This window comes from Coregonus lavaretus (assembly GCF_964263955.1).
Source record: "Coregonus lavaretus genome assembly, chromosome: 3".
NCBI lineage: Eukaryota > Metazoa > Chordata > Actinopteri > Salmoniformes > Salmonidae > Coregonus > Coregonus lavaretus.
In genome coordinates this window covers 10,331,333-10,475,511 of record NC_139990.1, presented here as the reverse complement: position 1 = coordinate 10,475,511, position 144,179 = coordinate 10,331,333, and the positions used below count along the sequence as shown (strand labels likewise).

At 43.3% G+C, this 144,179-nt stretch overlaps 7 protein-coding genes and 1 pseudogene across 14 annotated transcripts in view; 3 read left to right on the top strand and 5 right to left on the bottom strand.

Moving 5' to 3' along the window:
* Positions 1-14,782, bottom strand: part of rapgef5a (Rap guanine nucleotide exchange factor (GEF) 5a) — a 52,114-nt gene extending 37,332 nt beyond the window's left edge. The window contains exons 1-3 of the mRNA XM_084157927.1: positions 14,363-14,782; positions 2,559-2,609; positions 1,752-1,858 (exon numbers count right to left, since the gene is read on the bottom strand). Coding sequence (XP_084014053.1) covers positions 1,752-1,858; positions 2,559-2,609; positions 14,363-14,518 — 314 coding nt within the window. The 5' untranslated portion in view covers positions 14,519-14,782. The remainder of the gene's footprint in view (positions 1-1,751; positions 1,859-2,558; positions 2,610-14,362) is intronic.
* A 19,354-nt stretch (positions 14,783-34,136) lies between these two features.
* Positions 34,137-35,951, top strand: LOC311120454 (interleukin-6-like; annotated as a pseudogene). The gene is made up of 4 exons: positions 34,137-34,567; positions 34,709-34,825; positions 35,084-35,227; positions 35,696-35,951. The product of its transcript is annotated as an interleukin-6-like (transcript).
* Positions 35,952-42,095: 6,144 nt separating this feature from the next.
* On the bottom strand, positions 42,096-46,965 carry tomm7 (translocase of outer mitochondrial membrane 7 homolog (yeast)). The gene is made up of 3 exons (XM_084152933.1): positions 46,796-46,965; positions 42,913-42,961; positions 42,096-42,477 (listed from the first exon to the last, which is right to left on the bottom strand). Exons 1-3 carry the CDS (start codon positions 46,896-46,898, stop codon positions 42,462-42,464), a joined length of 168 nt encoding a protein of 55 aa, XP_084009059.1. The 5' UTR covers positions 46,899-46,965; the 3' UTR covers positions 42,096-42,461.
* Positions 46,966-47,428: 463 nt separating this feature from the next.
* LOC311111812 (hyccin-like) lies at positions 47,429-49,967 on the bottom strand (the record flags this gene model as incomplete). The annotated part of the gene is made up of 1 exon (XM_084154674.1): positions 47,429-49,967. One exon carries the CDS (start codon positions 49,965-49,967, stop codon positions 49,482-49,484), a length of 486 nt encoding a protein of 161 aa, XP_084010800.1. The 3' UTR covers positions 47,429-49,481.
* LOC311111789 (hyccin-like) lies at positions 47,429-67,186 on the bottom strand. Of its 5 annotated transcripts, none has more exons than XM_084154626.1 (13): positions 66,266-67,186; positions 60,056-60,140; positions 57,218-57,319; positions 56,818-57,000; positions 56,350-56,430; positions 56,073-56,188; positions 55,849-55,944; positions 54,993-55,109; positions 54,797-54,884; positions 54,428-54,534; positions 51,899-51,957; positions 50,860-51,168; positions 47,429-49,999 (listed from the first exon to the last, which is right to left on the bottom strand). In XM_084154626.1, exons 2-12 carry the CDS (start codon positions 60,104-60,106, stop codon positions 50,888-50,890), a joined length of 1,281 nt encoding a protein of 426 aa, XP_084010752.1. In that variant the 5' UTR covers positions 60,107-60,140; positions 66,266-67,186; the 3' UTR covers positions 47,429-49,999; positions 50,860-50,887. The 5 variants fall into 5 exon arrangements, with proteins under 5 accessions (XP_084010752.1, XP_084010751.1, XP_084010755.1 ...); XM_084154625.1 differs by lacking the exon at positions 66,266-67,186 and adding an exon at positions 64,007-64,196 and having other exon boundaries at positions 54,767-54,884; XM_084154629.1 differs by lacking the exon at positions 66,266-67,186 and adding an exon at positions 64,007-64,173.
* A 3,319-nt stretch (positions 67,187-70,505) lies between these two features.
* klhl7 (kelch-like family member 7) lies at positions 70,506-85,978 on the top strand. Of its 3 annotated transcripts, XM_084154594.1 has the most exons (14): positions 70,506-70,519; positions 70,937-71,101; positions 71,173-71,275; positions 71,415-71,508; positions 71,594-71,718; positions 71,813-71,988; positions 72,144-72,318; positions 80,301-80,443; positions 81,994-82,156; positions 82,639-82,716; positions 82,864-83,065; positions 83,202-83,299; positions 83,370-83,553; positions 83,655-85,978. In XM_084154594.1, the coding sequence occupies exons 2-14, from the start codon at positions 70,949-70,951 to the stop codon at positions 83,806-83,808; spliced, it is 1,848 nt and encodes a 615-aa protein (XP_084010720.1). In that variant the 5' UTR covers positions 70,506-70,519; positions 70,937-70,948; the 3' UTR covers positions 83,809-85,978. The 3 variants fall into 3 exon arrangements, with proteins under 3 accessions (XP_084010720.1, XP_084010719.1, XP_084010721.1); XM_084154593.1 differs by having other exon boundaries at positions 70,514-71,101; XM_084154595.1 differs by lacking the exons at positions 70,506-70,519; positions 70,937-71,101 and having other exon boundaries at positions 71,218-71,275; positions 71,419-71,508.
* A 430-nt stretch (positions 85,979-86,408) lies between these two features.
* On the bottom strand, positions 86,409-92,629 carry aste1b (asteroid homolog 1b). The gene is made up of 8 exons (XM_084157312.1): positions 92,578-92,629; positions 91,879-92,136; positions 89,058-89,191; positions 88,808-88,940; positions 87,648-88,714; positions 87,211-87,436; positions 86,868-87,033; positions 86,409-86,785 (listed from the first exon to the last, which is right to left on the bottom strand). Exons 2-8 carry the CDS (start codon positions 92,114-92,116, stop codon positions 86,494-86,496), a joined length of 2,256 nt encoding a protein of 751 aa, XP_084013438.1. The 5' UTR covers positions 92,117-92,136; positions 92,578-92,629; the 3' UTR covers positions 86,409-86,493.
* A 6,556-nt stretch (positions 92,630-99,185) lies between these two features.
* On the top strand, positions 99,186-124,290 carry smarcc1b (SWI/SNF related BAF chromatin remodeling complex subunit C1b). The gene is made up of 26 exons (XM_084157849.1): positions 99,186-99,428; positions 100,064-100,183; positions 104,057-104,142; positions 104,434-104,608; positions 104,813-104,882; positions 105,065-105,137; positions 107,076-107,151; positions 107,238-107,363; positions 107,518-107,603; positions 107,689-107,810; positions 107,893-107,952; positions 110,080-110,117; positions 110,215-110,327; positions 110,463-110,534; positions 110,652-110,765; positions 110,883-111,036; positions 111,200-111,370; positions 115,733-115,991; positions 116,071-116,145; positions 116,301-116,356; positions 116,472-116,604; positions 116,695-116,840; positions 118,160-118,294; positions 118,450-118,576; positions 118,651-118,737; positions 123,908-124,290. Exons 1-26 carry the CDS (start codon positions 99,252-99,254, stop codon positions 123,991-123,993), a joined length of 2,937 nt encoding a protein of 978 aa, XP_084013975.1. The 5' UTR covers positions 99,186-99,251; the 3' UTR covers positions 123,994-124,290.
* Positions 124,291-144,179: the final 19,889 nt, after the last annotated feature.

The window sequence follows — 144,179 nt, the reverse complement described above, 5'->3', positions numbered from 1 at the left end:
TGAATGCTGGCGGTGCTTTCACTCTAGTGGTAGCATGAGACGGAGTCTACAACCCACACAAGTGGCTCAGGTAGTGCAGCTCATCCAGGATGGCACATCAATGCGAGCTGTGGCAAGAAGGTTTGCTGTGTCTGTCAGCGTAGTGTCCAGAGCATGGAGGCACTACCAGGAGACAGGCCAGTACATCAGGAGACGTGGAGGAGGCCGTAGGAGGGCAACAACCCAGCAGCAGGACTGCTACCTCCGCCTTTGTGCAAGGAGGAGCAGGAGGAGCACTGCCAGAGCCCTGCAAAATGACCTCCAGCAGGCCACAAATGTGCATGTGTCTGCTCAAACGGTCAGAAACAGACTCCATGAGGGTGGTATGAGGGCCCGACGTCCACAGGTGGGGGTTGTGCTTACAGCCCAACACCGTGCAGGACATTTGGCATTTGCCAGAGAACATCAAGATTGGCAAATTCGCCACTGGCGCCCTGTGCTCTTCACAGATTAAAGCAGGTTCACACTGAGCACGTGACAGACGTGACAGAGTCTGGAGACGCCGTGGAGAACGTTCTGCTGCCTGCAACATCCTCCAGCATGACCGGTTTGGGGTGGGTCAGTCATGGTGTGAGGTGGCATTTCTTTGGGGGGCCGCACAGCCCTCCATGTGCTCGCCAGAGGTAGCCTGACTGCCATTAGGTACCGAGATGAGATCCTCAGACCCCTTGTGAGACCATATGCTGGTGCGCTTGGCCCTGGGTTCCTCCTAATGCAAGACAATGCTAGACCTCATGTGGATGGAGTGTGTCAGCAGTTCCTGCAAGAGGAAGGCATTGATGCTATGGACTGGCCCGCCCGTTCCCCAGACCTGAATCCAATTGAGCACATCTGGGACATCATGTCTCGCTCCATCCACCAACGCCACGTTGCACCAAAGACTGTCCAGGAGTTGGCGGATGCTTTAGTCCAGGTCTGGGAGGAGATCCCTCAGGAGACCATCCGCCACCTCATCAGGAGCATGCCCAGGCGTTGTAGGGAGGTCATACAGGCATGTGGAGGCCACACACACTACTGAGCCTCATTTTGACTTGTTTTAAGGACATTACATCAAAGTTGGATCAGCCTGTAGTGTGGTTTTCCACTTTCATTTTGAGGGTGACTCCAAATCTAGACCTCCATGGGTTGATAATTTTGATTTCCATTGATAATTTTTGTGTGATTTTGTTGTCAGCACATTCAACTATGTAAAGAAAAAAGTATTTAATAAGATTATTTCATTCATTCAGATCTAGGATGTGTTATTTTAGTGTTCCCTTTATTTTTTTGAGCAGTATATATATGTATATATATATATATATATATATATATATATATATATATATATATATATATATATATATATATATATATATATATATATATATATATATAAAATTGCTCTCAAAACACCACCTCCAGCAGCATCTGGTCTCCCATCGAGGGACCGACCAGGACCAACCCTGCTTAGCTTCAGAGGCAAGCCAGCAGTGGGATGCAGGGTAGTAATGCTGCTGGCATCATTTCACATTGTCAGCACTTGTTCTGGCAACTGTGGAGTGAACTCAAGGACCCGAGTTTAGTGTTGCCATGGTGACACCCAGCACCTGCACAAGGCTACAACGAAGGACAGACATCATCAGTTTTAGAACTAGACATTATTCAACAGCAACAAAAACTCACACATTCTCTGTTTCTCTCTCTGTCTATCACACACACTCAAAGATTCACACCTTATGATCCTGGCGAGATGAATCTTGTCTTTAGCAGGGTACGGACCGTGAGACAGGAACGCATTCCTCACCGCACGCCCTGCACACGGGAAACTCTGGGAGCAGGACTGACATACACACACACACGTGAGTCAAATAATAAATAGATGTTTTCACAGACGTGTTTCTCTGTGTGTGTGTGTGTGTTTTGACACTAAGAGAACTCTGATGTCAGTGTAACTATTGGATATCGAAACAACATGTGGGTGAAACAGAGACTAGGTGAAACTATGATGTCATCATGTTAACTTGGGTCAAGTACTATCTATATCAGGGCTCTCCAACCCTGTTCCTGGAGACACAAGGTCCTGTAGTTTCACTCCAACCCTAATCTAGCACACCGGATTCTAATGATTAGCTGGTTGATAAACTGAACCACGTTAGTTACAACTGGGGTTGGAGCGAAAACCTACAGGAGGGTAGCTCTCCAGGAACAGGGTTGAAGACCCCTGATCTACATAATGTCAATGTCATCATGTCAAATAGCCTACTTCCAAATATTTGAGGTGTAAAGGCGAGGGGATTTCACACTTTTGGGACTATTCCAGTGGTTCCATCGCACTAATCAAACTGAATCAAGAAAAGAGCACCAAAACAAAGTATTTGACATAAAGTATGTATTTGACCAATTTGTATTTGACTATGAAGTCACGCCACCTCTGTTTGGTGAAACACAAACATTCTTTATTTGCTGACGTGACATAACCTATGCATGTGTGTGTGTGTCTCTGTGTGTGAGCGTGTGCTTGTGTGGGTGTATGTGTGTACCTTCTGAACAGTAGGGCTGGTGCTGGGTCCGGGGATGGTATCCGGTGACTGCTGTAGAGACAAAATCAAACAGTCAGAATACACCGTATTAAAGCACACGTTTCCAGACAGTGTTTGGGTTAGGAGAGAAGTGGAGCACGAAATGCAGCCCACAGACTATCTACAGATCTATAATCTGTCCACATCTATCTCTGTCCCTCCGTGTCTCTCCTCTCTCTTGACAGACAAGGAGGAAAATACAGTCTTCTACCTCTACCTCCACTTCATCATCATATTTCCCCTTTGGACAAAGACATACAGTGAGGGAAAAAAGTATTTGATCCCCTGCTGATTTTGTACGTTTGCCCACTGACAAAGACATGATCAGTCTATAATTTTAATGGTAGGTTAATTTGAACAGTGAGAGACAGAATAACAACAACAAAATCCAGAAAAACGCATGTGAAAAATGTTATAAATTGATTTGCATTTTAAATGAGGGAAATAAGTATGACCCCTCTGCAAAACATGACTTAGTACTTGGTGGCAAAACCCTTGTTGGCAATCACAGAGGTCAGATGTTTCTTGTAGTTGGCCACCAGGTTTGCACACATCTCAGGAGCGATTTTGTTCCACTCCTCTTTGCAGATCTTCTCCAAGTCATTAAGGTTTCGAGGCTGACGTTTGGCAACTCCAACCTTCAGCTCCCTCCACAGATATGGGATTAAGGTCTGGAGACTGGCTAGGCCACTCCAGGACCTTAATGTGCTTCTTCTTGAGCCACTCATTTGTTGCCTTGACCGTGTGTTTTGGGTCATTGTCATGCTGGAATACCCATCCACGACCCATTTTCAATGCCCTGGCTGAGGGAAGGAGGTTCTCATCCAAGATTTGACAGTACATGGCCCCGTCCATCGTCCCTTTGATGCGGTGAAGTTATCCTGTCCCCTTAGCAGAAAAACACCCCCAAAGCATAATGTTTCCACCTCCATGTTTGACGGTGGGGATGGTGTTCTTGGGGTCATAGGCAGCATTCCTCCTCCTCCTCCAAACACGGCGAGTTGAGTTGATGCCAAAGAGCTCGATTTTGGTCTCATCTGACCACAACACTTCCACCTAGTTCTCCTCTGAATCATTCAGATGTTCATTGGCAAACTTCAGACGGCCCTGTATATGTGCTTTCTTGAGCAGGGGGACCTTGCAGGCGCTGCAGGATTTCAGTCCTTCACGGCGTAGTGTGTTACCAATTGTTTTCTTGGTGACTATGGTCCCAGCTGCCTTGAGATCATTGACAAGATCCTCCCGTGTAGTTCTGGGCTGATTCCTCACCGTTCTCATGATCATTGCAACTCCACGAGGTGAGATCTTGCATGGAGCCCCAGGCCGAGGGAGATTGACAGTTATTTTGTGTTTCTTCCATTTGCGAATAATCGCACCAACTGTTGTCACCTTCTCACCAAGCTGCTTGGCGATGATCTTGTAGCCCATTCCAGCCTTGTGTAGGTCTACAATCTTGTCCCTGACATCCTTGGAGAGCTCTTTGGTCTTGGCCATGGTGGAGAGTTTGGAATCTGATTGATTGATTGCTTCTGTGAACAGGTGTCTTTTATACAGGTAAGAAGATGAGATTAGGAGCACTCACTTTAAGAGTGTGCTCCTAATCTCAGCTCGTTACCTGTATAAAAAAGACACCTGGGAGCCAGAAATCTTTCTGATTGAGAGGGGGTCAAATACTTATTTCCCTCATTAAAATGCAAATCAATTTATAACATTTTTTACATGCGTTTTTCTGGATTTCTTTGTTGTTATTCTGTCTCTCACTGTTCAAATAAACCTACCATTAAAATTATAGACTGATCATTTCTTTGTCAGTGGGCAAACGTGCAAAATCAGCAGGGGATCAAATACTTTTTTCCCCTCACTGTAAGAAACTAGTTTGGTACCTAGTAGTGTTGGGCATCAATATTGATAATTCGATATATCGATATTGTTTGATATCGATATGAGCCAGGCATATTGTAATATCGGTTTATCCTTGCTGTTAACCTACACTATTATGTAAAAGAGCATACGTGACTGTTCCTGCAAGCAAAACATCCTCTCACAGACTCAATTTAGCATAGGCCTACTGAACTGCCTGCTTATGGGCCATCAACTGGGTTCCCTTTGTATTCAAACTGGTTGGGTAGGTTAGGCCCCCAGAACATTCACACTTGGTCCAATGGGAAATTAGCAAGCGGTTGTCTGATTTTCACAAAGCTGTCGAAGTGAAGTCCACACAGTTGAAATGTTATTAATTTAAACCGATATAATATCATTACCCATCACTAGTGCCTATTCCCTCTCACACACCTCATCGGTGGCAGGTAGCCTGGCGGATAGGAGTGTTGGGCCAGTAACCGAAAGGTTGCTGGATCGAATCCCCGAGCTGACAAGGTAAAAATCTTTCGTTCTGCCCCTGAGCAAGGCAGTTAACCCACTGTTCCCCGGGCGCCGATGACGTGGATGTTGATTAAGGCAGCCACCCAAACCACTCTGATTCAGAGGGGTTGGGTTAAATGCGGAAGACACATTTCAGTTGAATGCATTCAGTTGTACAACTGACTAGGTAAACCCTTTCCCCTCATCTCCTCCTGGACAGGATAGAAAGCAGAGCTGTGTTGTCACAGAGCCTGAGGCCACTACTGACAGAGACAGGTGAACAAGAGAGAAATATGGAGAGAGAGTTAGATAGCACACGCCAACGTGTTTATCTATGTGATGACTTCAAAGCGAGAAGGGTGTGTGTGTGGGGGTCATTATCTGGTAGAAATGGATTACTCTCAGATTAGAGTACTGAGCGTGGCTAAGAGTTGTAGCTCTGCAAGCTGGGCATACCCAAACAAGGCACATTCACACACAGGGCACACACACCAGAGGTCTTCTCAGGTCTAAAAAGTTGGACCTGAGGACAATGAGACCCGGATTTCTCTTTTAAAAAGGGAACCCAAAAACAATCAGACCCGGACCCGGCGACAACCAGACCTAACGGGTCCCGGTCTAGACCAGACCCGATTGAACCCGAGTGACAAATAATTATGTTATCAGCAAAGTTGCTCTTCTGGTTAACGAATAGGTTGGCTAGGCCTTCTATAAGTCAATAAATTCACTGTACATGCTGACCACCGCCCACGTTGCAAAATACATTTGCACATACATGTTATTCAATCCTTTCATCCAAACTGCTTGCGCTCGTCAACGAGCGTCTGTGTAGCCAGGCGCAAAAATAGAACTTGGATCTATTTTAGCACCTGGCTACGCAGACGCTCATTGACGCGAATGTAAGTCCTGCATCTCCCATCTCCTCATTGGTTTTTAGGAGCATATAACCACGTGGGTGATTGAAAGATCAAATCAAATTGTATTTGTCATATGCGCCGAATACAACAAGTGTAAACCTTACCGTGAAATGCTTACTTACAAGCCCTTAACCAACAATGCAGTTTTCAGAAAAATATGCATTAAGAAAACATTTACTAAATAAACTATAGTAAAAAAAAAAAATAACGAGACTATATATACAGGGGGTACCGGTACCGAGTCAATGTGCGGGGGTACGAGTTAATTGAGGTAATATGTACAGTACCAGTCAAAAGTTTGGACACACCTAGTCATTCCAGGGTTTTTCTTTATTTTTACTATTTTCTACATTCTATAATAATAGTGAAGACATCAAAACTATGAAATAACACATATGGAATCATATAGTAACCAAAAATGTGTCAAACAAATCAAAATATATTTTAGATTCTTCAAAGTAGCCAGCCTTTGCCTTGATGAAAGCTTTGCACACTCTTGGCATTCTCTCAACCAGCTTACCAGTTTACATATTTGCAGAAATCCATTCAGGTGTATTTTGTGGCTTTTGGCGAATGCGTTCTAATGATCTAAAGTCGTGCTGTTGCAAATGCCTGTAAACACACAGTCCAGTTCAAAGTGAATGATGGCAGGCCCGTGTGGCAAATGGCCTCTTTGTATAAAGGCCTACTGTAGCTCGGATTGACTATTGCGCATCGGTCTGTGTAGACTCCGGTCCTGGACAAGACAGATGTTTTTATTCGGTTTTATTTACTGCAGTGTCTATTAATTGTCCAAACGCACGGCCGCTTTCTCACTCTATATTGCTATAGAATATTCACAAATGCCTTAGTATGCGTAATTCCCAAACATTCTAAGAATTTATGAAAACGTGAAAATGACCATATCTAAGTGGTCGCTTGTCAGAAAATGTTTAAAAAAGTGTCATATTCTTCCTGGGGGTGTATATGAACTGATTTTAATAAGATGTAATGTTGCTAAAATGCTGTCAGTTCCACTTTAAATGCAACAATGTTTCACACACAAGTTATTTTCAGAGATGGCTAACAACAGCAAGCGCGCTGCAATAAAAAACACTGTTCCACTCACCCGTTAATGATAATTTGAAACTTCTTGTTGAAAGTTATTCTTGAAAAGGGAGAAGCTACCAAATTAGCAACAACATCCTCTTAGATAACACCTGCTGTAAACGCTGCAAACTAGCCGACAACAAAAGCTAGCTAACTAGACCGTGGAAAAACTACTGCTCGCTATTGCGCAGTGACCTGTTGGCCTTCACAAATAATTTTCCATACGTTTTCTAAAAATGGTCCCACCCATTAAGTCAAAATGTGATTGGTTGATTCCACTGTCACTCCAAAATGTTGCCCTAATACAGTTGAATGGCAGATGCCTTTATCTAGCTTCTGATGGCCTAGCCAATGGCTGACTTAGCTAGCTAGATTGATCTCCCCAGAGACCCCCAAAAAATATCCTGATTGGATCTTTTTCTCTCTTCAGGGTTAACCCTTTCCTTTCCAACAAAAACGGAAGAAATTAAAATTAGAACATCATTGAAAATAATAACAGAATTATCATTATTATAAAACTCAGCAAAAAAAGAAATGTCCTCTCAGTCAACTGCGTTTATTTTTATGTGTAAATATTTGAATGAACATAGCTAGATTCAACAACTGAGACAAACTGAACAAGTTCCACAGACATGTGACTAACAGAAATGGAATAATGTGTCCCTGAACAAAGGGAGGGTCAAAATCAAAAGTAACAGTCAGTATCTGGTGTGGCCACCAGCTGCATTAAGGACTGCAGTGCATCTCCTCCTCATGGACTGCACCAGATTTGCCAGTACTTGCTGTGAGATGTTATCCCACTCTTCCACCAAGGCACCTGCATGTTCCCAGACATTTCTGGGGGAATGGTCCTAGCCCTCACCCTCCGATCCAACAGGTCCCAGACGTGCTCAATGGGATTGAGATCTGGCTCTTGGCTGAACATGGCAGAACACTGACATTCCTGTCTTGCAGGAAATTACGCACAGAACTAGCAGTATGGCTAGTGGCATTGTCATTCTGGAGGGTCATGTCAGGATGAGCCTGCAGAAAGGGTACCACACAAGGGAGGAGGCTGTCTTCCCTGTAAAGCACAGCGTTGAGATTGCCTGCAATGACAACAAGCTCAGTCCGATGATGCTGTGACACACCGCCCCAGACCATGACGGACCCTCCACCTCGATCCCGCTCCAGAGTACAGGCCTCGGTGTAATGCTCATTCCTTTGACGATAAACGCGAATCCGACCATCAACCCTGGTGAGACAAAACCACGACTTGTCAGTGAAGAGCACTTTTTGCCAGTCCTGTCTGGTCCAGCGACAGTGGGTTTGTGCCCATAGGCTACGTTGTAAGGACCTGCCTTTCAACAGTCCTACAAGCCCTCAGTCCAGCCTCTCTCAGCTTATTGCGGACAGTCTGAGCACTGATGGAGGGATTGTGCGTTCCTGGTGTAACTCAGGCAGTTGTAGTTGTCATCCTATACCTGTTCCGCAGGTGTGATGTTCGGATGTATCGATCCTGTGCAGGTGCTGTTACACGTGGTCTGCCACTGCGAGGACGATCAGCTGTCCGTCCTGTCTCCCTGTAGCGCTGTCTTAGGCGTCTCACAGTACGGACATTGTAATTTATTGCCCTGGCCACATCTGCAGTCCTCATGCCTCCTTGCAGCATGCCTAAGGCACGTTCACGCAGATGAGCAGGGACCCTGGGCATCTTTCTTTTGGTGTTTTTCAGAGTCAGTAGAAAGGCCTCTTTAGTGTCCTAAGTTTTCATAACTGTGACCTTAATTGCCTACCGTCTATAAGCTGTTTGTGTCTTAACAACCGTCCCACAGCTGCATGTTCATTAATTGTTTATGGTTCATTGAACAAGCATGGGAAACAGTGTTTAAACCCTTTACAATGAAGATCTGTGAAGTTATTTGGATTTTGACTAAATATCTTTGAAAGACAGGGTCATGAAAAAGGGACATTTCTTTTTTTGCTGAGTTTATAATTATAATGATTATTTTATAAATACTTAGCCCTCTCTGAAGGCATAGAAGGCCCATTGTTCCCTACTGTGTTTGGGTTAGTAGTAATTTGTAGACTGGCTCTACTTTCCCTCAGCATGCATTTTGTCACTATTTTGAATGTCTAAAGAATCAATATGTTTTTCTGAAATATGAACACAGAAATAGTGGACATTTTTACTGTTATTATGGTGGTAATTTGACAAAATTACAATCATGGTCTTGAATTGGACTCTCATTTTTCTGGTCTCGGTCTTGACTCTGTCTCAGACCCCTTGTTCCCCTCCCTGTCTCAGTCTTGACTCGGTCTCGTCTCCCCTCCGGTCTTGATCTTGACTCGGACTCGATTTGGTCCGGTCTTGGATCGGTCTCGCTTTAGGTGGTCTCGAACACAACACTGGTAATGGCGCCGAAGGAGATGGCTGCCGTTTTACGGCCCCCTAAACAATTGTGCTGAAGACTGCACTCAATGAGCTGTATAAGGCCATAAGCAAACAGGAAAACACTCATCCAGAGGCAGCGCTCCTAGCGGCCGGGGATTTTAATGCAGGGAAACAAATACGTTCTACCTCATTTCTACCAGCATGTTAAATGTGCAACCAGAGGAAAAAAATACTCTAGACCACCTTCACTCCACACACAGAGATGCGTACAAAGTTCTCCCTCGCCCTCCATTTGGCAAATCTGACCATAACTCTATCCTCCTGATTCCTGCTTATAAGCAAAAACTATAGTAGGAAGCACCAGTGACTCGGTTAATAAGGAAGTGGTCAGATGACGCAGATGCCAAGCTACAGGAGTGTTTTGCTAGCACAGACTGGAATATGTTCCGGGATTCTTCCGATGGCATTGAGGAGTACACCACATCAATCACTGGCTTCATTAATAAGTGCATCGATGACGTCGTCCCCACAGTGACTGTACGTACATACCCCAACCAGAAGCCATGGATTCCAGGCAACATCCACACTGAGCTAAAGGGTAGAGCTGCCGCTTTCAAGGAGCGGGACTCTAACCCGGAAGCTTATAAGAAATCCCGCTATGCCCTCTGACGAACCATCAAACAGGCAAAGATCTCAATACAGGACTAAGATTTAATCGTACTACACCGGCTCTGACGCTCGTCGGATGTGGCACGGCTTGAAAACTATTACAGACTACAAAAGGGAAGCACAGCCGCGAGCTGCCCAGTGACACGAGCCTACCAGACGAGCTAAAATCACTTCTATGCTCGCTTCGAGGCAAGCAACACTGAAGCATGCATGAGAGCATCAGCTGTTCCGGATGACTATGTGATCACGCTCTCCGTTGCCGATGTGAGTAAGACTTTTAAAATAAGGTCAACATTCACAAGGCCGCGCTGACCAACTGGCAAGTATCTTCACTAACATTTTCAACATGTCCCTGACTGAGTCTGTAATACCAACATGTTTCAAGCAGACCACCATAGTCCCTGTGCCCAAGAACACTAAGGTAACCTGCCTAAATGAATACCGACACGTAGCACTCACGTCTGTAGCCATGAAGTGCTTTGAAAGGCTGGTCATGGCTCACATCAACACCATTATCCCAGAAACCCTAGACCCACTCCAATTTGCATACCGCAACAGATGATGCAATCTCTATTGCACACCACACTGCCCTTTCCCACCTGGACAAGAGGAACACCTACGTGAGAATGCTATTAATTGACTACAGCTCAGCGTTCAACACCATAGTGCCCTCAAAGCTCATCACTAAGCTAAGGACCCTGGGCCTCCTTCTGCGACTGGATCCTGGACTTCCTGACGGGCCGCCCCCAGGTGGTAAGGGTAGATAAACACATCTCCCACGCTGATTCTCAACATGGGGGCCCCTCAGGGGTGCGTGCACAGTTCCCTCCTGTACTCCCTGTTCACCCATGACTGCATGGCCAGGCATGACTCCAACACCATCATTAAGTTTGCTGACGACACAACAGTGGTAGGCCTGATCACCGACAACGATGAGACAGCCTATAGGGAGGTCGTCAGAGACTTGGCCGTGTGGTGCCAGGATAACAACCTCTCTCTCAACGTGATCAAGACAAAGGAGATGATTGTGGACTACAGGAAAAAAAAGAGGATTGAGCACGCCCCCATTCTCATCGACGGGGCTGTAGTGGAACAGGTTGAGAGCTTCAAGTTCCTTGGTGCCAAATCACCAACAAACTATCATGGTCCAAACACACCAAGACAGTCGTGAAGAGAGCACGACAAAGCCTATTCCCCCTCAGGAGACTGAAAAGATTTGGCAAGGGTCCTCAGATCCTCAAAAGGTTCTACAGCTGCACCATCGAGAGCATCCTGACTGGTTACATCACTGCCTGGTATGGCAACTGCTCTGCCTCCGACCGCAAGACACTACAGAGGGTAGTGCGTTCTGCCCAGTACATTACTGGGGCCAAGCTTCCTGCCATCCAGGACCTCTATACCAGGCGGTGTCAGAGGAAGGACCTAAAAATTGTCAAAGACTCCAGCCACCCTAGTCATAGAGTGTACTCTCTGCTACCGCACGGCAAGCGGTACCGAAGCGCCAAGTCTAGGTCCAAAAGGCTTCTTAACAGCTTCTACCCCCAAGCCATAAGACTCCTGAACAGCTAATCATGGCTACCCGGACTATTTGCATATTATGGCAAGAACAGCTCAAATAAGCAAAAAGAAATGACAGTCCATCATTACTTTAAGACATGAAGGTCAGTCAATATGGCACATTTCAAGAACTTTGAACGCTTCTTCAATTGCAGTCGCAAAAACAATCAATCGCCATGATGTAACTGGCTCTCATGAGGACCACCACAGGAATGGAAGACCCAGAGTTCTCTGCTGCAGAGGATAAGTTCATTAGAGTAACCAGCCTCAGAAATTGCAGCCCAAATAAATGCTTCAGAGTTCAAGTCACAGACACATCTCAACATCAACTGTTCAGAGGGGACTGTGTGAATCAGGCCTTCATGGTCAAATTGCTGCAAAGAAACCACTACTAAAAGGACACCAATAAGAAGAAGAGATCTGATTGAGTCAAGAAACACAAGCAATGGAAATATGTCCTTTGGTCTGGTGTCTAAATTCGAGATTTTTGGTTAAAACCGCTGTGTGGGTGAACGGATGATCTCTTCATGTGTAGTTCCCACCGTAAAGCATGGAGGAGGAGGTGTTATCGTGTGGGGGTGCTTTGCTGGTGAGACTGTCTGTGATTTATTTAGAATTCAAGGCACACTTAACCAGCATGGCTACCACAGCATTCTGCAGCGATACACCATCCCATCTGGTTTGGCTTTTTGGGACTATCATTTGTTTTTCAACAGGACAATGACCCAACACACCTCCAGGCTGTGTAAGGGCTATTTTACCAAGAAGGAGAGTGATGGAGTGCTGCATCAGATGACCTGGCCTCCACAATCCCCTGACCTCAACCCAATTGAGATGGTTTGGGATGAGTCGGACGGCAGAGTGAAGGAAAAGCAGCAAACAAGTGCTAAGCATATGAGGGAACTCCTTCAAGACTGTTGGAAAAGCATTCCAGGTGAAGCTGGTTGAGAGAATGCCAAGAGTGTGCAAAGCTGTCACTTTTTTGGTTAATACATGATTCCATATGTTTTATTTCATAGTTCTGATGTCTTCACTATTATTCTACAATGTAGAAAATAAAGACAAAAAATAACCCTTGAATGAGTAGGTATGTCCAAACTATTGACTGGTACTGTACATATTACCTCAATTACCTTGACTAACCTGTGCCTCCACACATCGACTCTGTACCGGTACCCCCCTATATAGCCTCCCTCCTGTTATTTAATTGTACTGCTGCTCTTTAATTTTATTTTATTTTTATCTGTTTTTTACTTAACACTTATTTTTCTTAAAACTGCATTGTTGGTTAAGGGCTTGTAAGTAGGCATTTCACTGTAAGGTCTACACCTGTTGTATTCGGCGCATGTGGCAAATACAATTTGATTTGATTTTCTTAAAGTTGGTTGCCAACCGCCATATAAAATCCACAGAAGAACAACAATGAACAAGGATAAAGACTAACTAGGTTTCCCCTCTTTATCAGTGGATTAATTGTCAGAGTAGAGAACATAAGATTTTGTATGACTCTACATGGGTCAAAATTCTACAAAGATCCAGCAAAAAAAGAGGACCATATGCATTTCTGGTAAAATATCAACCCAATGTTTATTTTCCAGGACAAATTAGCCAGCAACAGCAAGCTAGCTAAAAGCTCATTAATGTTTTGTGTGTTTCGACCTGTCCCCAAATGAATATAGTTGGTTCACAGTTGGTTTTGGTATTTTAACCTGCGTGTCATGGAATGCATCAGGTTGGGATAGACAAAATCAACACGCGGAGACGGTTTGGTCAGCATGTTATTAGCATAAAATAAATATGCTATAGGCTATGCAGAGCCGTGGTCGGGTCCAGTCGGCCTATCAGCTGTAGTTACATAAACCCGATGACAATCAAACAGGATCCGACCCGAGGAAAAAGTTTGAATTTTGGACCTGCTCAGGTTCCGGGTTGGGTCTTGGGTGGACCCGTGAAGACCTCTAATACATACACACACACACACACACACACACACACACAAGCTCATCTTGTGTTGCTCTCTGATAGATCCGTAACACAGGGGAGTCAAAATGGAAACATGAAATCAACCACACCACACACACTGCATGACAACGTCCCTTTAGGACAAACACACACTTGACACCCTTACTGTGATCTTTCTACTACAGCTGTTGTCTGACAACACCTCTATAACATACATCACAAGATCTCCATTGCTTTCATCTGTTATACAACTATTAATTAGATTCCTGAACATGTCAGGACAGACCTAATCTCTTGTGTAGTCTCTTTACAGCCTTGCCTACAAACCCTGGGCTCACACATTTGACAGTCACTCAGTTCTTTATTACTGTGTGTGTAGGTTAGGTGTGTGTGTGTCCCTCCCTCCTCCAAGACAAGTCTTAGCAGAGCTACCATACCTTCACACTTCAACACACACACTTGAGGAGAGTTGAGAAACGCCTTTAGTACCACTGTCATTGTCAGATAACATCTTAACTCCCTAGAACCCAAGGGGGCATTACAGTAGGCTACATGAATGGGCAAGTAACATCTCTGGTGAAACTGATTCAAGACTGGACTAAGACGTGTGTGTGTTGCCTTGGCTACTGCAGAGGTACGGCAGCTAAAAACACATTATGGACACATTATGGATGTAACCAGTGAATGGCGGAAGCCTGTAGAGCGCACAGTGCTACAGTGAGATCGTGTGTGAAACAACAGCACATCCAGGTGAATCGTGACAGAGAGAGGAGGTAACTCGACGTAAGGACTAACCAAAACACACACTGAAGGGCCATTTTTCTGTCAATACTCACGCTTTTCTTCCTTAGGTGTAGTCCATGTTTCAACAGTCCCGGTAAATCCCGGATCTTCTGCCTTAGCTGAGCCTGGTCTCGAGCTCCGGTGTTTCGGTTATTCCACCGCCAGCCGCCGACCATACCGTCTTCTCCACTGTGCTCAGAGTCCTCCATGTCTGTCTCTCTCTTTCTCTCTTCTACCCCCGCTCCACTCCGCTCCTCTCCTCTCACACACAGACACACCAGTAACAGTTCATTGTCGCCTCTCGCTTATTCACAGCTACGGCACATTGTCGCCTCTCTCTTATTCACACACACCGACCTGCATCTGTTCTGCAACAGACGAATCGCGCGCCTTAACGACCTACCGAGTATTCGCTGCAGCACGCGACGCTGCTCCACCCCAATGTCCTCCTCCCTTGTACTATCAATGTGTGTGTGTAGGGGAGGGGGACTTGCAGGTCAGAAGAACATGATTGCCTAATTTCCATCTTTCAGTCCTTCAGTAGTCAGGCTTAGAGGAGTCGTACCACCTCGCTAAACATTAAATACATGTTCGACTTAACATATCCCTGTTTTATTAAATCATAATTAGATACATCTTGATAATATTAACACATTTAGGCTGCGTTTTTAATGTTGACAAATGAGGGCCATTGTATAAATGTAGTATTAAAGTGTTGGAATGCTGTCTTTTCTGTGGCATTCAGAAACAAAATGGTGGAAAGGACGGACTGGAGGCTACGTCATCGCCTCACCTGCGGCTCAAATTTCCACAGGTAAACAATGGGCCATTAGGCCACACCATCAGGGTGTGAGAGCTATGAAATGTACTGTAGACCTACATTGCACACACAAGTCTCTGTCTCAGCCGCTCCCTCCCTCGCACACACACACACACACACACACACACTGAGTGAATGGGCTGAAGTCAAAACAATAGGCCAATATAGAGTGTGTTGTATAACTGAGATGTCATGTGTGTTATCCTGATAAGAGTCTTAATGTCACATAATTGGCCCCTTTCAGCCACTCTGATTATACTAACACACACAGCCCATTTCTGGTTTATGTAAGTGTATTAGAGTGTTTCACCCTACATACTCTCTGTGTCTCAACGTTGTCCCAGTGCACTCTGGGTAGTGGCTGTGTGCAACAAGTGCACAAATGCAGCATCCCAATTCTCCACACTTCTCCCAAAGTATGCACTTGCACACTCCCGTCATGGATTTAAAACAATTGGATTGGTCTATGTATTGACTGGAGGGAGTTTCCACCATTGATACATCCATGACTGGGAGTGTACAAGTGCACACTTTGAGAGAAAGGTAGAGAATCTGGATTCAGCCTATGTAAGGCTATGGTCAGACCAGGGGTTAGGGGTCAGTTAGGCCCAGACTCTCTCAGACCAGAGAGATCTTGGGTTTGGGTGTTGTATGTGGTGTTATGGCTTGGTCTGTATGTACTGTACAGAGGGCGTGGGGAGACTGGGAGAAGAGGGAGAGAGACTAGAGGAGGAAGGGTGAGAGAAAGAGTGAGAACAAGAGTAAACCTATTTTCCATCATAGAGCTCTTCAAACAAACTTGATTAAATATTGAAAGTGCAAGTGGCTACTGGGGCGTAGATACAATTCACTTCCAACTGAACACTGAAGAAAAACGAGTGGAGAGAAGGGAAAAGGAGAAGGAGAGGAGAGAGCAGTGGAGAGGATAGAGCAGTTGAGAGGAGAGAGTAGTGGAGAGGAAAGGAGGATAGAGCAGTTGAGAGAGAGCAGTGGGGAGTGTCGTAGAAACATTTGACTAAGAGATAATCAACTCAAACAAAATATCTCTATAGACACAGAAGCCTGTGAATTCAAGAATTTAGACTCTTTATTGCATAACAAAAAGCCTGAGTTTTTTCTCCATGGATAAACTGTCTCTCTCTGGCTTAGAGATCTCTTTTATACACACAAATAAACAAACATGCGCACATTCCTAACTTATTTTAGTTCTGCACCACCCTTATTTTTCAACATCCAGCTGTCACATAATATCCACTCCAAAAGGTCATGAATGCTTTTTTTTCTATATGAAGCCTTTCATTCTATCATTCTATTGGCTGCGTGGCTCAGGCCCCCTTCTTAAAAAAGAACTAATGCAATGCATACCATGTGTCTATAACAAGCCCATGGCCACAGTTTGGAAGGCCCTGCGACAGAGCACATACATTCATTTAAACCTAATCATGTTTATTACTAATATTATTATTTTACCTTTGACATCTCCCTACATGTGCCTTAATGATACATAAAATAATACCATATATCCCCCCTATGGGACATTCCAATATTGTCCCAAATAATACAAAGATTAATTACTCATATCACAAGTATTATATCAATCAAAATAATCAATATCCATATCTAATCAAGTAATTGCCATGTCAACATCACTAAGCATTAATATTAATAAGTTATTCAGATCAGTCCACTTATAATTTATAATCATAATCAAATTAATTACCCAAAACAACTTTAGAATGACAATTCTTAACTGGTCACCTTTGTTCCATCATTCAAAGTAAAAACTCTCACCTTGGCACATTGACACTGGCCGAATGTACATGTATGTTATAATAATTCTAGCATTAACTTCCTCATAACAAGAATTACATCAGATCAGTACCCTAATGCATTGTCCAAATTACTATAAATTTAGTAGTGTATAATACCTCCTTAATCAACATACTACCTCAACTAACACTCCCTTCCTCTACCGGCACTCAATCTTCTGGCGTCTTCATTATGTTCTTCATTATGTTTTTCATAGTTCATCTTGGATTGCCCATGGCAATGTCCAAATTCCAATGTCACACCTGAACCACCACACCTCCACCATCATCCTGTTTTGTCCATGTGCAAACCAGTATACCCAAACTAGGAAGAACGTTGCATTTGCATAGACCTCTTTCCTCACATTCTTGAAAGAAAAAACACAAAAGAGAAGGCATTTGATTGCTTTGATTTGATACTGGATTCAGGGCAGAGGTGGGTCAGACAGGAACATCTTCAACGCCTTTGTTGTTCCTCTTCAGCCGAGTAAAGGATTTTTGGTTTTTATTGAGGTTTACACCGTTCTGAGCCAATTGATCTCTGCAATGCATTACGACACCATCCGTTTTAACCTCAGGAAAGGACAGATCATAACAGTTCAGTTGAGTTAATTTCCAATCCAAAACATCCCTGTTAACATTGTCTACATGACAAATCATTATGTTTCACATTCTCCCTTGAATTCTTCCAAATTATATAACCCAATTGTTTTATTGTAACATTCCTATATTTTTGCTCATACTCTATTTGACATTTACTCTGGTGTTTCCCTTTCCTTGTTCCTATTCTAACAATTGCTTACACTTCCCTCTTCTAATAACACTCTCCCCTGGAAATCTAACACCAAATACTACATCAAAGGTTTATCTAAGTATTGGACTGTTTTCCTTATGTCTATGATTCACCTGTCTCTTTCTTTCATTACCTTAAGGTCACACTACCCCATGTGACTTCCCCATACTCTTTGTGCTGGTTTCTCACACACCAATACTATTTTAACCCTTGTATTTTAATAGTGATCCCTTCCTGTATTTTTAGTTATGGTTCCTGCCTGTGCAAGAATCTACATTCTACTCCTGTCTCTATCCCTTCTATGTCTTGTTCTTCTGCTCTTTATTATTATTATCAGTACTCCATTCCCCTTATTCTCAGTTAACTAGTCAAGTACATAAAAATCAATGATAAGGATATCTGGTGCGTCTTGGAGGTCTGGGATCTCTCAATCATCAGTTCCCTCACTCTGGTACAATGGTTAAGATGATACCCCATACTCCCCTCTATCAGTACCATCGTTAGTATAACCTGGACAACGATGTGTATGGTCACTTCAGTTGTTAACCTTCCCCCATCACTAGGGTCTCCGGATCAGCCAAAGTCCCTCTCAATCTATAGACATCGGTCTGTGAAAAGTGTCCTTCTATCAGCCTTCCCATAGGGAAGCTCAGAGTTACTGCTGCAAAGACACAAGCACAGACACACACAAAAGACAACAATGCTACCCAATGGCTGAGGTTGGAACACTCCTATAGTGGGAAACATGAATCTTAGTATCTGTCTCCACCAGTTTTACCATCATTAAGGTAGCCAACAACCCTGGTGCAGGCCCCTCCACATAGGGTCTTTCCAGCTCTTTCTTCTGTAATCTTTTGCCATCACATAGTCTCCAGGGCACAGAAAATACTCAGATTATCCTGCTCAGTTGGGCATAGTTATCTTCACCCATGAAAAGAAAATCTTAAGAACATTGTTATGCTAGGTGAGACACAGTATGCTACTCATGTCCTCTCATCCGTCAAGAGAAGCCTTGAGATTATGAAGCACACCTGCTTCCAGCTTGTTGTCATCCACTTATTTCATAGACAGACCACCTCTACACCATGCCTCCTTTCACAAAAACAAAAATGATTTAACCTAACCCATAACACATTATTACTACTTTCATATCCTTAATACACCTTGCATATTTCCCCACAAAACCATAATAAACCATTAAAACCTCTGACCATTAAAACCTCTGTAATCCCAACTTCCCCCCTTGGACACATACATCACATCGTGATTCATGTGTACAAAAAAACACAACAAAACAATATTGCCTATCAACCCTAACATAATAACTAACCTTAAAATGACAACCCTTGAGCATATCTTTACTAAACTGTATTCCATAACACTATTCAAGGAATACTTCTCCTTCAGCACTAACTTTCTCACTACATCCTTGTCCTGTTTAGACTAATTTATATATAGGATTTTTCCCATTTGTAAACTTCTTCACAATTATCCTTATTTTATCTAACCCCTTAATTCAGCATGCCTCTAGAATTCATAGTGCGGGTGATCAGGTCACACTATAAAGCCAGGACAGATTTCAGAGGTCATTGAAATCATTCAATGAATTGTTTCATCCTATAGTATACTACTTCTAACAACCATCAAAACCTTTCATAAATGTTGTAATTCCTTAGTACAGCTCTTTTCAAAATAAATCATACATATTTTACTTATCCCTCAATAAATAACCCAAATTACATGTGTATGCCCCTTTAAGATATTTCACTTCCATCCCATCAAAAAACAAATAGAAATAAAAATCCTATACAACTAACATTTCATACTAAGTAGTTTGTCTGTGGTTATTTGAACACCATATAGTAAAACAATAAACAAACAAAAATGGCCAGGCCTTATTTATTTTTGTAGCTCCCTATGACAACCTAAAAATAAAACTACTTAATTTTACTAACTAGTTCCACCCTAGCCTACAGACTTTTCTAACCTCCCAATAAAGAAATCCCCATGTTCCTGAAAGAGAAAGTATACATGTCGTTAACATATAATCAACAATCCAAAGTTAGTAATTACACACAAAACATCATACATATATCCCCAGTCCTATCTCATCAACAATCATTAACCCCAGCATCGATTTTTAAATTGTTTGATACGTCGCCCTACTTTACCCCTAACCTAATATTATAGGAGACTCCCATCAATCCTTAAAAGAAAACTCCCACTTAGAAGACACTAAATAATAACCCATTTTATTAAGTTAACTACACCTTCCACTATAAACCTATAACCCCATTTTAGTAATTTAAACGTTGCAAACTGTTGCATTGATGTTTGTTTTTTCCCCCCCCAAATATAAACTTATTTTTTAAACCCTCTACAATATCTATCATACTCTACCGCTAATTTCCCTCATAACGGTACCTCAACAGATGACAAATTATTTTATATTTATAATAATAAACCAATTCACCAATATGCAATTTCAATTACCATGTTATCCTATTCGACATAGATTGGTAGGACATCTTCCCTATAATGTTATCAATGAAACCAGTAATTCACATCAATAACATCAATGTAAAAGATTTGCTTTCTGTCCCCTACTGGATTCGAACCAGGGACCCTCTGCACACATTGACAACATTCACCATCGAAGCAGCGTTACCCGTCGCTCCACCAGTGCCACATAAAGCATCTACTTCCAGTTCATAGAACAAGTGACGTCACCCAACGAAAACCACACTAGCTTTCACCGCTAACTAGCTAGCAATCTCCTGCCGATAACATTCCACCTTCCACGACCTCCCACAAAACACACGATCCCCGTACACCTAACGTAACCCATAATGTCCCTTATAGTGCTCTCACGTTTCAGCAAGCTCCAATGTCCAACATCCACAGACAAAAATAGAAATTATTCAATTTTTCCTAGCAGACCTAATAAACCACTTTCAAACAGCGTTCTGCATTTACCTCTATCATAGGGTTTAAAAACCCCGAACTTAACAACATTAACAATCCTAAATTGCCGTAGTAACGTCATGTTCGGTTCAATTGATCTATTACCATATAAGACATTCACTTCTCCATGAGTCGTAAACTATATCCTATTTCTCTTGTAATCAACTAAAATCATAGCCACGCAATTATACCATCACTCCGCCATTACAGAATGAATTACTATCCCTGCTAAGTAAGCTACAAGTAACACCAAACACTTGCTGTAGTTTACCATCATATATTTAAATAATCAATTTATCACAATCCAATTTATCTATAGACATATTCCACTATTGTCATTTGTTTAATCTAGCAAAACCTTATTCGATGACTAAAAATTACTACCACATAGTCTCCTCTCCGTTAACATTTTAGTCATTTAGCAGATGCTCTTATTCCAAGCGACTCACAATCAGTAGGCTCATACATTATTATACTTATACTAGCCCCCCTTGGGAATCGAACACCAAACACTGGCGTTGTAAGCACCGTGCTCTACCAACTGAGCTACAGCGGACCACAGATGAGCGTATAGTGCCCTTTTCTGATAATGTTATAATTGTAGCCTATTGCATTACTTTAGTTCAAAACATAAGTTTGTTTAGTCAACAAATTTAGAACCCACTATAGCATAATAGGCAAAGCTTCTTGCATCCCCTGGTTTACGTAATGAAAATACATTATCATTCTACAATTCACCAAATATTCGCATACACCACTGGTGACGCAAACCATAGAACAAAGTAATAACAATCAGAATTTAGTCAAATGAATGTTTTCCATTCAACTATTCAAACTTTCTTTAAATAACTCTGTCAGCTCGATACAGTCAAACAAGTATGACCCTCTTCTTACCGGAAACGTCCGATAGTCCGAAAAGAAGCAGGCTACTAGATCTTCCAATCTTATCCTGACTGTTCCTTCAATCTAAACAACCCCCAACTATAGCTAAACTATACTTAGAAAACCTAGACTCTGTTCAGCGATGCAGAATCTATGCTTTATCGAAATGACAAGTTAATCCTATTTTATTCCAATGATAATGGTCAGTAGTTTTAATATCTGGCACATACCACACTTTATCAGAAAATAGTTCTGAAGGACACAGATCTCACACGCTCAACGTAATCAACTTAGCAGTCAACAAGTCAAACCCCACATTCATTGATTTGGAAACAGATCTAACAACATAACCAAATGAATTATATATCTGCTTCTGAAATAATAGATAGTTTATTACAATGCTTAATTCTACCACATGTCCTATGTACTCTCTCCCATTTCCACGTACGTCTACGTGTTTGAGCAAGCCAACACCTATAATTCTATCCAATCCCTCGTATTTACCACACTCACATAAACTTCATTATATTCCAATTTATTCATATCTACCAAACCCATTCATGTTTCTAATTATTCTTTATTGCCACAAATCAGTTAATCACCATCTAATCTCAGCGGAACAAACAACAAATTTCCCAAATCCTTTCCCTTAGTCATAGAATCCTACTAGAATCATATAGACTGGTCACTATTCCCTGATCTTACAAAATTCTATGACAGGCATTGTTGTACGAAACTCCAAGATATCATTTACAAGAAAAGCTTATTATTCCAACATATATATAATTATCAAACACACCTCTATATCTCATCATTCAACTTCAGAGTGTGACTAATTTACATCATTATACCACTCTTATTCCATATTTATGTTGTTCTTAAACGCCCTTAATTACTTTGTATAACCTACAGGAATATTTTATTCTATCAAAAGGCCCAAATTTGAAGTGTTAACCCTATTCTAGTTATTATTTTACGTAGTCAATTTATCATAATACTGCATTACCTCTAAAGTTTCTAAATATAATGTCAGAAACATACCCTAACAGATTTATCAAATTACAATGCATAGACGTCATATGACCACACCAATAAATGTGACCTGTTCCTCCAACAGGATTTATTCTACCCCTCCTGGTAACGTGAATTTTCTACACTCAGTTGGTCAATGAATATCCACGCACCATTTATTCTTCTCTTTCCTAATGTGAGATTGGGCACACCCTTTCTCCATCAGACAGAAGCTTCAAACAACCTCAAATAGATTTCCTTTCCTTACAGAAAGGCTATTTACTTGCAGGATTTCATATTATTCTCACTCACACAGATGAGTAGCCACTTGTGCCCAAATGAATCAGACAGTTGAATGACTCACAGCCACCAAAGTAAACCACTCACTCACATAAGATGAGCAGACCTAGTCTTGGTTTACACTTTATCAAAAAGTTTGAGCCCCTGTGATTATTTAACCCGTTCACCTACTCAGGATGACCCAACTTTTTTACCTGTCAGACCCTACCTAATTTTGGCATCACCACACACAGGATGATGACCTGCCCGTTCAGTCCTCTGGAATTTTAGCTTTCCAAAGCGTTTATCCACAGGATTTATATTTATTAGCCCCCTAGGTCTTAAGCTTTCTCAAGACCTAAGTTTGGCATCACCACACACAGGATGATGACCTGCCCGTTCAGTCCTCTGGAATTTTAGTTTTCCAAAGCGTTTATCCACAGGATTTATTGGCATCACCACACACAGGATGATGACCTGCCCGTTCAGTCCTCTGGAATTTTAGCTTTCCAAAGCGTTTATCCACAGGATTTATATTTATTAGCCCCCTAGGTCTCAAGCTTTCTCAAGACCTAAGTTTGGCATCACCACACACAGGATGATGACCTGCCCGTTCAGTCCTCTGGAATTTTAGCTTTCCAAAGCGTCTATTCACAGGATTTATATTTATTAGCCCCCTAGGTCTTAAGCTTTCTCAAGACCTAAGTTTGGCATCACCACACACAGGATGATGACCTGCCCGTTCAGTCCTCTGGAATTTTAGCTTTCCAAAGCGTTTATCCACAGGATTTATTGGCATCACCACACACAGGATGATGACCTGCCCGTTCAGTCCTCTGGAATTTTAGCTTTCCAAAGCGTTTATCCACAGGATTTATATTTATTAGCCCCCTAGGTCTCAAGCTTTCTCAAGACCTAAGTTTGGCATCACCACACACAGGATGATGACCTGCCCGTTCAGTCCTCTGGAATTTTAGCTTTCCAAAGCGTCTATTCACAGGATTTATATTTATTAGCCCCCTAGGTCTTAAGCTTTCTCAAGACCTAAGTTTGGCATCACCACACACAGGATGATGACCTGCCCGTTCAGACCTCTGGAATTTTAGCTTTCCAAAGCGTTTATCCACAGGATTTCTGCCTTCCTAAGCAGCCTATAAACGATATACTTTCGCTACACGTTCATAGCGGTATTCGAAGGACTTAACATGTTATTCCTGATCACTCAACCAGCTGGACAGCCGCCCGTGTCGAAATGACCCGGACAGAGCAATCAGCAAGATGAATCAGCTGAATCAACTGAATCAAATGAATCAAATCAATTGAACAGACGGTTCTGACAAACAACAGCGACATGTATTCTTAAATTCAAAAGCTCCTAGTGTCTAACTTTCTGGTTCTTAAATTTGGAGAGACCTACTTGGTATTTCTTTAGATGTTGCCGAGCCCCGGATCGGACCACACAAACGTTTATACTATATTAGTAAGAACTTGGCTTACCTTTTAAAAGCGGCTGCTTTTGTTTGTATGGTCCGTCCAAGCCGTTTCACAACCGCAGATGTACACCGTCTCTGATCCCTATCAGGTCCCATCTGGGGTGCCAAATATGTCGTAGAAACATTTGACTAAGAGATAATCAACTCAAACAAAATATCTCTATAGACACAGAAGCCTGTGAATTCAAGAATTTAGACTCTTTATTGCATAACAAAAAGCCTGAGTTTTTTCTCCATGGATAAACTGTCTCTCTCTGGCTTAGAGATCTCTTTTATACACACAAATGAACAAACATGCGCACATTCCTAACTTATTTTAGTTCTGCACCACCCTTATTTTTCAACATCCAGCTGTCACATAATATCCACTCCAAAAGGTCATGAATGCTTTTTTTTCTATATGAAGCCTTTCATTCTATCATTCTATTGGCTGCGTGGCTCAGGCCCCCTTCTTAAAAAAGAACTAATGCAATGCATACCATGTGTCTATAACAAGCCCATGGCCACAGTTTGGAAGGCCCTGCGACAGAGCACATACATTCATTTAAACCTAATCATGTTTATTACTAATATTATTATTTTACCTTTGACATCTCCCTACATGTGCCTTAATGATACATAAAATAATACCATAGGAGGAGAGGAGACTTAAGCTTCTGATAGAACACATTAAGATTCTAAAAATGGAACAGACTGAGATGTTGACCCATTCTAGAAGAAGACACGGTAGAAACCATTATCTATAAACCATAAATATTTTACTCATTGTTCCACACACATCAACGTTTATTGGTTGCATACACAGTTTAGCAGATGTTAAAGCATGTGCAGCCAAATGCTTGTGTTACTAGCTCCACACACACACCATCCTCTCAGGTCTTGGGGTCAGTTCTGCTGTGGTGGGTGCAGAGCTGCATTCTCTCTCTTTGACCAGTAGATGGCCCTGCTCGACTGTAGAAGTTAAAGTCATGTATGGTTAGCGATCACTACTGGAAGACACTTCTCTCAGTGCATCAGTGGTATGCATCCAGACAGACCTGGACATGTCTTTGAGTAGTAGCGTCTCAGAGTAGGAGTGCTGATCTAGGATCAGGTCCCCTCTGTCGATGCAATTTTATTTATTGTGATCTAACAGGCAAAACTGATCCTAGATCAGCACTCCTACACTTCATGAATTTTTTACATTTTTACATTTGAGCAGACACTCTTATCCAGAGCGACTTACAGTTAATGAGTGCATACATTGTTTTTTATACCCCCGTGGGAATCGAACCCACAACCCTGGCGTTGCAAACGCCATGCTCTACCAACTGAGCTACATCCGCTGGGCCAATTGTGCGCCGCCCCATGGGTCTCCCGGTCGCGGCCGGCATCGACAGAACCTGGATTCGAACCAGGATCTCTAGTGGCACAGCTAGCACTGCGATGCAGTGTCTTAGACCACTGCGCCACTCGGGAGACTATGGTTTAGAGTGGAATCCCTCCTACAGTATCTCTCGCCTCTCTATTACACCATTCTTTCTCGGCATCCCTCAATTTCACCATCTCTCCTATGACTGCAGAAACTCTCTCTGATTAACTCTAGTTATTATAAACTGCTGACTAATGGTTTTCCTCTCCTAATTTCTACCCAGTCACACTCTCTCCCTACTTACTGAACAGTGTACTACTAATACTGTATAACTACTAGTCTACCACTAACTACTCCTAGTCTACCACTAACTACTCTTACTCCTAGTCTACCACTAACTACTCCTAGTAGGGACTATGGGAAATGCCTAGTGCATAGGGAAGTGTTAATTGCATAGGGGTTGTTTCTGGATAAGGGCCTTCATCTCCCCTCTGCAAACACAACTACAGTGGGGGAAACAAGTATTTAGTCAGCCACCAATTGTGCAAGTTCTCCCACTTAAAAAGATGAGAGAGGCCTGTAATTTTCATCATAGGTACACGTCAACTATGACAGACAAATTGAGAAAAAAAAAATCAGGAAATCACATTGTAGGATTTTTAATGAATTTATTTGCAAATTATGGTGGAAAATAAGTATTTGGTCACCTACAAACAAGCAAGATTTCTGGCTCTCACAGACCTGTAACTTCTTCTTTAAGAGGCTCCTCTGTCCTCCACTCGTTACCTGTATTAATGGCACCTGTTTGAACTTGTTATCAGTATAAAAGACAGCCACAACCTCAAACAGTCACACTCCAAACTCCACTATGGCCAAGACCAAAGAGCTGTCAAAGGACACCAGAAACAAAATTGTAGACCTGCACCAGGCTGGGAAGACTGTATCTGCAATAGGTAAGCAGCTTGGTTTGAAGAAATCAACTGTGGGAGCAATTATTAGGAAATGGAAGACATACAAGACCACTGATAATCTCCCTCGATCTGGGGCTCCACGCAAGATCTCACCCCGTGGGGTCAAAATGATCACAAGAACGGTGAGCAAAAATCCCAGAACCACACGGGGGGACCTAGTGAATGACCTGCAGAGAGCTGGGACCAAAGTAACAAAGCCTACCATCAGTAACACACTACGCCGCCAGGGACTCAAATGCAGTGCCAGACGTGTCCCCCTGCTTAAGCCAGTACATGTCCAGGCCCGTCTGAAGTTTGCTAGAGTGCATTTGGATGATCCAGAAGAGGATTGGGAGAATGTCATATGGTCAGATGAAACCAAAATAGAACTTTTTGGTAAAAACTCAACTCGTCGTGTTTGGAGGACAAAGAATGCTGAGTTGCATCCAAAGAACACCATACCTACTGTGAAGCATGGGGGTGGAAACATCATGCTTTGGGGCTGTTTTTCTGCAAAGGGACCAGGACTACTGATCCGTGTAAAGGAAAGAATGAATGGGGCCATGTATCGTGAGATTTTGAGTGAAAACCTCCTTTCATCAGCAAGGGCATTGAAGATTAAACATGGCTGGGTCTTTCAGCATGACAATGATCCCAAACACACCGCCCGGGCAACGAAGGAGTGGCTTCGTAAGAAGCATTTCAAGGTCCTGGAGTGGCCTAGCCAGTCTGCAGATCTCAACCCCATAGAAAATCTTTGGAGGGAGTTGAAAGTCTGTGTTGCCCAGCGACAGCCCCAAAACATCACTGCTCTAGAGGAGATCTGCATGGAGGAATGGGCCAAAATACCAGCAACAGTGTGTGAAAACCTTGTGAAGACTTACAGAAAACGTTTGACCTGTGTCATTGCCAACAAAGGGTATATAACAAAGTATTGAGAAACTTTTGTTATTGACCAAATACTTATTTTCCACCATAATTTGCAAATAAATTCATTAAAAATCCTACAATGTGATTTTCTGGAATTTATTTTCTCATTTTGTCTGTCATAGTTGACGTGTACCTATGATGAAAATTACAGGCCTCTCTCATCTTTTTAAGTGGGAGAACTTGCACAATTGGTGGCTGACTAAATACTTTTTTCCCCCACTGTACTTAGCACAGAACCTCTGAGTTTTTTTTTACAGAGTCATGAATTGGAAGAGCAATACAGTCGGGGGCAGAGAGGGGGAGAAACATATTTTGAGAACGAGATACTGAATAAATCAAAACTGAGTCAGAGAGGATATCATTAAGTGATGGACCCTACTGACGCAGGCTTCTTGGCCCCCACACACACAAGCCTAGTACTTCTGTGGAATCGGAGCACCTCACAGACTGCCAGAACTTTCCGAGAATACATTACTAAAGAGAATAGAGAGTTAGTAAGAGAGGATGGGAAAGAATGTAGATAAGGAAAGTGCAACAGGCTGACGAAGTTTAGCAGAATATACAGCTATAAATATAATACCAACATTTGTGATTACTTATATCCCCTAACATAACATACACACAGTCAGCAATAACACATCCTTTGCTCTAGCAAAATTAGGGCCTAAATTGTTCAGCTCTTCAGGAGGAGTCTGCATTCTAGGATGGAGGGGAGGGATATGAGTTTCACTTTGACTGAGGGTCAAGTAGACACTAAAACTACAAACTAATAACAAGACTAACCACAGGAATGCTTTCATAACATAACAAAACAGAACTAACAGTGTTACATTAGTGTGTATATGAATGTGTCCTAGTAATAGGGTTGGTGTCAATTCCATTTCAATTCCAGTCAGTTTGGTTTACTTTCTGAATTTACTGGAATTTGAATGGAATTGACCCCAAGCCTGCCTAGTACTGTGGAATCTAACCAGGACAGACCCTTAAAATGTATTGTTGCTTTGAGAATGACGTTTGAACCCGCAACCTAGCAGATTCCCAGGAAATAATTATTGGAACATTTAGCCTGACAAAGTCTCATCTTGAGAGAGAAGAAGACGTCTGAGGTGTCCAATCGTCCCCTCAAACACTGACAAATTGACATCATAGACACTGGACCTCGGACCATCAATTGCCATGTGCATGGACATTTCCTAAAGGACATCATCTTTAGGACAACCAGGCTGTGTGTGTCAAAAGCAGAATTCTAAAATGGCGCAGCAAACCACCACAGATGCAGGCCAAAGTACAATCAAAGGTTCATTGTAAATTCAGCTTTTACAACAATACACAGTATCACTATGGCCTGTTTAGAAATGTATAAAAGTGCTAGTATTTAGGCCTATAAGCAAACTAACACAGCAGTTGATTCACTCACGGAGCGGTGGCCAATGTTCGTTCATTCGGCTCTACCTGAGCAGAGTTCGTTAGGCTCTACCCGAGCAGGGCTCGTTAGTCGATGGCTGGTCCGGTAGTCGATGGCTGGTTCGGTCATCAATGGCAGGTTCGGTTCTTGGTGGCTGCTTGCTGGGCTGTCTCTCACTCTACGCCGGGCCTGCAGGTTGGAGCGTTGGGTGTAGACTCTCGCAGCTCTGTCGGGCGTGCCTCCCGTGTCTGTTGTCGCGGGAGACACAAAACATACACATAGAGCATGTACAGTGCATTCGGAAAGTATTCAGACCTTATTTTTCCACATTTTATTACATTACAGCCTCATTCTAAAATGGATTAACACACAATACCCCATAATGACAAAGCATAAATATTACATTTAAATACAGTACCAGTCAAAAGGTTGGACACACCTACTCATTCCAGGGTTTTTCTTTATTTTTACTAACTTCTACAGCGTAGAAATAGTGAAGACATCAAAACTATGAAATAACACATATGGAATCATGTAACCAAAAATGTGTTAAAGAAATCAAAATATATGTTATATCTTCAAAGTAGCCACCCTTTGCCTTGATGACAGCTTTGCACATTCTTGGCATTCTCTCAACCAGCTTCATGAGGTAGTCACATGGAATGCATTTCAATTAACAGGTGTGCCTTGTTAAAAGTTAATTTGTGGAATTTCTTTCCTTCTTAATGCGTTTGAGCCAATCAGTTGTGTTGTGACAAGGTATACAGAACATAGCCCTATTTGGTAAAAGACCAAGTCCATATTATGGCAAGAACAGCTCAAATAAGCAAAGAGAAACGACAGTCCATCATTACTTTAAGACATGAAGGTCAGTCAATACGGAAAATTAAGAACTTTGAAAGTTTCTTTAAGTGCAGTCTCAAAACCCATCAAGCGCTATGATGAAACTGGCTCTCATGAGGACCACCACAGGAAAGGAAGACCCAGAGTTACCTATGCTGCAAAGGATAAGTTCATTAGAGTTAACTGCCCCCCAGATTGCAGCCCAAATAAATGCTTCACAGAGTTCAAGTAACAGACAAATCTCAACATCAACTGTTCAGAGGAGACTGCGTGAATCAGGCTTCATGGTCGAATTGCTGTAAAGAAACCACTACTAAAAGGACACCAATAGGAAGAAGAGACTTGCTTGGGCCAAGAAACACGAGCAATGGCATTAGACCGGTGGAAATCGTCCTTTGGTCTGATGAGTCCAAATTGGAGATTTTTGGTTCCAACCGGCGTGTCTTTGTGAGACGCAGAGTAGGTGAACGGATGATCTCCGCATGTGTGGTTCCCACCGTGAAGCATGGAGGAGGAGGTGTGATGGGGTGCTTTGCAGGTGACGCTGTCTGTGATTTATTTCGAATTCAAGGCACACTTAACCAGCATGGCTACCACAGCATTCTGCAGCGATACGCCATCCCATCTGGTTTGCGCTTAGTGGGACTTTCCAGTTGAAGCTGGTTGAGAGAATGCCAAGAGTGTGCAAAGCTGTCATCAAGGAAAAGGGTGGCTACTTTGAAGAATCTAAAATCTGAAATATATTTTGATTGGTTGAACACTTTTTTGGTTACTACATGATTCCATATGTGTTATTTCATAGTTTTGATGTCTACACTATTATTTTACAATGTAGAAAATAGTTTAAAAAATAAAGTAAAACCCTTGAATGAGTAGGTGTGTCCAAACTTTTGACTGGTACTGTAAGTATTCAGACCCTTTACTCAGTACTTTGTTGAAGCACGTTTGGCAGCGATTAGAGCCTCGAGTCTTCTTGGGTGTGACGCTACAAGCTTGGCACACCTGTATTTGGGGAGTTTCTCCCATTCTTCTCTGCAGATCTTCTCAAGCTCTGTCAGGTTGGATGGGGAGCGTTGCTGCACAGGTCTCTCCAGAGATGTTCGATCGGGTTCAAGTCCGGGCTCTGGCTGGGCCACTCAAGGACATTCAGAGACTTGTCCTGAAGCCATTCCTGCGTTGTCTTGGCTGTGTGCTTAGGGTCGTTGTCCTGTTGGAAGGTGAACCTTCGCCCCAGTCTGAGGTCCTGAGCGCTCTGGAGCAGGTTTTCATCAGGGATCTCTCTGTACTTTGCTCCATTCATCTTTCCCTCGATCCTGACTAGTCCTGAAACACAACCCCACAGCATGATGCTGCCACTACCATGCTTCACCGTAGGGATGGTATTGGCCAGGTGATGAGCGGTGCCTGGTTTCCTCCAGACGTGACGCTTGGCATTCAGGCCAAAGAGTTCAATCTTGGTTTCATCAGACCAGAGAATCTTGTTTCTCATGGTCTGAGAGTCCTTTAAGTGCCTTTTGGCAAACTCCAAGCGGGCTGTCATGTGCCTTTTACTGAGGAGTGGCTACCGTCTGGCCACTCTACTCTAAGGCCTGATTGGTGGAGTGCTGCAGAGATGGTTGTCCTTCTGGAAGGTTCTCCCATCACAGAGGAACTCTGGAGCTCTGTCAGAGTGACCATCGGGTTCTTGGTCACCTCCCTGACCAAGGCCCTTCTCCCCCGATTGCGCAGTTTGGCCAGGCGGCCAGCTGTAGGAAGAGTGTTGGTGGTTCCAAACTTCTTCCATTTAAGAATGATGGAGGCCACTGTGTTCTTGGGGACCTTCAATGCTGCAGACATTTTTTGGTACCCTTCCCCCGGATCTGTGCCTTGACACAATCCTGTCTCGGAGCTCTACAGACAATTCCTTCGACCTCATGGCTTGGTTTTTGCTCTGACATGCACTGTCAACTGTAGGACCTTATATAGACAGGTGTGTGCCTTTCCAAATCATGTCTAATCAATTGAATTTACCACAGGTGGACTCCAATCAAGTTGTAGAAACATCTCAAGGATGATCAATGGAAACAGGATGCACAGGAGCGCAATTTCGAGTCTCATAGCAAAGGGTCTGAATACTTATGTAAATAATCTATTTCTGCTTTTTATTTTTTATAAATTTGCAAAAATGTCAAAAAACCTGTTGTTTTCGCTTTGTTATTATGGGGTATTGTGTGTAGATTGATGAGGACAATTTTTTACTTAATCCATTTTAGAATAAGGCCGTAACGTAACAAAATGTGGAAAAAGTCAAGGGGTCTGAATACTTTCCAAATGCACTGTTTTGGCCAACAATTGGAGTGACACTCACACGCTGGAAATAAGCACTTTCCTTTACTGGTGCTATAGAGAGCGTTGTATGTGTAGTCTTTTTCCCACAGCAGTTGACCAGCTGAGAGTTTTGGGTCGTGCTTAGCAATTAGCAATTAGCAATTTGTTTTGGGGAGGGAGGAGGTGATAGAGAATTGGCAACAGCTGTCTCAATGTCACTTTAGTCCATGCCAATCTGTCCATACAAGATGGGCAGGGACTCTGCTGTCCTAGCTTCAGGGGGAAGCTAGGACTTGATATCATAAATAGGCATATCAGACAATAAGACATGCTGATACGTAATATAAAGATAATGGCAGTCTCTGGTTTAGTAAGAATCAGTGTCACTTGTGACAAGCGCATGCAAGCATGCGTAAAGGTGAAAGTGTGTTCCTCTGTCACTGCAGATGTCTATCTGTGGTCTACCAGGAACCACTCACCCACCCACCCACACACACACACACACAACTGATCTAGATATGACTCAAAATGTACTTTTCCTTTTCTGCATATATTTGAATTGATTACACATTACTTTGAAAAACTAAGAAATAGGACAATTTGATATGTGTGTGCGCGCTCCCTCCCCAGTCATAATGTAAAACTAAACAGTGAATACCTGTTGAGTCAGTCACAATGTAAAAAGTGTAGGAGTGAAGAAAGTGGATTTTGACCAATCATACTTTGGCAGGGATTGGAAGACTAGTCAAGATCGAGGGAAAGATGAACGGAGCAAAGTACAGAGAGATCCAGAGCGCTCAGGACCTCAGACTGGGGCGATGGTTCACCTTCCAACAGGACAACGACCCTAAGCACACAGCCATGACAACGCAGGAGTGGCTTCTGGGACAAGTCTCTGAATGTCCTTGAGTGGTCCAGCCAGAGCCCGGACTTGAACCCGATCGAACATCTCTGGAGAGACCTGAAAATAGCTGTGCAGCGATGCTCCCCATCCATCCTGACAGAGCTTGAGAGGATCTGCAGAGAAGAATGGGAGAAACTCCCCAAATACAGGTGTGCCAAGCTTGTAGCGTCATACCAAAGAAGACTCAAGGCTGTTATCGCTGCTAAAGGTGCTTCAATAAAGTACTGAGTAAAGTGTCTGAATACTTCTGTAAATGTGATAATTCAATTTTTTATTTTTAATAACATTTCTAAAAACCTGTTTTTGCTTTGTCATTATGGGGTATTATGTGTAGATTGATGAGGACCATTTTTTAATCATTTTAGAATAACGTAACAAACTGTGGAAAAAGTGAAGGGGTCTGAATACTTTCCAAATGCTCTGTATTAATGCCTTTCGAGCAGAAGGACACTTAAGAGGGTTTTCCGGAGGGTTTTCTTAGTGAAGTGAAACTGCCCCATGATGCGCTCAACTACTAGGATTGTTGCATCCTGATGTCATCACAAAAGAGCCATATTAGATTCTGAATAATGTCTGGGGCTGGGGAGCAGCCCCATATTACAAGACAACGGACACACCTCCATTCTCTATCTTGGCTCTTCTTCCCTATCGTCACGTCTTTTCTTCCTCTCATTGAGTTGCGTAAATAAACAGAATACAAGAATGAATGGCACTTAATTCTTGAATTTGAAATTTAAACACGTGAACTACCCCAACCCTGCATTCTAGATTATTAGGGTTGATTACCTGTCTGAGTGTTCCATGGTACAGAGTAGAGACCTGCTGACATGCGTAACATTACAGGTTAGAGACTTCCTGTAGTAATATCTTTCTGTTTCTGTCCCAAATGGCACCCTTTTCCCTAGTGCACTACTTTTGACCAGAGCTCTAGATAGTGCACTACTTTTGACCAGAGCCCTGGACAAAAGTAGTGCACTATGTAGGGAATAGTATCATTTGGGACTAAACAATATCTTTGACTGGTAATGCAATATCTTTGACTGGTAATGAAAAGGAGAACGGGGGAGGAGATAAAATGAGAATATAAATGCTGGTGCATGTAGCATCAGTCAGACAAAACAAGTAGCCTACCAACTTCAGCATCACTCAAGAGAGTCACTGGACACAGCACCAACAAACAATTAACTGGAACATGACTTCTACACACTGTAAGTCTGCCGTCACACTATTCTACCGTTCTCCCTGGTCAAATAAACTGGGTTGTATTTTATCACTCACTCTCCCTCCGCTCTTGCTCTCCTCCTCCTTTCAGATCTCTCACTCCTCTCAGTGCTCGTGGTGTTGGTAGTTAATGGGAGTCCCGTGCCCAGCGCGCCCTCTGAGCTCCCGACGTCCGGATGGACCTCTGGAGAGGAGCTCGCGGTAGAATCGTTCTCCGGTGAACCGGGCGCGCCCCCGAAATGGAAGAAGGTAATCAAGCTGCTCATTCAGGAGGTGATCAACTTCCGAGACCAACAGGTGAGTTGTTTTTAGATTTACTTTTGATTGTATTATAAATGGCTCTTTAAACGTTATAATTGAAAACAACAATACTAACATTGAAAATAATAAATTAAACCAATCTGAAAAGTATAACTTTTATTCCTCCTTGTGTTGTAGTTTGTGGAGGAGTTTCAGAAGCCTGTGGAAGAGATGTCATCATTCCTACAGTACCAGGTCCCCTCCATCCCCACACACCTCTCCAAGACCCCCTGCTCCACATCAAACTACAACAAGGTAAAGATGAAGTTGAATGAATGAATGGCTCAGACCTGTGTCTGGAATTCAGTCCAAATCATGAAGCCAAGGTTTCCTTTTGTGATCAAAATGAAAAATCCTATAAATGAAACTGTGAGGTTGCAACATGCAGACATCTTTACTGGCTGACATTCGGAGTCTGGTTTCTCTCCATGTTTCTTCCATCTAGAATCTAGGGAGTAAAAAATCAATTTTTGATGAATTGATTGACAGTGTTTGTTGTCCCCTCTCCTCTAGGAGGCATGTCTACAGCAGATCAGTCATGGTCTACAGGTGTACCAGGTTCTTCTCCAGCACCTTAAGGCTGAATACCCACAATCCACCCTGCTCCCCTCTGCCATGCACCAGACTACTGTCCTGATAGGGCTGGTCAAAGACAAGGTATGTAATAGTAATATTATGTTATAATACTACTTAAATACCCTCATAATACTACTTAAAGGTGCAATCCGCAGTTGAAACAACAACAACCCTTCTCACCACCACTGTTTCGGTAAAAAGCTGAGGGATGGGGCTGGAGAAATGTACCCACTATCAAATTCATAGACAGAGCTATGGATGCAAGGACTGACCATCCATGATATCTAAATGAAATGTAATCACTTTTTTTAAATTTATTTTTACAAACATTGGAGTACAAAATGGGTATATATATATAATGTATTTATAGGTCCTAAAATGGATGTAGCAAATGCAGATTGCTCCTTTAAATACCCTTTTCTTTAGAAAGTTGACTTTCATTGTGGTCCATGGATAGATTTTCCCAGACTTGCTTTAGTTCCTCCAGATGCCTAGGATTTAGCAGTCTTGTGGCACACAGATTACCTAATGTATTGTCTCTTTCTCCAGATGAAGGCTGCTGAGGTAGTAGAGGACCTGTCTGCCAGTGAGAGGGAGCGTGTGCTGGGTGAGGTGTCTACAGGGACAGAGTGGGAGAGGAAGACTAGCGTTCACGCCATCCTTAGTGAGCTACGTCACTTCCTGGTCGACACCAAGATAACCCTCTATAGCATGGGGAAGAGGGGCAAAGGCTGGCAGTAACCATGACAACACCATGGTGGGAAGAGGTGTGTTAGATCAGGCCTGGAGGAAAAACCTGCACTGATGTGTCTTATTCTCTGAATCGGCTGTTTATTTTTAGTTATTTAATGTAATACTTGACTTAACTTGAAAACGGTCAGTTATTTATATATTTATTCATGTATTTATGGTTGAGATGAAAAATGTATTGAATTTATTTAAAAATTGGATTAATTTATTTGATCTCGAGAAGCTTTGTGGATCTAACTTTCTAGAAACTTTTGATACAAATATATATTTAATATTATTTTTATAGCAAATAGTGTTCTTTTCATACAAATGGATTTTTCTAATGATGACATGTTGATGGATTTCAAGCACAGAATTACATTTATCTCTAAGTGCCTTTACAGTACATTAGTCACTGCATTTCATTGTGACTACTACTAGTTTGATGGTGGTTGTACCCATCAAATGTCCCATTAACAATCACCCATATTAGCAAACTTATTTCATTTCAAACTTCACATTTCTCTAGTATAGACTACTTATCGTAATGAATGATCTCAGCAAAATGCCTGCGATAAGTGATCGGTGTCGATAATTTTCAGTCCATCGTCCCAGCTCTAACTGTGACAAATGTTTTGGATATAAAGAGGAATAATAAATGGTATCTGAGAATAGAGAAATGTGTTGCTCCTATGTTGTTCACCAAACATTGTTTCAACCAGATGGTTATTCTCACAACATGTTGTCATCACAACAAAGCATTTCAATTTCCACTGATCGGTAGGTGAATTGACCAAGCAGCAGAGTGCGAATTAAGTGGGGTCTCAGACCCCCCGAATGAGAAATTAGTCCCCCTAAATTACAGGGATGCATAAATTAATTAAGGCTACAAGAGTGTGTGTACAATCGCCGAATGTCATTACACTTGTTGGTGTTTTGTAACAGATGTCTCTTTACATTAATGGCGCGAGTGCACAGTACACAGTTTGGATGCTGGAATTATTTGAGTGGACGAACATGCGCAGGGGGCCTACTTTTTAAAGTTATATGTTTGAAACTAGCTAGGTTTCCATCCAACTGGAGACAGATTTCATTTTCACACCAATGGTGTGTTTTTCACTTAAGTTTTCATGTACTGAATAAAAATCTAAAGTTCAATGAGTTTCCATTGCATTGTCAACTTTACCGATAGTTAAAAGCAAATGTGCCTACACTGGTGTTGGTACATGTGCTCTAGCCAACAGCTCGCAGATACAGTGCGGGTAGGCTCGTCTGCATGAGAAATTGATGAGGGGAAAATAAATAACAAATCTACACACAATATCCCATAATGACAAAGCATAATTTATAATTACAATTATTCGGACCCTTTACTCATTATTTTGTTGAAGCACCTTTGGCAGCAATTACAGCCTCAAGTCTTCTTGGGTATGACACTACAAGTTTGGCACACCTGTATTTGGGGAGTTTCTCCCATTCTTTTCTGCAGATCCTCTCAAGCTCTGTCAGGTTGGATGGGGAGCGACACCGCACAGCTATTTTTAGGTCTCTCCAGAGATGTTCGATCGGGTTCAAGTCTGGGCTCTGGTTGGGCCACTCAAGTACATTCAGAGACCTGTCCCGAAGCCACTCCTGCATTGTCTTGGCTGTGTGCTTAGGGTTGTTGTCCTGCTGGATGGTGAACAGTCGCCCCAGTCTGAGGTCCTGAGCGCTCTGGAGCAGGTTTTCATCAAGGATCTCTCTGTACTGTCCTCCGTTCATCTTTCCCTTCATCCTGACTAGTCACCCAGTCTGTGTTGCTGAAAAACATCCCTACAGCATGATGCTGCCACCGCCATGCTTCACCGGGGATGGTGCCAGGTTTCCTCCAGACGTGAAGCTTGGCATTCAGGACAAAAAGTTCAATCTTGGTTTCATCAGACCAGAGAATCTTGTTTCTCATGGTCGTAGAGCCCTTTAGGTGCCTTTTGACAAACTCCAAGCGGGCGGTCATGTGCCTTTTACTGAAGAGTGGCTTCCGTCTGGCCACTCTATCATAAAGCCCTGATTGGTGGAGTGCTGCAGTGATGGTTGTCCTTCTGGAAGGTTCTCCCATCTCCATAGAGGAACTCTGGAGCTCTGTCAGTGACCATCAGGTTCTTGGTCACCTCCCTGACCAAGGCCCTTCTCCCCCGATTGCTCAGTTTGGCCGGGCGGCCAGCTGTAGGAATAGTCTTGGTTCCAAATTTCTTCAATTTAAGAATGATGGAAGACACTGTGTTCTTGGGGACCTTCAATGCTGCATAATTTTTTTGTTACCTGTCCCCAGATCTGTGCCACAATCCTGTCTCAGCGCTCTATGGACAATTCCTTCAACCTCATGGCTTGGTTTTTGCTCTGACATGCAGTGTCAACTGTGGGACCTTATATAGGCAGGTGTGTTCCTTTCCAAAGCATGTCCAATCAATTGAATTTACCACAGGTGGACGCCAATTAAGTTGTAGAAATGTCTCAAGGATGATCAATGGAAACATGACGCACCTGAGCTCAATTTCGAGTCTCATAGCAAAGGGTCTGAATACTATTTCAGTTTTTTTAAATAAAATTTGCAAACATTTCTAAAAACCTGTTTTCGCTTTGTCATTATGGGGTATTGTGTGTAGATTGATGAGGGGAAAATATAATTTAATCAATTTTAAAATTAGCAGTGGTGAAAAAAGTACCCAGTTGCCATACTTGAGTAAAAGTAAATATACCTTAATAGAAAATGACTCAAGTAAAAGTGAAAATCACCCAGTAAACTACTACTTACAGTTAGAGAGTGCATACATTTTCATACTGGCCCCCCGTGGGAATCGAAACCACAACCCTGGCGTTGCAAACCCCATGCTCTACCAACTGAGCTACACGGGACTTGAGTAAAAGTCTAAAAGTATTTGGTTTGAAATATACTTCAGTACCAAAAGTAAATGTAGTTGCTAAAATATACTTAAGTATCAAAAGTAAAAGTATGAATAATTTAAAATTCCTTATATTAAACAAACCAGACAGCACAATGTTATTTTGTATTTATAGATACAGTGGGGGAAAAAAGTATTTAGTCAGCCACCAATTGTGCAAGTTCTCCCACTTAAAAAGATGAGAGAGGCCTGTAATTTTCATCATAGGTACACGTCAACTATGACAGACAAAATGAGAATTTTTTTTCCAGAAAATCACATTGTAGGATTTTTACTGAGGTGATCTTCCTGTCTGGGTTGGCGCCCCCCCCCCCTTGGTTTGTGCTGTGGTGGAGACCTCTGTGGGCTATACTCGGCCTTGTCTCAGGATTGTAAGTTGGTGGTTGGGGATATCCCTCTAGTGGTGCGGGGGCTGTGCTTTGGCGGAGTGGGTGGGGTTATATCCTTCCTGTTTGGCCCTGTCCGGGGGTTTCTTCGGATGGGGCCACAGTGTCTCCGGACCGCTCCTGTCTCAGCCTCCAGTATTTATGCTGCAGTAGTTTATGTGTCGGGGGGCTGGGGTTAGTTGGTTATACCTGGAGTACTTCTCCTGTCTTATCCAGTGTCCTGTGTGAATTTAAGTATGCTCTCTCTAATTCTCTCGTTCTCTCTTTCTCTCTGAGAACCTGAGCCCTAGGACCATACGTCAGGACTACCGGGCATGATGACACCTTGCTGTCCCCAGTCCGCCTGGCCTTGCTGCTATTCCAGTTTCAACTGTTCTGCCTGCGGCTACGAAACCCCTACCTGTCCCAGACCTGCTGTTTTCAACTCTAAATGATCGGCTATGAAAAGCCAACTGAGAGACCTGAGCCCTAGGACCATACGTCGGGACTACCGGCCGTGGTGACTCCTTGCTGTCCCCAGTCCGCCTGGCCTTGCTGCTATTCCAGTTTAAACTGTTCTGCCTGCGGTTATGGAACCCCTACCTGTCCCAGACCTGCTGTTTTAAACTCTAATGATCGGCTATGAAAAGCCAACTGAGATTTATTCCTGATTATTATTTGACCATGCTTGTCACTTATGAACATTTTTGAACATCTTGGCATGGTTCTGTTATAATCTCCACCCGGCACAGCCAGAAGAGGACTGGCCACCCCTCATAGCCTGGTTCCTCTCTAGGTTTCTTCCTAGGTTTTGCCTTTCTAGGGAGTTTTTCCTAGCCACCGTGCTTCTACACCTGCATTACTAGCTGTTTGGGGTTTTAGGCTGGGTTTCTGTACAGCACTTCGAGATATTAGCTGATGTAAGAAGGGCTATATAAAATAAAATTGATTGATTGATTGATTAATACAGGTAACGAGTGGAGGACAGAGGAGCCTCTTAAAGAAGAAGTTACAGGTCTGTGAGAGCCAGAAATCTTGCTTGTTTGTAGGTGACCAAATACTTATTTTCCACCATAATTTGCAAATAAATTCATTAAAAATCCTACAATGTGATTTTCTGGATTTTCTTTTCTCAATTTGTCTGTCATAGTTGACGTGTACCTATGATGAAAATTACAGGCCTCTCTCATCTTTTTAAGTGGGAGAACTTGCACAATTGGTGGCTGACTAAATACTTTTTTCCCCCACTGTAGCTAGGGGCACCCTCCAACACTCAGACATAATTTACCAACTAAGCATTTGTGTTTAGTGAGTCCGCCAGATCAGAGGCAGTAGGGATGACCAGGCATGTTCTCTTGATAAGTGTGTGAATTGGACAATTTTCTGTCCGATTAAGCATACAAAATGTAACGAGTAACGATAGCTAACAAACTTTGGTACATTGCGCTGTTCCGTAAATTTCACCTTATTTTAGCGCCCCAAAAACGTAATACTTCCAGGTCAACTGTAATATGAATACCATTGTAAAGCAGTTTCTCCCCTTTCCAGCAAAATCAATGCCGAGACCTTCATGTTGCCCGTCTCTGCATGATTGAAGGCGGCAATGGAGCTCCGCCGGGGTGTTTTTAAAAATTGCGGGTGGGGAAGCGTAAACTACTGCGTGATCGTGAAAGGGGGAGATATGTGGGGAAACTGCTTTTTTTCACCCGATTTGTCCAATTTATCACCACTAAAATGTAAATAAAACACTATAAAGAGTTTATATAATGTCTCATTACATACCTATTTGAAGGTTTGTGTCGAATTTGAATAGGGTTTTTAGGGTGGCGCTAAATGTATCTTCACAATTAAACTGTGGCTGTCATTACCATGTCAACAAACGCTTGAATAGAAACGTAGTTCACACCCCGGATTTTGACGCCAACACGGTCGCTACAGTCCAATTAGTTTTCATTGCAGCCTCGTTTGAATGCCGCGGTTGCGCAAATGTGTACGGATTGGGGTTAGTCACCGTTACTTTTGGGTGTCAGGGAAAATGTATGGAGTAAGAAGTACATTATTTTCTTTAGGAATGTAGTGATGTAAAAGTAAAAGTTGTCAAAAATATAAATAGTAAAGTACAGATACCCCCAAAAACTACTTGAGTAGTACTTTTAAGTATTTTTACTTAAGTACTTTACACCACTAAAAATAAGGCTGTAACGTAACAAAATGTGGAAAAAGTCAAGCGGTCTGAATACTTTCCGAATGCACTGTAAGTTATTTCATCTGTAGCCTAATAAAACTGCATGTTTTCCCAAGTCGTATTTGGAGGACCATATTTACATTACATTTTAGTCATTTAGCAGACGCTCTTATCCAGAGCGACTTACAGTTAGTGAGTGCATACATTATTTTTGTTTGAGTATTTTTATTTTTTTCATGGACCACACACCATATCATCACGTGACTCCAATTTTACCTCGATATGATGGTTATCATATCAATATTTGCACATTAAGGCGTTTCCACCACCATTTCTCGCATAATTAATTTACATTTTAGTCATTTAGCAGACGCTTTTATCCAGAGCGACTTACAGTTAATTTGACCGACAAAACGATCCCACCTTGTCTAGCTTATTTTGTTTTGTCGACATTTGGAAAGTTGACCGACAAATGTTGTTTCCATCAGGCCAGTCATGACACTTTTTATCCGACATGTACTTTACTCGCATAAAAAGGTTGGATGGAAAACTGGTTAATAAGATGAAAACATCATTACTGGTTGTGTTCATGAGAAATTAAAAAGTAAATGTTTTTACACAGTTTAGTTGTCTTTAGGCTACTATTAGGCCCATAAAAATGTATAGGAGGTTCCATGGTATAATTCGCACTCAAAGGTGATTTATAAACAAACTCAGGTCCACTTCCAACCAACAGGCAGACATTTTATACAGGATCATTTAAAGTAAACAGACAAACACAGATCCATGACCAAATGACAAGACAACAAGGTTTTACATGTTTTCAAACTGAGAGGAAACTAAATGAGAGCGAAACGGTCCATCACACAGCAGTAAAGGTGCAGTTTCAGAATAAGATGTCCATCATGCCATTTGGTGTTCAGAGCTTCAGGTCTCCGACCCAAACTGAGTGTAGTGACAAAGAAAGTTCCAACCATCCTATAATATATTGGCCAAATAGAAATTGGTGAGGGAAAGATGGCGTCCATTTCCATGGTGACAGCTGGGAGTCACATGACCATGTTTGGAGGAGGTGATTGACCGGGTCAGGGTTGTCCTCAGCCCCACAGCAAACTGGAAGAGAGAAAACAAGCTCAGAGGTCATATTTGTCTGAATGGTATGGCCAGAGACGGTAGAGAAAGCGAGACACCCCACTTGCCCCAGGGCGAGACATCTCACTGGCAAAACATTTCTGGTCGGGACAATAAGTTGACCAGAGCCAGCTATTCCCTCTCTCGCGTGAGCATGCCAGATATTATGGAGGAACCATGAGCTCACGCAGGAAAAGCATTCTCCCGAGTGAGCGGAAACGCCCACTTACACAGACAGGAACCATGACCATTTCTTTCAATGGTAAACGGCCTGAGTAAACTATCTTATTTATGGTATTGCTACCTATTCCCTATATAATGCACTACTTTTGACCAGAGTCATGACACCGTATTTCCTATATCAGATGGACAAACCACAGACAGACACACAGAGACGGACAGACATACACAGCGTACCTCAGGATGTTGGGCTCCGGCATACCAGGATCACCCCCTCGGGCGAAACCTGTCAATCAAAAACAAAAGAGAGCAGAGATGAAGAGAAGCAAATTGTTGAAGAAACATTAGTTGCACTCCTGAGCTTCGTTTTTTCAAAGCCTGTGTAACGTGACATCTGTTCGTATCTGAGCGGTTTTCCAATAAAACAGTCTCCATCATATCCTCTGACTCAAACACAGGTGACGTAGTTATCTAGCGTCAGTAGCGTGTTCCTGATAAGGGGTGAACATGCGTGTTGCGTGGCCAGCTATTGACGCGTCATAACATTCCGAACTGGAGCTTCAGTTGGGCAGCTTTGGGATTTCCCCTACCACCTTCCTCCACCCCTCTCTCTCCCTCCCTCTCGCTTTCCTCCTCTGTTTCCCCCATCTCTTATCCCTTTTGGCCAGCAGTTCTCTCTGTGGTCCAATAAAGATGTCAGAGAAGGAAACGGAATGTTGGAACTGACTACCCTTATAGCTAAGACATATTGCAAAGATGAACGGCTAAAAGCTGTGCGTGTCAACGAATGGAGGCGATTCAACATCTAGAATTGTCGTGAAATTAACAGATAACGACAGCCGATCTTCCGGTCAAAAGCGATAGGACAGCCACCCACTGCTTCTGACTGTTCGTCATCACGGTGTGTTTCAGGGTTGCGTAAATAGTAGGCGTTGGATTTGTTAATTTAAAATTCAAATCACTTCCTGAATTGATTGACTTAAATTCTAACTGACCCCAACCCTGGTGTGTTTAGTCTCCAATGCCTACTATTGACCTGAGAGAGGGGGGAGGGGAAAAGAATAGCAGCAATGCTCTAGGAGTGGACTCATCTTTAGTCACATTTCTGTTTCTGTAACACTTCATTCACTCCATTCATTCATGCCACCACATTACATCAACCTCCTCATTCCCGACACACTGCTGACATTCTGGGTTTCCCAATCACTTTCTCTGAAGATAGTTAGCGTGTATGTGTGTGTACTGTGTAGCAATGCTAGCTTGTGGCAGACACTCAGTTTCCCTTGTGTAATTATCTCCCTCCTAGAGAAGCTGTAACCATTTCCTTCCTACCCTGGAGCTAAATGTAACTACTGGTCAGATACCGAAACTGTCCGGGTCCTCTGTGGTCTACCCTGGGCTAGGTGTGGTCTCCTACGTCTGTGGTTAGCATTAACATTATCCCGGCCTGTAGCAAGTTGATGACAATAGCAATTTGCACTGGTCTATGAATACAGGTCATGATGCACCCCCCCCTCAGTTAGCACCTAGAGAGGGAGACAGACTTGGAAAGTAGGGATGCAGTTAGAGGGAGATGGGTAGAAAGTGAGAAGGGAGTAGGAGAGGAGGCAGAGAGGGTTGGAGAAGAGGAAGGAAAGATGTAGAGAGAGGGGTGGAGGGACAGAAGGCAGAAAGTCGGCCTCACAGTCTCATGATGAGGTAGCCCTGGCTGCGACTTCAAAATCAGTCTCACCCTCGGCCCAAGAAGGAATTTCCTATTGGGCTAAAACAGCATTTCTCAAACTTGGTCCTGGGGACCCCAAGGAGTGCACATTTTGGTTTTTGCCCTAGCAGTACAGAGCTGATTCAAATAAGGGTAAATCCATTTAAATTTTTAGTCGCCTCTGTAGCTCAATTGGTAGAGCATGGCGCTTGTATCGCCAGGGTAGTGGGTTCGATCCCCGGGACCACCCATACGTAAAAATGTATGCACACATGACTGTAAGTCGCTTTGGATAAAAGCGTCTGCTATATTCTTCCCATATTTGCATATGTTATAGCTATATTATTATTATTATTATTATTAGTCATTTAGCAGACACTCTTATCCAGAGCGACTTACAGTTAGTGAGTGCATACATTTTCTTTTCATAATGGTCCCCCGTGGGAAACGAACCCACAACCCTGGCGTTGCAAACGCTATGCTCTACCAACTGAGCTACACAGGAATCACTTTTTGAAGGCCCATTTTGATTTGAACGAAATCTTCCATACCCATTGTAGAAGTGCTCAGAAAGTGACTTTTTGGACCTGAATGCCAAAACATTCAGGAGATAATGGTGCTCAATGTTGACCCATTTTGCATACCCCACCATACCATAAGACATCCATGTCTTCATCACTGGAAAATATAAATGGTTGAGATTTACATAATTTAAAGCTTACAAACAGGGTTGTAAAAGCATTTGATAAGTTCTGGGGGCGGGGGGGGGGGGGGGGGGGGAGAAATGATATTTTTCCCCATATAAAAATTGACATATGTTATAGCTTATACCCTATTTTACTTCATCTGAGGTTTTTGTGTTGTGCCCGCCATCAGTTGAGACGCAACCTGCTCTTGAATACAGTGTGGGTGTCATGTTTTGGCTGATAAATGTACTAAAATGGGAATCAAATTGTATGACATGACTGTAAGTCGCTTTGGATAAAAGCGTCTGCTAAATGGCATATTATTTATTATTTAAAATGTATGCACTCACTAACTGTAAGTCACTCTGGATAAGAGCGTCTGCTAAATGACTAAAATGTAAATGTAAACTTTAAAATGGTACCACAAAGATGGGCGGAGGTCCACACATCAGAGAATGTTGACTTGAATGGGAATATCTGTGGTTTTAAATTATACCGTCAATCCTCAATAGGAAACCTATTGAAATCATAGAAATATAGATCATAGAATAGACATGACCATTTAAGTTGACATTCGATGTTGAGTGGACTGGCTGTCATCTAATTAGAAGTACAAATGTTGATTCAATTAAAATGTCAATGGTGTATCAGCTAAATTGCAGTGGTCTGAAGGGATGGGTCCATTCTATGAAGTATATTTCTATGATTGAAATGACGCATAGTTTTCAAGAGCATGTGTCAACTGGCACAACACAGAAACCTGAAATGATGTGAAATAGGGTCTAAGCTACAACAACAAAAAAGCTACAACAACAAAAAATCTGAGTTTACACGTTTTTAGATAATTGACATTAAAGGTTTAAAAATGACATTTGTTTTTTAAATAATAAAATAGTTTGAGAACACTAAGCTTTTAAATTATATCAAACTCAACTGTTTATCTTTTCCAGTGATGAAGACATAGGTATCTCATGGTATGGTGGGGTATGTGGGCACTTTTTATCTCCTGAATGTTTTGGCCTCAGGTCCACGTCTTCCATGGCCAAATGTATGGAAAGTTGTGTTTAAATCAAAAGGGATGCTATCAAAAAGTTATTGAATTCAAATGTATTTACCCATTGTCAACTCATCAAGCTTTGATTCTTTTTTATCAGCAGTGTAGTGCTAGGGCAAAAGTTTGAGAACCGCTGGACTTATGGTTAAGACTTTGGTTTCTCCCGTGGGAGACCACAGATCTCACCCGAGAAACATGCAAAAGTCGTACACACACACCGACCAACAGTGGGAGTCCCAAATGTGTGTTTTGCCTAATTTTTGTTAGCTACTTTCGTTTGACAGGTGGGGTATTCCTGCGGTAGCTGATTCAGCGAATGTCTCACTGGTTTCGTTTCCCCATTCACACCCCTGGCTATGATGACTGGGTGTGATTTAGCCGTTATTTCGACAGGGAATCCATGTGTCTCACTACGGCCACAAATCTCCATAAATGTGGGGACGTAGTTTAGCTAAAATTAGCTAACTGAAATTGGAAAAACATACAGCTGATTATGCAATAACAATTGCATGCAGTGGTCGCATTACACAAACGAGGTTCCCCGAATTTGAATTTGTTAATCGTAACCAAATCTCAACCTTGCTAGCTATAGCTAGCAACATACCACGTCAGCACAAATAATTGGACATAGCCCGAACTGCTAGCATGCTAAGCTAACCAACTAGCCCCCGTACTGACCCAGGTAGAGCACCGTGGGAATGAAACCCCAGCGGATGACGAACTGTCCGGCCTGGAATACCGTCTGCAGCCGCTGCTTGGTCTCTTTGCTGAGCTTCGCCATGGTAGACAGGTAGCTAGTTGATTCACTGGTTCTGGCTCTGAAGGACGTGAAAAATCGAAAGTCGACGCATGGCCGTAAAGCGAGGCAGGTGGTTTTGAGTTTTTGCGACAGTTGGTACAATCAGAAATGTGACGAGCGCCACTTTGTGGACGCAATGGGAAATGTTAATCTGCTCCAAGCAAACTCACACTTCTCAAATGAACATTACGCTTAAAATGATCATAAATACATACTTTCACTCAGATTTTTTGGCTTGAGAGCTAGGCCCATGTCAGGATGATTGTTTTTACTTTTACTATCCATGTGTTCTCACAAGGATAGCAAAACAATGAAAATTCAGACATGTGGGAAGAGGAAAAATGCTATTTTAGGCTTGGGTTTAGGGTTACAATTAGGTTTAGGCTTAGGTTAAGGTTAGAGGTTTAGGAAAATAGGATTTCGAATGGGAATAAATTATTTGGTCCCCACAAGGATAGTAAAATAAATGTGTGTGTGTGTGTGTATGATGAAGAACAGGGTCAGACATATAGTGAAATATAGAACAACTTTATTCTCAGAGAGAGTAGCTCTAGCAGGGAGTTATCTTCAGACAGAAAGGCCAAACCAACAACTGAAGTCCAAAAACAATATGTACAGATTCATGACATGCAGTTAAGCAACAGAATACAGAAACATGATGATTGTTATTGTATGAATATAAAAACAGATCTAGAACACTGACAGAATGATAGAACACTGGTTCTAGAACAAAGGTTCCAGAAGGGCAGACTTTATTCTGCATTCAGATGTCCAGTAGGAAACAACAGTGTTGTCTGATGACCTACGGATACCCAACACTGTTCTCTCCATCTGCACTGCAGTGAACTTCATTGCCACCAAATGGAGAGAGGAGTGTGACTTTCGTGCAATCGTTTTGACTTAAATGTTCCGCCAGTCAACAGTGCGCCTCTCCTCAAAGGTTGCGTGTTCTTTATGTCTGTATCCTCAATTTCCATTATGCTATAAAGCAGGTGATGATGAACCAGAGAACAGACAAACACAGTAAAGTTCATGTTAACATCTAATAAAAATAATCTACCAATCACTCAATAAAGATCAACCAATTAAACACAAGATTACTATACTGACACTTCAGAGTGGGAGGGGATTGGAAGAGAGGACAGTGTTTACAGGCCTAATCCCAAACCAACCCCTATAAACCTATTCCCTAGCTTGTATAGGCCTAACAATATTCCCTAGCCCCTATACCCACTACTCCTAGGCCTAGGGGTGTGTTCGGGATGGTGGTGGTGTGGTTTGGCCATCAGGCACATGTCATGCAGGGTTGGGTTGGGTTGGGTTCTTGTGCTTTAACACTATGGAGATTCAATACAACTAGAACAACAACTGTCTCTCCCTCCCTCTCGTAGGAAAATACCACATTTATAACCACTGTCTGCCGTACATAGAACACCACAGTTAAAGATAGACGCAGCAATATGACATCAGAATCGACAACGGGGTGACTTCCTGCTTACGCATATCAATACCGTAAGCAGGTAGGCACCCCACTGCGTTTGATATATTGTTGCATCTATATTTAAAAACCCAAGTCTCTGTCATAGGAAAATACCACAGTTTACATCATACAAACAGTTTATACATTATCATACAACATAATAAACCCGCCCCAATACATTTATTGATCAGAAACATAACAACCCCAATCAGCTTGTTTGATCTGATCAGAGAGAAAATAAAGATAAATATTGCTTCTAGTAGGATGACATCATCAATCAATACTTTTCACATGTAAACATGAAAGACTTTAATGATTATTTTTGGTTTCTATCATTTTTGCAGTCTGTCATTTAATCATTTCATGGGATGCAGAATTATTCAGACTGGATGAATAAATAGTTGCTATGGCACCGGGCGTGTGGAGGTCACATTGTGTTAGGTTCATTCAAACACTAGTCACTAGGGCCTATTGCATGATGTGTAAGGAGGAAAGGGGGGCATCTTAAAAGTTTCACTAGAGACTGTAGTTATTTTCATTTTGTTTTTGGGAGTATCACACCTTGTTCATTGCAGCATTCAACAACCTTTATTCTAAAAACAGTCGCTAACGCTCGCATGCATTCACACTCACACAGTACTTGCCCGCTGATGTGGGCGTGGTCAGGAGGGATGTACAGAAAGCCAAACAGGACAAACAAGAGTCTTTTAAATACTCCATTTCCAAACCCTCTCAGAAAACAGTTGTAGTGAGTTACTGCGTCCACAGTCTGCAGATCTGTCAGGTGGTTCTGTAGTTCCAGGGCAGAGGGATGGACCCAGGCTCCCTGCTGTCTCACACCAGGCTCTCGCATTGGAGAGAGAGGAGGGGGAGGAGAGAAGCCTGTCTCTGGAGGGGGCAGCTGTCCTACTGAAGAAGAAGAGGGAGAGATGAAGAACGGTATGGAGAGGAAAGAAAGGGGGATGGTGAGGAGAGGCGGGGGATAAGAGGGAATGTGTTCCAGTTCTACTGGCAGGCTTGGAGTACAGGTCACAGGTACAGGGGCATGGGGTTAGAGGGTTGAGATGGGGGTGAGAGGTCAGGGTTCACAGGTCGCTCCTAAAGTGCACGCTGATGCTGGGCGAGCGCTGGGTGTGTTTGGGGGTGGGGCTTAGATAGCCTAGCTCCTCCTCCTGCAGGCTGCCACTGCACGAATAGCGGCCAGCCTCTGGGTTGCCACGGATACCCCCAGTGTTGTTTCCCTCGAAGGAGCGTGAGAACACGGCGCTGGCCGTACGCGATAGGCTGCTCAGTGCACTGTGGCTCGGCCCCTTGGGCACCGATTGGCTGGACGTCAGCGTCAGACGTTTGATTGACAGATCCAGGTTCTCGCCCAGGGTCTGCCCCCCTGGAGGACAAGCCTCCTTCTCCTTATGCGACCATCCACCTAGATGCCACTTCCTGCTTCCTGTCTTGGCCCCTCCCACCCCAGGGGTAACACTGTTGCTGATAGTGATGGTGGGCGGAGTCAGGGAGTCTGGGCCGGCCCCTCCTGTAGGCCACACCCCTTCGTCCACTTCAGATATATTCATCAACTCATCCGGGGAACCCAAATCCACTGCGTCTAGAGAGAGAGGAGGGAGGGAGGGAGAGCCAGAGAGAGAGGGGGATGAAGAGGGGGGAGGGAGAGAGAGGAGTTAGTTATCATTAAACGACAGACAGTAGAATAGTAGAGCAGGCTACAGGACAGGACAGGACAGGACAGAGGGTTAGCCAACCAGCAGTGGTTGAAGTGGGCTGGTGCTGACCCTGATAGTGAATGAAGGCACCTTTTTACATTCCACTTCAAGCAGTGGTTGCCATTCAGCTGTACTACGTGTGATAACAGTTAGTGGTGCTACGATCAGTTAACTTACCAGGTATCACCAGTTAGCAGTTATCTGAGGTCAGCAACAGGCAGAGGTCAGGGCAGCAGGAGTTGCAGAAAGCAACACACATACCCACCACACACACACACACAGCTAACAACCCTCATCTGACAACTAGCTACTATCTTATACTAGCAGACAGACAGATAGGCAGGTCCTTCAGACACACTGAACTGATATACATAATGAAATTAAAACTAAATAAATACTGGGGAAGAGACCAATGGGCATTCCAGAGTTGCCTATCCTCCTCAGCTGCTGCAGCTAACCAATCAGGAGAAAGCAGTCTGTCTCCCCCGGCAACCCAGTGATGTGTTGGAGCTAGGCGTTTTAGAGACCAAAATACCTCCACACACACACACACACACACAGTGAATGGAGAACAGATGGAAAAAGGATGGAGTGAGTGATGAGGAGGAAGAAGACGGGATCTCACACAGCAAATCGGAGGAGAAATCGGAGGACATATCAGGAAGCAACGCATCGCGACGAAAGTTAGTCAGCCAACCAATCAGCCGTCATGCTTAGAGAAGACCACGCCTCCACACACTGTTACCTAGGTTACCCCGGGGATGGGGAGGGTCTTAGTACTGGGCCCTCCCTGCGGAGGAGGGCCCAGAACCCTCGTCCACCAATCGCCTCACAGACTTCTGCCTCCTGACCTCCTGACCCCTAGGACTTGGGTCGTGGGTGGGGCTGACCTCTGAGGCTGACCCCAGTGGCTCAGGCTCGGGCTGGGTTAAAGGTCGGGGGTCACGGGGTCGTAGAGAGTCTCCGTTGGGCATCGTCACACTGATCTCTGGGATGGATGACCCTTGACCTCCAGGGGTCGCCGGGTCACTGTCTACACTGACCTCCTGGGACTCTGGGGTCATGGAGATGGAGACAGATATAAAACACAGATACACAGATGAGACACACACACACACACACACACACACACACAAACAGATGACACAAAAAATCCTAGACAAAATCATGATGATCACACAGTATACAGAGTATAGTGATACTGCAAATGCAGACTGTGACAATGTACATGCATGTATAATAATGCATACAGTAAACTATGCAAACAGATGAGACCGTGATCATGTATAGACAGTAAACATGTATAAACATAATAACGTGTCTAGGTAACATGTATAGACAGTGATAATGTCTAGGTAACATGTATAGACAGTGATAATGTCTAGGTAACATGTATAGACAGTGATAATGTCTAGGTAACATGTATAGACAGTGATAATGTCTAGGTAACATGTATAGACAGTGATAATGTCTACAGAACAATATGGAGACAGATGAGCAGTGATGTAGTGAATGATGAGTAACTAAATAAATGTCCTGATGTGGAGAACCCATGGCATGCTGAACTCCGGGACAGAGTAGTCAGTAGAGCTGGGTGGGAAGGATCTGGTACTGATGCCCTCTTATTGCAGACAGACAGCCTAATGTCTATAATCACTAGACTAGCTACAGAGAATTGGCCAGATACCCTACTGACTCTAGGTTAGCGTTTCTAAACCCAGTCCTCTGTGTGTGTGTGTGTGTGTGTATGTATGTATGTATGTATGTGTGTGTGTGTGCCTTACCATGTCTTTTCCAGCGGTGTCCTCTGATAGAGAGTGATGTGACTGCATTCCGTGAAATCCTACAGGACGGAATTCACATTCAATTATTAGTAGTTCAAAAGAGATAAACAGGAAAAATCGATATAAAATGCTGTCTATCAAAATCATCACCATCCATCAAAAACCAATATTGATCAAATTCTTACATTAAACTGTTATTGAGTGCAATGTGAAAATCCAAAATATAATTTTCCACTAAAAAATAACGATCAATCTATGAACCTATAACTATAGATCAAAATGGATATGGGTAGATATAGAGAGTATATACTGTATGTACCTAGAGGAAGTATACTGTGTAGAGAAAGTATTCACAGCCCTTGACTTTTTCCACATTTTGTTGTGTTACAGCCTGAATTTAAAATGGATTACTGACCTACACACAATACCCCATAATGTCAAAGTGGAATTATGTTTTTTGAAATTCTTACAAATGAATTAAAAATGAAAAGCTGAAATGTTTTGAGTCAATAAGCCTTCAACCCCTTTGTTATGGCAAGCCTAAATAAGTTCAGGAGTAAAAATGTGTTTAACAAGTCACATAATAAGTTGCATGGTCTGTGTGCGATAATAGTGTTTAACATGATTTGTTAATGACTACCTCATCTCTGTACCCCACACATACAGATAATTGTAAGGTCCCGGAGTCGAGCAGTGAATTTCAAACACAGATTCAACCACAAAGACCAGGGAGGTTTTCCAATGCCTCGCAAAGAAGGGCACCTAATGGTAGATGGGTAAAAAAAAAAAAAAAGCAGACATTGAATATCCCTTTCAGCATGGTGAAGTTATTAATTACACTTTGGATGGTGGATCAATACACCCAGTCATTACAAAAGATACTGTACAGGCGTCCTTCCTAACTCAGTTGCCGGAGAGGAAGGGAACCGCTCAGGGATTCCACCATGAGGCCAATGGTGACTTTATAACAGTTACAGAGTTTAATGGCTGTGATAGGAGAAGACTGAGAATGGATCAACAGCATTGTAGTTACGCCACAGTACTAACCTAATGGACAGAGGGAAAAGAAGGAAGCCTGTACAGACTAAAAATATTCCAAAACATGCATCCTGTTTACAACAAGGCACTAAAGTAATACTGCTAAAAATGTGGAAAAGCAATTAACTGCTTTCCACCAGACACAGAGATTAAGTCACCTTTCAGCAGGAAAATAACCTAAAACACAAGGCCAAATATACACTGGAGTTGCTTACCAAGAAAAGTGAATGTTCCTGAGAGGCCGATTTACAGTTTTGACTTAAATCTACTTGAAAATCTATGGCAAGACCTGAAAATGGTTGTCTAGCAATGATCAACAACCAATTTGACAGAGCTTGAAGAATTTTGAAAAGAATAATGGACAAATGTTACACAATCCAGGTGTGGAAAGCTCTTAGAGACTTACCCAGAAAGACTCACAGCTATAATCGCTGCCAAAGTATTGACTCAGGGGTGTGAATACTTATGTACTGAACAAAAATATAAAGGCAACGTGTAAAGTGTTGGTCCCATGTTTCATGAGCTGAAATAAAAGATCCCAGCAATGTTCCATAGGCACAAAAAGCTTATTTCTCTCAAATGTTGTGCACAAATCTGTTTACATCCCTGTTAGTGAGCATTTCTCCTTTGCCAAGATAATTAATCCACCTGACAGGTGTGGCATATCAAGAAGTTGATTAAACAGCATGATCATTACACAGGTGCATCTTGTGCTGGGGACAATAAAAGGGCACTCTAAAATATGCATTTTTGTCACACAACACAATACCACAGATGTCTCAAGTTTTGCTGACTACAGGAATGTCCACCAGAGCTGTTGCCAGAGAATGGAATGTTTGGCAGTACGTCCAACTAGCCTCACAACCGCAGACCACGTGTATGGCGTCGTGTGGGCGAGTGGTTTGCTGATGTCAACGTTGCGAACAGAGAGCACCATGGTGGCGGTGGGGTTATGGTATGGGCAGGCATAAACTACGGACAACAAACACAATTGCATTTTATCGATGGCAATTTGATTGCACAGAGATACCGTGACCTGATCCTGAGGCCCATTGTGAGGCCCATTTTTTTTTTTTAAGTATCTGTGACCAACAGATGCATATCTGTATTCCCAGTCATGTGAAATCCATAGATTAGGGTCTAGTGAATTTATTTCAACTGACTGATTTCCTTATATGAACTGTAACTCAGTAAAATATTTGAATTTCTTGCATGTTGCGTTTATATCTTTGTTCAGTATAAATGAGACATTTCTGTATATCACTTACACAAAAAATAAAATAAAACAAATAATATTTTTTATTATGGGATATTGTGTGTAGATGGGTGAGAGTGATAATAAATGTAATCCATTGTGAATTCAGGCTGGAACACAACAACATGTGGAATAAGTCAAAGGGTATGAATACTTTCTGAAGGCACTGTATATACACACACATACTGTATGTACCTAGAGGAAGTATACTGTGTAGATATAGAGTATATACATACCTAGAGGAAGTAGGAGTGATCTCCACCTGAATGCTGCGTGCTCCTTCTTTACTAGCGCCAGTTTTTAGTGCTGCACACTGTTGGGACGACTTGATGGCATTACCCACCTAAACAACACACACAATGTTAAGTATTGACAACAACCACGGGATGCCGTGTGTGTGTGTGTGTGTGTGTGTGTGTGTACACGGTACTGTTGAAAAACCGCTGCCTGCTGTTTGATATAGTAGCAGCCTTCAGGATTACAGATTAACATCTCAATGTTTTAACACTGTGGGATTACAGGCACCACACACTCTGGTGACATGACATGGGAGAGGTCGGTGTCCTGGCACACACCTGTGTGTGTTTGTGTGTGATGTCACCCACCAGTAGAGCTTCAGGGAACAGTTCTAGCTGAGCTCGGTACAGAACATCATCCAGTGCCTTGGAACCCAGGTCCATCTCCCCATTACACCTGGAACACACGCGCACACACAAACTAATCAACCCTCTTGTTCACAGGGTTGGGTTCATGGTTAAAATCAGGCGTCGGAGGTTAGGGATACTGTGTGTGTGTTCTCACAGTGCATAGTGTATCCCAGTGAGGAGTTGGACCAGGAACTCAGAGGTGACGGTCAGACGAGAGCTGATGCCTTTATACCTCCTTAGCTGTTGCCGCGGGTAACCACAGATACACACCCTGTAGACCAATCACACAACAGAGAATACAGTCATTCAACCAATCACAGTACAGTCAACCAACCAGAACACAAATGGCAAGCTTTGAGAAACATTTAAAAATAAATAAAAGACCAGTACGATTTCAAAAATCCATACCATCCATAATATACTGTTATGTTTTGATGGGTTATTTTTTGAAGGCAAAGAACTCTATTACTTGTATATAACTGTATTACTTCAAGCAGCCAGATTCCTCTAAGTTAAAGCGGCACCTGCCTGCATGTTTTTAACCAGTAGAACTGCAGTGAGCTGATCACCTCTCCGTGCCTCTTTAGCTCAGTGTTCATCACACTGATGCTCAACCACAGCCTGCAGATTAACAACTCCTCAGACAGAGACCTCGTGTGTGTCCCAGGCTCTCAGGAAAGCGCTAGTATCTTCGCCCAGTTCTCCGCTAAAGTCTTTAAGAGGATCAAATAAGCGGATGCTGGCAGGAGAGTGTGTGTGTTACCTGGAGCCGAGCTGGCAGGAGAGTGTGTGTGTGTTACCTGGAGCCGAGCTGGCAGGAGAGTGTGTGTGTTACCTGGAGCTGAGCTGGCAGGAGAGTGTGTGTGTTACCTGGAGCCGAGCTGGCAGGAGAGTGTGTGTGTTACCTGGAGCCGAGCTGGCAGGAGAGTGTGTGTGTTACCTGTAGCTGAGCTGGCAGGAGAGTGTGTGTGTTACCTGTAGCTGAGCTGGCAGGAGAGTGTGTGTGTTACCTGGAGCTGAGCTGGCAGAGGGACTGCAGAGATGAGGAGGTCATGTAGCTGAGAGCTGCATTGTAACACAGCAGCAGGAAGGTCAGCACCTCGAACCTACACACACACACACACAATGCAACGTTAAAACAAACCAAGATGTTCTGCACTACAGCAAAATAGCCATAAAACGAATATATCACACTGCAGCCCAGCTCCAATTCAACCATAACTCTCTGTCTGACCTGTTCTGAGCCGTGAAGGTTTCTCTCTGTAGGTGAGGCCCGCTGTACACCACTCTACTCAGCCCATGATTGGCTAGAGCCCCTTCCGTCAATGCCAGGGAGCCAATGGTGGAGGGCTGGGGGAAAGGTTTATTCATATTATTATCTTGATCTATAGAAAGTTATTTAAGGATGGTCATGGATTAGAAACCTTCATCTAGGGAGGATTTAATAGCTAGCCAACTCCATCCATATACCATTGTTCATAGAGAAAGACTGACTTGAAAGGTGTACTTACCTCGTGGTAGACTGAGGGTTTGGAGAGGGAGGGGACAGTGAAAGAAAGGACTTTACTCTGTCCATCCTTATCTACAATCTCCTACAGAGAGAAAGAAAGAGAGAGAGAGAGTCAGTGTGTGAGTGAGGGAAATAAAAGCAATTTTAAGAGTGCGCCTTAAAGCTCTGCAGTGTCTGAGTGATGTCTGTCTGTCTGTGAGTGTGTGTGTCTGTGTGTGTGTGTATGTGTGTTTAAAGGCCTGTTAGGCGATGTCAGAGCTGTTAATGTCAGGATGAGTAATAGCTGGGACAGGATGCTGAATGACAGCTGACCTACCCTGCTATTCTGAGAGAGAGAGAGAGAGAGACAGTGATAGAGAGAAAAAGCCCTAATTGCTATGCTAACCCCCCCACACCCTCCTTAGTTGTGTGTGTGTGTGTGTGTGTGAGTGAGACTGTGGGCGTGTTTGTGAGAGAGTGTGCATCTCACCAGATTATATATCCCCAGTAGCAGGGCCTCTATACAGCCAGAGGTGTGTGGGTCCCTGGCTGCAGACGGAGCCAGGAGGAGGGACCAGAGCAGCTCAGGGAGGAACTGGAGCACAAACCGCTGCAGCCGCGGCTCTCCGCTACGATAGAACTCAAACAACTGGTGACACACTGGCTCCAACAGCTAGAAGAGAGAAATAGAGGAGAGGGTTTGAGGGATAGTTCACTTTTATAAGTTTTAGCTTAGTTTTGTTATATACCTAGGTTGTTGGTGTTTCATCAGCTGGATATTTAGTCCAGAAGCTCCTGGCGAGCATTTTTGCAGAATGTAGCAATGCTAGTGGAACCGGATTGCATCAGTGTGTGCATTAACGTTGTACGTGCGTGTGTGTAGTACGTACGTCACTATAGTTCTCTCTGATGACTTTGTAGAGCGCTGGGACCAGGGAGCCTTTCTCCTTCAGAGACGCTGCGTAGCTGGACACAGCACTGTCAGGGAGGGTCTATACACAATCACACAGATCAACACTCTGTACCCGGAGCAACCTTGAAATAACAGGTAACTATGTGTGTACTAAACACACACATCTACATTACCGTTCAAAAGTTTGGGGTCACTTAGACATTTCCTTGTTTTCGAAAGAAAAGCAATTTTTTTGTCCATTACAATAACATCAAATTGATCAGAAATACCGTGTAGACATTGTTAATGTTGTAAATGGCTATTGTAGCTGGAAACGGCTGATTTTTAATGGAATATCTACATAGGCATACAGAGGCCCATTATCAGCAACCATCAGTCCTGTGTTCCAATGGCACGTTGTGTTTGCTAATCCAAGTTTATCATTTTAAAAGGCTAATTGATCATTAGAAAACCCTTTTGCAATTATGTTAGCACAGCTGAAACTGTTGTGCTGATTAAAGAAGCAATAAAACTGGCCTTCTTGAGACTAGTTGAGTATCTGGAGCATCAGCAATTGTGGGTTCAAATACAGGCTCAAAATGGCCAGAAACAAAGAACTTTCTTCTGAAACTCATCAGTCTATTCTTGTTCTGAGAAATGAGGGCTATTCCATGCGAGAAATTGCCAAGAAACTGAAGATCTTGTACAACGCTGTGTACTACTCCCTTCACAGAACAGCGCAAACTGGCTCTAACCAGAATAGAAAGAGGAATGGGAGGCCCCGGTGCACAACTGAGCAAGAGGACAAATACATTAGTGTCTAGTTTGAGAAACAGACGCCTCACAGGTCCTCAACTGGCAGCGTCATTAAATAGTACCCGCAAAACACCAGTCTCAACATCAACAGTGAAGAGGCGACTCTGGGATGCTGACCTTCTAGGCAGAGTTGCAAAGAAAAAGCCATATCTCAGACTGGCCAATAAAAATAAAAGATTAAGATGGGCAAAAGAACACAGACACTGGACTTTTTCTTTGCAACTCTGCCTAGGTCAGCATCCCAGAGTCGCCTCTTCACTGTTGATGTTGAGACTGGTGTATTGCGGGTACTATTTAATGACGCTGCCAGTTGAGGACCTGTGAGGCGTCTGTTTCTCAAACTAGACACTAATGTATTTGTCCTCTTGCTCAGTTGTGCACCGGGGCCTCCCATTCCTCTTTCTATTCTGGTTAGAGCCAGTTTGCGCTGTTCTGTGAAGGGAGTAGTACACAGCGTTGTACAAGATCTTCAGTTTCTTGGCAATTTCTCGCATGGAATAGCCCTCATTTCTCAGAACAAGAATAGACTGATGAGTTTCAGAAGAAAGTTCTTTGTTTCTGGCCATTTTGAGCCTGTATTTGAACCCACAATTGCTGATGCTCCAGATACTCAACTAGTCTCAAGAAGGCCAGTTTTATTGCTTCTTTAATCAGCACAACAGTTTCAGCTGTGCTAACATAATTGCAAAAGGGTTTTCTAATGATCAATTAGCCTTTTAAAATGATAAACTTGGATTAGCAAACACAACGTGCTTCCTTCTTACCGAATTCTGATGCATACTTTAAAGATGTTAGAATGTTAGAATAACTGTCCACATTTTCCTCAGCCAACAAGATGAGTAACAAACAGCAAAATCACTAGCCTATCTCAATCTACTAGCCCCCATAGTAGAAAATATATATTCTATTGGTCAGCTTGTCGTTCTGTGCGAGAAAGAAATAGCCTATTCCAAACAGACTCTGGGACAGATGTGGGACAATAGATCCCAAAATTCACACAACCAGTAGGCCTAGGATACACCAAAACATCTTTAAAAAACAATGAGTCTGATGCAACAGATCAGAGCGTTTAGCTTCAAATGTTGATAAACTCTTATTTCTTCACAGTATAAGCTCAGCAATGCACACACGGCAGCAGGCTATGCGCGAATGTTTGTTCCATAATGCAATTAGAGGGAAAACACAGTTGTCAAAAGCACATCGCACATGCAAGCAGTTTCATGTTACAGAGACGAAAATATCAGTTAGAAATGTAGAAAGGGGGAAGATCCAAAGATGCTACAACTAGCATTGGTTGCCAATATGACTAGGATGGAAGTTTGGATACTAGACAATGAAAGTTGATTTGAAAACCAATAGAACATGAGAGAAATAGGCTACTGGTTTCAATGGCATATGGAAGTCTTTATAAAATAATTGTGGCTAGGCTACTTTGAGGCATGCCTCATAATATGAAGTAAAATGTTCAGGTTTCAAACTATTAAGAATATGTTTTCAAAATGCATACTGCCTCCAGCTCATTGTAAAGCGGTGTGTGATGAACTAAAGCCTGCCTACCATTGCCCATGTACTTGAATGGCGAATGGGAAGCGAGCTTCAATTACCAGTTGAGAAATAAAAATAGTATATATTTGTAATCGTGGCCATCAAAACTGTTTTAAACATGCAAATGCATTTGCAATTGTTGTGTAATGATTGGGCTTATAAAAGCAACGAACAAGCTGTGATGAGCTGTAGCAGCACCTCTCGTGCTGTCTGACAGATAAGATACATAATGACTAACAAAAATACACACCAATTTAATTCCACTAAATTATGCAAATTAACCTGTAGACCGATAAGACTGGTCAAATGTATTTCATCAATGAATAGGCCAAAAATCATTCTTTTGCAATGGGATTTTTTCCCTTCTCCTGGACAATTAGCCGGCACCAATTTTCATTTTTTTTTTTTGGGGGGGGGGGGCAAAAGCCGTCTATTACCGGCTAACGGAAAACCTGACTGACAGACACACACACACCTTAAACTCTGACAGCCACTCCTCCACCACTCCTTGGTCCATAGCCAACATCTTCCCTCATCTGCTGCTGTGGACACACCTATACCTGGGAAGCAAAAAGAGAGACTGTTGTTAATACACTTACAGACAAACAGACAGACACACAATCCAAAGTCCATCTTTCTTTCCCTCCCTCTCCCTTAGTCACAGCTTCACACAATCTCTGCTGTTTCTCACCTCTCTCATTATCAACAGCACTCTCCCTCGCGCTCTCTCTTTATAATGTTACTTCAGGCTCTCCCGCAGTTACATAAGAGTGTGTGTGTGTGTGTGTGTGTGTGAGTGAGAGAGAGAAAGGGAGGAAAACAGTGCTAAGCCCCCCACTCCCCCATCCATTTCTCCATCCCTCCCCCTCCCACCTTGCTCTCCTTCCATCTCTCCCCTCATGGATTGAATATGTTTGTTCAATACAATGAAGTACAGCACTACATTCACATGTGACGTCACACAAACACAACACATTGGTCTGGTTCCACGAGACCACACACACACACACACACACACAGAGCTCCTTGTATGGTATAAACAGAGCTAGATGAATCATGTAAATATCATCCATCTACAGTGTGTTTCCATGAGCTCAGATCTGGCCTACTAGTCTAGAACACATAACGACCAAACATTGACCATGGTAACGGCGGATCACCCATCTAACTATACTGAACAAAAATATAAATGCAACATGTAAAGTGTTAGTCCCATGTTTCATGAGCTGAAATAAATGATCACAGAAATGTTCCATACGCACAAAAAGCTTATTTCTCTCAAATGTTGTGCACAAATTTGTTTACATCCCTGCTAGTGAGCATTTCCCCTTTCCAAGATAAATCCATCCACTTGACAGGTTTGGTATATCAAGAAGCTGATTAAACAGCATGATCATTACACAGGTGCACCTTGTGCTGGGGACAATAAAAGGCCACTCTTAAATGTGCACTTTTGTCACACAACACAATGACACAGATGTCTCAAGTTGAGGGAGCGTGCAATTGGCATGTTGACTGCAGGAATGTACACCAGAGCTGTTGTCAGAGAATGTAATGATCATTTCTCTACCATAAGTCATTTTAGAGATTTTGGCAGTATGTCCAACCGGCCTCACAACCACAGACCATGTGTATGGCGTCGTGTGGGCGAGAGGTTTGCTGATGTCAACGTTGTGAACAGAGTGCCCCATGGTGGCCAGTGGGGTTATAGTATGGGCAGGCATAAGCTACGGACAATGAACACAATTGCATTTTACCGATGGAAATGTTAATGCACAAAAATACGGCTGGTCAATATTGCCCAAAACCAAACAGGAACGTGAGCGTGTGTGTGTATTCTAAAATTCACCTCCACGTTTCACAAAACCTGTTTCAAAGAGCCTGCCAACCAGTTCTAGCTGCAATTACAAACACTCCATTCAATGTCTCATACACTCCATTCACGGTCTCATACACTCCATTCACGGTCTCACACACAAACACACACTGACCTCTAGGTTCCTACCACAGAGCTTAAAACAGGCAGCCTCTCCTCATAATCCTCTCTATTTAAACAACACATTCCTCTGCTAGTTTACACTTCTAATCCTCTGTGTGTGTTGTGTTGTGTTTTGTACGAGTGGTACAGTAAGCCCAACAAACACAACCTTAAACATCAATAGGCCAGCCACACACACTCCAGGTGGATGCTAGCTCCACAGTAGTAGTTTCTGCTCCATCGATCACAGTACCAATACCATCACCTTGTCCTATACACACAGCCTATCAGAGACAAGCTAACACACAGCACAGCCAATCACATACACTGGCTAACTGGAGAACAAACTAATCTGAATCAACGTTATTACACAACACACACACAAACACTACTTACTGCGCTGTCAGCAGGAGATCTTTTATCGCAAGACTGTATACCAACGCACACAGAACAGACACATCCACTCCTCCCAGACAACTCACTCACTATGACGTCTCTTTCCAATACATAGGCCAACTCACGCTGATGCGTCCCAATTCTCTGTCCTTTCTCCCAAAGTATGCACTCCTCCCCACCCCACGCACTTAAAAGCAATGGGTTGGTGTAAGCAAGGGCTAATCGTGTTCAAAGCAAGTTTCCACCATATTTCTTACACCAGTCCTTTTCCTTATAAATCCAGGATGTGAACAAGTTCTGTGAAAATGGACAGGGCAAGCCAAGGGCTCCTCTGGCATGTTATCAGACCAGAGCAAAAGCCAGGAAGTGAACGGACCAATCAGAACACCCTGTTTTGGAGAGAAGAAAGAGCTGCCGAACCGCTTTTTCCTGTGTTGCGGGGTAAAACACACACTAATGGCAGTCATATAATTGTGCCATGCCCTAGAGGAAACAGAGAAGAGAGAAAGAGAGCGCTGTAGCCCAAATGAGCTGAAGGAATGTCCTGAAAATAGTCTATATTATCCCCAAACGACATTATCCTCATACTCACTCACACGAGTACACACCCAATCCTAGCAGATCTCCCTCTCCTTTGTAAATAATGCCCCTGCTTTCCTAACCTCTTACTTCCTCCTGGACTTCCTCTCCTCATCTCTCAATCCCCCTATTCTGCAGAATCTGAAGCCCCCCCCCCGCAGTAGTTTCTCTGCCAGCAGCAGTAGTATGCCTAACTCTGTTATTAGTAGCTGTGTGTGTGGTCTGATAGCTGTGGGTTCTGAGAGAGAGAGAGCTGACAGGCTGGAATCCTCTTATAGCAGCCTACACTCCTTTTCTCTCTCCCTCTTTGACTCTCACTCGCTTTCTCTCTCTTCATCCCCCTCTGTCTCAGGTAACTATAGGCTCGGATCATATTTACAGAGAGCTCTCTCCTCATACTGCTGTTTGGCAAACTGTCCTATCATTCTGTATAGCAGAGGGACTGTATGTGTGTGTGTGTGTGCGTGTACACCATCCTGCAGAGGTTCCACTGCATTAGGGCACACACACATACACACACTGGTGAGAGCCGTGTCTAGGGCTTTACTGAGGAAAGCTGCGTCACATGTCAGTTATTGCAAAAAATCTGAACAATGCATTACTCAACCTACACACACACACACACACACACACACACACACACACACACACACACACACACACACACACACACACACACACACATAAACCCTCTAGGTTGTGTGTGTAACAGCAACATTAATAATAAAACAAAGGATTTTAATCAAACATGCTTGACAGAGCAAACACAGACACAACTGACTAAAGCCTCAGGTACACACTCACCTAACTTATGTCTATGTGGTGTCCACCGCAGATCGATCCTACAGGACTATTGATCAGTGTACAGCCACAATATCCACCGGCAGAAACACTATGCAGTAGATAGTAGACCATCACTATAAACATCATCATCATCATTTAGCTACATCATGTGGAGACTAAACCACTGATTGACTGAAAAGGGTAATGCTTGAAATTAGACTAGGTGTACTTGCTAGCTAGCTAACCAGAGGACGAGCTGAGGGACAAACTTTTTGACAGCAGTCTGGCTAAGGAAGCTACTTGTCCTGGGCTTTTCAGGCCAATGACAGCTAAACTAGCTAGCTAGCCTGCTGGCCAACGTAGTCACGGAACTAGGTGCAAATTGTGAGTTTCACTTCACGCCTGTCAGTTGCCTAGCTAGATGCTATCTGGCAAGATCCTTCACTTCCCACACAGCTTCGCAAGTCTGGTCTACAGCAATCAACAAGCTCGCTACCTACCTACTGTAGCTATCTAACTGTTATCGCAAACTACTTTGTGTGAGGTCACTAGTAGCAGATCTAGCTATATGCTTCCGAGCTCGACAGAATCTCTAGCCGACTCAGTCAGGTTTCAAACTGAAAATGTGCATGCAGAAAGCGCTCTCCAAGAAGACGAACTAGCTAGCTGCAAAGTTGTTTGTTTACTTACTATCATGCTATCTCAGGATTTCCTTTGTCTCCAAGTCCGCTATTGTTCCGTCCGAGGAAATAGGTAGATATCAATTACTCCTTAAAGCCACTAGCTAGCTAAATCATTAATCAACATCAAAACCTCAATTTTCATTTACTCCCACCGCTCGCCAACACTAGTGTGAACTCGAGAAGGACTAATTCGGAATGGCAGGCCTGTATGCCAATGGTTAAGCAGTATAAAAGTAAGAACCGCGCCTCCAGAAATAGCGACCAATTACGTTTGGTGTAGGGGCGTGACATAATAATTTTCACAAATAGGGTAGATCGTCGCTATCATCGCTGTTTGACAGTCAGATCATGGGCATAGTTATATGATTTATGACCTTTGTGTTTTAGCTATCATATCGGATACTTGTAATGTAATGAAACTTTGATATGTGATTTTAAAAGGGAAAGTATCCTATGTTGTCAAAGCTTTAAAGGGTATGTATTTATAATATGCTGGATTGTATAGTATATTGTATGGTTATTACTGCAGGGCCCATTATGTCATTTTATAAAGAGGAAGAATATAACGGTAGACCTGTAATAATAATTATAAACTGGGTAATTCGAGCCCTGAATGCTGATTGGCTGACAGCCGTGGTATATCATGTAAATCGCTCTGGATAACAGTGTCTGCTAAATGATTAAAATGTAAGAGCAGCCCTTAGCTGTGGTATGGGCCTTATTGCTTAATTATATAAGGTTGATATAATAATTAACCTGGGAAAAGCCTGTCTGCCAGTCTCAGTATGAGGTGCATAGCTAATGGCCATGCAAAGGTTATGGATGCAGAAAAACAGTAGGCCTTCAGATAATTGCAGTACTTAACATTTGAACTAATACATTATGTAAGTTATTGACTGGCATTTCCTAGTCCACAGTACAGCAGCAACATATCAGTAGCAAAGCTTTTCCTTCCATCCACTCATCTCCCTTTTTTCCTCTCTTAACACACACACACACACACACACACACACACACATCTCTCTTGCTCGCTCGCTCGCTCTCTCCCTCCCTCCCCTAACCCCCCACACAGTCTCTCCCTCCCTCTCCCTACCCCTCCCTCCCTCCCCTAACCCCCCACACAGTCTCTCCCTCCCTCTCCCTACCCCTCCCTCCCTCCCCTAACCCCCCACACAGTCTCTCCCTCCCTCTCCCTAACACCCTTCCTCCCTCCCCTAACCCCCCACACAGTCTCTCCCTCCCTCTCCCTACCCCTCCCTCCCTCCCCTAACCCCCCACACAGTCTCTCCCTCCCTCTCCCTACCCCTCCCTCCATCCCCTAACCCCCCACACAGTCTCTCCCTCCCTCTCCCTACCCCTCCCACCCTCCCCTAACCCCCCACACAGTCTCTCCCTCCCTCTCCCTACCCCTCCCTCCCCTAACCCCCCACACAGTCTCTCCCTCCCTCCCCTAACCCCCCACACAGTCTCTCCCTCCCTCTCCCTACCCCTCCCTCCCCCCCTTCTCCTGCTGCAGGGTCCTGTCAGTACCAGTAAGGAGTCTCTGTGTGCTAAGTGGTGGTTGTGATGTGTGGAATATATATTTTTAATACTCAGCTATGTCACTCAAACATATTCATTCAAACCTTAAGACACTAACAACAGTGTGCAGGTTTAATTTGTTATAAAATGCAATAACATACAATATTAACACAGAAAAAACACTAACATGATCTCTAACATCGATAGTGGTTTAATCAACACAGTGTTTGATTAGATTAGGATTTAGATTAGGAATTCCTGTCCAGAATACATCAGGATATATCACAACTAATTTCTCTAACATGTTTATAGACATACTCAATATACAGTGGGGGAAAAAAGTATTTAGTCAGCCACCAATTGTGCAAGTTCTCCCACTTAAAAAGATGAGAGAGGCCTGTAATTTTCATCATAGGTACACGTCAACTATGACAGACAAATTGAGAAAAAGAATTCCAGAAAATCACATTGTAGGATTTTTAATGAATTTATTTGCAAATTATGGTGGAAAATAAGTATTTAAAAAAAGTTTAAAAAAGGACAGGAAGAGGTCTCTTTTGAAAATTGTTTTTTATCTCAACGAAACTAACCTGGTTAAGTGAAGGTTAAATAAATGAGAGAGAGAGAAAAGAAGGGCATGGCTCTGTTATGCCTATATGTGTGAGAGTGAGTGTGTGTGTGTGTGTGTGTGTGTGTGTGTATGCATGCGTGTGTTTGTGTGTGTGTGTGTGCGTGTGTGTCTCACCGTGCTCCTCCTTGATCTTCCTCACACACCTGGTCAGAGTCAGGGTGCTGTCATTGTTACAGTCATAAGTGCGGCGGAGAGATATGATGCGTTCCTTCATGATATCATAGCTCTCCTGTTGTTGGTTGAACGTCTCGGCCACATCAGAGAACCGCTGGTCCAAGTCCTTTACACCCACACGCTTCGGGACCAACTGACCACTCCGACTCACTGAAACACACACACACACACACAGTCAATAACACACACATACACACTTGTAATTTGATGGTAATATGTGTGATTGAACCTGTGGGTGCTGGTCGAGGCTGTCTGGCCGACTCTGGCTTCTCTGATTCTGGAAGCTTGGGGTGCAGTAGGGGCAGTCTCTGTAACACACACACGTTCCACAATGTGTGAGTGAGGTATAGGGCTGGTTATACAAATCCGATCAATGTCTAATACTGTAACAACATACCTATTCTATTCAGTAGTCCGTGCTTCATTCAGTTGGTAATATTGTGGCATAACACTTCCTGATGCAAAAACATGTAAGTCGTGTTTTGTCATACATTAAGTGCACTATTGGCTTGCTGTACACATATGTTTTTTAACACGCCTATTTGAAAGTAGCCTAATGCATGTGTGATTATAATGTGCTTGTATGTATCCGATTCCACAAATGCCTCCCTCAGGAGAAAATTGTTCTACGTGTTACTGTAAACAAACCCAGACAATAAATCATGTTTCTTTCCTGTTCTCATATACAGTACCTCGTCCGTGTCTTCGGAAAGAGAGACACAGCGGCAACAGAATAGCACAGACATTGTCGCTGAAATAAATGATCCCGAGACGCGACAGTTAATCCCTGCAATCAATCTCTCTTTATTGTTTGTGACAAGCTTTCTCTTTCTTTCTCTTTATCCAGGTCAATCCATCGCTTCCCTGCATTCCTGGTGACGTCACCCGTCATGGGACTTGCGGAAAAGTTTTGTAGCTGTACTACAATAGATAGGTCAGGTGCACCCAACTTCTACCCCGGAACTGTACAGGTGAAATGCATAGCTATACGTTTCATCATTCAATAGTAGACAACACAGACATTTGACACGTCAGCTCCGTCTTTTTCGGTAGTGCATTTATGAAACGACAAACGGTATGCTGCCTGTAAGAAATACACTTTTTCCCATTCAAAATGAAAACAGACAAGCGGAGGCGGTCTGTAAACTGACGCTAGGGGGCGATATTTGACAGCCGCTGACACTGAATCTACCACAATATTTGTTATGTTCCTCTGGGTACCAGCTCATGTGGGAGTAGAGGGGAATGAGGAAGTGGATATTATTGCCAAGCAGGCTCTTAACCATCCTAATGTTGAGATAGAATTGTCAATCAGTAAAGCAGAAGCCAAGGGATTAATAAGAACAGTGGTTAAAAATATGTGGCAAGAGTTTTGGAATTGGGAGAGCAAGGGAAGACACCTCAAATCAAATCAAATCAAGTTTTATTTGTCACTTACACGTGTTTAGCAGATGTTATAGCGGGTGTAGCGAAATGCTTGTGCTTCTAGCTTGACAGTGCAGTAATATCTAACAATTTCACAACATATACCCAATACACACAAAACTAGTAAGGAATGGGATTTAAGAATATATACATACATGGACAAGCAATGACAGAGCGGCATGGACTAAGATACAGTAGAATATTATAGAATAGAATGCAGTATATACATATGAGATCAGTAGTGCAAGATATGTAAACATTATTAAAGTGACTAGTGTTCCATTTCTTAAAGTGGCCAATGATTTCAATAGGCAGCAGCAGCCTCTAATGTGCTAGTGATGGCCTTGAGATAGAAGCTGTTTTTCATTATCTCGGTCCCAGCTTTGATGCACCTGTACTGACCTCGCCTTCTGGATGATAGAGGGGTGAACAGGCAGTGGCTCGGGTGGTTGATGTCCTTGATGATCTTTTTGGCCTTCCTGTGACATCGGGTGTTGTATGTGTCTTGGAGGGCGGGTAGTTTGCCCCCGGTAATGCGTTCGGCAGACCGCACCACCCTCTGGAGAGCCCTGCGGTTGTGGGCGGTGCAGTTGCCGTACCAGGAGGTGATACAGCCCGACAGGATGCTCTCAATTGTGCATCTGTAAAAGTTTGTGAGGGTTTTAGGTGCTAAGCCGAATTTCTTCAGCCTCCTGAGGTTGTTGCGCCTTCTTCACCACACTGTCTGCGTGGGTGGACCATTTCAGTTTGTCGGTGATGTGTACGCCAAGGAACTTGAAGTGTTCCACCTTCTCCACTGCGGTCCCGTCGATGTGGATAGGGGGGTGCACCCTCTGCTGTTTTCTGAAGTCCACAATCATCTCCTTTGTTTAGTTGATGTTGAGTGAGAGGTTATTTTCCTGGCACCACACTCCCAGAGCCCTCACCTACTCCCTATAGGCGGTCTCGTCATTGTTGGTAGTCAAGCCTACTACTGTTGTGTCGTCTGCAAACTTGATGATTGAGTTGGAGGCGTGCTTGGCCACGCAGCCATGGGTGAACAGGGAGTACAGGAGGGGAGTACAGGAGGGGGCTGAGCACGCACCCTTGTGGGGCCCCAGTGTTGAGGATCAGCGAAGTGGAGATGTTGTTTCCTACCTTCACCACCTGGGGGCGGCCCGTCAGGAAGTCCAGGACCCAGTTGCATAGGGCGGGGTTCAGACCCAGGGCTTCGAGCTTAATGATGAGCTTGGAGGGTACTATGGTGTTGAATGCTGAGCTATAGTCAATGAACAGCATTCGTACATAGGTATTCCTCTTGTCCAGATGGGATAGGGCAGTGTGATGGCGATTGCATCATCTGTGGATCTATTGGGGCGGTAAGCAAATTGAAGTGGGTCTAGGGTGACAGGTAAGGTAGAGGTGATATGATCCTTGACTAGTCTCTCAAAGCGCTTCATGATGACAGAGGTGAGTGCTACAGGGCGATAGTCATTTAGTTCAGTTACCTTTGCTTTCTTGGGTACAGGAACAATCGTGGCCATCTTGAAGCATGTGGGAACAGCAGACTGGGAAAGGGAGAGATTGAATATGTCCATAAACACACCAGCCAGCTGGTCTGCGCATGCTCTGAGGACGCGGCTAGGGATGCGGTCTGGGCCGGCAGCCTTGCGGGGGTTAACATGCTTAAACGTCTTAATCACGTCGCCCATGGAGAATGAGAGGCCACATTACTTGGTAGTGGGCCTCGTCAGTGGCATCCTCAAAGCGGGCGAAGAAGGTGTTTAGCTTGTCTGGAAGCGAGACATCGGTGTCGGCGACGTGGCTGCTTTTCTTTTTGTAGTCCGTGATTGTCTGTAGACCCTGCCACATACGTCTCGTGTCTGAGCCGTTGAATTGCGACTCCACTTTGTCTCTATACTGATGTTTTGAAGGTTTAATTGCCTTTCGGAGTGAGTAGTTACACTGTTTGTATTCTGCCATATCCCCAGTCACCTTGCCATGGTTGAATGCGGTGGTTCGCGCTTTTAGATTTGCGCGAATGCTGCCGTCTATCCACGGTTTCTGGTTAGGGTAGGTTTTAATAGTCACAGTGGGTACAACATCACCTATACACTTCCTGATAAACTCAGTCACTGTTTCAGTGTATTTGTCGTTCCTGTATAAAATCCAGGAAAAGGTGGGGGCAGGGAGGTCCTCAGACCGAGAGAGAAGGGAGGAAAGTGTAGTCACAAGGCTAAGACTGGGACACACAAGGCTAAATAGCACATTGAAATTGGTGGGGAAACATCCGACTGGGAGGTGTGATCATTGTCAGGAGGAGATGGAGACAGTGGAACATGTTCTATTTCAGTACCAGAAATATGTGAGAGAAAGGGAGTGATTGTTATTAGATTTGAGGAGTAATGGGGTTGAAGAGCCAGGATTAAGTGAACTGCTGGGGGAATCTTCAGGGGATGTAGTATTTAATTGTGTATTTCGTTTCCTTAGGGAGACGAGATTATTGGGTAGGATTTAGACCTTCACTGTCTCTGGTCCACACTCCAGTCCAGTTGGTGGCGGTAATGCACCTTAAAGTTGGTTGCCAACCGCCATTTAAAATCCACAGAAGAAGAAGAAGAAGATTCTACCACAACAGTAACCCGGAAGAAGAGCAAAATATAAGGAAGTTGAACTCCAGTCTAGTAGGTGGCGGTAATGGAACATATTGGATGCCAACTGCCATTAAACCTCATTGAAGAAGAAGAAGAAGAAGAAGAAGCAGAACCAGAACCCGGAAGAAGTGAGAAAGTGAGCAGTGCCAAAGATACTCTGGCAGTCCTAGCTAACACATAAAACCAGAACCCACTTTTCTTAACTTCTTCTGTCAGCAAACTAAACCAATAATATAGCCCAGTGGTTTACTCGCAGCGAGTCAACATCAAGATTAGTGTATATACGAGCTGGACATGCCTATGTATGTAGCTAGCTGCTGAACTGCACGCATTCTATATAGTTAGCTAGCTAAGTTAGCGTAATTACTATCTCCAAAACAAACAGGTTGTGCTGTGCAGTGGACTTTGGCAGCAGCAGTGGGAGTTCTAGCAAACGTTACTATTGCAAGCTAGCCAGTTTATACATACATATTATTATTGGTGCTTATTTGAATTTCCTGTCTTATTAGGCTATTGACAACCCCTAAGTTAACTAACGCTACACCTAATTTAGTAGCCAGCAGCTATGGCCAGCACCAGCATGGCTTCTGCAGCTGCAACAGGAGACAAACCCTCAAGTTCGGGTTCTAAGAAGAAGATTGAAAAGAAGTTGGCTTCTAAAGAGGAGTCCAGATTCCTGTCCAGTATCATGGGCGTCATGAACAACCTAAGGAAACAGGTGTGTGTGTGTGTGTGTGTGTGAGCGAGCGAGCGTGAGAGTGTGTGTCTAACAGTGTGGGTTTTCTGCAGGGTACTCTATGTGATGTGATCTTGGTGGTTCAGGGGAAACATATTCCTGCTCACAGAGTGGTCTTAGCTGCAGCCAGCCACTTCTTCAGCCTCATGTTTACTAGTGAGTACACCACACACACACACACACACTCAACTTTGTTGTAACTCTATCTCTTTCTCCCTTACCTCTAATAACACGTATTACACCAATGTGACACTTCTCTCTATCTCTCTCTCTCCATCTCTCTCTCTCCCTCAAGCCAGCATGATGGAGTCTACCAGTCACGAGGTGGAGTTGAGGAGTGCTGAGCCTGAGATCATAGAACTGCTGGTGGAGTTTGTCTACACCGCTCGGTAAGCCGCACACACACACACACAAATGTCCATCCATATGGGACACTTTAGACACAAAACACACCCCATACTGTGTGTGTTTCAGTATCTCAGTGAACAGCAGTAATGTCCAGTCTTTGCTGGATGCAGCCAACCAGTACCAGATAGAACCTGTGAAGAAGATGTGTGTTGACTTCCTAAAAGAGCAAGTCGACGCAACCAACTGTCTGGGTAAGACCTGTCTAAATTCTATACATCTATAATAGTGTCTCTCAAATTCGCCTCCACACAAACACACACTCCTTAACCTCTGGCCTTTCTCTAGGTATCTCTGCTCTAGCGGAGTGTTTGGACTGTCCAGAGTTGAAGCTGTCAGCTGATGACTTCATACATCAGCACTTCACTGAGGTCTATAAACTGGATGAATTCCTCCAACTGAACGTCACCCAGCTCACCCAGCTACTGCACCAAGACACACTCACTGTCCGGGCCGAGGACCAGGTAACACACACATACACACACGTGCGCGTGAAACCACACACACACACCAGATACTTTACCATGTTGTCATTAATGTGTGTGTACATCACTGGCTCAAGTATGACATGTTCTCCCCCCCCCCGTTTCACTATCTCCCTTTCTGTGTGTGTGTGTAGATCTATGAGTCTGCGGTGCGGTGGCTGAAGTATGATGTGTGTAACAGACAGAGTCACATGGTGGAGGTGTTGGGCTGTGTCCGCTTCCCTCTGGTGTCTAAAGCCTTCCTCTCTAAGACCGTCCAGGCTGAACCCCTCATACAGGACAACCCAGAGTGTCTCAAGATGGTCATCAGTGAGTAATCACACACCTGTATATGGGTCTTTCTATAAACTGGGGTACCAGTGAGGATTTCCTACACTGGGCAACTTATTACAGCTGTTGATAATAATCTGCAAAACATGTTCATGTCATTACATGAAGATATAGGGGGGATCATGGGTATATTCAATACAATTCACGGTTGGTGAATTTATCATGGTTGGTGCCTTGAAGGATTTGTCAAAAATCGTGTGACATAAAACATTACTTTTCTGGCCTTGCGTTTATGGCAGTGTAAATTGTCGTTATATCATATATTAAGCATTAATCAGTTAAATTAGACATTGAACTTGAAGAATCCTGGATCTAGCCGTCAGTTATTTGTATAGAGATCACAGAAATGCAGTGTAACTACATAACATTTTGTGTCTCCCTATGTTACAGGGTGAAAACAGTTTTTATTGGCACACACAAAAGTCCAAAATAATAAATGCTATTGAAAATTAAAATGCTTCTAACCGAAAGAGTGACCTTACCTTGATACTTAAAACCTAAATCGATACTGTCATTAACGTGGTTCTTCAATAGTTATGCATAATACTTATTTAATTTTTGATCCGTTTTTGTCAGAGATGTGACCACTTTAGTTTGTTTCCTGCCGCTTCAATTGAAGGATGCTGCGCAGTTATGTGAAGTTATTATGATGATGACAACATCTCATGTTGGCTTCAACTTGGCTTTCCATACAAATCCTTCCATTAAAAAAAGAACCTGGTTTTTGGTCACTTTCTCGTTATAAAAACAGTGATGGTGAGATTAAGCTACTGCTATTCATGGCTTTATTATGTGTGCCTGCGTCAGCCACATAGGCTACAGAAAAATCGGCATGCATGCATCCAATCTATTTAGTCAGGCAATGTCCAAATTATTCTCTCAGATTTTAGAATGTAATAATAATTTGAATATCAAGGCCTAAAAAAATCATTATTCTTAAAGTGCTTTTTGGGGGGGAGGGGTGTTCTATATAAGGCCCTATACTGTATGGACAGTTATATAAATTATACAATTGTATAACATTGAGGTCCTTGAAAATTACAAATAAGGATCCACTTCCTGTTGAACGAGGGAGAGCTCGGTTTTTTTAAATTGTATTTTTTATATATATATATATATATTGGGCTCCCGAGTGGCGCAGTGGTCTAAGGCACTGCATCTCAGTGCTTGAGGCGTCACTACAGACCCCCTGGTTCGATTCCAGGCTGTATCACAACCGGCCCGTGATTGGGAGTCCCATAGGGCGGCGCACAATTGGCGGTGTAGGCCGTCATTGTAAATAAGAATTTGTTCTTAACTGACTTGCCTAGATAAATAAAGGTTTAAAAAATCAATATATATATATACACATACACTACCGTTCAAAAGTTTGGGGTCACATAGAAATGTCCTTGTTTTTTGAAAGAAAATCATTTTTTTTGTCCATTTAAAATAAATACAGTGTAGACATTGTTAATGTTGTAAATGGCTATTGTAGCTGGAAACGGCTGATTTGTTATGGAATATCTACATAGGCGTACAGAGGCCCATTATCAGCCACCATCAGTCCTGTGTTCCAATGGTACGTTATGTTTGCTAATCCAAATTTATGATTTTAAAAGGCTAATTGATCATTAGAAAACCCTTTTGCAATTATGTTAGAACAGCTGAAAACTGTTGTGCTGATTTTAAAGAAGCAATAAAACTGACCTTCAGCAATTGTGGGTTCGATTACTGGCTCAAAATGGCCAGAAACAAAGAACTTTCTTCTGAAACTCGTCAGTCTATTCTTGTTCTGATAAATGAAGGCTATTCCATGCAAGAAATTGCCAAGAAATGGAAGATCACGTACAACGCTCTGTACTACTCCTTTCACAGAACAGCGCAAACTGTCTCTAACCAGAATAGAAAGAGGAGTGGGAAGCCCCGGTGCACAACTGAGCAAGAGGACAAATACATTAGTGTCTAGTTTGAGAAACAGACGCCTTACAGGTCCTCAACTGACAGCTTCATTAAATAGGACCCGCAAAACACCAGTCTCAACGTCAACAGTGAAGAGGCGACTCCGGGATGCTGACCTTCTAGGCAGAGTTGCAAAGAAAATGCCATATCTCAGACTGGCCAATAAAAATAAAAGATTAAGATGGGCAAAAGAACACAGACACTGGACAGACAAATCAAAGTTTGAGGTGTTCGGATCACAGAAGAACATTTGTGAGACGCAGACCAAATGAAAAGATGCTGGAGGAGCGCTTGATGCCATCTGTCAAGCATGGTGGAGGCAATGTGATGGTCTGGGGGTGCTTTGATGGTGGTAAAGTGGGAGATTTGTACAGGGTAAAAGGGATCTTGAAGAAGGAAAGCTATCACTCCATTTTGCAACGCCATGCCATACCCTGTGGACGGCACTTGATTGGAGCCAATTTCCTCCTACAACAGGACAATGACCCAAACTGCAAGAACTATTTAGGGAAGAAGCAGTCAGCTTGTATTCTGTCTATAATGGAGTGGCCAGCACAGTCACCGGATCTCAACCCTATTGAGCTGTTGTGGGAGCAGCTTGACTGTATGGTACGTAAGAAGTGCCCATCAAGCCAATCCAACTTGTGGGAGGTGCTTCAGGATGAAATCTCTTCATATTACCTCAACAAATTGACAACGCCAAAGGTCTGCAAGGCTGTAATTTCTGCAAATGGAGGATTCTTTGACGAAAGCAAAGTTTGAAGGACACAATTATTATTTCAATTAAAAATCATTATTTCTAACCTTGTCAATGACAACATTTCCTATGCATTTTTCTACATTTCCTATTCAAACTCATTTCATGTATGTTTTCATGGAAAATAAGGACATATCTAAGTGACCCCAAACTTTTGAATATATACCCCCCCCCCCCCCCCCCTTTTCTTTCACAATATCCAATTGGTAGTTAGTCTTGTCCCATCGCTGCAACTCCCCTAAGGACTCAGGAGAGGCGAAAGTCGAGAGCCATGCGTCCTCCGAAACACGACCCTGCCAAGCCGCACTGCTTCTTGACACACTGCTCGCTTAACCCGGAAGCCAGCCGCACCAATGTGTTGGAGGAAACACCGTCCAGCTGGCAACCGAAGTCAGCTTGCAGGCGTTTGGCCCGCCACAAGGAGTCGCTAGAGCGTGATGGGACAAGGAAATCCCGGCCGGCCAAACCCTCCCCTAACCCGGACGACGCTGGGCCAATTGTGCGACGCCTCATGGATCTGTGACACAGCCTGGGATCGAACCCATGGCTGTAGTGATGCCTAAAGCACTGCGATGCAGTGCCTTAGACCGCTGCGCCACTCAGGAGGCCGTACGTTTGTTGTTTTAAAAGTGTATTGGAAAGTTTCTTAGTTGCTAGCTAACTTTTTAGTTTGGATCCCGCGACGCAGTTGACATCAGTTGCTGGGACTGCTACTCTCTGTCCAGTGATCCTCCCGACCAAGGCCGGGTCTAATGAGCTATTTGGCGTAGCAGCTAGCCTAGCTGCTAGCTAGCTGCCTATCAAGCTAGTGGGGTTTCTTGACAGCTTGAACGCAGCCTGCGACGCGGTTAGCCATTGTGGCTGGGACCGCGGATTGTCCCGGGTTTGTGGCTGTCTAGATTCCTGCTGTTTGTTGTTTTCAATCTTCCCTGTGACCTGCCCTGTCTGGAACTGCGAGCAGTAACAGCGTAACCTACATTGCTAGCTACTATGACAAAGACCAAAGCCGGCGGGAGTACCGTTGAGGACAGTGGTCTCTCTCTATCACAGGTGAAGGATCTTTTAAACTAACAAAAATAGTTCTACATGCAGTTGTTACAACAACAAGAAAATAGCTTCAAGTGTTTTGTCCAAATACTGGTGGATTCAACTAATAAAGAATGGACGACCTGACCAGAGAGGTCCAGGACCTGAAGAACAGCTTACAGTTCTCCCAGGGTCAGCTCAATGAGTTGAAACAGTAGAACGGCAAGATGACAGCAATCTGTAAGTCATTGAGAGAGGACATCAGTTCTGTGTGTGAATCCATGAAAAAAATCAAGACGGAATAACATGGTTGTGGACGGAATTGCAGAATCTCCACATGAGACCTGGACGGAGTCTGAGGACAAAGTGAGGAAAATGATCTCTGAGAAATTGAAGATGGATCACAGGAAGATTGAGGTGGAGCGCGCCCACAGAACTGGAAAACCCACCACCGGCCCAGGTGACAGGCCCAGGTCGATAGTGGTCAAGTTCCTGAGGTTCAAGGACAAGGTAGCTGTTCTGTAAAGAGCCAAGCACTTGAGAGGAATGTATATCTTCCTCAACGAGGACTATCCTGAAGATGTGTGCCAGAAGAGGAAAGAACTTATCCCAGCCATGAAAGCTGCCAGAGCGCGTGGGGACATTGCTTACATCCGCTATGACAGGCTCATTGTCCACCCTCCCTCTCAGAAGCCTGGAAGGGATGAGAGAGCCAAGCCTATGGGTTCGTAGCTTCAACCCCATAGCACACACACACACACACCAATTGATTAATGGACTGCAGAATTTATATATTTTTTATCTTGCTTTGTTTGCTCTTTTCCATATGATGTCTATCTCTAATAAGCTACCCAGGAAAGGGCCGAAAATAGCCCATATTAATATATGTAGCCTTGGAAATAAGGTTCATGAAATCAATAACTTGCTAACATCAGATAACATTAATATATTAGCAATTTCTGAGACTCACTTAGATAATTCATTTGATGATACAGCAGTAGCAATACAAGGATATAACATCTATAGAAGAGACAGAAATGCTTATGGCGCAGGTGTTGCTGTATATATTCAGAGCCATATCCCTGTAATGCTTACAGAAGATTTTAAGTCAAGTGTTATTGAAGTGTTGTGGTTGCAGGTTCACTTGGCACATCTAAAGCCTTTTCTTTTGTGGTGTTGCAATAGGCCACCAAGTGCTAACATTCAGTATTTAAATAATATGTGTGAAATGCTTGATGGTGTATGTGATGTAAACAGAAAGGTCTACTTTCTTAGGGACCTGAATATTGACTGGTTTTCATCAAGCTGTCCACTCAAGAGGAAGCTTCTCACTGTAACCAGTGCCTGTAATCTGGTTCAGGTTATTAATCAACCTACCAGGGTGTTTACAAACACTACAGGAACAAGATCATCCACGTATCGATCACACTTTTACTAATACTGTAGAACTTTGTTCTAAAGCTGTATCCGTACCCATTGGATGCAGTGATAACAATATATTGGCTATATCCAGGAAAGGCAAAGTTCCAAAAGCTGGGCCTAAAATAGTGTATGAGATAATACAAAAGATTTTGCTATGACTCTTATGTGGATGTTAAAAATATTTGTTGGTCTGATGTGATTTAATAAGGAGCATCCAGACGCTGCACTTGATGAATTTATGAAATTGCTTCTTCCAATTATTGATAAACATGTACCTGTTAGGAAACTGACTGTTCGGCTCCATGTTAAGGCTCCATGTATGATGAGGAATTTAAAAACTGTATGGTCGAATGAGATGGGGCAAAAGGAGTGGCTAATAAGTCTGGCTGCACATCTGACTGGCTGACTTACTGCAAATTTGAGAAATTATGTGACTAAACTGAACAAAAGGAAGAAGAAACTGTATTATGAAGCCAAGATCAATGATATAAAGAATGATATATATGGTGGTCCTCTGTAGCTCAGCTGGTAGAGCACGGCGCTTGTAACGCCAAGGTAGTGGGTTCGATCCCCGGGACCACCCATACACAAAAAAAAAAAAAAAAATGTATGCACGCATGACTGTAAGTCGCTTTGGATAAAAGCGTCTGCTAAATGGCATATTATATTTATTATATTATTATTATTATTATTATTATATTATATGATGGAAAACAAACGTTGAATTACTTTAAATGAAATTATGGGCAGAAAGACAAATTCAACTCCATCTTTCATCGAATCAGATGGCTTATTCATCACAACCATTTGATGTTGCCAATTATTTTTATGATTACTTCATTGGCAAAGTGGGCAAACTTAGGCAGGAAATGGCAACAACGAACAGTGAGACATCGTATTCCTGCATAAAGAAACAAATAATGAAAGAAAAGCATTTCAAGTTAGAATTTTGTAAAGTTAGTGTGGGAGAGGTGGAAAAATTGTTATCGATCTGAGCCTAGAGGAAAGTATTTGTCCTCAGGCCTGGAGGGAAGCCAAAGTAATTCTGCTACCCAAGAGTGGTAAAGTGGCCTTTACTGGTTCTAACAGCAGACCTATAAGCTTGCTGCCAGCTCTTAGCAAACTGTTGGATAAAATTGTGTTTGACCAAATACAATGTTCTTTTTCTGTAAACAAATTAATAAGACTTTCAGCATGCTTATAGAGAAGGGCACTCAACATGTACTGCACTGACACAAATTACCTGATGATTGGTTTAAATAAATTGATGATAAGAAGATTGTGGGAGCTGTACTGTTAGATTTCAGTGCAGCCTTTGATATTATTGACCATAACCTGTTGTTGAAAAAACGTATGTGTTATGGCTTTTCAACCTCTGCCATATCGTGGATTCAGAGCTATCTTATCTAATAGAACTCAAAGGGTTTTCTTTAATGGAAGCTTCTCTGTCAAACATGTAAAGTGTGGTGTACCACAGGGCAGCTTTCTAGGCCTTCTACTCTTTTTTCTATTTTTACCACTGGCATTAAACAAAGCATGTGTGTCCATGTATGCTGATGATTCAACCATATACGCATCAGCAGCCACAGCTAATGAAGTCACTGAAACCCTTAACAAAGAATTGCAGTCTGTTTTGGAATGGGTGGCTAGTAATAAACTGGTCCTGAACATCTCTAAAACGAAGTGCATTGTATTTGGTACAATCCTTCCCTAAGTTTTAGACCTCAGCTGAATCTGGTAATGAATGGTGTGGCTGTTGAACAAGTTGAGGAGACTAAATTACTTGGCGTTACCTTAGGTTGTAAACTGTCATGGTCAAAACATATAGATTCAATGGTTGTAAAGATGGGGAGAGGTCTGTCCGTAATAAAGAGATGCTCTGCTTTTTTGACACAACACTCCAAAAAGCAAGTCCTGCAGGCTCTAGTTTTGTCTTATCTTGATTATTGTCCAGTCGTGTGGTCCAGTGCTGCAAGGAAAGACCTAGTTAAGCTGCAGCTGGCCCAAAACAGAGCGGCACGTCTTGCTCTTCATTGTAATCAGAGGGCTGATATAAATACTATGCATGCCAGTCTCTCTTGGTTAAGAGAGATTTCATCTGAAAATCCCAAATTGTTTGCATAGTCAACTTACACACAGCTCTGACACACACACTTACCCCACCATGGGTCTTTTCACAGTCCCCAAATCCAGAACAAATTCAAGAAAGCGTACAGTATTATATAGAGCCATTATTGCATGGAACTCCGTTCCATCTCATATTGCTCAAATAAACAGCAAACCTGGTTTCAAATAACAGATAAAGCAACACCTCATGGCACAACGCCTCCCCTATTTGACCTAGATAGTTTGTGTATGTATTGATATCTAGGCTACGCATGCCTTTAAAAATGTTTTATGTAGTTCTCTCCTTGAGCTGTTCTTGTCTATTAATGTTCTGTATTATGTAATGTTTCATGTTTTGTGTGGACCCCAGGAAGAGTAGCTGCTGCTTTTGCAACAGCTAATGGGGATCCTAATAAAATACCACCAAAATAAAGTGCTTGAAAAAGTCCCCAAAAGTCCTTGAATTTGACTTGCCAATGTCTGTATGAACCCTGCTTAAAGGATGTATAGTCCTAGGCCGATGTTGTTGTATAGGTGGAGTTATGGGCTAATTTGCATATATTCACTTTTATTCCTCTAAGTACACATGTGGAACTGTATAAAAATATGTTTTATTTTTGTTTCAAAACATTTAGAAATGTTGATCCCAATGTGACACGTTGGCCCCATTATTGATGGGGGTGTGTGTAACCTGTTTTTGTGTATCTAGGTGGGATGCGGTACCACCTGTTGTGCCCAGAGGATCGTGAGGAGTTGGGAGAGAACAGTCGCCCGCGACGTAAGAAACACGACTACAGGATTGCTCTGTTTGGAGGCTCGCAACCCCAGTCCTGCAGATATTTCAACCCTAAGGTACACACACCTACATGTGCTTCAACTCAAAGAACATTACGTCACTTAGACAGGGCCAGTCTGTAGTCCATCTGCTCATTCAAATATGTGGGGATGTTAACAAAATGGCTGAATCAGCCTTGGTTTCTCAAATGACTGCCTCGCCTGGTTCACCAACTACTTCTCAGAGTTCAATGTGTCAAATCGGAGGGCCTGTTGTCTGGACCTCTGGCAGTCTCTATGGGGGTGCCACAGGGTTCAATTCTCAGGGCGACTCTATTCTCTGTGTATATCAATGATGTCGCTTTTGCTGCTGGTGACTCTCAGATCCACCTCTACGCAGACGACACCATTTTGTATACATCTGGCCATTCATTGGACACTGTGTTAACAAACCTCCAAACGAGCTTCAATGCCATACAACACTCCTTCCGTAGCCTCCAACTGCTCTTAAACGCTAGTAAAACTAAATGCATGCTCTTCAATCGAACGCTGCTTGCACCCGCCTGTCCGACTAGAATCACTACTCTCGACGGGTCTGACTTAGAATATGTGGACAACTACAAATACCTAGGTGTCTGGTTAGACCGTAAACTCTCCTTCCAGACTCACATTAAGCATCTCCAATCCAAAGTTAAATCTAGAATCGGCTTCCTATTTCGCAACAAAGCCTCCTTCACTCATGCTGCCAAACATGCCCTTGTAAAACTGACTATCCTACCGATCCTTGACTTCGGCGATGTCATTTACAAAATAGCCTCCAACACTCTACTCAGCAAATTGGATGTCGTCTATCACAGTGCCATCCGTTTTGTCACCAAAGCCCCATATACTACCCACCATTGTGACCTGTACGCTCTCGTTGGCTGGCCCTCACTACATATTAGTCGCCAAACCCACTGGCTCCAGGTCATCTATAAATCACTGCTAGGCAAATCCCCGCCTTATCTTAGCTCATTGGTCATCATAGCAACACCCACCCGTAGTATGCGCTCCAGCAGGTATATCTCACTGGTCATCCCCAAAGCCAACACCTCCTTTGGCCGCCATTCCTTCCAGTTCTCTGCTGCAAATGACTGGAACGAACTGCAAAAATCTCTGAAGCTGGAGACTCTTATCTCCCTCTCTAACTTTAAGCATCAGTTGTCAGAGCAGCTTACCGATCACTGCATCTGTACACAGCCCATCTGTAATTAGCCCACCCAACTACCTCATCCCCATATTGTTATTTATTTTGCTCATTTGCACCCCAGTATCTCTATTTGCACATCTTCTGCACATCTAGCACTCCAGTGTTTAATACTAAATTGTAATTATTTTGCACTATGGCCTATTTATTGCCTTACCTCCATAACTTACATTTGCACACACTGTATATAGATTTTCTATTGTGTTATTGACTGTATGTTTTGTTTATTCCATATGTAACTCTGTGTTGTCGTTTTTATCGCACTGCTTTGCTTTATCTTGGCCAGGTCGCAGTTATAAATGAGAACTTGTTCTCAACTGGCTTACCTGGTTAAATAAAGGTGAAATAAAATAAAAATGTCAAGTACGGGGTGTGTGTCCAGGACTACAGCTGGTCAGATATTCGTTGTCCGTTTGAGAAGCGTCGCGATGCCACAGCTGTGTTCTGGGATAATGTTGTTTACATCCTGGGAGGATCTCAGCTGTTCCCCATCAAGAGGATGGACTGTTACAACGTACTGAAGGACAGCTGGTACTCCAAACTAGGTACTGGAAAGTGTGTGTTTGTTGTATTAGTGACGGAAATTGGAGTAGTGCGACTTGTGTTGCAACACAGAAAAAGATGTGTGTGTGTGTGTGTTAGGGCTGGGTGATATGGTGAAAACCAGTATACCCCAGTATGGATGTTTATAATACCATCTATAAAGGTATTTTGATACAGTGCTAAATAAATTAAAAGTTCTACAAATTGGACTACTTCACTGCCAGTTTTGTCCTAGTTTGGTTGACTATAAAACCATCAGAATGAAGAAAGACCATTAAAACCACTTAGAATTAATTTGTCATTCTAGGGTCATTCACTATTCATAAAACATATTAAGAACTTTTCATATTCTGAAACTTTAAATACCGTCAAATACTGCCATGTGGTCTAAAATGAGAAAGATATTTTGAAAGGATATTTTGCCCATATCACCCAGCCATAGTGTGTGTGTGTTAGTTCTTACATTTTCTCGTTTGTAAACTAGGCCCCCCTACACCACGGGACAGTCTGGCTGCTTGCGCCTCTCAGGGCAAGATCTACACCTCTGGAGGGTCGGAAGTAGGTGAGTTTCACTCTCACACACACTCACCGGAGGACAGGAAAGTATTGGGCTGATGGCTTATCTATATCAGCATTGTAGCGTAACATTGTATTGAAGTGTTTGTGCTACTTTCTGTGTGTGTGTGTCTCTGTGCGTCTCTCCCTCTAGGCAGCTCAGCATTGAACCTGTTTGAGTGCTATGACACGCGGTGTGAGTCGTGGCAGACCAAGGCCAGTATGTTGATGTCTCGCTGTAGCCACGGCAGCGTGGAGGCCAATGGGCTCATCTACGTCTGCGGAGGGTCGCTAGGCAACAATGTCTCTGGGAGGGTCCTCAGCAACTGTGAGGTTTATGACCCCGTTAAGGAGGAGTGAGTGTAAACACACGTATACACACACATACTCGCTCACATATACGTATGCAAACATACACACCATACTCCTCTAGTAACATATAAGTTAATAACTAGTTAATAAATGTGTGTATCTTCTGTGTGTGTGTTTTAGATGGCGGGAGCTGAGTGGGATGAGGGAAGCTAGGAAGAACCACGGTCTGGTGTTTGTCAACAACAGAATCTACGCTGTGGGAGGAATGAACGGACTGGGTACGGCGCACACACACACACACACTCTGTGGGGTATGTTTGGGGTATATTTATATGTGTGCGTGTGTAGGTGGGCTGGACTCGGTGGAGTTCTATGACATCGGCAGGAATAGGTGGCACATTGCCGCGGCGATGCCGTGGCGTGGGATGAACGTGAGGTGTGCTGCAGTCAGTGGAGTGATTTACGTACTGGCAGGTTTCCAGGGGGTCGGACGACTAGGACACATCCTGGAGTACCACACTGACACTGACAGGTACACACACACACATTTGTATAACATTTCCTGTGTGTGTTCTCTTATTTTTATCTTACTCCTTTGTGTGTGTGTGTGTGTGTGTGTGTGTGTGTGTGTAGGTGGGTGACGTGCAGTAAGGTGAGAGCGTTCCCCGTCACCAGCTGTCTGATCTGTGTGGTAGACACCTGTGGAGCCAAGGAAGAGGAGACTGAGTCAACACACACTCACACACTACCCCCATCGTCATCATCATCGTCTTCGTCCACAGCATAAGCCAGGATCTTTAAACTTTTTCATCTGTTGTGCTTTTATTTGGAGGATGAGAGCTGGTCAGTGTGTTATGAAACTGCTGTAGTGGAATCATGTTGAAGCTTCATATTGAAGAAATCATAGAGAACACACTCTTTGAGGCGAGGTGCTAACTAGCAGAACATAGAACTGGGAAAATACTAACATGAAAGTCACACAGTGATGATTGTCTTCAGACAGAAGCTCATTGTTAAAGCTACAGACGAACGACTGATCTAAGAGCTCTCAGCTGATACAGTTAGTCTCAAATAACATGTTTTTATCAGACCTGGGTCAAACACTGTCAAATACTTTTAAGTGCTTGAAAGTATTTGAGGTGTGCTTGATTTAGATAGCACTTTTGGAACTATTCCATTGGTTGCATTTTACCGTGTAAATGAAATCAAGTACAGCTCAAGCATTTGAAAATATTATTCTGTACTATGTATTTTATGCTATTGTGTGGATTTGATTGTACTGTGTTTTATATTGTACTGTAATGAAATGATGTAATGTCAGAGGTTATAGAAGGAACAGCTGATGTCGTTAGGATTTTTACTACTGTATGTACAGTGGGGAAAAAAGGTATTTAGTCAGCCACCAATTGTGCAAGTTCTCCCACTTAAAAAGATGAGAGAGGCCTGTAATTTTCATCATAGGTACACATCAACTATGACAGACAAAATGAGAAAGAAAAATCCAGAAAATCACATTGTATGATTTTTAATGAATTTATTTGCAAATTATGGTGGAAAATAAGTATTTGGTCAATAACAAAAGTTTCTCAATACTTAGTTATATACCCTTTGTTGGCAATGACACAGGTCAAACGTTGTCTGTAAGTCTTCACCAGGTTTTCACACACTGTTGCTGGTATTTTGGCCCATTCCTCCATGCAGATCTCCTCTAGAGCAGTGATGTTTTGGGGCTGTCGCTGGGCAACACGGAATTTCAACTCCCTCCAAAGATTTTCTATGGGGTTGAGATCTGGACTCCAGGACCTTGAAATGCTTCTTACGAAGCCACTCCTTCGTTGCGCGGGCGGTGTGTTTGGGATCATTGTCATGCTGAAAGACCCAGACAAGTTTCATCTTCAATGTCCTTGCTGATGGAAGGAGGTTTTCACTCAAAAAGTCGTCCTGGTCCCTTTGCAGAAAAACAGCCCCAAAGCATGATGTTTCCACCCCCATGCTTCACAGTAGGTATGGTGTTCTTTGGATGCAACTCAGCATTCTTTGTCTTCCAAACACGACGAGTTGAGTTTTTACCAAAAAGTTATATTTTGGTTTCATCTGACCATATGACATTCTCCCAATCCTCTTCTGGATCATCCAAATGCACTCTAGCAAACTTCAGACGGGCCTGGCTTAAGCAGGGGGACACGTCTGGCACTGCAGGATTTGAGTCCCTGGCGGCGTAGTGTGTTACTGATGGTAGGCTTTGTTACTTTGGTCCCAGCTCTCTGCAGGTCATTCACTAGGTCCCCCCGTGTGGTTCTGGGATTTTTGCTCACCGTTCTTGTGATCATTTTGACCCCACGGGGTGAGATCTTGCGTGGAGCCCCAGATCGAGGGAGATTATCAGTGGTCTTGTATGTCTTCCATTTCCTAATAATTGCTCCCACAGTTGATTTCTTCAAACCAAGCTGCTTACCTATTGCAGATTCAGTCTTCCCAGCCTCGTGCAGGTCTACAATTTTGTTTCTGGTGTCCTTTGACAGCTCTTTGGTCTTGGCCATAGTGGAGTTTGGAGTGTGACTGTTTGAGGTTGTGGACAGGTGTCTTTTATACTGATAACAAGTTCAAACAGGTGCCATTAATACAGGTAACGAGTGGAGGACAGAGGAGCCTCTTAAAGAAGAAGTTACAGGTCTGTGAGAGCCAGAAATCTTGCTTGTTTGTAGGTGACCAAATACTTATTTTCCACCATAATTTGCAAATAAATTCATTAAAAATCCTACAATGTGATTTTCTGGAAAAAAATATATCAATTTGTCTGTCATAGTTGACGTGTACCTATGATGAAAATTACAGGCCTCTCATCTTTTTAAGTGGGAGAACTTGCACAATTGGTGGCTGACTAAATACTTTTTTTCTCCCACTGTATGTGATGACCATGTTACATGAAATTGAAAATAAACAAAGCTGGAACTGAACATGTTTTTTTTGGTTACTAATAGTAAGTAACTCTTACTATGGGCTGGTGGGGTTGCTATGGGGACATTGAAACTAATGATAAGAACAATATACACATCTTCATTGAGTTTACACATTTTATTAAAAACATAAGTAATCAACAGTTCATAGGCGCAATGTATTATGTAGACTCATATGCTGACATAAGCTGCTTGTTTAGATGGCATTAACTGCCGTAAAGGCCTCATTAAGGCCATACATATACATACTTTATATGTCCTAATTAAAAGGAACAGGCAGAGTTTTATCAGAGATAGTAAAGTTCATAGTTTAGAATAGTCATTGGAACGCAGCATTCCCTGAGTGGGTTTAAATCATATGGATTGAATGCTTTATAAAATAGTGCGCCTATACCACAGGCCATCTCTTTCTGTTCATCCCACTCCTCTCTCTAAAGCTGTGAAAAGAAGAATAAAGTTTATTTATGAGCACCATGTTGACTAGAAAGAAGGTAGTCTCCTCACCCCTATCGCTCTCACTCTTCATCCTCCTCAGTCATCAGTAGAGCAAACCTGTTGTTTATCTCCTGGGAGGAAGGGGCTCCTCCTTCTCCTCCTCCTCTCCCTCTCCCTCTCCCCCTCCTTCCATTCCCCCTCTTCCTCCTCCCTGATGATGAGGGTAGTGTATTTAGGGTGCAGTTCTCCAGAGCAGCCAGTAGGGAGCGGTATATATGCCCAGAGAGAGGAGCTGCAGCCAGGACAGACTCAGGAGAACAACCCCCTCTCAGACGTCCAACCAAACCATGGACCAGACTACCACTGAATAACCTGGGGGACAGAGGGACAGTATGGTTCAAACAGCGGTAGGGGCAGTATGTGTGTGTTGTGTGTGCGTGCGTGCGTTACCTACCATGCTGTGTCTGGTTCAGGCAGGGGCAGACACAGTAGCTGGTTCAAACTGAGCACGCTCCACAGGCAGGCCTGCCATTGGCTGAGGGAATGAGCCACGCCCACATCGAAACCCCGCCTGTCTCCTGGCCGCAGGCGAAGCTTCATCCACAAGTTCCGTTCTGCGGCTGAGTTAGAGAGAGAACTGGTTTAGTGTGTATGTGTGTGTACGAAAGACAAGACTGTACAACCAAATATTGGGGTCCTTTGCAATGTGATGTTTTTTTGTGGATCTAACTCAAGTATATGTGTTTGTGTGTTTGTGCACACTTATGCGTATTTGCATGTGTGTACACTGCCCCTACCTGTGTTCTGGTTCTGTCCAGGTTGGGTGTTCCGGGCCATCTCTCCATGGACCATGCCCAGCAGCAGAGCCTGTACCTGGGGTAGAGAGGGAAAAGGTCTGGCCTCTCTCCTCCAGAACCCAGTCACTCCAAGGGCCAGCCTGAGGTGAGGAGGTAGGGGAGACAGAGAGGACTCCTTCACCCCCAGAACATCATACAGCACCTCCAGCCGCACTGACACAGGAGCCTATAAAGAGAGATGGAGAGAGAGAGGGAGGGAGGGGTGGGGGATTAGTCAAATCAATAGGACGATGACACTATGGACAAAAAAGTAACAATCTTGGAAAAAAAGTAGAGGGTGACTGAGTGTGTTGTTATGGTTACCAAGCAGTGTGTTGATATTGTTACCTGCCAGTGTGTTGCTATGATTAACTGCCAGAGAGTGTTGTTATGGTTACCTGGCAGAGTGTCTCAAGGTGTAGCCTGGTTCTGGGGGTGCGTGGCTCCACCTGGCTCTTCCTCAGGTTCAGATCGTGTCTGTCGTACTCCTCCACACACACACTCACAGCGCTGTCACCCTCCACACCGCTAGGGGCGTTGTTCTCACCCTGACCGCTGCCTGAGGAAGGCTCTGCACCCCCCTGACCCTGACCTCTGCCCCTTCCCCTCCTCCCCCTCTGCCTTTCTCCCCTCCCCCTCTCACCCTGTCCCTCTACTTGGGTCTCCTGTCCACCTTGTCCCTGGACCCTGTTACCCTCTCCCCACCCCCTCTCTCCCTCTCTCCTCTCCCCCTGCTCCTGATTGGCCAGTAGGATCCCGTAGAGGGCCTGTCGTATGGCCGTGGCGCTGCAGTGGCTGCTGGGTAGTCGGCTGTTCTCCACCTGAGGGATGAGCAGCACCCTCCTGAGCTCCAGGACGTCCAACACCAGGGGGGCCATCGCCCCGCTCCCTGCGGCCCAGCACAGCCACTCTGGCAGCGGGCAGGGAGTAGCAGCCCACAGCCCCTCTGGCGACCTGGATGAGCCTCCAGAGAACCAGGTAGAGAGACGGCTCTGAGGGGTCAGATGGTACTCTTGCATGCCTGACCAGAGCACAGAACACAGGCCGGACTTCTCTCCTCCTCTCCCTGCTCTTCCTCTCCCCATTCCTCCTCTCCCTCGCTCTCCTCCTCCTCTTTCTACTCCTCCTGTCAGTCTCCCCACCTCCTCCAGAGCCTCCTCAGGTCCAGGGAAGTAGGAGAGCCAGAGAAGGAGGCCCTCTATATGGGATGGGCTCCCTCCCCCCCTGCCTCCCCTCTTCCCTCCCGTGGTTAGCTGAGAGAGGAGTGTGTGTATGTGTTTGTAGGTTTGTTCTGTGGTGTAGTCATTCCCTGCCAGGACAGCACACAGCGGCAGAAGTTCCCGGTTCATTCCCCTAAAGTGCCGGCACAGCCCACTGACCGTGTAGCGCCTGGCTGGGATGTAGTGATTTGGAGGGGAACCGCCAACACTGGCCCATTGGAAGAACCGGAACGGAATATACCCACCTGGAAGTAGAGGCGGGAGAAAGGGATGAGAGAGAGGAGGGGGTAAGATAAAAACTGGAAGGAGACATCACTTCCTGGTCTGGCTCCACCCACCTGGCAAGTCAAAGATGTAAAAGTCGCTGTCATTGGTCAGAACTGGACAATCCCACTGATTGGCCAGGCAGGCAATCTCCCAGTCTGCCTCGGCGGGGCACTGGACCAACGGGACACCTCGCTGGGAGAGGACCTGAGGGAGGGACAGAAAAAAAAGAATGTGATGTGAAAAAGGAGAAGAGTGGTGTGTATGAGTGCGCCTGTATGAGTGCGCCTGTATGTCTCTGAGTCCGTCTGTGTGTGTGTGTACCTGGATGAAGACGTGTCTTGTGAGGAGGGGGAGGACGGAGCCGTGTCGGCCACGGGACAGAGACTCAGCCTCTCGGATCTTACTCTGCAGCCGCTGCCTCAGGGTGGACAGCTTCTTATCACTGGGGTCCATGCCTGACACACACACACACACCAGGGTTTCCGTTAGGAAAATGTGGCACCGGACAATGTGACCGGGAAGATTGAAATTTTCCGGCCATTTGAGAAATGTATCGGACTCGGTGTCCACCCACGGTGCTCAGAATGACAGAAATCACATTTAGATTATGGTAATGCATCTTAACAGAACATGCAACTCATGTAATGAAGCAGACAATAAAACGTCATTTTCAAACATTTGCCAAAATGCAATTCACGGGAAAACACCATTCTAAACAGCACACCTGGGAAACACCACTCTAAACAGCATACCTGATAGCGGTTCCATATGTGACAGAGATAAAAACTTATAAAGAGGGAGAATTTAAAGATGCAACAACTAGAATAGGTAGCTAATATGACTTGGATTGTGCCGAAAGGAAGTTCATATGAAAACCAATAAATAAATAAAATCATTCAAAATACTTCACCAGAAAGCATCACTTAGCCACAGAGGAATCAAGGATTCTGTGGATTGTTTCAAATCAAAAGGTCGTAGGTCTATGCCTATTTGGGAAGTCCGCAAGTTGGGCAGCGCGACAGCAATAGGCCTAGTTGATTATTGAGTTGCGGCTGTCAGTGAAAAGCATCTAAAATATGTGTGAAGATAATGTGTCTTGAGTATAATTTATGTTGTGACATGAAGAAGGGGAGGGATGTGTGGCGAAGATACTGTATAGGCGAGTCTCTCTCCAGAATGGCTCAGCTGTCTCCCGCCAATTCTTGCGCATTCATTGTTTCATTGTGTGAATTGTTTGCCCTTTGATTATATATATTTTTTAATCAATTCTTCATTACATATGTCACCAGTAGTTAATCCCCGTCATTTGGTTACATACATTTCTGTTAATGCATGTATTAATTACAGTTTTTACCGTTCTCATGCTCGGAGTGGAAATGTTTGCAGAGTTCACAGCCTGCTACACTTGCGAGAAACAAGTTTGGGTTTATTTCATAACCATCATTTACGAGATTTGTCAATTTATTCATTGTCTTGTTTGGAGTGCTCGATGTGAGCATGTGTCTGGTTTCTCTGTCCTGATAATGTTGGGGGAGCTCGGGCGCCTGAGCATGCATAGAAGTACCTGGCCTGCTGCGCGGCAATGTAAGAAAGTGTTGTTGTTTTTTTACATCCATTGCGAATTATAATATATTAAAACTTTAGTTCCTCACAGTAAGCTATTTGAAAAATCTTTCCAACAATATCCCCCTCGATAATCACCAATCCTCGGTGTGAATGAGCAATGGCAGTTATAGGCCTACTGCTGCATTGGCCTATAGGCTATGAGTTCCATGCGTTCATTTCTTTAGCCGCCAATGGATCACGATCACGGTGTATCAATGTGTCCATACGGCAGAGGTTGGTGATCTCGCATTAGTTGACTTTACTTTTAGAATTGTATCATTTTTATTCCAATTTTTATGATTAACCAATGATTTTGAGAAACGAAAACTGTATTATTGAAATGAAACGGTTCCACGAAAATGTGCATATGAAAATCATAACTGGCACACAGAACCGTAGAAATAGTAGGATAAATTGTAAGCTTCCCCAAACTTCAAACTCACGCGCCGCCTATGAAGCCTTTATAAAATAATTGCCTCCACGTTTCCATGGTCAGATTTTGCCTATAGGCTTCTTTGAAGCAAGGTAAGACATGCCTCATTATATCAAATAAAACATTCAGGTTTCAAACAATTAAGTATGTTTTCAAAATGAATACTGCCTCCAGCTGACATTGTAAAGTGGTGACGCGCTGATAGCCTGTTGCCTGCACTTAAATAGTGAATGGGAGGCGTGCTTCAATTACCAGTTGAGAAAGTCGCTATTTTTAATTGTGAACCAAAACTGTTTATAACACGCGATTGCATTTAGAGTTGTTGTGCAATGAATTTTATTTTTTATTTTTTATTTAACCTTTATTTAACTAGGCAATTCAGTTAATAACACCCGCAAAACCCGGACGACGCTGGGCCAATTGTGCGCCGCCCTATGGGACTCCCAATCACGGCCGGTTGTGATACTGCCTGGAATCGAACCAGGGGGTCTGTAGTGACGCCTCAAGCACTGAGATGCAGTGCACTAGACCGCTGCGCCACTCGGGAGCCCATGAATGGGCTTATAAAAGCACATATTTTACTCCAGCAGTCACCAGCTGAGAAGCAGCAGGAGAAATCCCGCTCAAAATAGGCTCTGAATGCTGTGCACTTGTGATAGTTGTGTTGGATAAATAAGATACCAGATGACTAACCAAAATACGCAAAGGCCAATTTAATTCCACAAAATTATGCAAATTAACCTATAGACCGATAAGCATGACCCTCAAATGTATTTACATCGACTGGTATTTACATCAATTAATAAAAAGCATTATTTTGCAATGGGAAAAAAATTTCTCCCGGTCATTTTGGCTTGCAACAGTTTAATTTATCGCCTTGAATTTTTTGGGAGCGGCCAAAAGCCGGCTAACAGAAACCCTGACACACACACGCACGCGCACACGCACACAGACGCGCACACACACACACACACACACCATCATTGAGGGTCACTAGAGTTGATCATGATTTTCCTCCTAGTGGATTTTATTTATGGGGCTTCGGAGGCTACTGACAAGGCCGATCCGTGAGCCACAGATCCTGTTGCACAAACACACACACACCTCCATCCAGCACCACATATGGCTGTATGTTGCAGGCCTCCAGTGCAGAGATGAAGGTAGACAGCAGGGTGCCGAAGGCATCGTAGTCCCCTCCGTGTACCTGATCCAGTCCATGGTTTAGATAGAGCCTGAAGAACAGACTACAGCCATCTATCACAAGTCTGCTGTCTCTGAACCTGATGTCCTGGAACAAGCCCCTGTTACCCTCCACATAGCTGGTCAGACCATGGACACCCATCACATCATATATAGACTGCCCTGGAGGGAGAGAGAGTGAGGGAGAAAGAGAGGGAAGGAGTGTGGAGAAATGGGGTGGAGAGAGAGAGCGATAACGGTTCTTACAACCAATTTTACACGCATGTATACAGAGTTACATCAACACGATTAAAGTATAAACTTTGTACTCTTGTCTACACTACACAATATTGCTATTCTGGAGAATGTGTTCATCCTGATCTTGTTTAGAGGCTGACAGTGGTCAGGGAAAAACATATTTCCTGGAAAACATTAATGTGACGAAGCGCAGACCTTGCTGTGCAGTGTGCATAGCCTACTGTACTCACGTGAAACATAAAACGACACAGATAAATATGCACTACACATGCACTACATTAGATAAAAATCCAGACGTTGCTGTGCATATTGTATTGACGTGAAATATAAAATGAGACAGATAAATATAAATGTCATAAAACTCACCAGTTTCACTTCAAAACAACCTCCGCTATCAACATGCCAAGTTTACTTCCTGCTACGTCAGGACAGGAGCGCAAGGAAGCTTGGGAGATTGAGTTTATTCGTCAGACAGGAAGACGAGGACTTTCAAATCTAATTGCTAAATTCATTGTATAAAAAAACAACCCATCACAAAATAAAATCTCATTCCTGTAAATCCACCATGGCTACTCCCGCCTCCAGTAGTTGATCTAGAAGTGTTGGAGAGACTACAGAAAGATAGGGAGGGTGTTGATCCATCTGATTTGTTTAAGAGACGTCTGGATACTGTGTGTCAGGAATGGTTCAAAAGAGCCAAGGACAGGACATACTGGGTCAGCATTTGTAGTGCAGGAATATGGGGTGGAAGTCAGGAAACGTATTACAGATCATCTGGCTGTATATAAGGTGGAGCTGATGGCCATACTGTTGGCCTTGCAGTGAGTGGAGGAAGTCAAACAAGACAGAGTAGTTAATTGCTCTAATTCATGTGCAGTGTTAATGAGTCTCCAGTCCTTTAGCTCACGTAGCAGACAATACCTGCTTTATGAGATGCTACAAACCCATGGCAGGACCCATGGCAGGATTAAACAGATGGGTATATAGATAAGATTTACTTGGGTCCCAGCCCATGTGTGTGGGGGTGGAGGGGAACGAGGCAGTAGATGAACAGGCTAAACAAACACTTAGTAGTGGGGATGTTGATGTTGATGTTGATGTTTCAATGAGCAAGGAAGAGTAAAAAAGACTGATATATTCAGTGATGGTGCAGAGATAGCAGGAGCAGTGGAATAGAGATAATAAGGGAAGGCATTTATTTCAAGTACAGAGGAAAGTCGGGGAGGGGAGGACGGCAGGAAGAGACAGAAGAGAGGAGGCTATTTTTACAAGATTAAGGGTGGGACACAGCCAGTTGAATAAGACATTAAATGTGATAGGAAAGCATCCAACAGGAAAGTGTGATTATTGTCAGGAAACAGAGACTGTGGAGCATGTATTGTGTACTCCTGAGTGGCGCAGTGGTCTAAGGCACTGCATCGCAGTGCTAACTGTGCCACTAGATCCTGGTTCGAATCCAGGCTCTGTCGCAGCCGGCCGCGACCGGGAGACTCATGGGCGGCGCACAATTGGCCCAGTGTCGTCCAGGGTAGGGGAGGGAATGGCCGGCAGGGATGTAGCTCAGTTGATAGAGCATGGCGTTTGCAACGCCAGGGTTGTGGGTTTGATTCCCACAGGGGGCCAGTATAAAAAAATATGTATTCACTAACTGTAAGTCGCTCTGGATAAGAGCGTCTGCTAAATGACTAAAATGTAAATGTATTGCTACAGTGTGGGCAGTATCAGAGGGAAAGAGAGAGGATGAGATCTAGTATGAGGGAGAAGGGGATACAGGAAATTAGCTTAAATAGTATATTGAGTAGAACGTCATTAGATACAGTCTCAAATATTTTGTTATCTTTTTTAAGAACAACGGGGCTGGCAGGTAGGATTTAGTTTCTCCCTGTCTCTGGCCCACACTCCAGTACAGTAGGTGGCGGTAATGCACCATAACGTTGGATGCCAACCGCCGATAAACCCCACTGAAGAAGAAGAAGAAAATGTTGTTTTATTACTCTCACTGAAGATTTTATGTAAAAGAGATGTCTCCTTGCAAAGCATCAGTTCACTCTTCAGCTGGCCTTAGGGTGACCACATTTAAAATACCCAAATGCGGGACAGCAGGATGATTTTGCGAGACATTCGCGGGACAGTGTAGTCTACATGAATATTTTTTGTGTTGAGCACAGTCATTGGTGTTGAGTGAGCGCTGCAGCAGGCAGCTGAGTTTACTATAGCCAACACAGAAAGGTTAGAGAAACTGAGAAATAGGCCTAATCATTCAACAGTTTCGGGAGAGAGGATCGAAAGATGTGCTTTCTTTCTAGGTCGTCCTGTCTTCCCGGGGAAGATCAAATAGGCTATGTCTGGGACGGTTCAAACAGTCTCTGGGACTGTTCTAGGACCATAGATCCAACATTCCAGTAGAGGCTGCTGAGGAGAGGACGGCTCATAATAATGGCTGGAAACCATGTGTTTGATGTGTTTGATACCATTCCACCTATTCCGCTCCAGCCATTACCACAAGTCCATCCTCCCCAATTAAGGTGCCATCAACCTCCTGTGCAACATTCATACAACAAGGTATACTGTACATCAACAAATGTTCAAAAGCAATGAGGCTGATGCAACAGATCAGAACTTGTAGCTTAAAATGTTGATAAACTATTATTTATTCACATTATAAGCACAGCATTGCTCACGTGGCAGTAGGCTATGCGCGAATGTTCCTAAATGCAATTAGCGGGAACACACCATTCTAAAAAGTGCACCACACATGAGAGCGGTTTCATGTAACAGAGGTGAAAATGTCCCTTAGAAATTTAGAGAGGGTAAATCTACAAATGCAACAAACAACACTAGGATTGTGAATGCTGACTGTCTCCACTTAGATTGCAAGGTGGGTGATGTGTGGTGGTATCAGAGCATTTGTATTATTATGTACTTAAATACGAAAACTCCATTTAGTATGGTATGTTATGTTCCGTATAGTATGTATTAATTTGTGGATGTCCATCACCCATTTCGTATGATATGTTACGAATTACAATTCATACAATATGTTAGGAATTTGCAAAACGTATGATGTGTTATGAATTCTAGCTAGGTGGCTAGATGGCTAACATTAGCTAGCTGGCTAACGTTAGCTAGGCTAGGGGTTGGGGTTAGGATTAGGGTTAAGATTAGCAGTTAGGTTAAAGGGTTAAGGTTAGGGGAAGGGTTAGCTAAAAGAGTTAAGGTTAGGGTTAGGGGAAGGGTTAGCTAAAAGGGTTAAGGTTAGGTTTAGGGGAGGGTTAGCTAACATGCTAAGTAGTTGCAAAGTATCTAAAGGGTAGTAAGTAGTTGAAAAGTTTCTAATTAGCTAAAATGCTAAAGTTGTTCTTGATGAGATTCAAACTCGCAACCTTTAGGTTGCTAGACGTTCGCGTTATACTCCCACCCATCCACCCTGACTTCGTTTTTGCCTTAAGTAACCATCTGTCATATGTAATCATAACAAACATAACATATCATACTAATTTGAGAGTCACTGATTTGTATTACTATGTTACGTCTAGTATATGAGACCAGGCTGACAATACACATAGCCTAAAAGTCAATTTATGCTTGATCCGAAAATGTGGTCAGATGCTCGATATGGAGGGTGTGATGCAACTGCACTGCTCTGTGAAGTGCAAGTATGAATAACCTGTCTTCTGCAGTCGTCGTATCACCGTAAATGCTGCATGGCCAATGCAGACATCTGCGCCCTTTAGAGACATTTTATGCTTGAATCGAAAATGTGGTCAGAGGCGCCATATGGATGGTGTGATGCAATTGCGGAACCTCCGGAGGCACTCAGAGGCCAAATTGAGCTCCATACCGCATTGCCTTACAACCTGGAATTAAAATGGATTTTTTTAACAATGTGCAGGGCTTTGCATAGCTCTGCTTTGACATGATTGGTTGATTGTAGGTGAGGGCTGGAGGTCCCGTATAAACACAAACTCACTTCCTTGACAACAGCTCTGCACTGCTCAGAAGCGCAAGAAGTATGAATGCCCTGACTTCTGGCCATATCACGGTAAATGCTGCACAGCCATTCAAACTAGGCTACACTTTTGCATGTAGGATAATTATTTATGTAGGCTACATTTAGGCAAAATAGATTGAAATATGATTTAAATGTTGGCCTTTTTAGAAATAAAATGTGAATTTCTGGCTGAGTTTACATTTATCTATTGCAGTTGTAGGCTACACTTATTAGTCTTTTAAATCACTGTGAATGACCTACAGTGCCTTGCAAAAGTATTCCTTTTTGGCGTTTTTTCCTATTTTGTTGCATTATAACCTGTAATTGAAATTGATTTTTATTTGGATTTCATGTAATGGACATACACAAAATAGTCCAAATTGGTGAAGTGAAATGAAAAAAATAACTTGTTTCAAAGAATTATACAAAATAAATAACGGTAAAGTGGTGTGTGCATATGTATTCACCCCCTTTGCTATGAAGCCCCTAAATAAGATCTGGTGCAACCAATTACCTTCAGAAGTCACATCATTAGTTAAATGAGGTCCACCTGTGTTCAATCTAAGTGTCACATGATCTGTCCCATGTGCTCAGTATATATAGACCTGTTCTGAAAGGCCCCAGAGTCTGCAACACCACTAAACAAGGGGCACCACCAAGCAAGCGGCACCATGAAGACCAAGGAGCTCTCCAAACATCCCACGGAGCACCGTTAAATCCATTATTAAAAAATGGAAAGAATATGGCACCACAACAAACCTGCCAAGAGAGGGCCGCCCACCAAAACTCACGGACCAGGCAAGGAGGGCATTAATCAGAGAGGCAACAAAGAGACCAAAGATAACCCTGAAGGAGCTGCAAAGCTCCACAGCGGAGATTGGAGTATCTATCCATAGGACCACTTTAAGCCACACACTCCACAGAGCTGGGCTTTACAGAAGAGTGGCCAGAAAAAAAAACATTGCTTAAAGAAAAAAATAAGCAAACACATTTTGGTGTTCGCCAAAAGGCATGTGGGAGACTCCCCAAACATATGGAAGAAAGTACTCTGGTCAGATTAGACTAAAATTGAGCTTTTTGGCCATCAAGGAAAAGGCTATGTCTGGTGCAAACCCAACGCCTCTCAACACCCCGAGAAAACCATCCCCACAGTGAAGCGTGGTGGTGGCAGCATCATGTTGTGGGGATGTTTTTCCATCGGCAGGGACTGGGAAACTGATCAGAATTGAAGGAATGATGGATGGCGCTAAATACAGGGAAATTCTTGAGGGAAACCTGTTTCAGTCTTCTAGAGATTTGAGACTGGGACAGAGGTTCACCTTCCAGCAGGACAATGACCCTAAGCATAATGCTAAAGCAACACTCGAGTGGTTTAAGGGGAAACATTTAAATGTCTTGGAATGGCCTATCAAAGCCCAGACCTCAATCCAATTGAGAATCTGTGGTATGACTTAAAGATTGCTGTACACCAGCGGAACCTATCCAACTTGAAGGAGCTGGAGCAGTTTTGCCTTGAAGAATGGGCAAAAATCCCAGTGGCTAGATGTGCCAAGCTTATAGAGACATACCCCAAGATACTTGCAGCTGTAATTGCTGCAAAAGATGGCTCTACAAAGTATTGACTTTGGGGGGGTGAATAGTTATGCACGCTCAAGTTTTCAGTTTTTTTGTCTTCTTTTGTCTTATAATAAGCCATGCTACAAGCTATCTCGCTAGTTAACTTTTTAGCTATAGGCCTAAGCATTAATGTCATTGACTCGTTGTCGACATTTTATCCCTGATTTATTGAATGAGGGAATAATTTTATAAAGACAAAAGTATTAGGTTATAATGTTGATATTTTATATCAAGGGTGATCAACCATCCTCCAGGAGAGCTACTGGGTGTGCAGGCTTTTGTTCGAGCACCGCTCTAATACACCACATTGTAGCCTAAACATCAGCTGCTCAACAGGACCTTGATAGGCAGACTCGGGTGTGTTTCAGGGCTGTCTCAAAAGCCTGCACACCCAGTAGCTCTCCAGATGGAGGGTTGACCACATGTGTTTTATACAGTAGCCTAACAGTGCAGTTATTTTACTGCGTGGGGGGTTAAGTGCCTTGATCAAGGGCACAACGGCAGGAGATAGTAGGACTACATGGGATCAGAGACTAGCAGCCTTCTAGTGTCAATACCACATTTATGCTTACTTTTTCATGTAGGCTACATAGAGACACCACCAATTGTTGGTCATGGAAATTTGGTTAAAAGTCATGAAATTCCATCTGTCACAAATGTGTATGAACCCTTAACAGTCAATAATCAGAGGTCTCTATAGCATAATGTCATTTGGGAATTTCTGTGAACATAGTCTAATGGACTGACTTGAAAAAAAGCTGAATATCAAATTGTATTAGTAGTCTAGTGATTGATTGATTAATAGTAGAATAAAACTATTTGAATGTAGCCTACTGGACCTAGTGGATGATGGATCGCCTCTATCTCTTTCATTTCCATCTTGCTCCAGAGGGATGGATGACTGGGACATCTGGCTGCCTGCCTGCAGCCACACATCAATTTACATTTTGTATTAAATAAAAGAAGCCAAAAAGCAAACTGTTGGGGCTTTTCGATTTTTATACTCCAGTTGAAAATACGATTATTTTAGAACAATGCTACTATTTCACAACATTGTGTTGACAACATTTCATAATAATGTTTTCTTTAAAAATAAAAAAATAAAAAAACGTTTTAACCATTCACTATCAATAGTTCTGATTAAATCATTTGGTGTGATTAACCAATAACAAAGGGAGAAATGCAGAGAACATGGTTAACCAATTTTACCAGTTGTATTTAGATTGAAATTATGGAGACACTTATTGGATAAAATTGGATAAATGTGGCAACTCCTCTCTTGTTGCGAAACATATTTTTTGGGCTAGTTTTCAGGCCTTGTGGGCGGGTTTTAAGTGCAATAATGTTAGCTTGATCTGGCAACCCTGCTGATTCACAGCTGTAACAGCTCTTGAGCGGGCTAGTTTTCCACCCGTTATTATAAGGCGTTATTATGGCGACAACGTCTGGGGGACCCAACATCGGGGCTCCCGCGTCCAGCCAGAGTCCACACACCACCACAGCACAGCGGAAAAAAGACGGGAGTCCGTCCGCGAGGTACTGGGAGAGCCCCGACTCCCTGGCTCAGCTCGAGACGGTGCGACAGTGGATCGGGAAGCACTACAAAAAGGTGCGTGAGCTAACACTAGCGTAGCGGCTAACTATTTACATTGGTAACTATGGGCTAGTTAGCATAGCGGCTAACTATTGTTGACTAGATGAAAACTGCTAGCTAGCTAGCTTAGCAGTCTCTCGCTACTTAACTAGCTAACTACAGTACATTATTAAATACATTTGCTGTATGCCTTAGCTAACTAGTTATCCAGCTGCCTGAGGTTGGAAGCTAATACTAGCTAACTAGCTAGGTAGTAAGATTGCAAGCTAGTAAGCTAGTAGCTAGCTAGCTAGCTAACTGCGTTACAATAGCAGAGTTGGGATCAATTTAAATTCGGAGAGTAAACCAAATTCCAATTCCAGTGTACTTCCTGAATTGACCCCAACCCTGTACAATAGCAACTGTTTATAATCTGCAAACAGTAACATTGTAACTAGCTTGCTAGGTAACTACTTATGTATGTTTCCAGCTGCTAAGGCTGCTACCTTCTGCTCCGTTATAATACTATATAGCTAGTTTTGTGCTCCGTATTTCCTAGAGTAGTGACTGCTGTGGACTGTATGATGTAGCAAGATGCTCAAGCTATACCAGATGTTCTACTGTTAGGTATGTCCTTCTGGATTACTGATTGTGTGTGTGTGTGTGCGAAGTATGTGCAGGCAGACTCTCCATCCTGTCAGGCACTAGCCTCCCTCACCCTTCAGCTGCTTCAGTTCCAGGAGGAAGTCTTCGGCAGACGGGCTGAAAATCCCACACTCACCAAACTACCTGTGAGTACACACACCAGGGTTTCAGTAAGGACAAGTGACCGGGAAGATTATAATTTATCAGACATATGCATTGGGTGTTCGTGGAAATTACCACCAGGGACACCTGAAGTCAATCTTTAATGAATCATTCTTTATTATCAGCAAGCTGGAGAGGTCACAGTCAAACTTAGATGCATAAAGTACCGGTCTGAAGTGAACTCCCTCGGGGCAGTCCCGTTAGATCTCTTATATACTGCTTAAACAGAAAAGTTACATAGGCATGGAAAATAGGATTGGTTCCTGCATGTGTCTGACTCCGTCTCCTATCTTAACTTGTATCTCCCGAGTGGCACACTGGTCTAAGGCACTGCATTGCAGTGCTAGCTGTGCCACTAGAGATCCTGGTTCGAATCCAGGCTCTGTCGTAGCCGGCCGCAACCGGGAGACCCATGGGGCGGCGCACAATTGGCCCAGTGTCATCCAGGGTAGGGTAGGGAATGGCCGGCAGGGATGTAGCTCAGTTGGTAGAGCATGGCGTTTGCAACGCCAGGGTTGTGGGTTCGATTCCCATGGGGGGCCAGTATGAAAAATAATAAAATAATGTATGCACTCACTAAGTCGCTCTGGATAAGAGCGTCTGCTAAATGACTAAAATGTAAATGTAAACATATTCTGGGCGTTCTGCCAGATCATGTCTCCCCCCTCATATATTTACCAAGCACAAGACAAGATGAAAATTTTCAAGGCTGTCTCTTCACACAATAAAATCCATCACACTAACCCATTAGAGCGTCCACCCACGCAGCCAGCGCCATCAATAAACAAGGGAAATTGGCCAAATGAGCCACATTTACGTGTCCTTAAAAACAGCCTATAATATAACAAATAAAACAATTATTCCTTGTGTTTCGATGTGTAGCATATGCAAAATGTTATAGCCTATTGGTTTTTGCTTTGCTAAAACAATTTTCCACCTCACGGTTCAGCTGTCAGAGATTTGAGACCTAAATGCATCAGGGAATTGAATGCATAGGCCTATAGGCTTAGGTGTCCACTGTCTCTTTATTTTATCTTTATTATTTATTTAAAAAATAAATATAAAGTAAGAGAAGCTTAGGCCTAGCCCCAGAGAGAGATATACCAGTGACATGCTACGACACCAAAATGCAGTTATTTCTCCTTGTCAGATAAGCCACTGCGTCTGCTATACAGATATAGGCGTACAGAAGGAGGCTAATTCATATTTTTTTAAGTCCGAATTTTAAAAATAAAGAGAATCATTATATTGTTAGATTATAGGACTAACTCTGGTAGGCCTAAAACATTCTTCCTAACCTCAAGTTCAACTGTCGGAGTCAGTTGGAGCGCCAGTGCGCACAGCCTTCATATTATAGGCCTGCAGTATAATAGGCTAATAGCCACACCACACCACACCAAGCCTTCACAAAAGATTCCAAACTTTATTAGGGTAATATCAAAAGTAAGTCAAGCCATTGCTTATAGGGAAAATACGAGCAGGATATTATATTGCGGCAAACACAACATTACAGTTGGAACAGAATGAAACAAAACACTTACGAACTGGTTTAAAACTTCACAAAAGTTTTGAACAGGCTACAGTATATTGCAGCAGTTACCAAGAAAGGCAAGTGCCTACCGTACACAACAAATGACAGCAATAGGCTAATGATATTTATTTTACAACAGGCCTACTTGTAACCCATCTTAAACTAAATACGGAGAACACAATTAAAAAGACAGATGGACTTAATTTAGCCAGTGACAATGTCTCAACAGAATTAAACAAAACACTTTTAGCATATTTTAAAGAACTGGTTTAGAATAATAAATAGGCATACAGGAATAACAATGATATGCAATAACAATAATGATAAAACAAATTATTATCAATATGAAAATATAAAAATTAAGTTCAAAAATTGCATCCTACCTGATTAGCAAGTTGCACAGTAGCCTGCATTTGGCTGTGCCAACGTTCTTCTCATCTTAGTCCAATACAATATTAACCCTTGTAGACTTTTCACTATAGGCATGCTCTCTAACTTTCGTTTGACTTCAATGAAAAAGGGCTCCATCTTCGCAATAAACAGTAGCCCAAGGCTCCTCTCTCGCTCTCTCGTCAGCAGCAGGCGCATGCATGTAAGGCAGTGTGTAAGGCAGTGTGTAAGGCAGTGTGTAAGGAGTGAGAGAATGGTGCTGAAGCGCGAAATCGGGATGTGTGATAGGCAGCCCTGGACAATTTGGCTGGCTACGATTTTTTTTTATCGTCTTTTAATTTATTTTAGCAGCCAAAAGCCTGCAATTACCAGCTAGCGGAAACCATGACACACACACACACACTGTCAACCCACACTCACCAAACTACCCATGTGTGTGTTGTGGTGCTGGTCGTGTGGGTTTCAAATCAAATGTTATTTGTCACATGCGCCAAATACAACAGGTGTAGACCTTACTGTGAAATGCTTACTTACAAGCCCTTAACCAACAATGCAGTTTTAAGAAAAATAAGAGTTCAATGTAAATAGTCCAGGTAGCCATTTGATTAGCTGTTAAGTAGTCTTATGGCTTGTGGGTAGAAGCTGTTCAGAAGCCTTTTGGACCTAGACTTGGCTTTCTGGTACTGCTTGCCATGCGGTAGCAGCGAGAACACTCTATGACTAGGGTGGCTGGAGTCTTTGACAATTTTTAGGGCCTTCCTCTGACACCGCCTGGTATAGAGGTCCTGGATGGCAGGAAGCTTGGCCCCAGTGATGTACTGGGCCGTATGCACTACCCTCTGGAGTGCCTTGCGGTCGGAGGCCAAGCAGTTGCCATACCAGGCAGTGATGCAACCAGTCAGGATGCTCTCGATGGTGCAGCTGTAGAACCTTTTGAGGATCTGAGGACCCATGCCAAATCTTTTCAGTCTCCTTAGGGGGAATAGGTTTTGTTGTGCCCTCTTCACGACTGTCTTGATGTGTTTGGACCATGATGTGGACACCAAGGAACTTGAAGCTCTCAACCTGCTCCACTACAGCCCCATCAATGAAAATGGGAGCGTGCTCGGCTCTCCTTTTCCTGTAGTCCACGATCATCTCCTTTTGTCTTCATCACGTTGAGGGAGAGGTTGTTGTACTGGCACCACACTTCCAGGTCTCTGACCTCCCTATAGGCTGTCTCATCGTTGTTGGTGATCAGGCCTACCGCCATTGTGTCGTCGGCAATCATGAGATACTCTACCTCAGGCGAGCAAAACCTTGAGACTTCCTTGATATTTGATTTCGCGCACCAGCTGTTATTGACAAGTAGGCACAGACCGCCACCCCTTGTCTTACCGGAGGCAGCTGTTCTTTCTTGCCAATGCTCGGAAAAACCAACCAACTGTATATTATCCATGTTGTCGTTCAGCCACGACTCGGGTAAACATAAGATATTACAGTTTTGAATGTCCCGTTGGTAGGATAGTCTTGAAAGGAGCTCATCCAGTTTATTCTCCAATGATTGCACGTTGGCCAATAGGACGGATGGTAGAGGCGGGTTACCCACTCGCCGACAAATTCTCACAAGGCACCCGGACCTGCGTCTACCTGTGTCTGCGTCTTCTCTTCACGCGAATGACAGGGATTTGGGCCTTGTCGGGTATCTGGAGTAAATCCTTCGCGTCCGACTCGTTAAAGAAAAAATATTTGTCCAGTTCGTGTTGAGTAATCGCTGTTCTGATATCCAGAAGCTCTTTTCAGTCATAAGAGACGGTAGCAGAAACATTATGTACAAAATAAGTTACAAATAACGCGAAAAAACAAATAGCACAATTTGTTAGGAGCCCATAAAACGGCAGCCATCTTCTCCGGCGCCATTATTGGGATTTTTGTGTGTGTGTGTGCTCCTCTCTAGTCTCAGTGCTTCCTGGACCTGCGCCCAGGAGGCGGGCTTTGCCACATCCTTGGCTCCGCCTACAAGTTCAAGACTGATCAGGGCTGGTGAGTGACAGATCTTATCCCCTATCTCTTATCTCCTAGCCCCTATATCCTACCTCCTAGCCACCATCCCCTGTCTCCTATCTCCTCCCTCTAACAGGGCTGGTGAGTGTTACCTTTGGCAACGTCCTGTTTCGGTCCCTGCTTGGTAACCTGCATGGGTACTGTTCCTCAAATGTGTGCATATGACACAGAAAGCACTTCACTGAGGCCCTCCACCCTTTTTTCCATCTTCCCTCTCTTTCCCCTTTTCCCCCTTCTCTCTCCCCTGTTGTCCCTCTCTCCCTCCCCCAGGAGAAGGTTTGACCTACAGAACTCCTCTAGGACGGACCGGAACGTAGAGATGTTTACTACTCTGGAGAAGACCCTGGTCCAGAATAGCTGTCTGTCGAGGCCCGTGGTGTATGTGGACCAGGAGGTGGATCAGAACCTGAACAGCAGACTGGCTGACATCATCACCAAACACCAGGTGAGCGAGGAGGTGATGGAGAGCGAGAAGGGAAGATAGATGGAGAGCAGGGGGAGGGAGGAAGATTTATGTAATATTGCCATGGGTGCTGCTGTTTTCTCTCTTGGGCTGTTTTCTCTGTTGGGTAATGTAGTTCTGTCTCAGCTGATGGGTAATGTAGTTCTGTCTCAGCTGATTGGTAATGTGTTTCTTTGTCTGTCTCAGGGTTCGTTGACTGAGGACAGAACCCAAGCCTCTCACCACATCTACCCCTGTCCAGCCTTCACAGACCAAGGTCAGTGTGTGTGTGTGTGTGTGGGGTCATCACATATAATTGAATATTGTAACTAATTTAATAGGATCTTTGTGGGTCATAGCCTGTTGGCAGCTTTGACCCAAATTCACAGTTTTAAGTATTTTTGTGAGTTCTGTTCTGTTCTTAGTTTTTGACCGTTTTTTGTGTGTTCTCATTTCCAGATTGGGAGTGGGTGCGCCCTGTCATGCGTAAGGACAACAATGTGTTGGTGCACTGGGGCAGGCACCCTGACAGGTAACACACACACACACTAGGGTTGAATGGTGGGAACCCGGTTACCGAGATTTACCGGGATATACCGTCCAAAACCACTCCCTTTTCCCAGGTTAAATAACTGCGAGAAACCGGTAAATTATAATTATTTATATGAACAGCATGGCGTGAAATGGAACTGTTAAATTATATGTGATGTCTAAATCTGGCTTCTCTACGGCCTCTGCATGATGAATCATCAACTCTCAGGGTGGGGACAGACAGCCCATCTCAGAATGGGCAGCTGCAGAGTTCACTCGAATATTGTTGCTTTAAAACAGTGCACGCACGAGCACTCTCTCGCTGTCTTTCTCTCTCTCTCTCCATCAACTCCATTCAAATTGCATCCAAAATAGATAATCCTGTTCTAGATTGATATACATATATATAGCCCCATATATAGATGTCCTAGTCTACCTCTTTCAGGTAATACATTCTATGCAGTATTAGCCTTATATTTAGCTAATTAATGATTGGTTATGCCCACAAATGGCTCTGTCGTAGCCGGCTGCGACCGGGAGACCCATGGAGCGGCGCACAATTGGCCCAGCGTCGTCCAGGGTAGGGGAGGGAATGGCCGGCAGGGTTGTAACTCAGTTGGTATAGCATGGCGTTTGCAACGGCAGGGTTGTGGGTTCGATTCCCACGGGGGGCCAGTATGATAAAATAAATAAATAAAATAATGTATGCACTAACTGTAAGTCGCTCTGGATAAGAGTGTCTGCTAAATGAGTAAAATGTAAATAATAAGCTTCTAACTTATAGCCTCTGTCTCTTGCGCAATACGTATGCACCTGTGCTCTGCTGGCCTCTCTCCTTAAAAAACGCTCCGTAGCTCTTGGAGTCCCATGCAGGAAAAGCTAGACTAGAATACCTTGCTGGACATCATTTTTTTGTTGCATTTCTTATACCAATAGACTATTCGAACAGGGATTCGAGCTCTTGTTTGTGAATGTTAAATACAGCAGCCAAAATAACTCAGGGGTAGTCTGAAAGAAGAGCGAAGGTGCTATGGTGATAGGCTGTAGCATTCAGACCCATAACCATTCAATCTTCCTGAAGAGAAGTGAAAGCCTTCTGCATCTAATTCTAGTCCTATATTATTCAAGGATGTCATTAGAATGATGAAGATGAGGACAACCAAACCTATTTAATTTAACTGTTGAAATGGAGGAAGGAATGAAGCAACAATAGAGAAAGAGGAGGTAGGCTAATAACATTAGGGGAAATATTATGAAAGGTATATATGCGTCAGCCTACTAATTAGACAAATCGGCCCTATTATATTTCAAAATTAAAATCAAATTCGCTAGCCTATACTTGTTACTTTGTAGGCCGCATGTGCTGCACCAGAATCGCAAGTTCTCTTCTGCTTTATCATGGTTTGAACGATGTGCGTAATTCCAGTCCGTATAATACGGTACAGTTATACAGTCCACAGTCAAAAAGATTAGCCTACTGGAGCTAGTTTCATTTATTTACCCAAGAGAGCATATAGCTAGCTACATCTATGGGCTTTTATGTTTTTCTGTCGTGTGTAATGTGCAATAGCCTATATCATAGATGTATTGGATAATGGCACAATCATTTGGGCTTGGGCTCAAAATTCAAGCCTGATGCCTTTTTAATATAGGGCTCATAAAAATGTATTTAATGTATGGCTCATCAGGCTCAGGTTGCATCAGGCTTCAATTTTCAATCAAAGCTCTAATCAAATCCAGACATAGGCCTGTTTATATGCTTTATAATGCTTTTGAATGAATGCTTTTCCAGTTTTGGCGGAAAATACCAGGTTACCCGGGAGAAAAGTGATTTATTCTCGGGATGGAACATTTGTAAAATACCGGGAAAATATTCAACCCTAACACACGCACACACACCCTCCTTAATCATGTGTATGACTGTGTTTGTTTCCTGTAGCTACGATAGCTGGTTGTCCTCCAGTGACGTAGAGGGAGAGGTGCAGGAACCTCCACACACACACACACCTTGGAGGGTAAGAACAAACACACACACACACACACACACACACACAGTTCTATGACTATTTCCCACAAATGATGAATACGTGTGTGTGTACAGGTGCACGCAGGCTGGGTGTTGGATACAGAGGTGTATAATGAGTGGATGAACGAAGAAGACTACCTAGTAGATGACAGAAAGGTTCCTCTCATCCTCCGCCGGAGAGTCCATGTCACAGACCAACAGGTGTGTGTGTGAGATCCAGTGGCTCTGGGCTGCTTGTGGTGTGTGTGTTGCCCTCTGTCCTCTGTCTTTTTTTTAAACAGAGGCCTGTGTGAGCCACTTTCTTAGTTGGTACATCTATCATCACTCCTCTCTCCCCCCTCTCTTCCTCCATCAGGACCGTAAGTTTACTCCAGTGAAGAAGAGAAGACGCTCCCCCTCACCTCCCTCTTCCGATGGCAAAAAGAAAGGAGGAAAGAAGAGGTAAGGTTTCTCTGTCTCCCTAGCTCCAGCCTTATTCTCTACCTATTGGCCCTCTCTCTCTAACCCTGACTTCTTCTCTCCCTAGTGGTGGGTCTAAGAGGCGTGGGCCGAAGGAGGAAGAGGAAGAGGTAGAGGAGGATCTGACTAAAGATATGGAGGATCCAACACCTGTCCCTAATATGGAAGAAATTATACTGCCTAAGAACGGTACACACACACACAAACACACACACACACACACACACACAACAGATGTTGTTATTGACTTCTTGTGTCTCTCTGTCTGCAGTGAACCCGAAGAAGGACAGTGAGAATACTCCTGTCAAAGGAGGGATGATGACTGACCTGGGTGAGTGAGAGCGAGAGGGAGTGTGTGTTTGTCTCTTTGTGTATTTGTATTTATTAGGGATCCCCATTAGCTGTTACAAGGCAGCAGCTACTCTTCCTGGGGTCCAAACATATTAAAGCACTTACATTACATATAAAACAAAAGATAAAACAGTACATCATATAACATTATTACACCACTACATACAGTCATGGCCAAAATTGTTGGCACCCCTGAAATTTTTCCAGAAAATGAAGTATTTCTCACAGAAAAGTATTGAAATTACACATGTTTTGCTATGCACATGTTTATTTCCTTTGTGTGTATTGGAATAACACAAAAAAAACAGGAAAAAAGCAAATTTGACATAATTTCACACAAAACTCAAAAAATGGGCCGGACAAAATGATTGGCACCCTTAACTTAATATTTAGTTGCACACCCTTTGGAAAAAATAACTGAAATCAGTCGCTTCCTATAACCATCAATAAGCTTCTTACACCTCTCACCCGGAATTTTGGACCACTCTTCTTTTGCAAACTGCTCCAGGTCTCTCATATTGGATGGGTGCCTTTTCCCAACAGCAATTTTAAGATCTCTCCACAGGTGTTCAATGGGATTAAGATCTGGACTCATTGCTGGCCACTTCAGAACTCTCCAGCGCTTTGTTGCCATCCATTTCTGGGTGCTTTTTGAAGTATGTTTGGGGTCATTGTCCTGCTGGAAGACCCATGATCTCGGACGCAAACCCAGCTTTCTGACACTGGGCCCTACATTGCGACCCAAAATCCTTTGGTAATCCTCAGATTTCATGATGCCTTGCACACAGTCAAGGCACCCAGTGCCAGAGGCAGCAAAACAACCCCAAAACATCTTTGAACCTCCACCATATTTGACTGTAGGTACTGTGTTCTTTTCTTTGAAGGCTTCATTACATTTTCGGTAAACAGTAGAACGATGTGCTTTACCAAAAAGCTCTATCTTGGTCTCATCTGTCCATAAGACGTTCTCCCAGACGGAATTTGGCTTACTCATGTACATTTTGGCAAACTGTAGTCTTGCTTTTTTATGTCTCTGTGTCAGCAGTGGGGTCCTCCTGGGTCTCCTGCCATAGCGTTTCATTTCATTCAAATTTCGACGTATAGTTCGCGCTGACACTGATGCACCCTGAGCCTGCAGGACAGCTTGAATTTCTTTGGAACTTGTTTGGGGCTGCTTATCCACCATCCGGACTATCCTGCGTTGCAACCTTTCATCAATTTTTCTCTTCCGTCCACGTCCAGGGAGATTAGCTACAGTGCCATGGGTTGCAAACTTCTTGATCATGTTGCGCACTGTGGACAAAGGAACATCTAGATCTCTGGAGATGGACTTGTAACCTTGAGATTGTTGATATTTTTCCACAATTTTGGTTCTCAAGTCCTCAGACAGTTCTCTTTTCCTCTTTCTGTTCTCCATGCTTAGTGTGGCACACACAGAAACACAATGCAAAGACTGAGTCAACTTCTCTCCTTTTTATCTGCTTTCAGGTGTGATTTTTAGATTGCCCACACCTGTTACTTGCCCCAGGTGAGTTTAAAGGAGCATCACATGCTTGGAACAAACTTATTTATCCACAATTTTGAAAGGGTGCCAATAACTTTGTCCGGCCCATTTTTTTAGTTTTGTGTGAAATTATGTCAAATTTGCTTTTTTCCTGTTTTTTTTTGTGTTATTCCAATACACACAAAGGAAATAAACATGTGCATAGCAAAACATGTGTAATTTCAATACTTTTCTGTGAGAAATACTTCATTTTCTGGAAAAATTTCAGGGGTGCCAACAATTTTGGCCATGACTGTATCTACAATACAAAATGTTTAATACCACCATACAACAATATCACAATGTATGCATGTGTCTGTACCTTTTGTGTGTCTCTTCACAGTCCCCGCTGTTCCATCAGGTGTATTTTTACCTGTTTTTAAAATCTGATTTTACTGCTTGCATCCGTTACCTGATGTGGAATAGAGTTCCATGTAGTCGTGAATCTATGTAGTACTGTGCGCCTACCATAGTCTGTTCTGAACTTGGGGACTGTGAAGAGACCTCTGGTGGCATGTCTTGTGGGGTGGGTGTAGTTATGTAACTCATTCTTCTTTTCTTCAGATGAAATTGAGGATGACTCTCTGCTTCCTGGTGGAAGGGTAACAATACAATATAATTATTTTATTTATAGAATTCTTATGAGGAATTTAGTGTGTTTGTACCATACACACCGATATAACAATTGTGTGTGTGCAGGAGGATGAGGAGGGCAGAGAGGGGCTGCGTCTATCAGATGGAGAAGACAACATCACAGAACAAACTCACCACATCATCGTCCCATCCTACACCGCCTGGTTCAACTATAACTGGTGAGTACAAACACGTGTCACCCTCTCAAACACACAGGTACACACACACACACACGTCATCCTCTCAAACACACAGGCACACACGTATTCAAAATGAGTGTCTGTTTTAAACCAAACTGTGTTTATATGTTCCAGTATTCACCAGATCGAGAAACGAGCTCTACCAGAGTTCTTTAACGGACAGAACAAGTCCAAATCTCCAGAGATGTGAGTAACAATTTCAGGTGTTGCTCAGGGTTCAGTGTTTGGACCCCTGCTGTTTACTTCAGACATGATTGTACCCCTAGGAGACATAATGAATAAATGAACACTGTGTGTGTGTAGATACCTGGCATACCGTAACTTCATGATTGACTCGTACCGGCTGAACCCCCAGGAGTACCTCAGCTCCACCTCCTGCAGACGGAACCTGACTGGAGACGTCTGCGCCGTCATGAGGTGTGCTATGAAGTTTAAACTACCACTTACTGTGTGTGTTGTGTAACAGTGTGTATTCTAACTCTGTACCTCTGTGTGTGTATTGTAACTGTGTGTGTATTGTAACTGTGTGTGTAGGGTCCATGCGTTGTTGGAGCAGTGGGGGTTAGTGAACTACCAGGTGGATGCAGAAAGCAAACCTCTCCCTATGGGACCCCCTCCCACCCCTCACTTCAACACACTGGCTGATACACCCTCAGGACTGGCCCCGCTGCAGCACAGACCGCTACAGGTAACACACACACACACACACACATTTATGTTTATATAAAAGAACACTTACAGTGAAATTATTGAGGTACACATTGACAGCCGGTATGCTTGTTATGATCCTCTCAAATCTTTCCACCTCCATCCCTCTCTCTCCCCCCCCATCCCTCTCTCTCCCCCTCCAGGTGTCCTCCTCCCAGCAGATGTTGTTCTTCCCTGAGAGAAGTGTAGAGAAGCCCTCAGAATCTCAGAACTTTGGCCTCAGAACAGACCTGTATGCCAGGAAACACCCCAAGAGTAAAGGAGCCAGTTCAGGGAGGGATTGGACAGAACAGGAGACCCTCCTACTGTTGGAGGTGAGCCAATCATCTCTCAGCTTATCTTCCCTCTACTCAGTGATGTAGTCAAGTCACTAGTCTGAGTCATCACTTGTCGAGTCTCGAAAATCGTGACTTGATTCCGGGTCAAGTCTGACTCCTGGACTCGAGTACTACAACACTGTCCTATCAGAATGGTATTTTCCCATTTCAGACACTACCTGTTCTGGTCCCAGAATCCATATTTCAACAATTAGACTAATTTCAATGTTTCTATGGCAATGTAAAAAACAGAGGGTGAGGTACAAAACATTCCAACTTCCAAAGGAATCAGGTGGCCTAGGATTACCAAACTTTAGGTGGTACTACTGGGTCACACAATTGCAACCAATGATTACTTGGATAAAAAATTAATCTGAAAATAATCTATGGTGGTGAATATGCAATAGCAGTAGGACCTTTTCTGGGAAAGAAGATAGACAGTGATGGTAAGAACCTGTAATCCAAGCATCTGATTTGGAATAAGTACAACGCAGTCTCCATCAGCCTATGGCCATATCATCCCTAACTGGTATTGCATATCTTACTGATTTCTCTCCATTGTCACTAGATTCAGGTTTTCAAAGGTGATCATTACTTCATTTGCAATATGTACACTAAGTCTATACCCCACCCATAGAAAAACACCTACAGTGGGGAAAAAAAGTATTTAGTCAGCCACCAATTGTGCAAGTTCTCCCACTTAAAAAGATGAGAGAGGCCTGTCATTTTCATCATAGGTACACGTCAACTATGACAGACAAATTGAGATTTTTTTTCTCCAGAAAATCACATTGTAGGATTTTTTATGAATTTATTTGCAAATTATGGTGGAAAATAAGTATTTGGTCACCTACAAACAAGCAAGATTTCTGGCTCTCACAGACCTGTAACTTCTTCTTTAAGAGGCTCCTTTGTCCTCCACTCGTTACCTGTATTAATGGCACCTGTTTGAACTTGTTATCAGTATAAAAGACACCTGTCCACAACCTCAAACAGTCACACTCCAAACTCCACTATGGCCAAGACCTAAGAGCTGTCAAAGGACACCAGAAACAAAATTGTAGACCTGCACCAGGCTGGGAAGACTGAATCTGCAATAGGTAAGCAGCTTGGTTTGAAGAAATCAACTGTGGGAGCAATTATTAGGAAATGGAAGACATACAAGACCACTGATAATCTCCCTCGATCTGGGGCTCCACACAAGATCTCACCCCGTGTGGTCAAAATGATCACAAGAACGGTGAGCAGAAATCCCAGAACCACACGGGGGGACCTAGTGAATGACCTGCAGAGAGCTGGGACCAAAGTAACAAAGCCTACCATCAGTAACACACTACGCCGCCAGGGACTCAAATCCTGCAGTGCCAGACGTGTCCCCCTGCTTAAGCCAGTACATGTCCAGGCCCGTCTGAAGTTTGCTAGATTGCATTTGGATGATCCAGAAGAGGATTGGGAGAATGTCAGATGAAACCAAAATTGAACTTTTTGGTAAAAACTCAACTCGTCGTGTTTGGAGGACAAAGAATGCTGAGTTGCATCCAAAGAACACCATACCTACTGTGAAGCATGGGGGTGGAAACATCATGCTTTGGGGCTGTTTTTCTGCAAAGGGACCAGGACGACTGATCCGTGTAAAGGAAAGAATGAATGGGGCCATGTATCGTGAGATTTTGAGTGAAAACCTCCTTCCATCAGCAAGGGCATTGAAGATGAAACGTGGCTGGGTCTTTCAGCATGACAATGATCCCAAACACACCGCCCGGGCAACGAAGGAGTGGCTTCGTAAGAAGCATTTCAAGGTCCTGGAGTGGCCTAGCCAGTCTCCAGATCTCAACCCCATAGAAAATCTTTGGAGGGAGTTGAAAGTCCGTGTTGCCCAGCGACAGCCCCAAAACATCACTGCTCTAGAGGAGATCTGCATGGAGGAATGGGCCGAAATACCAGCAACAGTGTGTGAAAACCTTGTGAAGACTTACAGAAAACGTTTGACCTGTGTCATTGCCAACAAAGGGTATATAACAAAGTATTGAGAAACTTTTGTTATTGACCAAATACTTATTTTCCACCATAATTTGCAAATAAATTCATTAAAAATCCTACAATGTGATTTTCTGGAATTTTTTTCCTCATTTTGTCTGTCATAGTTGACGTGTACCTATGATGAAAATTACAGGCCTCTCTCATCTTTTTAAGTGGGAGAACTTGCACAATTGGTGGCTGACTAAATACTTTTTCCCCCCACTGTAATACTCAGAAAATGGCAAAGAAATGTATTTAATGGAAAAGATCATCCATAAAATTAAACTGCAAACAGATATATATGAAAAAAGATTTGTTCCTAAATATTGTGTTTTCTTTAGTTGTTTAATTGTATATTTATTTGGTTTGTTGTGTACTTGTTTGTATCTCAGAATACCAGAACCTTAATGATAACCATCATGTTTACTTCACAAACACTAATTATACTAGTGACTGCACATAGTACAGACGCAGTACTGATACTCACTCCGCAGTGGTTGGAAAAGGGTTTGGGCTGGACATGCAGCGACCCAGACCCTGCTGCTGTCGGAGATCACATATACTGACTCAAGGTAGTTGGGAATGGGTAGGGGAGCTGGACAATAATGATGCTGATAATGATGTTTTCACTACCTCTATGACAAATTGCTATACTGTAAACTTATGCTTGAAAACTAATACACATTTTCAGTACTAGTCAAAAATGTGGACACACCTACTCACTAATTCCAAGGTTTTTCTTTATTTGTACTATTTTCTACATTGTAGAATAATAGTGAAGACATCAAAACTATGAAATAACACATATGGAATCATGTAGTAACCAAAAAAGTGTTAAACAAATCAAAATATATTTGAGTTCTTCAAAGTAGCCACCCTTTGCCTAGATGACAGCTTTGCATACTCTTGGCATTCTCTCAACCAGCTTCATTCACCTGGAATGCATTTCAATTAACAGGTGTGCCTTCTTAAAAGTTAATTTGTGGAATTTATTTCCTTCTTAATGCGTTTGAGACAATCAGTTGTGTTGTGACAAGGTAGGGGGGGTATACAGAAGATAGTCCTATTTGGTAAAAGACCAAGTCCATGTTATGACAAGAACAGCTCAAATAAGCAAAGAGAAATGACAGTCCATCATTACCTTAAGACATGAAGGTCAGTCAATACGGAAAATTAAGAACTTTGAAAGTTTCTTCAAGTGCAGTCGCAAAACCCATCAAGCGCTATGATGAAACTGGCTCTCATGAGGACCGCCACAGGAAAGGAAGACCCAGAGTTACCGCTGCTGCAGAGGATAAGTTCATTAGAGTTAACTGCAGCTCAGATTGCAGCCCAAATAAATGCATCACAGAGTTCAAGTAACAGACACATCTCAACATCAACTGTTCAGAGGAGACTGCGTGAATCAGGCCTTCATGGTCGAATTGCTGCAAAGAAACCACTACTAAAAGGACACCAATAGGAAGAAGAGACTTGCTTGAGCCAAGGAACACGAGCAATGGACATTAGACCAGTGGAAATATGTGCTTTGGTCTGATGAGTCCAAATTTGAGATTTTTGGTTCCAACCGCCTTGTCTTTGTGAGACGCAGAGTAGGTGAATGGATGATCTCTGCATCTGTGGTTCTCACCGTGAAGCATGGAGGAGGAGGTGTGTGGGTGCTTTGCTGGTGACACTGTCTATGATTTATTTAGAATTCAAGGCACACCTTAACCAGCATGGCTACCACAGCATTCTGCAGCAATACGCCATCACATCTGGTTTGCGCTTAGTGGGACTATAATTTTTCAACAGGACAATGACCCAAAGTATACCTCCAGGCTGTGTAAGGGCTATTTGACCAAGGAGAGTGATGGAGTGCTGCATCAGATGACCTGGCCTCCACAATCACCCGACCTCAACCCAATTGAGATGGTTTGGGATGAGTCGGACCGCAGAGTGAAGGAAAAGCAGCCAACAAGTGCTCAGCATATGTGGGAACTCCTTCAAGACTGTTGGAAAAGCATTCCTCATGAAGCTGGTTGAGAGAATGCCAAGAGTGTGCAAAGCTGTCATCAAGGCAAAGGGTGGCTACTTTGAAGAATCTAAAATCTATTTTGATTTGTTTAACACTTTCTTTTGGTTACTACATGATTCCATATGTGTTATTTCATAGTGTTGATGTCTTCACTATTATTCTACAATGTAGAAAATAGTAAAAATAAAGAGAACCCCTTGAATGAGTAGGTGTGTCCAAACATTTGACTGGTACTGTAAGTAAAAAAAGTTATCTGGCCAATAACATTATTTTCTCCCTCATGCTTATCCCTGTCTTATTCTCATCCTCTCCCTCCATCTCAGGCGTTAGAGGTCTATAGAGATGACTGGAACAAGGTGTCAGAACACGTGGGGTCTCGTACCCAGGACGAGTGCATCCTCCACTTCCTGCGCCTGCCAATAGAAGACCCTTATCTGGAGGACTCCGCCTCCTCTCTTGGCCCATTGGCCTACCAGCCCGTTCCCTTCAGCCAATCAGAGAATCCGGTGATGAGCACCGTGGCGTTCTTGGCGTCCGTGGTCGATCCCCGAGTCGCCTCCGCTGCCGCCAAGGCTGCCCTGGGTATGTGTTTGTGTGTGTTTGTTTTACTCCGTGTGTGTGTACGCGCGTTTGTGTTAACCCTGTCTCTGTCTCTCTGTAGAGGAGTTTTGTCGTGTGCGTGAGGAAGCTGACAAGGTTCTGGAGTTCCCTGCCCTCAATGAGGCTGAGAAGGCAGGTAGGAGTCTGAAACACGGCATATATATATATATATATATATATATATATTACACACACACACACACACTCCTCAACCCTCAAACACTGCAGTAGAGAATCCTTCCATCACTCGCTCTCTCGCTCTCTCTCTCTCTCCCCCTCCCTCTCCTCTAGATGTGATGGATGGTGAGAAGATGGAGACTGATTCTGGCTCCCAGCAGCCTCTGCAGGTGAGACCAGAAGTGACCTGTGGGGTCAGAGGAAGTGAGACAAGAAGTTACACTCTGGTGTTTCTGAGAATCTGATTGTCAGTGGGTGATGATTCATTGTGTGTGTGTGTTCCAGGCGGATAGACGGAAGGTTCTAGAGCCCAGTGGAGGCGAGAGATCAGTAGAGGGAGAACGAGAGAAGAGAGAGAATGCTGAAATGACAGTCACAGAGGAGAGAGACGGCGATAGCGGAGGGAACCGCAAGACAGGTGTGTGTGTATCTCATTCATATTGTTACAGACAAGATGGTGTGTGAGATGATGTATGTTATAGAAGATCTCCTTCTATCTCTCTTTTAGACCGAGGGGAGAAGGATGAGATTGTGGGGCGATGGAGGGAAGGAGAGCGGGATGAAGGGAGGAGACTAGCAGAGCTGGAGTTGGTAGATGGGACCGTTACCACGGCAGCAGCTGCTGCCCTGGGTGCCGCCGCTACTAAGGCTAAGGTAAACCCCGCCCACGACCCTCAAACCACCCTATCGCTGCCCACTTACCCCACCCATCAGCCAATCCCTGTCTACTGCCCATTAAACTCTTTTTCTTTCTACTGGCCTGTCACTACAGCCATAACTTAGGACCTAGCCAATCAAATCCCCCCCACTCTCTCTTCCCCCTCCCCTTTTATGTGATCCATTTATTTTTATTTTTAAGTTGAAACTTATTTGATAACTATTAGAGAACTATCTCTCTCACTCACACACTGAGTATACCAAACATTGGGAATACCTTCCTAATATTGAGTTTGCCCTCAGAACAGCCTCAATTCGTCGGGGCATGGACTCGACAAGGTGTCGAATACGTTCCACAGGGATGCTGGCCCATGTTGACTCCAATGCTTCCCACAGTTGTCAAGTTGGCTGGATGTCTTTTGGGTGGTGGACCATTCTTAATACACACAGGAAACTGTTGAGTGTGAAAAACCCAGCAGCATTGCAGTTCTTGATACAAACCGGTGCACCTGGCACCTACTACCATACCCTGTGCAAAGGCACTTAAATATTTTGTCTTGCCCATTCACCCTCTGAATGGCACACATACACAATCCATGTTTCAATTGTCTCTCTTAAAAATCATTCATTAACCTGTGTCCTGCCCTTCATCTACACTCATTTAAGTTGATTTGACAAGTGACATCAATAAGGGATCATTGCTTTTACCTGGTCAGTCTGTCATGGAAAGAAATGTTTTGTATAGGGCCACCTGATTGTCGCAGTGGTCTAAGGCACTGCATCGCAGTGCTAGCTGTGCCACTAGAGATCCTGGTTCGAGTCCAGGCTCTGTCGCAGCCGGCCGTGCCGTGGGAGACCCATGGGGCGGCGCATAATTGGCCCAGCGTCGTCCAGGTTAGGGGAGGGTTTGGCCGGCAGGGATGTTCTTGTCCCATCGCGCACTAGCACGCACTGTGGCGGGCCGGGCGCAGTGCACGCTGACTCAGTCGCTAGGTGTACGGTGTTTCCTCCGACACATTGGTGCGGCTGGCTTCTGGGTTATGCGGGCACTGTGTCAAGAAGCAGTGCGGCTCGGTTGGGTTGTGTTTCGGAGGACGCACGACTCTCGACCTTCGCCTCTCCCGTGTCCGTACGGGGGTTGCAGCGATGGGACAAAGACTGTAACTACCAATTGGATACCACGAAATTGGGGAGAAAAAGGGGGTAAAATTCCTGCAAAGAAAAATAATATATATTTTTGGAAATGTTTTGTGTTCTCAGTGTACAGCATGTGGATACAGTAATTCTCTCTCTTGCCCTCCTCTCTCTCTCTCTAGCACCTAGCAGCGGTAGAGGAGCGGAAGATCAAGTCTCTAGTGGCTCTGCTGGTGGAGACTCAGATGAAGAAGCTGGAGATCAAACTGAGACACTTTGAGGAGCTGGAGACCATCATGGACCGAGAGAAAGAGGCTGTGAGTATACAGAGCTAGATCTAGCCTATTGGGATCTAGTTTGGGGGATCTACTAAACATTAATTTGGGTATTTCATAATGGTTCCTTCTCAATGTAATGTTTGTGTGTGACCCTCTCCCTCTCTTCCCCTGCCCCTCTCTCACTGTGTGTGTAGTTGGAGCAACAGCGTCAGCAGCTGTTGTCAGAGCGACAGAGTTTCCACTCTGAGCAGCTGAAACACGCAGAGATGAAGATTATCCAGCAGAGAGGGCAGCAAGCACCATGCACTCTACAACACACAGGTCTGTAGGCATGCACGCACATCAGCACGCGCATACACACACGTTGTAACATCCATCTCTCACCTCTCCTTTAGGCCAGTCCATGCCCAGCCAGATGATGCCTACTGGGGGAAACTCTCTCACCATGGCCCCCCGACACCCTGGAGCTCCCAACGGCATGTGTGAGTACCCTCACCTCTAACCCCTGACCTCTAACTCCAACCTCACACTGCCCCAAACATGCCCTTACCTCTGGAAAATGTGCACAAAAAAATGTAAACATATTGAGCGTGTTTACAATGCATTCGGGAAAGTATTCAGACTTTTTCCACATTTTGTTACGTTACAGCCATATTCTAAAATGGATTAAATAGTTAATTTTTTATTCTCATCAATCTACACACAATACCCAATTATGACAAAGCAAAAACAGGTTTTTAGAAATGTTTGCTAATTTATAAAAAATAAACTGAAATATCATATTCACATAAGTATTCAGACCCTTTACTCAGTACTTTGTTGAAGCACCTTTGGCAGCGATTACAGCCTCGAGTCTTCTTGGGTATGACGCTACAAGCTTGGCACACCTGTATTTGGGGAGTTTCTCCCATTCTCCTCTGCAGATCCTCTCAAGCTCTGTCAGGTTGGAAGGGCAGCGTTGCTACACATCTATTTTCCGGTCTCTCCAGAGATGTTCAATCGGGTTCAAGTCCGGGCTTTGGGTGGGCCACTCAAGGACATTCAGAGACTTGTCCCAAAACCACTCCTGCGTTGTCTTGGCTGTGTGCTTAGGGTTGTTGTCCTGTTGGAAGGTGAACCTTCGCCCCAGTCTGAGAGCACTGGAGCAGGTTTTCATCAAGGATCTCTCTGTACTTTTCTCTGTTCAGCTTTCCCTCGATCCTGACTAGTCTCCCAGTCCCTGCCTCTGAAAGAAATCTCCACAGCATGATGCTGCCACCACCATGCTACACCGTAGGGATGGTGCCAGGTTTCCTCCAGACGTGACGCTTGGCATTCAGGCCAAAGAGTTAAATCTTGGTTTCGTCAGACCAGAGAATCTTGTTTCTCATGGTCTGAGAGTCCTTTAGGTGCCTTTTGGCAAACTCCAAGTGGGCTGTCATGTGCCTTTTACTGAGGAGTAGCTTCCATCTGGCCACTCTACCATAAAGGCCTGATTGGTGGAATGCTGCAGAGATGGTTGTCCTTCTGGTAGGTTCTCCCATCTCCACAGAGGAACTGGAGCTCTGTCAGAGTGACCATCGGGTTCTTGATCACCTCCCTGACCAAAGCCCTTATCCCCCGATTGCTCAGTTTGACCGGGCGGCCAGCTCTAGGAACAGTCTTGGTGGTTCCAAACGTCTTCCATTTTAAGAATTATGGAGGCCACTGTGTTCTTCGGGACCTTCAATCCTGCAGAAATGTTTTGGTACCCTTCCCCAGATCTGTGCCTCGACACAATCCTGTCTCAGAGCTCTACGGACAATTCCTTCGACCTCATGGCTTGGTTTTTGACATGCACAGTTAACTGTGTGACGTTATATAGACAGGTGTGTGCCTTTCCAAATCATGTCCAATCAATTGAATTTACCACAGGTGAACTCCAATCAACAGGATGCACCTGAGCTCAATTTCGAGTCTCATAGCAAAGGGTCTGAATACTTATGTAAATAAGGTATCTGTTTTTTATTTGTAATACATTTGCTAACATTTCTAAAAACCTGTTTTTGCTTTGTCATTATGGGGTATTGTGTGTAGATTGATGAAGAAAAAATATTTTCCAAATGCACTGTATGTTGACTTAGTAATGCAGACAAAAGTTGACGCTTGAAGTTTGGGGAGGTGTATCTGCCACAGCCAAACGTCGTTGTGGTTTTCCAACAGCAAGCCCCAGATCAACATGGCAGTGTCAACATAGCTGCCATTATTTATAAAATATTTTCTTTATAAGGTCAAAATAAACTTGTCTCTACCCCCAGTATCACAAACTAAAAACATAACGTGTACAATTAATTGGTTAGAGAAATGTCACAAATATTACATTCATTTGTATCCACTGTGGCTTTTGAATCTCAGCAAAGTTGGTTCCTGTTTTAGTCACAGCTTTGGTCAAGCAAAAACACCTTAATTGACTATAGTGCCTTCCACAATGCAAGCAATGGCTACATGTCCTTTGATCTTATGGAGTTTGTAAAGTTCATGCAGTTGACATCAAATCACATTTTATCTGTCACATGCGCCGAATACAACAGGTGTAGGTAGACCTTAAAGTGAAATTAAGAAAGAATACAAAAAAAACACACAGAAAAATACAGTATAAAATAATACGAAATAAAAGTAACAAATAGTTAAAGAGCAGCAGTAAAAATAACAATAGCGAGGCTATAAACAGGGGGTACCAGTTAGTCTAGGTAATTGAGGTAATCTGTACATGTAGGTAGAGTTATTAAAGTGACTATGCATAGATAATAGAGAGTAGCAGCAGCGTAAAAGTCAATGCAAATAGTCTGGGTAGCCATTTGATTAGATGTTCTGGAGGCTTATGGCTTGGGGGTAGAAGCTGTTTAGAAGCCTCTTGGACCTAGACTTGGCGTTCCGGTACCGCTTGCCGTGCGGTAGCAGAGAGAACAGTCTATGACTAGGGTGGCTGGAGTCTTTGACAATTTTTAGGGCCTTCCTCTGACACCGCCTGGTATAGAGGTCCTGGATGGCAGGAAGCTTGGCCCCAGTGATGTACTGGGCCGTATGCACTACCGTCTGTAGTGCCTTGCGGTCGGAGGCCGAGCAGTTGCCATACCAGGCAGTGATGCAACCAGTCAGGATGCTCTCGATGGTGCAGCTGTAGAACCTTTTGAGGATCTGAGGACCCATGCCAAATCTTTTCAGTCTCCTTAGGGGGAATAGGTTTTGTTGTGCCCTCTTCACAACTGTCTTGGTGTGCTTGGACCATGTTAGTTTGGTGATGTGGACACCAAGGAACTTGAAGCTCTCAACCTGCTCCACTACAGCCCCGTCGATGAGAATGGGGGTGTGCTCGGTCCTCTTCTTTTTCCTGTAGTCCACAATCATCTCCTTTGTCTTGATCATGTTGAGGGAGAGGTTGTTGTCCTGGTACCACACTTCCAGGTCTCTGACCTCCTCCCTATAGGCTGTCTTGTCGTTGTCGGTGATCAGGCCTACCACTGTTGTCATCAGCAAACTTAATGATGGTGTTGGAATCGTGCCTGGCCATGCAGTCATGAGTGAACAGGGAATACAGGAGGGGACTGAGCACGCACCCCTGAGGGGCCCCCGTGTTGAGGATCAGCGTGGCGGATGTGTTGTTACCTACCCTTACCACCTGGGGGCGGCCCGTCAGGAAGTCCAGGATCCAGTTGCAGAGGGAGGTGTTTAGTCCCAGGGTCCTTAGCTTAGTGATGAGCTTTGAGGGCACTATGGTGTTGAACGCTGAGCTGTAGTCAATGAATAGCATTCTCACATAGGTGTTCCTTTTGTCCAGGTGTGAAAGGGCAGTGTGGAGTGCTATAGAGATTACATCATCTTTGGATCTGTTGGGGCGGTATGCAAATTGAGGTGGGTCTAGGGTTTCTAGGATAATGGTGTTGGTGTGAGCTATGACCAGCCTTCCAAAGCACTTCATGGCAACAGACGTGAGTGCCAAGGGTCGGTAGTCATTTAGACAGGTTACCTTAGTGTTCTTGGGCAAAGGGACTATGGTGGTCTGCTTGAAACATGTTGGTATGACAGACTCAGACAGGGAGAGGTTGAAAATGTCAGTGAAGACACTTGCCAGTTGGTCAGCGCATGCTCGGAGTACACGTCCTGGTAATCCATCTGGCCCTGCGGCCTTGTGAATGTTGACCTGTTTAAAGGTCTATCTCACATCGGCTACGGAGAGTGTGATCACACAGTCGACCGGAACAGCTGATGCTCTCATGCATGTTTCAGTGTTACTTGCCTTGAAGCGAGCATAGAAGTAATTTAGCTCGTCTGGTAGGCTCGTGTCACTGGGCAGCTCGCGGCTGTGCTTCCCTTTTGTAGTCTGTAATAGTTTGCAAGCCCTGCCACATCTGATGAGCATCGGAGCCGGTGTAGTACGATTCGATCTTAGTCCTGTATTGACGCTTTGCCTGTTTGATGGTTCGTCGGCGGGCATAGCAGGATTTCTTACAAGCGTCCGGGTTAGAGTCCCACTCCTTGAAAGCGGCGGCTCTACCCTTTAGCTCAGTGCGGATGTTGCCTGGAATCCATGGCTTCTGGTTGGGGTATGTACGTACAGTCACTGTGGGGATGACGTCATCATCGATGCACTTATTGATGAAGCCAGTGACTGATGTGATGTACTCCTCAATGCCATCGGAAGAATCCCGGAACATATTCCAGTCTGTGCTAGAAAAACAGTCCTATAGCTTAGCATCTGCTTCATCTGACTAGGAGTGCCGCCTCTGGATGAGCGTTTTCCTGTTTGCTTATGGCCGTATACAGTTCATTGAGTGCGGTCTTAGTGCCAGCATCGGTTTGTGGTGGTAAATTAACAGCTACGAAGAATATAGATAGTGTGGTCTACAGCTTATCATGAGATACTCTACCTCAGGCGAGCAAAACCTAGAGACTTCCTTAGATATCGTGCACCAGCTGTTGTTTACAAATATACATAGACCGCCACCCCTTGTCTTACCAGAGGCTGCTGTTCTATCCTGCCGATACAGTGTATAACCCGCCAGCTGTATGTTATTCATGTCTTCGTTAAGCCACGACTCGGAGAAACATAAGATATTAGTTTTTAATGTCCTGTTGGTAGGATATTCGTGCCTGTAGTTTGTCCACTTTATTATCAAGTGATTGTAAGTTGGCCAATAGTATCGATGGCAAAGGCAGATTAGCCACTCGTCGCCGGCTCCTTACCAAGCACCCCGATCTTCTTCCGCGATATCTCCTTTTCTTTCTTTCTACTGCGAATGACTGGGATGAGGGCTCTGTCGGGTGACAGGAGCAAATCCCTCTCGTCCGACTCATTAAAGAAAAATTATTAGTCCAGTTCAAGGTGAGTAATCGCTGTTCTGATGTCCAGAAGCTCTTTTCGGTCATAAGAGACGGTAGCAGCAACATTATGTACAAAATAAGTTACAAACAATGAGAAAAAACACACAAAATAGCACAGTTGGTTAAGAGTCCATAAAACTGCAGCCATCCCCTCCGGCGCCATCTTCTGCATGTAGGCGCAAGTCTGACAATTTGTATCCACATAATGCAACACACTTTTTGAAAGGCGGTGACCAACGCTGTTAATTAACTGCATAAAACTGATCCACTGGAACGCACCCACTCATGTATTTTCTTCTTCTCTTCTGTCAGACCCACCAGCACAGCCTGATGGGATAGCTCCGACCCAGCCGGGTCTTCCAACCACAGCCATACACAGCCGGGGAGCAGAAACATGAGACACACACACCTTGACCCCAGTCACACACACTCCAGGTCTCTTACGAATACACACAGTACATATTTTAAATACTTTATTTGGATCCACAGTAAGACATTATGTCAAGGTCATACAAATGCTTGGACAGGCGGTCATGGAAGCCAAATCTAATCTTCACATTGGACAGGTCCTCATGTGACTGTTTACTGTCATTTTGATGTCATGTCATTTAATCATTGTTACACACACACTTGCTGTATGCTTTATTGACCAGTGCTGAAGAGTAAACTCATTAAGTGTTTTATATGAAACTATCGCTCTGTGTATGTGTCCTTTGTAGTGTGTGTATGTGTTCAGAGTTGAATGATGTTGGACGCTATACACTCTATTTTACAGAACATTGACATCACACCCCTCAGATACAGTACTGGAGTGGATACTGACCAACAAGTATTAAAAAAAATACAGCACCATACTCTAACTAGCAAAACATTGGACCTTAACGGTACTAGTGGCTAATTTGGGGATGTTAAGGCTAACTACAGCCACTGCTCTCAAAGGTGATGGAGAACATCACAGTCATCTTGAGTCTGATATCTGAAGGTGTGAGTGTTTACAGGGAAAGTATTATAGGTTGGTTTCTTTCATTGACTGTAGAGAGTTTGATAGGACCAGAACCACAGTACAGTATAGCAGACCTACTGCACCGGCGCAGCACCTCACCCTCATGATGGCCTTTCATAGAAACGGTCATTCTCATATCCCTTGTTCTTCTGTCATCGATCCCTCCCTCTTTTCCCTCCCCTCCCTCCCTCTCTCCCTCCCAGACATGTAGTTTAATGGATTTCAAAGTCAATCAAGGAGGATGAGGGATTAATAAATCAAATTGCCACACATTGGAATTTTATTTACCTTTTTATTAGGGTATGTTTACATTTATTTTGACAGACAAGGGGAAAAAATAGAAAAGGACAATATAAGCAGGTGATACTGAATTTTTTCCAGCTAATAAACTGCTTGATTCATTGGTCCACTCTATCCGTTGTGGGCAGACATGTGCATTGAAATTGAAGTCCTATTTATATTTTAGTCATTTAGCAGAAGCGCTTATCCAGAGCGACTTACAGGAGCAGTTAGGGTTAAGTGCCTTGCTCAAGAGCACAGACAATTTCCATTTACAACTCATTGTAAAAACCTTCTAATGAACAGAGCAGTAAAGATGGATACAGTATGTTTAATAAAGCAGTCATAGTTTGATTGTAGTCGATTTACCGAGTTAATCAACCCCTGGCTCTTCGTCAGTCTTTAGTCATGTCAAGACATGCTGCTGAGGTTTAAGCCGCCTTCTGTTTCTCTGTTAGAATATAAAACAGTACCATACCAATCAGTAGGGTTTTCTATTGCATCAACAGTGTGATTCAAAGCAAAGGGATTCTTGAATTTATAGGCCAATATGGACAGCATTCATTTCTCAGCATATGATGACCATAATTTTCCCTTGTTTTGATCAGGACCAAAAAGTGTAGGACAAATCACACATAAAACCATTGGACACCCCCATCATTGATGTAGGCGTTTCTGTGCAGACATATTAATGCAAGAATTATCTTCACAACTTTTTACAAAATGCATTGTATCTGTCATTGGATTCATTCTAGCCTTAGACTCACCATAATGCCCTTTTGGCAACATAGTATGTTCCGATTCCAACAACAACAAATTCCAATAATGAAGAGGGCACCACTTGATGCTGTCGGCGCACTGATTTGCAAGCCCCAGGTAGACAATCCCTCACTGTTGAAAGGAAGGGAAATTTCCATTAATCATTTTCAATTACATCATTAATTTTGACAGGGTCACAGTGATGGAGTGGGAAATGGTGACAAAGACAATTCCACTACTCACTATTCTCTTGTTTGAGAATCAGTATTTGAGTATGTATTTTGTAGATAGGTGCTCAGTTCAGACTCCACAGGTAATGAATCACTCCACCGAACACCTTTTACTAGTTTAACCTAATGATAATCACCTGGGAGTGCCAGTGTTGGTTAGACTGTCAAGTGGTCTAGGTTATCAAATAGGCAAAGATCACACACATGCATGGACGCCCTGCATCGCACAGCACCCTGGTGATAATTTAACTTTCAATGATCTTGTTATTCTGTCTCCCCTCCCTTCCCTCCCTCCGTTTACACCCAGCCTAAACTTCTACCCCATGTGTGTACAACAATGTGAATATTTCCTAATGCTTTTTCAGTTTTTTTTATAGAATTATTCAAATGGTATTTTAAAAAAGTAACGTTGACAGTAGTGGAAAAAGTACCCAATTGCCATACTTGAGTAAAAGTAAAGAGAGCTTAATAAAAAATGACTCAAGTAAAAGTGAGTCACCTGGTAAAATACTACTTGAGTAAAAGTCAAAGTATTTGATTTGAAATATACTTAAGTATCAAAAATTAAATGTAATTGAAAAAATATACTTAAGTATCAAAAGTAAAAGTATAAATCATTTCAAATTGCTTTTAAGCAAACCAAACGGCACAATTGTCTTGTTTTTTACGGATAGCCAGGAGCATGCTCCTGTTTGAGCTACAGTATCTGTTGGTTTTGACCCATGGAGTTGCTGGACTGATGTCAAGTCAGTTTGGCTTGGCTGTTAGCTAGCTGGCTATATTATCATTTGAACGATGCATCAATACAGCACCGACATTCCATTGATTAGAGCAACACAGAGCCATATAGAGTTTGTCCTAAATGTATGGCTCTGTTGCTCTTATCAATGAAATGTTACACCTATTCTGTAATATTTCCAGTCGTTTCAACAAATGAAATATTTGAATTTGACTCCCATCACATGCATAACTTGAGATGAATACAATAACCACAAAGCTAAAATTGCTGTTACACGATGCAACTTGCACATCATTTTAGTTGTTTGCTTCATGGAGTACACCCCCTGCAACTTGGTTGCATCCAGTTGAAACTTTTCGAAGGTTCAGAAATCGACCGAGTTTCATGTCAACACTGCTGTCAGTGCTGCACAGCACAACCCGCGGCCGCGATCAGGGTTGACAGAATAGAGACTAGCCCAACATATGTGTACAAATTATTGTACACAAATTATTGTACATGGTTTAGCAGTCAAATGTAAATTAATTGTACCCAAACATCTCCCTGACCAGTTTCAACTGAAATTGTTCCACATGAGCTGCGCTATCTAGCAAGTTTGTTGCTAGCTTGGTTAGCTCGTTACAAAAAAAAGCTAGTAGTCTTTATGATAAAAATTAGGCATTGGAATTCTTAGTTCTTGAATTGACTGAAGTGAAATGGTATTGAAACTCTGAAAACAACGAGGTCAAATCATGACGACAGTGATCTTCAGGTCGGAAAGTCGGAGCTCTAGAAAGAGGCCGAGTTCCGGAGTGGGAATTCCGAGTTGGATGACTGTTCAAATAGATTTTTCCCAGTCCGTTCAGTTGTTTTGAATCAGCATAGGTATCATAATCAGTCACTTTCTGTTGTGATGTCACTGGAAGAGGGATTGATTTACAGGAAACTGGGCCCATTTCTTTCAAATGTCTTGTTCACACACACACACACAGCACTACTGCACCGCACCCTAGTGATTATTGTCTTCTGTCTTCTGTCTCCTCTCCTCCACCTCCCTTAATTTAGACCCATCCTATACTGCTGCTCCTTGGTGGAGAAACAAGGAAAATAAAGTTTTGAATACCATTTTGAATACTAATATAAAATGCCTCCTTCATTCCCTTTGATGGAAATACTTTCTGGATAGTTTTAAAGGAAAGTAATAGGCCTACTAATTCCTTCTTTCCTTTCATTTTTGATGGAAATAGTTTTCTGTAAGCTAGATGTAAGGGAAAAATATGTTTCTGTTTGAATGAAAGACGTTTTAAAGAAATTGTCTAGTTCAGGGGTCACCACTTGGTGGTACACAGGCCGAATCCTGTTAGCATATTCTTACACAAGCATCAAGATGTTGCTATCATATTCATTGGTTTGCAGAACAAAGTTAGTGGTGGACATTTACGCAATTGTTACCCGGAAGAAAATGGGGGAGGGTCATGCTTTTTCAATTTCAGTCATGGGGAGGGTTTAGTATTTTTTTTAATGAGTCCAGGGGAAGTAATCGTTTTAAATGTCATATTGCTCAGTGTTTGATAATTAGTTGCTTATTAGATAGATGTGTGCCCGATGCTACCCCTCATCCCTGATTCTCTGCTGGGCTTGCAATATCAAGTGCGCCTAGTGTGGTCTTAATCAAATGATCCATAGCCTATACTATAGGCTATATGCCTAGGCATTACGAAGAGCATGCTTGGAGATGTACAGGGTGAAGTTATATTTCTAAGAAAATGTATGTCCTTCCAGAGTTTTTGCGCTGCTGGGAAGGTGTACAGAATATACAACTAGGCTATACTGCATTACACACTGCATCATGAGCCCTGGCCTGCCCTGCTCTTGCTAATGTAAACCCTGTTGTGGTGCCTAACCAATGGCTGCACTGTGTACGGTGGCACTTCAGGAGGCGAGTCAGACTTCTTCCGAAAATAATTGTTTTATTTGTCCCCAAAATGCTATATCTGTGCGAGTGGACAAGGCCTACTGATGTCCTGTTCAGTTTGAGAGGGAGAGCGTGAAGATGAGGAGGAGGACCGGAGGTAAGCTTGCTACTGCTAGAATTGATTTGAATAAGAACTATGTTTCATTGCCCATAATTAAGGCATTTATCAGAGTTATTGACCTCACAATAAGCCATATTAAAGTAATTCACATAATTTACATTATTATGAAGCGGCAGCCGCAGAGATGGACAGCGCATGGGTGCTGAAAGTAGGCTAATTCGAGAAGGGCTAATTCATTTAAACATTCATTTTAATTTGACTTTAGGCTACTAACAACAAGATGGCTTTGTGTTGGAGCCTATTTCTTCCTATTTAAGAAATAAAAGGTAGGCCTACCTGTTTCACAGACAAAATTATAGTCTACTGTCAATAGATTTTGTCAGCCAATTCCTTCAGTCCCCATGCATATCTCAGTGTCAGTGAAGGGATTGGTTAAAACCAGGGCAGAAATGACTGAAAGCATAGGCCTACCTCTATATTTTTTGTAGCTGTCTATTTACCACCACAAACTGATGCTGGCACTAAGACCGCACTCAATGAGCTGTATAAGTCCATAATCAAACAAGAAAATGCTCACCCATATGCGGTGCTCCTAGTGGCTGGGGATTTGAATGCAGGGAAACTGAAATCCATTTTACCTAATTTCTACCAGCATCTCTCCTGTGCAACTAGAGGCGAATAAAGTCTAGATCAGGGATGGGCAACTTTGATGGTGGGTGGGGTCCACCAAAAAACAGAACTCATCATTAGGGGCCGCAGTGTCTCGTTGGTCTACTCATTTTGCCAGGGGGCCGAGGCAAAGTTTGCAGTTTTTAATATGATAACTGATGATCAATGGGACCCACACCAGTCGGTAATTCGACCATGCTTACTACAAGTTTAGATAGCTGGCCGCTAGACTAACTTACCAATCAATTTTTTTTTGCTGACATGGGCTAATTGAGTGACTGCTGATGCACAACCAAATTTCGAAATTGCATATTGTGTATTCTATTACTCTAACTCTCAACAGTAAGTTGAGACCCCGACTGAGTTCGTAAAAACAAAACTGGTCTGTGGGCCGTGGGTAATTGGTCCATGGGCCTACACAAGGGGGGCGGGCCACCAGATGCCCATCCCTGCTCTAGATCACCTCTACTCTACACACAGAGACTCATACAAAGCTCTCCGTCGCCCTCCATTTGGCAAATCTGACCATAACTCCATCCTTTTAATTCCTGCTTACAAGCAAAAACTCAACAGGAAGTATCAGTGATGCGCTCAATGCGGAAGTTGACACTAAGCTACAGGACTGTAGCACAGATTGGAATATGTTCCGGGATTCATCCGATGGCATTGAGGATTTTATCACATCAGTCACCGGATTCATTAAGTGCATCGACGAGGTTTCCCCAAAGTGACCGCACGTACACATCCTAACCAGAAGCCATTAAATACAGCCAACATCTGAGCTAAAGGCTAGAGCTGCCACTTTCAAGGAGCGGGACACAAATCCGGACGCTTATAAGACATTCCACTATGCCCTCTGACAAACCATCTAACAGGCAAAGTGTATATACAGGACTAAGATTGAATCCTACTACACACTCATTTGATATGGGAGGACTTGCAAACTATCACGGATTACAAAGGGAAACCCAGCTGCGGGCTTTGCAAGCCTACCAGATGAGCTAAATGCTGTCTATGCTCGCTTCGAGGCAAGCAACAATAAACCATGCATGAGAGCACCAACTGTTTCGGACGGCTGTGTGATCACGCTCTCCGTAGCCGATGTGAGGAAGACCTTTAAAAAGGTTAACATTCACAAGGCTGCAGGGCCAGACGGATTACCAGGACGCATAGTCAGAGGGTGCGCTGACCAGCTAGCAAGTGTCTTCACTGGCATTTTCAGCATCTCCCTGGCCCAGTCTGTAATACCCATGTTTAAAGCAGACCCAAGAACAGCAAGGCAACTTGTCTAAATGACTATCGCTCCGTAGCACTCACATCTGTAGCCATGAAATGCTTTGAAAGGCTGGTCATGGCTCACATAAACACCATCATTCCAGACACACTGGACCCACTCCAATTCGCATACTGCCCCAACAGATCCACAAATGACACAATCTCTATTGCACTCCTCACTGCCCTTTCCCAACTGGACAAAATAAACACCTATGTGAGAATGTTGTTAATTGACTACAGCTCAGCATTCAATACCATAGTGCCCTCCAAGCTCATCACTAAGCTAAGGACCCTGGGATTAAAGACCTCCCTCTGCAATTTGATATTGGACACGACAACGCATCTTCCCCCTAAGGAGGCGGAAAAGATTTGGCATGGGCCCTCAGATCCACAAAAAGTTATACAGCTGCACCATTGACAGCATCTTGACTGGCTGCATCACCGCTTGGTATGGCAACTGCTCGGCGTCTGACTGCAAGGCACTACAGAGGGTGAGGCATACGGCCCAGCACATTACTGGGGCCGAGCTCCCTGTCATCCAGACGTAGTCAAAGGCCCTAAAAATTGTCAAAGACTCCAGCTACCCAAGTCACAGTCTGTTCTCTCTGCTACCGCATGGCAAGCGGTACCAGAGTGCCAAGTCTGGGACCAAAAGGCTTCTGAACAGCTTCTACCCCAAAGCCATAAGACTACTGAGCTGTTAATTAAATGGCTACCCAGACTTTCTGCTTTTCACCCCCTACCTACATGTAAATAGTACTTAAATCAATCAATCACCTAACCAAATCTACATGTACATATTACCTCAATCAATCACCCCAACTACCTCATACCCCAGAACACTGACTCGGTACCGGTACACCCTTGTACAGTTGAAGTCGGAAGTTTACATACACCTTAGCCAAATACATTTAAACTCAGTTTTTCACAATTCCTGACATTTAATCCAAGTAAAACTTCCCTGTCTTAGGTCAGTTAGGATCACCACTTTATGTTAAGAATGTGAAATGTCAGAATAATAGTAGAGAGAATGATTTTATTTAAGCTTTTATTCATTTAATCACATTCCCATTGGGTCAGAAGTTTACATACACTCAATTAGTATTTGGTAGCATTGCCTTTAAATTGTTTAACTTGGGTCAAACGTTTTGGGTAGCCTTCCACAAGCTTCCTACAATAAGTTGGGTGAATTTTGGCCCATTCCTCCTGACAGAGCTGGTGTAACTGATTCAGGTTTGTAGGCCTCCTTGCTCACACATGCTTTTTCAGTTCTGCCCACACATTTTCTATAGGATTGAGGTCAGGGCTTTGTGATGGGCACTCCAATACCTTGACTTTGTTGTCCTTAAGCCATTTTGCCACAACTTTGGAAGTATGCTTGGGGTCATTGTCCATTTGGAAGACCCATTTGCGACCAAGCTTTAACTTCCTGACTGATGTCTTGAGATGTTGCTTCAATATTTCCTTCCTCATGATGCCATCTATTTTGTGAAGTGCACCAGTCCCTCCTGCAGCAAAGCACCCCCACAGCATGATGGTGCCACCCCCGTGCTTCACGGTTGGGATGGTGTTCTTCGGCTTGCAAGCAACCCCCTTTTTCCTCCAAACATAACGATGGTCATTATGGCCAAACAGTTCTATTTTTGTTTCACCAGACCAGAGGACATTTCTCCAAAAAGTACGATCTTTGTCCCCATGTGCAGTTGCAAACCGTAGTCTGGCTTTTTTATGGCGGTTTTGGAGTAGTGGCTTCTTCCTTGCTGAGCGGCCTTTCAGGTTATGTCGATATAGGACTCGTTTTACTGTGGATATAGATAATTTTGTACCTGTTTCCTCCAGCATCTTCACAAGGTCCTTTGCTGTTGTTCTGGGATTGATTTGCACTTTTCGCACCAAAGTACGTTCATCTCTAGGATACAGAACGCGTCTCCTTCCTGAACGGGATGACGGCTGCGTGGTCCCATGGTGTTTATACTTGTGTACTATTGTTTGTACAGATGAACTTGTTACCTTCAGGCATTTGGAAATTGCTCCCAAGGATGAGCCAGACTTGTGGAGGTCTACAGATTTTATTCGGAGGTCTTTGCTGATTTATTTTGATTTTCCCCATGATGTCAAGCAAAGAGGCACTGAGTTTGAAGGTAGGCCTTGAAATACATCCACAGGTACACCTCCAATTGACTTAAATGATGTCAATTAGCCTATCAGAAGCTTCTAAAGCCATTACATAATTTTCTGGAATTTTCCAAGCTGTTTAAAGGCACAGTCAAAGTAGTGTATGTAAACTTCTGACCCACTGGAATTGTGATACAGTGAATTATAAATGAAATAATCTGTCTGCAATTGTTGGGAAAATTTGTACTTGTGTCATGAACAAAGTAGATGTCCTAACTGACTTGCCAAAACTATAGTTTGTTAACAAGACATTTGTAGAGTCGTTGAAAAACAAGTTTTAATGACTCCAACCTAAATGTATGTAAACTTCCGACTTCAACTGTATATAGCCTGTATATACCTTTTGTTCTTGTTATTTTATTGTGTTACTATTTTATTTGTATCTATTTGTAAATGTTGTTACTTTTTAACTGCGTTGTTGGGAAAGGGCTTGTAAGTAAGCATTTCACGGTAGTCTACACTTTTATTTGGATAGTCCATCTGTAGATGCTCTTCAGACTATTAGTAACATTTCAACTATCTACTAACTCTAACCCTAGCCCTAACCTTAACCCTAGCCCTAACCTTAACCCTTTTCCTAAACCTAACCTTTACCCAAGCCCTAACTTTAACCCTTACCCTTATTCTAAACCTAACCGTAGCAAGTAGTTGCTTATCAACAGATAGCTTGTTGTGGTCCTCTGTAGCTCAGCTGGTAGAGCACGGCGCTTGTAACGCCAAGGTAGTGGGTTCGATCCCCGGGACCACCCATACACAAAAATGTATGCACGCATGACTGTAAGTCGCTTTGGATAAAAGCGTCTGCTAAATGGCATATTATTATTATTATTATTATTGTTAGTATGACCAACTGTAGAGCATCTATCCAAATAAAGTGTAACCGACTATTGTCAGTGGTTCCAAGTTAAAGAGAGAGGGGACATGGCCAACTCCATAACAGTTGACACACACATACACAAACCAAATGTATTTATAAAGCCCTTTTTACATCAGCAGATGTCACAAAGTACTTATACAGAACCCAGCCTAAAACCCCAAAGAGCAAGCAATGCAGATGTAGAAGCACTGTGGCAAGGAAAAACTCCCTAGGAAGGCAGGAAGCTAGGAAGAAACCTAGAGAGGAAGCAGCCTCTGAGGGGTGGCCAGTCCTCTTCTGGCTGTGCCGGGTGGAGATTATAAAAGTACATGGCCATTAAGGCCAGATCGTTCTTCACTGTTCATAGATGACTCCTCTCTCTCTCGGTCTCTCTCTCGGTCTCGCTCTCTCTCTCGCTCTCTCTCTCGGTCTCTCTCTCGCTCTCTCTCTCGGTCTCTCTCAAAATGCCTAAACTTAACCGTACAGTTTTGATGTTTATCCACCCCCCATAGCCTACATCAGTCATATATTCTTATAAATTAACATTAGTTAATGGAGAACGGCACATTGATAATCAGGCCAATTCCTTTACAGAGATAGTCAACCAGTGGTATGAAGGAAATAACAAGTAATCAATGGGCCTTTTCTGTGTGTGTATTTTGATTGATTGACATTGAAGTGTGTTGTTAGACACAATAACATTTTATTTTGATCAGAATGGACTTTCAATAGTTACACAATATTATCATGAGTCATGACTGCAGTGTCAGCAGTTTAAACAATGAATTAATTACATACTATGCTGTTTTTTACTTAAAGAATTCTCCATTGTTATATGCTAGTATTTTTACTGATACAAACTAGTGTGACTTAGTCATAAATCTGAGCGTACAGATTCATGAGCCGTTTGGGTGCTACCGCAATATGTGACCTGTGTTTACGATCGGCAGGAATTTAGCTATGTGGGAATTGCAGGGAGGAACAGAGAATGGTGGCGATATCAGCTATCTTGATCTGCAAAGATTAGCTAAATTACTTTTTACAACTCTATTCCCTGGCCCTGTTTCTGCACATCTGCTAACTGTCACGTAGAGGATGTACTTACTATAAAAGGAGAGTGACAACTCTGAACTATTTGAGTGATTGTTGAATTGCTCCATTTTTGCAAATCTTATAATAAAGATATTGTTAGAAGAATCTACAGTCTCTCTCGCTTCTTCTCGAATTTCCACCACAGAAGGGACCTGGGCCACTATCAAAACATAACCAATGAAACAAATGCATGACATTTTCACATTCAAATAGCACTTGATTTGTATGAAATATATTTTGGAACTCAAGGAACAACATTCCATTGATTAGAGCAACACAGAGCCATATATTTAGAGTTTGGCCTAAATATATGGCTCTGTGTTGCTCTAATCCAGTGGCTCTTAATCCTGGTCCTGGGGACTCAAAGGGTCGCAACTTCTTTCCCTCTAGCAATTCACACTTGATTAGTATAATCAGATGTGTAGTGCTTGGGCAATGACTAAAATGTGCACCTCTTTGCGTCCCCAGGACCTGGATTAAGAAACATTACACTAATCAATGAAATGTTATACATAATATATAAGATTTCCAGTGATTTACAAAAAGGACACATTAGAATTTAACTAGTGCATATCTTGATTGGTACAACCAGGGCCGTAACCATTTTTTTATATTTTTGTTTTTAAAGTTGAAGCTCAGTTACTGCATTTCTATACAATTACACATCTTTAAAATGCTATTTGGAGAACAGCAAAAACAAGCAAAAATGACCCCAACATATCTCCTTTTTATTAAGTTCCTAACTTTTTGGTAAGTTTAGTACTGATTTTCTCAGGGGACCTGTTGAGGGTTCTTTGCACAGTGCTGATATTCTCTTATTCTTAAACTTTAAACTTTAGAAAATGCCACAGACAACGGCTTCTGAGTATATGTAAAGGATCTTTTAGTTTTGCAATTACAGGCAGAAGTTAATACAGAGTCAACAGGATTTGTATAGCTCTTCAAATGTTATGCAAAGTGTCTAAAACAATCTCTGCTTTTTATACTAGCACTCCCTTCCCATAGCGTGATGTTTACCCCTGACCCTGAACTTGCCCTAGCAACAATAAAGTATTCTTCCTAATCCTGTCTTCCCATGAACTCAGTATCAGGGGGTGAGGTGTCAGACAATAAAACAAGACGTCTAAAGACTGTGGCAATTGTGGTTGCAGGTTTCTGAGAACTTTCTGCTGTCAAGGCCTCCATAGTTTTTAATAATGTAAGCAAATGCGCATAATAGATAATATATTCCCCATCATTCCCCTCTTTGAGACTCCTAAGTCTCAACAAAATCTAGGAATTTTAAAACCATCCAATGAAAACATAATTCCATCAGTTGACTTACAACCATTCATCCGAGTCCCCATAGAGGTGGGCAGAAGGGACCAAAACAGGCCCAGAGGTCTCAGCATAGTAATTCAACTCAACCTGTTGATCTATGTGCAGGACCATAAGGCCAGTGACAAATTTGTTAATTATACATTTTCCCATACAACGCAACCACCAATAAGGGGTAAAAACAGGGGCAGAAGGATTGGTAACAGCCCAGTGAGCAGTTTGGTTCCCCATTCCCCAAAGGTGGAAGTCAACCAGGAAGAGAACCAATAATTTTAGCTTGGTGCAAATGTATCAGCCAAATTGCTTATTTCATTAATTATTTCAGTCATGTTGTCAGATGAATCAGGGAGCAGTATTACACACTGTCCACTAATGGTTAGCCCCATGCTGAGCAATATCCCCCTGGTATGCCAATAGATAGCATAAAGCCGTTTCCTGACGAGCCACTACGGCTTTTAAGTTTTGTACATCAAGGGAGAGTTGGGTAAAGCCTTTGACAGTCAAATTCATGTGTGCCTGCAGAGAATAGGTAATGTTATTCACCCACTTGGACAGGATAGCAACACCAACTCCTGGGAACAGTGCCATTCCCACAATCTCCCCCGGTTTAAGAACATGGCCATAAGCTTTACCATTATCAGGAACACTTCTTTTAGCTCTGGTCCTCTTAGTCATATTCCCTCTGGCCTCTAGCATGTCACGAAGGGGAATTGAGGTAATGGGGAGCATAGTTTCTCCCAGGTAACAACACGCCTTCCAGTTGGGCGGAAGCTGGAGGTATCCATTACCTCCACATATCCACATGTGGCCATGGGGAATCCCCATTCCCATCCTGATAGTAGACATATTAGTGCCAGTAATCTGTTGACCAAATTGTACGATATGCCACTCAGCCATTTTGTTTTGAGTGTCCTTATCCAGGAATCCTGCATATTTTAAACAGTCCTGTGACTTCCCTATAGGGATGGTCTCTTGGTTACAGATACACAATGGTGGACTACCCAACTACCTCATCCCTATATTGTTATTTTTTTTGCTCTTTTGCACCCCAGTATCTCTATTTGCACATAATCTCTTGCACATCTAGCATTCCAGTGTTAATACTAATTGTAATTATTTTGCACTATAGCCTATTTATTGCCTTACCTCCATAACTTGCTACATTTGCACACACTATATATATATTTTCTGTTGTATTTTTTGACTTTATTTTTTTTTTACCCCATATGTAACTCTGTGTTGTTGTTTTTATCGCACTGCTTTGCTTTATCTTGGCCAGGTCGCAGTTGTAAATGAGAACTTGTTCTGAACTGGCTTACCTGGTTAAATAAAGGTGGAATAAAAAAAGAATAAAACAAAGTTAATAGGCCCTTTGTTTGATGGTTATGATAAGGTAGTTAATCTCAAGATATGCACATTCTTATAGATTAGGTTTAACTTTTCAGAATGTGGTAAAGAATAGAGCAAGAACAGGTCTAAACTGTACAGTTTTGGCACTCTTGAGATCAAACTACAAATCAATACATTATAGACGTACTGCGGGGCAGGTTGACAGCCAGGCCAATTGCTGCGACCAGAAATATTGCTGCCACAGCATGTTGAAGTGGGAGATCAAACGTTAGACAATTAAAATATCACGGAGACGGATTAATCTGGCAGTACCTACACTAAGAATGCTTAGACCATTTTGCCTGAGTATTTCTAGGCTCTGTCGTAGCCGGCCGCGACGGGGAGACCCATGGTGCGGCACACAATTGGCCCAGCGTCGTCCAGGGTAGGGGAGGGAATGGCCGGCAGGGATGTAGCTCAGTTGGTAGAGCATGGCGTTTGCAACGCCAGGGTTGTGGGTTCGATTCCCACGGGGGGCCAGTATGAAAAATATATATATTAAAGAATAATGTATGCACTAACTAACTGTAAGTCGCTCTGGATAAGAGCGTCTGCTAAATGACGTAAATGTATTTCCTTTTAAATGAATGTCTATAAAGGTTTAGAATACAGGTGCAAGGTCAGGTGCCCTCTATCTCTGTTATATTTAAATTGATGACCTGCAGAGGTGAAAGTGAAAATGCAGTTTATTTTATTGTTTAACAAAGTTCCATGTTCTCAACACGACAACACCTTGAAACACAGAGAAACTATGATCTAGCATAGTGGAGGTCTGTTATGATGTCTGGGTCCGTCTAGCAGGGGGCAGGGTCACATCATGCCTTCTTCTGGTTAGCCTCTGGTTCTATAACAACAGAAGGAGTACCATTTCAGACTGGGCAGGGCCATAGAGATAGAGCGAGAGAGTCCAACCACTATTTTTGCCACACACACAAAAATAGAAGAAGGATGACTTACACCGCTGGCTAGTTTTGTAGATGTAAAAGTCAGCTGTGACAGCCGCTATTACCCCCAGTCCCAACAGACCAGCCGTGGACAATGTTGCTGTTCCCACTGCAATGGCATATTGACCAACACTAAACGTTAGCAAGTTCCTGGGAGAAAGACCACTGTGCCACCCAGTCTCCTGAGTGGCGCAGTGGTCTAAGGCACTGCATCGCAGTGCTAGCTGTGCCACTAGAGATCCTGGTTCGAATCCTGGCCGCAACCGGGAGACCAATGGGGCGGCGCACAATTGGCCCAGCGTCGTCCAGGGTAGGGGAGGGAATGGCCGGCAGGGAGGTAGCTCAGTTGGTAGAGCATGGTGTTTGCAACGCCAGGGTTGTGGGTTCAATTCCCACGGGGGGCCAGTATGAAAATAAAAAAGAATAATGTATGCACTAACTGTAAGTCGCTCTGGATAAGAGCGTCTGCTAAATGACGTAAATGTAAATGTAAAGAGAACAGTCACTTTAACTTTTTAACATTGTTTCATTTACAGTTTTTTTTTCTCCAATCACTTTGGTGCAATTTTCACAAGTATGTGGAAGGGGAGAGTGGGGTAAATTGAGCCAAAGAGGTAAGTTGAGCCACCCTTGTTTCTAGGAAACCATACACAAATTTAATAATTTGCCCAAATATTGAGGAAGAGGTCATCATTTCATGGAGTCTGTGAAGCAAGAAACCACATGGAAAAAGTGGTAAGCAAGTTAGGTCCAAAAGACAGATTTTCACCAAGTCAAATTCATTTATTCCATTAGAGGTTTCATGATGCTTGTATCTAAACCAAAGTATATCATTTTAAGATTGTTCTGTACATCAGTTGGGGTCTCTATAAGCTTCAATATGAGGTCCTAAACCTAGCATGAAAGTGCATCCTTGTAGCTGTGTGAGCTAATATAGTCCAAATGTTTGCCTTTGAGGTAAGTTGAGCCAATGGTTGATTCAAAGGTAAGTTGAGCAAATTGAAGTGTTTTCTTCCCAGGTGTAATGCAAGACATTAGCGCTGGGATATGAGGTAACAACAGGGCCTGGCCTATGTTAAAAGTGTTTAATAAAGTACAAAATGTTTGTTAGGTGTGAAGCCTGTGTTAAAATATGCTTAAAATGATTAAAAGACAAAAAGCGATTGTGATTGTGTTGAATTGTGTTTGGGAAATAAAGATAGACATGGTTTTAAAAAGGTAGTGGTAATATTTCATTCAGTACAGACATTTGTAGGCGGCTTAACTTACCCTGTCCCGTGGCTCTACATACCCCATACCTGGGTAAGTTGTGCCAAAAGACCACTTTATTTTGGACAAGCTATGTTTTTCAGTTTTTCAAAACCGTAATGTTTGCATTAATTCTGATTATTTCCAGGGATACACAAAATCCTGAAATATACAGTTGAAGTCGGAAGTTTACATACACCTTAGCCAAATACATTTCAACTCAGTTTTTGGGATGGTGTTCTTCGGCTTGCAAGCGTCCCCCTTTTTCCTCCAAACATAACGATGGTCATTATGGCCAAACAGTTCTATTTTTGTTTCACCAGACCAGAGGACATTTCTCCAAAAAGTACGATCTTTGTCCCCATGTGCAGTTGCAAACCGTAGTCTGGCTTTTTTATGGCGGTTTTGGAGCAGAGGCTTCTTCCTTGCTGAGCGGCCTTTCAGGTTATGCCGATATAGGACTTGTTTTACTGTGGATATAGTTACTTTTGTACCTGTTTCCTCCAGCATCTTCACAAGGTCCTTTGCTGTTGTTCTGGGATTGATTTGCACTTTTCGCACCAAAGTACGTTCATCTCTAGGAGATAGAACGCATCTCCTTCCTGAGCGGGATGACGGCTGCGTGGTCCCATGGTGTTTATACTTGCGTACTATTGTTTGTACAGATGAACGTGGTACCTTCAGGTGTTTGTAAATTCATCCCAAGGATGACCAGACTTGTGGAGGTCTACAATTATTTTTCGGAGGTCTTGGCTGATTTCTTTTGATTTTCCCATGATGTTAAGCAAAGAGGCACTGAGTTTGAAGGTAGCCAACGAAATACATCCACAGGTACACCTCCAATTGACTCAAATGATGTCAATTAGTCTATCAGAAGCTTCTAAAGCCATGACATCATTTTCTGGAATTTTCCAAGCTGTTGAAAGGCACAGTCAACTTAGTGTATGTAAACTTCTGACCCATTGAATTGTGATACAGTGAATTATAAGTGAAATCATCTGTCTGTAAACAGTTGTTGTAAAAATTACTTGTGTCATGCACAAAGTAAATGTCCTAACCGACTTGCCAAAACTATAGTTTGTTAACAAGAAATTTGTGGAGTGGTTGAAAAACAAGTTTTAATGGCTCCAACCTAGGTGTATGTAAACTTCCGACTTCAACTGTATGTAGATATCTTTGTTAGAAAGAATACTACACTGAACAAAAATATAAACGCAACATGTAAAGTGTTGGTCCCATGTTTCATGAGCTGAAATAAAAGATCCAAGAAATGTTCTATACGCACAAAAAGCTTATTTCTCTCAAATTTGGTGCACACAAATTTGTTTACATCCCTGTTAGTGAGCATCCACCTGACAGGTGTGGCATATCAAGAAGCTGATTAAACCACATGATCATTACACAGGTGCACCTTGTGCTGGGGACAATAAAAGGCCACTCTAAAATGTGCAGTTTTGTCACACAACATAATGCCACAGATGTCTCAAGTTTTGAAGGAGTGTGCAATTGTCACGATGACTGCAGGAATGTCTACCTGAGCTGTTGCCAGATAAGTCAATGTTAATTTCTCTACCATAAGCCACCTCCAATGTCATTTTAGAGAATTTGGCAGTATGTCTAACCAGCCTCAAAACCGCAGACCACGTGTAACCACGCCAGCCCAGGACCTCCACATCCGTCTTCTTCCCCTGCGGGATCGTCTGAGGGGAGTGGGGGAGGGGTGCTGAGAAGTATTTCTGTCTGTAATAAAACCCTTTTGTGGGGAAAAACTAATTCCCATTGGGTGGACCGGGCTCCCAAGTGGGTGGGCCTATGACCTCCCAGGCCCACCCATTGTTGCGCCCCTGCCCAGTCATGTGAAATCCATAGATTAGGGCCTAAAGGAATTATTTCAATTGACTGATTTCCTTATATGAACTGTAACTCAGTAAAATCTTTGAAATTGTTGCATGTTGCGTTTTATAATTTTGTTCAGTATAATTATCCAGCTGAAAATGAAAACTCTCTATCACAGGGTTAGGTTTTCAGAAGACTGAGGCGGGTTTTCCTCTTACTTTTTACCTGGGCTTTGCGCCTTTCATATTTATTTTGATCCTGACAAACTCCCCAGTCCCTGCTGGTGACAAGCATACCCATAACATGATGCTTCTGAAATATTAAGAAATATGAACAGAGCAAAGCCCATGTAAAAAGTTAGAGGAAAACTTGCCGCAGTCTTCTGAAAATCCTGGGTGACAATTTCCATGCAGAAAAATGTGACTTCAGTTTATAATGCCTTTAGATTTTTTTTAATGAATACCTATTTATTTCATGTAGATGTGGCACTTGTATCAAAGTCTGCAACTCAGCTTCTCAACATGTTGGCCTATACAACCCAACTGTTGTATGTTTTTGGTATATGAAAATAATCATATCACCACATAATAACATGAGATATTACCGTTTTGTTTTATTGACAATTTTCCATTTTCTTAAAACAGTTAACGAAACATTAAAAACGATTGAAGTCTGTTGTGATGTCTGTATCCACCCAGCAGGGGGCGTGGTCACATCATGCCATCCTCTGGTGAGCCTCTTGTCCTGTAAGAGCAGAGACGGTGCCATCCTAGAACAGATAGGGAGCGTTACATTCCTCCACAACACTCCACTGTACTGGACACAGAAACTAGTACAAAAAAAAATCATACATACAAACAGGTACAGTATGATATAAACTAGAACGCTGTGGCTTACTGCTAGGGTCAGTTTTGTAGAAATAGACAACTGTATCCTGATATACACACACACACACACACACAGAGTAAATAGATGTGGAGTGACTTACTGGCCGGGGCAGTTCTGTAGATGTAATAGCTAACTGTGACAGACGCTATTACCCCCAGTCCAAAGATACCAGTCATGGAGACTGTTGTTGTTCCAAGTGTAATGGCATATTGACCAATACTAAACGATACCAAGTTCCTGGGGAGAAATATTCATTAAACACACTTTCCATCAGTAAACTATCTGATCATTCACTAGATAACCAGAAAAGACTACAGTCTGCGATGGGTACATCCATTGTTGCACTTTTAAATGAATGATATATAGCAATTGATTCTAGAAGAACATAACATTTTACATTTTAGTCATTTAGCAGACACTCTTACCATACCTTCTTTTTTTTTTTTCATACTGGCCCCCCGTGGGAATCGAACCCACAACCCTGGCGTTGCAAGCGCCATGCTCTACCAACTGAGCTACACGGGGCCTTACAAACTTACAAAAGTCTCATGAGCTTAGTTGTACTGTTTTACACCCTCACAACCCAAAGCTTAGACTAGTTGTACTCCATTCAAAACATGGTTAACACGGTCCTTACATCCATAGCTCTGTCTATGAACATGAGAGTGGTTACATTTCTCCACCCCATCCTTCTGCTCTTCAACAAAACAAGTGACAGGGCTGCATGCCTTTTGACCTAGCTGTGAATAAAGCCATTTCCCTGGTTAGGCTTTGTTGTCACATTTTCTGTTCCCTTCTAATAGTAACTGCAACTCAGAGTAGCAGCAAGCAAGTAGCAGAAAGAAGATATACTCAGGCTGTGAGAACTCTTAGAGTTTTTGATGATCTGACCCTCACGCAGTCAGAGCCATGGAGTTGTCTTAAAGTGGTGTTGGTTAGACTCTCCCAAGTACGCAATATGCAGCAATATAGCTTTGTGTGTATGACCCTTTATAGTGTGTTTAAATATGCACACACACACACACACACACACCCACTAAAGTGTGCCATACTGAACATGCTGGTTTTCAGTAAGAGCCATCTCTCTCTCTCTCTCTCTCTCTCTCTCTCTATCTCTCTCTCTCTGTCTCCCTTTTTATCTAAAAAGTCTCTCTCTTTCTGTTTTAATGTTATTAGTGAATGTGTGCATGCATGTGGTGTGTGTGTGTGGGTGGGGGGTGGGGGGGGGGGGTTCTGCTCTGTTTGGCAGTGAACACTCTCCCCTCTACCCTCCCTCCTCTCTCTCCCTTCTCTCGCTCATCTCTCCATACTCTCTCCCGCTCTCTTTCTCCCACCTCTCTTACCAATTTCTCTCTCCCCCCTCTCCCTCCTCTCTCCCCCTTTTCTCACTCATCTCTCCATACTCTATCTTCCCTCTTTCACCCCCTCTCTCTCCCCACCACTCTACTAGGGACATTAGGTGTGTGTGTTTTTGTGTGTGTGAATGTGTAGTGGAGATGGTTAAGTGAACCACGCTTGTGTGACAAGTAACCTTGCCTGAGACCTGAAACAGGGACTGGGGAGGGAAGTAGGGGGAAGGAAGGAGAGAGGTAAGGAGGGAGGAAGGGTAAAATATGGGGAAGGAAGGAAGGAAGGAGGGAGGTTAAAGGGGGAAGGAGGTGAGGAAAGCAGCTGCCGCTGTCTGGAACCCCAACCTCCAAAATCTCTAAGAGGATTAAAGAGTCCCCCCATTTCAACCCCCTTCACCCCCTGTAACACACACACACAGATTACGGGAAAAATGGGGAGAAGAAAAATATGGAGAAAAAGGGGAGTGGTGTGAGGGAGAGGGAGAGACGGTAGTACAGTCAGTAGACTGACACATTGACAC

Excerpts from the sequence above, each read along its gene's own strand:
- tomm7 (XM_084152933.1), bottom strand. The coding sequence starts at position 46,898 with ATGGCGAAGCTCAGCAAAGAGACCAAGCAGCGGCTGCAGACGGTATTC. Across the intron at positions 42,962-46,795 it reads TCCCACGGTGCTCTACCTGG|GTTTCGCCCGAGGGGGTGAT; the intron begins GTCAGTACGGGG and ends TTTGATTGACAG.
- LOC311111789 (XM_084154625.1), bottom strand. The coding sequence starts at position 60,106 with ATGTTGGCTATGGACCAAGGAGTGGTGGAGGAGTGGCTGTCAGAGTTT. Across the intron at positions 55,945-56,072 it reads ACCTTCACGGCTCAGAACAG|GTTCGAGGTGCTGACCTTCC; the intron begins GTCAGACAGAGA and ends GTGTGTGTGTAG. Across the intron at positions 54,535-54,766 it reads TCACACACAAACACACACAG|GTGGGTAATGCCATCAAGTC; the intron begins GTGTGTGCCAGG and ends TGTGTTGTTTAG.
- klhl7 (XM_084154594.1), top strand. The coding sequence starts at position 70,949 with ATGGCCAGCACCAGCATGGCTTCTGCAGCTGCAACAGGAGACAAACCC. Across the intron at positions 71,719-71,812 it reads CGACGCAACCAACTGTCTGG|GTATCTCTGCTCTAGCGGAG; the intron begins GTAAGACCTGTC and ends GCCTTTCTCTAG. Across the intron at positions 71,989-72,143 it reads CTGTCCGGGCCGAGGACCAG|ATCTATGAGTCTGCGGTGCG; the intron begins GTAACACACACA and ends GTGTGTGTGTAG.
- aste1b (XM_084157312.1), bottom strand. The coding sequence starts at position 92,116 with ATGGGTGTCCATGGTCTGACCAGCTATGTGGAGGGTAACAGGGGCTTG. Across the intron at positions 89,192-91,878 it reads ATATGTGGTGCTGGATGGAG|GCATGGACCCCAGTGATAAG; the intron begins GTGTGTGTGTGT and ends TGTGTGTGTCAG. Across the intron at positions 88,941-89,057 it reads CAAGACACGTCTTCATCCAG|GTCCTCTCCCAGCGAGGTGT; the intron begins GTACACACACAC and ends TCCCTCCCTCAG.
- smarcc1b (XM_084157849.1), top strand. The coding sequence starts at position 99,252 with ATGGCGACAACGTCTGGGGGACCCAACATCGGGGCTCCCGCGTCCAGC. Across the intron at positions 107,152-107,237 it reads ACACACACACACCTTGGAGG|GTGCACGCAGGCTGGGTGTT; the intron begins GTAAGAACAAAC and ends GTGTGTGTACAG. Across the intron at positions 116,841-118,159 it reads CCGCCGCTACTAAGGCTAAG|CACCTAGCAGCGGTAGAGGA; the intron begins GTAAACCCCGCC and ends CTCTCTCTCTAG.